General features: G+C 38.4%; 1 protein-coding gene across 1 annotated transcript; it reads right to left on the bottom strand.

Moving 5' to 3' along the window:
* Positions 1–4734: 4734 nt before the first annotated feature.
* CHST9 (carbohydrate sulfotransferase 9) lies at positions 4735–99874 on the bottom strand. Its single transcript, XM_032182318.1, has 4 exons — positions 99812–99874; positions 93398–93614; positions 21990–22027; positions 4735–6055 (listed from the first exon to the last, which is right to left on the bottom strand). Exons 2-4 carry the CDS (start codon positions 93495–93497, stop codon positions 4958–4960), a joined length of 1236 nt encoding a protein of 411 aa, XP_032038209.1. The 5' UTR covers positions 93498–93614; positions 99812–99874; the 3' UTR covers positions 4735–4957.
* Between the last annotated feature and the right edge of the window lie 19588 nt (positions 99875–119462).

The raw sequence follows: 119462 nt of genomic DNA, 5'->3' as shown, positions 1-119462 counted from the left end.
TGAACACCCAATTTCACTGAAAACATTCTCATTAAACTAAATAATATGACTGTTTCCTCCACTCACCCATATATAGACTTTCCAGAAGGCAAATCAGTCCTAAGTATCTGGGGCTATGGGCAGATTCCCTTTACCGAATCAGTTCCATCCCCCAGTACTCTGTGTCCCTGCCCTGTCCTCTGAACTGTAAATGAATTTCTTGATACAGGACAAGCACATCTATTTTTTTTATGAAGTGTAACAATTTATGGCCTGATTTCAGACATTAGGTTCCAAGGCCAGATTCATTTAGTTCTGAAAGCATCACAGCAGGTTACATGGCTGATAAACTGGTATTAACAGTACAGTTAAAAATACTTATCTGATGCATGGTTAGCCTGAAGGCACATACAACAAAGACTTTTATATATAACCTACATACACAATACAGAGCTCTATTAAAATATTTTCCTCTCAGACTTCTGAAAAGTGTCATATTGTAATTTTCATTTAAATTTAAACTACATTTAAAATTAAAGTGGTGATCTCCAATGACCCATCACTGAGATAGAATAGCCCGAGGCAGGAGTAGCTCCAATAAATTTGGCCTTTTGGGGGAGGTACACCAGAGGACATTTCAGGAGGCTGTGTCATATTTGATTGCACTGTGGCTGCACACCTCCGACTGCCAGCGAGCAACAGCTTAGCTTTAGACGAGATGGCGGTGATGGTTGTCTCAGCTTTGCGGGCCAAATCCTATGTGGAGAGAGGCAGCTGCCTCATGTGGGCAAAAACACCAAGAATTTGAGAATGCACATCTGTGAAGTTTACTTTGTTTTCAAATTAAGATGGATTTGTTTAAGAAGAAAGGCAAATACGAAAATACTACTTTCCCAGAATTAAGTTTTTGTTTCAGAAGGGAAGTACAACTGTGATGTTTGGAGCAGAGCAAACAGCCAAGGGAGCATTCTCCTCCCACTCCAGCTCTACCACAGACTTGCTCTAACGCCTTTACGGAACATCTGACCTACCCTGGCAACTGACCTGCATTACAGAAGTGCTTAGAGATCTGCAAATGAAGAAATGTTCATAACTAAAAAGCATTTACTGTAATGGAGCCCCGTAAAACAGGCTCTGCATGTTGCAGCTGATCTTTAGTATATATGCAATTGCACTGAATGAATGCTGTAGAGTGTGTTTTCATTCCTCTTCTGCATATGCTCTATATCTTTTTCTGAGCAAAACAAACATCTGTGCATCGTTGTGTAGATGGGATTTTATGCAAGTTACAGTGGATGACCTTCAGCTTTTGTTTTTGCCTAGCAGTCATACAAAATATAAGCTAAACTACAACTCAACTTCACACTTTGACCTTTTAAAATTTACTTTTAAGAATAGAGGTTATCTTTTATGCTGCAAATTATGCCTTCATCTCTTATAATCCCACAAGTCAGATATCACAGTCCCACTTCAATTATGCTAAACTCTTATGTTAATTTTAAATCATGTAACTTAATTCCTGGCAAAGCAGGCTGGTGATTTTCAAAATGTGGTTAATGAGGCAAAGTACAATCTAGATTCTGCTACTGAGATCATCTGAATCCCCTAGGTCACTGAAGATGACTGTGGAGAGGCTCTTCTTCACACAAGTCTGGGTTAGATTTTCAAAAAATGAATTTTTAAGTGCAGTTAGGGGCTATGAAATTTGAAGTTGAGCATACAAAGAAGTTGAATTACTTTCACTAGAGCCATAGAACAACAGTGTGGCTCAAACAATTACGCTTCTGTGCACATACACACTTTAAAGGCCTTAAGTAGTGTCCTCACTTTTTAAATCACAAATACAAACCATACCAGATTTTCAAGATGACAACCCAGGGACCTGATGTCTATGTCCACGGATGCATGCAAATCAATGTCATTTTCTCTCTCATTTGCAGAAACCAAACATTTGCTAATATCTTTTTTTCACCCCCCCTTGACTCAAACAATGGCTTTATGTAAGACCAGTTAGTATAGGAAATCTTATGAGACTGTACAATTTTTTCAGTACAATTACATTCCCCTCCTCATAATCTATTTCATTCTCTGATCAGATAAGCTGAAGTTTGTCACTAAAGCAAGCTCAAGGTTAAACTCAAGTTCTTCAGAGACTTTGTAATTTATTACTATTTATTTCTCCAAATTAAAGAATTCATTCAAAACATAGATGAATTCATCTCCATTCTTTATTAGGATGCTAAACTGTTTTATTTGCATGTAGTTTGGGGAATATATTGGTGCATAAGCCTTTTTTTTTTGTCTGTAAATTAACAATTAATTAACAAACATCTGCAACAGACAAAACAAAGCAAATATAAGGGTATCAAAAGATTGGTGTACATTTATTTTTTATTTAACATCCCTGATGACCTGGAAGAAATCCCTACATGGCAAGAGAGATTCATTTAGGATTTGAGGTGGGAATCAATACTTACAAAGAGCAGAGGATCTAGAGAGCATTGCTGTTTAAGTGGAAAAGATGCTTTATACACCAAGGTCAAATCCAAGTGAAATCTAAAGGCAGTTTTCACATGAGTTAGAAGGTTGGATGATACAAAATAAAAATTCTGTCAGGAACTGCTCTTAAATGTCTTGATGCATGGTCCTGCTCAAAACAGTTATGAAAGTGCACAGTCAAAATATTAAACCAAAAAACAATTGTGCTCAGTAAAGATACATGGGAACTCAGTGTTACTCAATAAGGGCTTTTCTTTAAAGAGCGGCTGGTGTGATGCAAGGGCACCTGGGCAGTAGCATAATGATGCCCAGCATATCAGCCTGGCAAGGAACTGCCTTTCCAGCATGGGGCCCTTGGGCCGAGCCCTCAGCCATACAGAAAAACCAGAGGGATTTCTATGGGGGAAGGTGGAATAAGACACCATCTGGAGTGTAAAGGGGGAGATTTAGGGACACATTACTCACCTGAGGAAAGACATGCATTAGGGCAGTCCTTTGGTCAGATATCCTGTCCAAAACACTTCTGGTGTTAACATCTGTGGGTCCATCTGAGCACAACAGCTCTCACAAGTAACACCGTGCACGTTTACCTACCTGAGGTACCCATGGAGCTCCTCATTGGTGCTGAACACCTGTACTTCTCCAAGCCTCACGGTTTGCTCCACAGCCCCAGGGAATGGGATGGCTTTGCTGCAGGTGCTGGTAGCCCCATACAGCACCACCTCTGCCTCTGGCTGCCCAGCCTGCTTCTACCTTCCCTCCTCAGAGCATGCTCATCCTGCCACAGGGAGAGATGGGAAGAGCCTGGGGCTATGCGCCAGCACTGTGTAAGCTGTAAGTGGCTTTCCTGCTCTTCGGAGAAGGAAATTGAGGCAGAAACAAGCAGTGGGAGTTATGTAGGAAATGGTCTCTCTCCCTGTGTGTCAGCAGGGACCCGCTGTTACTTCTGCAGAAGGACTGAAGCCATACATTTGCACAAGATGAGGGAAAAGACAACAACAGTTCTGACCATGAACAGTTTTTGGGAACAGAGGAAAAGGACATTTCACCTTCTTGTTTCCTGCCAAACTGCTTCCTTTTCTTCTACAGTTTGCTATATGAAGATGATGGGGCAAAATGTTCCAAATCACTCCAGGAAACAAACAATAGGTGTCTATTCTATTATTTATTTATTTATTTATTTATTTATTTATTTATTCTCCATTTGGAAGGAGATTTCTCCTCCTCCTCCTGGGACATCTTGGCCATATTGAATGCAGCTGTGGACTGCAGGAATGACCACATGTGTTGGTCACACAGCACTTAAGGGAGGAGAGAGGAGGAAGAGAGAAGATTACATTTTATAACCAAGACTGTGGGATGCTGGACACAACTGCCTCTAGAGCTAACCACCAGTACACATCCACCATTTAACACTGCAGCATCCATCCTGCCCCTGGGGTTTGCTAGGTGTTGACAAGGCACGAAGAACAGCAAAATGGTGACTTCAGGAAGCTTGGGTCAAAAAGCAGCCCATGGGACTAGTAGGTGATAGGCATATGCACTTTCCGTGCAACAAATTGCTGGGACTTGGACAGATGATCGGATGCTGGCAGACCAAGAGCAGCCACAGCAGCAGCAATGAAGTTGCTTCTTGGTACAGATATTATAATGTCCCACAGCCACCACCCTAAGACTTTGCCTCACCACTAAAAATGAATACTATCTTGAACACTGGGACCAGGGTATGCATCATGAAGTTGACTCCAGAGTAAAATTAAAATGTTAATTTTAATGTACATTTCATTTCTCTGAAAGGAGGCTCATGTGTGTTTTTTACAGTACATCAGTCAAAAAGGCGTAGTGGACTATGTCTTTAGATGGAGGGCTCACCCAAACTTACTGTACTGAAAAGTTGAGCTGCTGTGTTATCTGTAGCGTTATGCATTTGTATTCAAAACCATCCTTCAGTAAAACAAACAGTCAGGTCTAAAAACAGCTACAGTCTAATGGTAATCCACAAAACAACTCTTACAATTGAGAACACTGCAAACGTTTTAGAAAATTAGCCAATGCTTCTTTATTAATAAGCAACAGAAAGTAAAAAATACTTTCAAAAAATAGTTTCAAAAACAATTTCTAAAGCAGACACACCAAAAATATCATGCTATTCTGAATGCTTTTTTCTTAAACCATTAAAAGAACATTAGGTAGGATAATGCAACAGCTGGCTGCATTACCGCTTCCACAATATAATCTGTAATGGTAAAAGCAGCTTTTTCAGGCATTTTAGTGCAATTTATGCTGTTTACAGGTCTTTTTTTGTGCATTTTCCTATAACTTTATGTCAATTGATGTCACTCTAGTTTACAAAACCTCCAGTAAGTCAAGACAACTCCACTTAGCAGTTACTTTGTTTCCTTTTAGAGGTAATATCAAAGTAGTTGTTCTGAATCCCAAAATGATAAATATCTAATAGAAGCCTGAAGCTATTCTGGTGCTATACAATCGGTGATGTATAATTGAACATTAAGTAATCCAAGTAATAGAAGTCATAGGTCAGCTGTCTTTCCTCCTTAGACAACTCCTTTAAGTACTGCCTCACTACCTCTGCACTTGTTCTTTCATCAGAGGAATGTCTATCTTTGAATTTTGGAAATTTTAGCTCAGCTGGAGCACCTACCAGCTGCAAAAAGTAATTGGCATCTTCTTCCAGGGTTTCAAACTTTCCTATGAAATCATAGTTGATGAGGCAGGGATAGCAGAGCTTACTGACCTGCTCCCAGTGAATGTCCATTCCTACTGGACGATGGGAATCTAACAGGTACTGGATAAACTCCTTGAACTTAACTCCTGATCCAGTTTTCAATGCCTCTTCATCTGCATTATGTCTATACTTCTTAATTATTGCCTTCCCAAATACGGGATGGTAATAGCTGTTTGGATGTTCAAACTTATCCCTGAAGGCAGATACAAGTCTTTCCAAAGGATCACGTACAAATATAGTCTTGGTGTACGTGTTCAAACGTGTGTATATCCCTTTTAAGTCATAACTGTCCAGTTTCCTTAAATGCTTTCCGTAGTGCACATCATCATGGGAAATGTTGCGCGTGGAAGTGGCGAGTCCATTGAGCACCATGAGGACCCTTTTCCAATTGGAGCAGCCTGCTTTAGGCACTTCGCAGTACAGGACCTTGTGCCTGTCTTCCACATAAATTCGTGACACCATGTGCACGAGGTGTGTCCGCAGCTTCTTCCTGCTGTTGTATTTCTGGCAGAATTCATACAGGAAGGACCTGCGCTTTTCCTGGGTGCTACCCACATCCTTCCACTCATCGCCCTTGACCAAAGTCTTGTTCAGAGGGCGCAGTGTGAGGGGTAAATACAGTTCTCTGAACTGGCTGAGAGGTGGCTCGCTGATCTTCTGCTGATCGGACAGTCTGCTCACCAAGGAGACAGCTACTGCACCAAAAGGGTCGGCCTTCCCCTGCCAGTGCCTGCTGCCCGAGATGGCCATCTCCTGCCTACTGCGGCCAGGAGGAACGTGCCCGCTTTGCACCACTTTCCTCTGTGTCCCCGGAGGTGGGAGTGTGAAATCCTGCAAACATTGAAAGAAACAGAGTTTACAATGCAGCAACAGTACAGCCAAGCCCATTCACATCGCAATCAGTACCACAAATCCTTTCAAACCAGTTGATCAATACAGCTAGTTTAGCAACTAGCTGGGCTAATTACTGAAATACATGCTTCTGAGGCTTTCCTGACAGTGCACAGTACGTCTTCCTACAAAAATAAATAGCTTATACCAAAACTTTTACGAAAGCAGAAGACATTCACGCAGGGAGACTGATAGTCCAGGTAGGGGTGGCCAGGTGCTTTTCTCTGCCTATTACATTTTCCCTTCATGACAGCACTGGTCGAATTTAACATTGCCAACAGCTTTCCAAAGTGCATGGCACACCTGAGCTCGCTGCTGGCACATATCCTGGGTGCTGGAGCAGTCTTCTTGTGCCCCAGTGGCTCCAGGACCACTTGCTCCCCAGGACCAAACTAGGGCTCCTAAATAGTTGGAGGAGGATAGGTTTGAGTGCGGTGTAGGGACAGACAAAATCCCTCTTCCAAAAACATCCTCTTCCTTTCCCTGTATGGATAGATCATGGAAGTGGCATGCACTGGGTTGCATGAACATAAGATAATTTGCCATACAAATTTGTCTACACCTGAGCTAGCTGCTTTCACAGCCAATAAGGCAAAATAGGTGCTTTTAGTGCTTATTGCATCTGACTTATTTAAACATCAACAATTATGACATCAACTAACTAGACACACTGCAAAGAATGTGAAAAGATGAGACTTTCCTCTCAAACATCTCTTCCAATATCCAGTTTCTGTGCAGGCCATGAGCTGTAGAAATGGCAAAGCTCAGACCTGTGTTTTGTGGGCAAATTCTCCAAATTATCATGCAAGCTGACTGAACATCTTCTTGCAGTTTAATTATTTCTGCTCTCGCGTTCTTGAGTGGATTCTGCTGTGTCTACTAAGGCTTGTATAGCTTTTGTTCTTTCAGCAGGCAAGTCTGCAGCCTTGGGACATTTATATACCTACTATTTTTACTACAGTTCTGCAGAGAGGGGATACTGCTCAATAGTTTTTTAAACATTTTTTAAACATCTTGTGGTAGCCAAACACATGGCTGTACACATGTGTATGGACACCCATATATGAACTGTGTACATCTTACATCTAACTTTTTTGGAAACCTGTACAAAAAGATTCTTTTGCGATAAACTGATTAAACATTTACTGGAAAGTTGATCTGTGGACTGGCAGACCCTAAGTGTGTATTTGGGATGATGGGAAAGTTCATAGGCTGACTCAAATAAATAAGGCTGTTAACAATTTAGAGGAATAATGCAAAAAATGGTAACGCAGAGAACACAACTTCAATTCCAGTTTGAAATAAAGCCTACAGAAAAACAAGCAGTTCCAAGAAAAGTTAGCCTATCTTGCTGTGTAGTAATTTCCAGTGACAAAAACAAACCCAGGTGATCAGGCCATTCAGTACTGCCAAAAACCACTGACTATCAGGTCTTTGCTTTTATTGAACTGAGTAAAATCATTTTAGCACTGGTGAAAGCAAATAAAAAAGGACTTTTAAGTCCTTTTTATAAGTCCATGCAGGACTTATATATCTAAGAGAGAGTGTATGTTGCTGTTTTGAGAACTACAAAAGGATAATTGAATTTTTCAATTTGGCCTGGTCTGTTTTTCTAATATCATCTATTTTTTAGTTTTGTTTTCTAATATTTAATTATTTTAAACAGAAGAAACACATGTGCCTAGAGATTTATCCCTTCTGCTTTAGGATGGAAAGACTTCAGAAGAATGGTAAGTGTATAATAACAGAAGGTAGTGCTAGTAGTAAAACAGGAGATGCCTATGAGTCTAATGGGAATTTTAGCAGCACAGTAATGGCAACTTACAAATGCTACTGCAGAACCACAGACTTACAAATTAATTGAACGTTTGAACCTTAAAATGAAGCCCTTTAAAATCTGAAAACGAAAAATACGGGATACAGAGAAATCGAGCACACAATACAAGTTTCTTAACAGAGGTAGGAACCAAGTAACCAACATCTTAAATTCACCCATGTGGATCTAGGGAATTTTACAATATAGAACACAGTTCCTAGAGATATGTGGCTGGAATGGTGTACCCAATCCAGATAAAATTCAGGAGAGGGCAGTAGTACCTCATAACTTCATCTGGTATGTAATTTAAATTTAATAATGTATTTCAGGAGATATTTCAGGGAAAAGATGCTTAACTATCTGAATTTGTAATTAAAGCTTCAAAAATGAGCCAGGCACTTCAGAGCCATACACTTCCTGAATTCAGTCTGCCATCCTGAACCAGTGGAAGATGCCTTGGTTCCACCAGGAGAGCATGAAAGAGGAAAGACTGAAATGTGTGTGGTCTTGATTTTATTCCATTTCAAACAGTTCACCTGGGATACAGGACCAACCTCAGAGGATAACTGGAGGAGATACCAGAAGAGGACTGCATTTCAGTCTCAGAAACCATGACTGCAGCTGTAGGAACCACTACTGAAGGATTTTTCATGGGATTAAAAGACTTCAGAAAAGGATGGGCAGAACTATTCAGAGAAATCTCAGGTAACACCCTAAAGGAACAACATATGCACAGTGGGAGTTACTTGAAAGGGGTTCCCTCCAAGCAAGACGAGGCAAAAGAAGAAAGAATCTATCAGGGAGAAAAAAAAAAAAAAAAAAAAAAAAAAAAAAAAAAGCCCCAAACAGAAAGAGGGGAAAAAAAAAGACCTAGGGGAAAAACAATGACACGGGAAGTTCTGAGGACAAAAAAAATTATCTAAATATGTAAAATACTATTAGTTGCTTCCCCTCTCCACTTCCCCTTCTCATTGAGATACATATCCCGTAGTGAATACAACAGTAATGGCTAATAAATGTTATTATAAGCTCCACAAGGGATAGTGTGCTTGCAGTAAATGCTGGCTGTAACTTGCTCCTTCTAAGAATGGGAACAGATAGAGATAATTTTCAAAGGCATAAATGGCTGTCATATTGCCACAGTAGTATTCCAACTAAAATAAATGGATAAATAAAAATTACCAAACCTGCCTATACACCTGCCTATGTAATGACACAAGTAGCTAATGAAGGTAAGAATAATGAAGGGATGAATCAGGCTTTGTATTTGATGAGAGACATTTAACTAGAAAGTTTTCTTGAGAAACTAACTGTTTAACTAATTGTCGAATAAGTAGTGACATATTTCTCAAACAAAATTGCCTAGCAGTCTGGCATATTTAATTGCTACTGCTCTTACGTGGGTGAGAGAGCTGAAAGCCACATGCTGTGAAAGGACTTTAATATTTTATGATTCTAGCCTTACTCAAAACTAGGTGTCTTTGGCTTCCTCTTGGTGCCAATGATTTTTTCAGTGCCTGTTTTATGACATGTTAAAGATCTGAACATCTCCACGACATGGTGACTGTTTTATTTTTATATTTATTTATTTATTTATTTATTTTGAATCAGGAATGGGAAGACTAGAGACTTGCAAAACCAATAACAATTAAAAACCAAATAAAAAACAACAACAGCAAAAACAAAACAAAACAAAAAAAAAAACACAACAGCAACAAAAACACAACATGTGGCCATTATACCTCCATTCCTAACAGTTCAGTCCACGAGCTGCTGCTGAGCACCATCATTTTGGAACATGCCTGAACATACACCAACAACAGGCAGCAAGCAGATAATCCTGTAGCAGTTACTGGATCTAGACCTTTCCATGCAAATGGTCTTACCAAACTCTTTCAGACAAGTGTCCAAACACAGGGATGGCCATCTATGTCTTTCTAAGGAGCAGCTATTTTGTGAACCACCTGCCTGGCATAGGAGAAAAACTCGATGGTCACCTTGGACAGAAGCAAGTCTGTCCTTGAGACATGCTGACAACCTGTGTAGCAGGCTGTGCACATTTCATCCAAGAATTAGAAGCCAGTGAAGTGTTGCACCCTTGCCAGTAATTATGCAGAGTGCCTTGTTCTTCATTTGCATGCACACATTTGAAAGAAAGTTAAGAAATGGCCAAGAGTCTAATTTAGAAGAGTATGCATATAACCTCTGTCTCCCTTTAGCTAGACAAGATCAGAAGAGAGATTTAAAAATTAGTTTAAATATAAAGAAAAAAGGAATTTAACACAGTGTTAGTTTAGCATTTGAATACTGGCAGACAATCCAGCTGAAACAAAAGGCATTTCTGAGGTCATTAATGAGTTCATGGATTTTTTCTGCCACTTTTATTGCTGGAGATTCCCTGCTCCTCCCCCATCCACACAAGAATTCCTTCTTCCTGTAAAAATCACTAGCCAATACCAATGCCTTCTTTTACGCATGTTGAAGCTGTCCTTTCCTTTAATACCTTCACAAATCATGGGGTTAGAAGAGAATGACTACTGTTAAGAATGGTTAAGACTCACCCAATTACGCTTTGTGGTAGTTTTACAATGCACTGGTGGGATCTCATCTAGACAGTTTGCAATTACAGCATCCTGCCATCGAAAAAAAAAAAAAAAAAGAAAAAACAACAAAAAAAAACATGTATTGTAAAGGATGATATTCCAGAGCAGATTTACCAAGATCTAATGGCCTACAGTGCAGACAGTGCTGTTTCCTAAACGTTTTACTGCTGGATCTTCATTTTTACTAACAGGAATTATAAAATTAAGTGAGACCAACAAAAAACTTAGGACAGAGAATAAAGGAGGAATGAAATAGTCTATTCTATTGTGCTTTTCTGTGCTACTAAATACCTATGTTGTGGGCATTCTTAATGTATAGGTTCTCAACATCTAGTAAATATCTCTTCTGTCCTAACACATGCTTGCTAAAATAGTCCTTTAAGATGCTTCTCAGGAGCAATGGCACAAATCACCTGGGAGCACACTGTACTTTGCTTTCCACTGTGGTTTACACTTGGCTGCTGCAGATTTGAGTGCCCTCAGGACTCTCTTGGCAGTATTATACTGCACAGCTAATATGGGTGCTCTGCAAACACATAAATATTCCAAGATGATAAAATCTCCATTCCTTAAGACAAAAGCAGGTTACAAGTTGCTTTTTTTTTTTTGTTTTGTTTTGTTTTGTTTTGTTTTTCTGATGAAATTTATGAAAAGCAATTGTTTAGGAGGACAGAGCATTTGTGTTTTCTGATCCACCCCAGGCAGGGGTTCTACAGTACATACTCACAGAAATTTACCCATGAGAAACAAAGCCTGCCTCCTCCCCCCTAAAGATGAGGTGAGAGGAGTATTAAGTACATGCTTGGAGTACATACCATATCTCTGCTTACATCACAGTCCTTTGTTACTAGATATGCTCGGGCACTGTCAAAGTTCAGCATGGACTAAGAGCATTAAATATTTTATTTCACTGTACATTTCTTTATGGTGCCTCTTATGTGGGGATTATACATGTATTATAATGACCATCTAATTTCAGACCCTTAGTTGTTTCTCTACGATCCCTCCATAGAAAATAAACCCAGAAAGAGAGACACGGCTCATTTTTTGATTCATTTTCTGACTCACACAGGGAGATCAGTCTCTTAATTTAGGTCTTTAGATGCAGGCAGCTTCAATACTAAAGGACTTTAAAAGAAACATCCTCTTACTCGCATTGTAGGTGGGTGTGAGTCTTTGAAAAGGTAATATATATATATATTTTTATTGCTTAAAATACCAAGTTTTCCACATAATTGGGTACAGTTAAGAGGATTTCTTCAGTAGAGGTCCATGATTGTGGTAGATGATTCAGAATTGTTATGTAGTTGAAATATGATGAAAATTTTGCATGACTCCATCTCCAGCATGCCAGTGAAGCCTGCAGCTGTTAATAACTCACTTTAAGTGTAAAAACTTGTAGAACTATACTTATACATGAATGTGCAAGTTTTCTTAAGCCTGCTAAAAGAATGGAATATCCTTAACTTATGTTAAAAGAGCATTTACAAAGCATAATTCATAATGGCCAGACTCCTCTACTGCAGTGCTACCCCACCTAACCAGTAAATATGCCCACAACTTTCTCATAGCATAGAAACTACATAGTTTAACATTGCTGAGTGAAGAAAAACCCTACAGGAGCTCCCACTGGAGAAACTACCCAGGCTGGCCACAAGTGACGTGAGATGCTGATGACATGCTTTGCCTTCTGTGCACTACAGATAAACCTCTTGATTCATCACTTGTGCTTAGAACAGCTACTCCAGAGACAGGCACCAGTAACTCCTCTCCCAGCAAAGTAATGAATTTATGGCTTATCTAATTTATTCCAGGCAAATCATCACTGCTGCATTCCTCATGAGCCACAGGTGATATATGTATTCGTTGTGAACACTGCAAGTTCAGTGGAAGTCCTTCTGTCAGACATGTATAATGTCACTTTGTGGTTTATACACAATTCCATTAGGAAAGAGGAAGAATGAAACGATTGTGCTTTGGACTTTCATAGTTCTTTCTGTCCCTGCAGTTCTCAAAAGGTCACAAAATAGCAGCAATCTTAATGCTTCATCTGGATTAAGTTCTAGGATTATTTCTTACATGGAGTCATCAGTCACAAGCCTGACAGGCAAAAATTTAATAGACAGAACATTTTCCTATGTTATGTGTATCCCTAAAACATACGTACTTGTACCAATCACCTTTAAGATTACTAAATGAGTTTTGGGGAAAGGAGAAAACAGAAATGAGTACGTGAGGTGATCAGAGCTTCCTGAAGAGACTAACGAAGAAGCAAACTTTGTATTTTGTAGTTGAAATGCAATTAGGTTTAAGGGAGGTACTTGTGAACACAAAGTCAGATACAAACAAGAACAACTTATCACAGTAAGAAAGAAATACTGAAAATAAGTTTGTTAACAGATACCAGCCATTTTGGGTGCTGCTTTTCAAAACAGTTTTGTGAATTGGTGACTATTGCCCCTTGAATCTATTAGCAGAAAGTTAGGCATCTCACTGCAGGCTGACTCAGAGTTGTGGCAAGGGCACAGACAAAATGAGTGAGGAAGAAAAGGGAAGAGGGAAAGACTTTTTTTTCCTCTTCTCTCTCTCTCTTTTTTTTTTTTTTTTTTTTTTTTTTTTTTTTTTTTTTTTGATGTGGCATGGCCCAGTGTCAAGGAATGAGGTGATGTGGAAAAATCTTAAAGAACAGCACCAGTACAGAGCTGGTTTTGGAGAACAACTCATACCCATGGGTCATTGGGAAAGTGAAGAGGCCCAACAGGGTAAGATGAACAGCAACATTATCAAGACCATAGTAGTAGCCCTGTCCCCATTTAGTAAGGGAACAGGAGGAACACATTTGTCTGTGCTCAGAACCCTCACAGATACAATACTGAAGGCTTTGCATTGGGCTCCCCTCCTCTCTGTGTCTCATGTCTCCAAGTACAGAAAGTACTAAGTCACCCATGGTAATGAGGCAAGACAGTCTGCACCAGCCACTCCAGCAAGCTGATTCATATGGTCAGCAGCTTGGATGAAGGAAATTAATCTCTAATTTTACTTGCCAATTCTTGTTCAAATCTGGAATTAATTCCCTCCTGTTTCCACCCTCACAGTCAAAACATGTGGGTTCTCTAAAACATGCTCAAAATGGGATGGATAATAAAGATCAAGGCACAGTTAATAAAAACAAAAAAGTCCCAATTAAAATGCCATGGTTATCAGAAACTAACAAAGCCATGTAAGTTTGTGTGACAGATTAAAGATTCACCAAGACAGCTGCAATCAAGTGTTGAAGACAAAAATAAGCACCCACCCTTGTTACTAATAAAGAAACCACTGTCAAGGTTGATCAATAGTGGTGATAAATTGGCTTCTGTATCGTGCTATGTCAATGCTACTACTCTGACTTTCTGGCAACAATTTCATGGGGCTGGTTCTTCCCAGTGTAACTTTACAGACTTGTAAGCAAGCACAGAGACATTACAGCCCGGACAGCTTGTGGTTGGAAAGAGACTGCATCCAGTTTGCACAGCGTGTTTGTCTCTAGATGTTTCACTAAAATGGTCTGCTAGTTAAAGGCAAATTTCAGATCACAGACCATTTAAGCTTGGTCATCTTTAGCCCTGCCTCATTCCTGTACAGTCACACTCATTTCGGGAATAGGTAGCCCAGTGTGTTCCATCAGTACTTATTTCTGAGCTCAGTCCTCCTCCTGTGCAGACTCGTAATAGAGCCTATGTCAGCCACTTCAATCAGTAATCAGAAATCTTCACTCAGCACTCACTGATATCTGTACAGAGCAATGTCATAGTAAAGCAGCTTAAACAACCTGAAATTCACAACAGACTCAAACTAAGATTATACTTGTTTTATGAAGGAGAACATTAGACAAAAGACTCTTGTGTTCCACTGACTGGTAGGTTTACTATTTGCATGTAGGAAGTTTAAACCTGAAAATGACAGGTAATCTCAAAATATTACATATTGTTTCTTATTTGAGTTCATTAAACAATGTCAGTGTGCCTACTTTCTCATAACTTAAAGCACAGAAGTTTCAAATCAAATAATCTAAACAGTTTATTTTGTTGACATGCAATTCTCAAAATCGTTATTTCCAAGTACATGGAAATTCATATACACAGTCATTTTATGAAGAGGAAAATAAATAATTATTTTAAGCCAGACAGGCATTCTTAAGTACACTTCATATTTGAAGCAACATCTATTTTCTTCCCTAATTTTCCTCCCTAAAGAAGAGGGCTGACACCAGAGGCTAGACACCAACATCTTCTTATCCAGAGGAATTAGGGACCATATCTTGGTTCTTGTTGACCAGTATCCACCCTGCACCAGGGAAACCTGGTTTCCCTTGGCACCATCTCCATGAGGAGATTCACTATCTATTCCCCCCAGCGAGTGATCTAACTCCTGGGCATTACCTCTGGAGATCAGTCAAATATGCAAGCTTGGACTGAAACCCTGTCTCCAGGGAGTGCTGTAATGATGATGTGGGTGAGCCTCTCTCCCTAGTTTAATTCTGCAGGATACAACACAGATCTTAGAGGCAGCAGAAGTTGTAGTCTTGAATCTCCTGTGGCAGAAGAAGAAAATAAACCATGGACTTCTTTATCTCAGGGAATCACTGACTCAGTTTTCCCAGATATCCCAATGCCATTTTAAGATCTCTCAGCATACCTGTGCCTTATGCAGCCCAACCTGGCAGGCATGAGACTTCCCAGAAAAATGGCCATTTGTGGGTTCCCACCACACCAAGATAAGAAGTGACAAGGTTTGTTTAGCCTTGCCAATACTGTGACACATCTGCACCCACAGAGGAACAAGACTACAGGGCTCAGCTGCCTCCACTGGGAGATGACAAATGAGCAGAGGCTATCACGGACCTGGACTTGGGTTGAATTTCAGTACTTCAGTTTCCTTCCTAACCTGCCCTCACGAACTACAGTGAAGATAATAGCTATTAAATGGTTGCTTAGATGTTTGTTCTGAGTAGCCAAATGTGGAGTCTGGATGCCCATTATGATACCTGGGATAAAAATGTGGCAAAGAGAATAGCTTATATTGTGAAACAATGTGATTGTAAACCCAAAGGAATTTGAGTAGGGTACCAAATCCTTTCAACCAATTACTTAAAGGAATTACTTCATCTACAGAAATTAAGATACAAGCAAGCTGTTCAACAAGCCATTCTTCCAGGCAGCAAGACAAGTGATGGCCTAGTTCTGTAGGGGTTTCAGTGGTATTTCCCTATCCTCTCCCAGGACAGCACTTCCAGTTCCTGCCTGTATCCAACCAATGGCAGTGGTCAACGTGAATGTGGTGGCTCACCACCTGCATTCCTTGCTGGCCAACCCTTTGCCCTCTCCTGAAATGGACACAGAACTGGGATGTGACCTTCTGCATTTCCCCCAGCAAGGTCAAAATTTCCCTTCTGACTAGCTAGCCCACCTTCACACCGCTGATTTCCTTTTGTGACCATGTTGAAGTTGTCTAAAATTGGCCTTGGTCTCAAACATTATCACAGGAGGACTGACAAGGAGATGACCTGGCAGTATGACTAGACAGGTCTTGCCTGGGAATCAACAGCATTTACATCCACAGACACATAAAAATTAAGACAAATAAATAAATGTACTCCCCGCCCACCTCTAAAAATAAAAATAATAAAAAAAAATCCCTTTGGAAAAGAGAGGCCTGTAATGTAATGTTGAGCCTCTGCATCCACGGCAATATTTCTCACATTAGTGGCTGTGGTAAGATCCATAGGGATTTTTTGCTGGTAAACTGAATCCATTTCCATCTTGTCTGCAGATAAACACACTTATCTTCCAGAATAAACAAGACATCTTGCTCTTTTAGAAACTCTTTTAGAAATAGTAAGAAAAGTTTCAAATGAAACTAGGTTCAGAAGAATATTAATGTATATTCAGGCATGAAGAATTCAATTTCCCCCAAATTGCTTTGGAAAAGACAGTAAGATCTCTAGAGGTCTCAAAACATTTTCCCCTCAATCACAATTAGCATTTCATTCAAATTAGATGACTTTATTGGTAAATAAAAAATAAATATGAATGTACATTGCATTCTAGGTCGGCAAATATCTCAAATCTGTGTTTGCCTACATTCATATACTTTTAAACAAATTTATGTGTTCAATTTTACAAAAAAATATTATACTTGAGAATTGATTACATTCATGAATTACCACGGAATAAATAGGGTGTGAATTTACAAATGGAATTATCTGCTGCAGGCTCCTTCATACTAAGTGGAATGTAACATCTTATTTTCACAGGAGGAGAATAGCTCTTGTTTATCACAGGTAAGAGAAAATACTGTTTATTCTGTGGAAGTTTTTTGGTCTAGCAGTCCTCTTGGTATGCATGCCATTATTGTTACAAATGATAAGTGCACCATCCAAACACTAACTAGTTAACCACAGTCCCTCTCTGAAGCAGAGGAATGAATAGAAAGGACAGTCCTGTGGTTAAGGGCAGGTGCATGGGCCAGAACCACAGTGTTTGATTTTGTAGCTTTGAGGAAGTCCTTTGACCTTCATGCTTCATTTTTTCAATGTCTGCAAAACAAGGAAAGATAATAATTGCCTACCCCATGTGAATATTGTAATTCCTAATTTCTGGTTAACATTAAAAAACCTTGCCATTTTACAGAGTGAGAAGGGACAGACAAAAAGCTCAGAGTCAGTCAGGATTGCAACTGAACTTCCCAGCCCTTTCTAAGTTTCACTGCTCAAACCTCATGTCACTTCTTCCATTACTTGTGCTCAGTGTCCAACCTTATTCTTAGCCTTTTGCATTCTCTAATCCTTGCTAAGAATGCACTAAGAATGGTATCAGGAGCAACCGTGATCAACGTGGAAGAAACAAAACATTATGTGCAGGGCAAACCTGAACAACTCTTCCTGTCTGATTTTTCTATCAGATATCACCAGAGGGTTGTGCTGCTCTTCAGAGGGACCTCGACAGACTTGAGAAGGGGGTAATCTAGAACCTCATGGAATTCAACAGTGGGAAATAAAAAGTGTACCTCTTGGGGAAAGAAGCATGATGCCATGCACCAGTTCAAGCTGGGAGCTGGCCAGCTGGGAAGCAGCTTCAGAAAAGACCCTGGGGGTCCTGGTGATGGATATGCCTTCATGGCAAAGAAGATCAACAGCATCCTGGGTAGCATTAGGCAGAGCATTACTAGTGGACTGGGAGAGGTGATTCTTTTGCTTTGTTTGGCCCTGGTGAGACATCTGGAGTGCTGTGTCCAGCTCTGTGCTCCCCAGCTTAAAAGAGACATACTGGAAAGAGTCCAGTAAAGGGCAACAAAGTTATTTAAGGAATTGAAACATCTGACCTATAAGGAGTGGCTGAGAGAGCTAGAGTACGCAGTCTGAAGAAGAGAAGGTTTAGGGGCATCTTATCACTGTGTGATAAGTTATCACTTATTACCTGCTAGGAGAAGTAAAGAAGACGTATTCAGGCTCCTCTATGTTGTGTGTAGTTACAGGACACAAGGCAGCAGGCAGTGACCAAAACACAGGAAAATGCATTTAAATATAAGAAAACACTTTTCCTCTGAGGCTACTGAACACTTAAAGAAGTTCCCTGAGAGGCTATGGAGTCTGCGTTCTTAGAGGCACTCAAAACCCAACTGGACATGGTCCTGGGCAACCTGCTGTTGCTGATCCTGCTTTGAATTATGGGAGTTGGACTAGATGATCTCCAGAGGTGCCTTCCAATCTCAACTATTATGTGATTTTGTGAAGCATATTAAAGCGTTACATTTGTTTGGTGGGCTAAAGGCATCAGTTTTCTTGAAGATTTTCAAACTTTTTATTTTTGGGAATGATATGAGGAATATGACCCCAAACTGGGAAAATGGGGGTAAGGGACATACCTATTAGATAACTTCAAAATACCAGCGCTTGGAAGCTGGCATACACAGACTGAACTTTTGATAGCTAGGTTGTATAAGAAGATGAAAGGGGTAGGGAAGCATATTGACGTAGATCACAGCACTGCACAAGGAAAATAAAGGAATTTGAACTGAACTGTGGAGTTTTTTGCTCATCTTGGCTTAAGTTTATTACACCACATGGATACTTGAAGGAAGCAAAGGTCATTACACTGTCATTTAACAGAGGCTTGTTTGACTTTCCTTTCACTGTTTTACTTCAGCAAATGTACAGTTACTTGTGGTTCAAGCCTAGCTCTAGCAGGGCTTCATTAAAGCCCTTTCTGTGTTACTGTGTCTCCCCATCCCCATGTGCAGAAAGGGAAATCCTCCCTGAGAGAGACGCTCAAAGACTAAGAGAAGGAGATGCCACTGCAAGAGAGCTTGCTTTGAGAGAGCTCCTCAGGGACGAAAGCAATGGGACATATTGCAGAGCATTCCCACCAGAGTCCTGACCCAGTCAGCAACTTCACTGAAAAAGAGACAAACAGGTGGGATTTTAACTCATGACCATGTAAAGACATTCAGATTCAAAATGCAAGTATGCATATTCTTGATAGTCCTTCAAAGCTTCTGGGAAGCACTGGACAAAACCGCATGTAGGAGTAAGCATTAAGACCACAACACAGATCCATCTGAGTGGCAAGGATGAAACATAAAGGATTGCCTTCAGACACATTTTGACTGGCAGTCTGTAATGTTTTGTTAGCCAAGACAGTTACACAGAAGCACAAGGTCTGTTCTTGTTTCCTTGCATTTCCCTTAGCAGTAGTTATGCTACAGCTAATCAGGCTGTAGATCAGTGCCAGGATTTACCCTGAAGTTGCAAAGGTAGCTAAAAACAGGTATTGAAAAGCCTGGATGACCCTGTTCAGGCAGAGTGGTAGCTGACCGCTGCTGTTAAACAAACATGCATACTCATATACACAAACCACAAAAGGGTGCTCAAGGAAAACCAGCAAATGCTTCATGATCAAAGCAAAAAAGAGAAGGTAAAAGTGGTAATTGTAGACTAGGGATTTTGGAAGCATATACTACTGTGGTAATATATCTATGTTATATTTCACAAAACTTTGTTTAGATTTTAGAAGGAGCTAAGAACCGCAAAGAAGCAGCAGTCTTTATGATGCCAGAGGTCCCACATCCCCACCAACCAACAGTAGGGGGTTTACCTAGCAGAAGATCAGTAGGACAAGAAGCATCCCTTCCCTGTTTCAGTCACCTCTCAACAAGATGTTTCCTGCTATTTGCCCCTTCACACTCCTGCTCCTGTCAAGTTGTAACATCATCCATCTTCTGCAGAACCACTTTTCCCTCACTGAAATTCTGGCAGACAGTTTAACTTAGAGCTGTTGCACTGACTTAAAGAAGACTACCAGGTTTTACAGGGATAATTTCTGGTTCAGTATTGGGAATAAACAGAATCCTTCCAGGGGAGGTTCTCCATTAGGATCAACTTCAGTTTAAATCTTTTTATTGAAACAGTGTTACTTTAGATCATACATGCAGTGCCTCTGCAATGGCATCCTAAGTTGTGAACTTGAAAATGAAATTCATTTCTAATTTAAAACAGTCTTCCATTTTCTGGAGGTTCAAAGGAAGCTAGTTCAGAATTGGGCATCATCAGCTTCACTAGTATCCATTTTAAAATGAGTGTCTACCATTCATCCTCAAATCAGCTTTTCACAGCTTTATTTGGGTATGCCCTCCACATATGAAAGCAATGAAATTTTACTGAAAAACATGTTCTTAAGCTAACAGCAGAGAGACAGAGCTTGTCAGCAGTTTGAGGAGAAGGCAATGGCATGCAGGAAAAGAGCCAGACCAGATACACTGAGCATGGTACCAAATCCACCTTTTGCAACTATGACAAATGTCGTTTTTATCACAGTACACCATTCCTTAGTGAAGGGCAATACCCTCCACTGAGCTGTCTCTGTCACAGAGAAAACGTGCAGAATTATATCTCCAGTCAGCCATCCCTGTCAATGTAGCCTCAAGCTGTTTTAAAAATACAACTGCCCCCCCTTCTGGCCAACAAGGAATCCCGAAAGTGTTTTTGCAAGACATTTCAGGCTAATTTTCAAATGTAATTTAGTCTATAGAAGTTAATTAGGCTTGTTTTAGGATACAAACTTTCAGCCAAAGCTCAAAACTTCCAATAAGTTTCAGAATATTTTTACATTTATTTATAAAGAAAAAAGAAAAAAATATTTTTCTTTGCTCAATGAAATGCTAAATTCTGGGCTAAACATGTTTACTCATCAATTACTTGAGGTAACGGGAACAGCTCTGATGGAACGAAGCAATGGTTATTATTTGGTATCTCAGGACCAGGCTTCCTGTGACCTTCCAGACCTTCAGAGCCTGACTTGGTCAGGAGTGGTGCCAGCTCAAGGCACTGAAAATCACTGACAGTGACATCCATGCAGTGCTGTGCCATCACAGGGGAATGCTGTTGGACTCAGACTGTGCACAGTTGCCTTAGGTAGCCAGTCCCCATTTAGGTGGTCAGTTCACAGATAATGGCGAGGTATGACACCACGCATCAACTTAAGGCTTGGAAGGAAGACTAGTTAATGGAGGGAAATTTTTGAAATATAAACATTCTAATGATGACTGCTTTTTAAGTGACTTAGAAATAAATCTCACAAACCATACAAACACCCATTTATGTGCCATCCAGATAACAGCATTCAGTGTGAGGACCCTGTGAGGAGTAACACACCACTGCTGTACAAGCCCAGTCTTTCCATTCAGGGAGAGCTTTCTTTAGGAATTCTTTAGGGACGGATTCTTTAGGAAAGCAAACTATGCCTTTCCTCCTCTCTATCTTGTCAAGGGAAATTTTATTTTAGCATATTCCCTATTTACTTTTCCAGATGCTGAGATACTGCATAGGAATGTATAAAGGCTATTTTCTAAATAATTACTTCAAAGTGACGCAGTAATAGACAGGATAGAAAACTCCTCCATGAGCACTTTCCCAGTTTAGTGAAGCCTCATGAAAATTCAAAGCAGAAATGAAAACCTAAACAACACTGAAAGACACCATTTACATGTTACATATTTCATACCAGGTTTTTTTTTTTTTTTTTTTTTTTTTTTTTTTTTTTTTTTTTTAAGGAATACTAGCTAACAAGAGAAGTATCACTCATTTGGGAAAAAAAAAAATCATAACGTAATTCTGTACTACAAAGTTTGATACCAGTGGACAAAGTATTGAAGTATTGACAGACTCTGTCCTCACAGTCAACACATTGCTAAGCAGATGCACTGAATTGCTTAAAAATGGCAAATCTGAGGTTTAACCCGAAAGGATGGATATTCATGTGAATTAGACATATCTGCAGTGCCATGAAATTGTCTGATCTGTTGTCCTTCATACCGGTATAGTTAATATTAGCCTGTCCTGTGAATTTCTCCTCTTTGTAATTTCTACAGTTCCTCTACATGAAAAATTAAGTTACAAAAAACTGAAGTGTCAAAATACCTGATTAGTTATCTGTTGTTGCAATTTTTCTCCAGATGCTGAAAGAGAAAGAAAATAATTAGTTTGCACATATTTTAATGAATATGATAATGTACACACACAACAAACACTGTAAAGTCAAGAACAAAAAAAAATCAAACATTGTAATTAAGAAATAGTGTTTAACATGAACAAATGATTTTAAACTTATAAACAGAACTCTAAAGTTAAAGAAAAAAAAAAAAACAAGCTCCTCTTAAGGAAACTGCCATAAAAGTAAGATTGAGATAGGTATCCAATCTTGTTAATCTGGTACCCCACATGGAATTGCAACATACAAAACAAAGGCGACAAATTTCAAATACATTCTATGAAGCTCTTAATTAATGTTGTGAGAATGTACTACTGCACGTATTATGTGCCTGAAAGACTGGTAGCATCCAGCTCAGGATTTGAGCATCAGAGAAGAAAAGCAGCTTCTGCTGTTAACCTGAGATAAAATTACATGCCGGTGTCATGACTGAGGTTAGGCGCCAGCTGGCTCAAGGGAGAAATTCTATCCTGATAATATCCCCAAAGTGGTGAGTTGAGTTACGGTCTCGCTCCCTCATCCTGGCCTTCTTCTGTAGCGTCCTTCAGCGTACTCCTGAAGACATGATCAAAGCCTAGAAAGAACATCGCTTTCCTAGAGCCATCTGGGACGCTAGTAGTAATGACATCTCAAAGCTTCTCTTTCCTTTTAGATCAAACAGGACAGTAATTTTGCCTCATTTACCATTCCCATGCACTATCTGTCAAAAGGGCAGCTGGTATCAATTACCCTTCCTTTGCTACTGGAGACTATCCACACATATCTGGGAAAATCAGGAATTTCGCACTGACCTATCCAGCTAGGCTACATGTACTCACAGTGTTTTTTTAAGTAATAATGATAGGACACCGTTTATAACCTGTCAGTATCACTATTAACTGTCAGGGGAGCCTGTTTCTGCTTCGCACGGATGGTTGCCTCTTTCAGCACTGGAAATGATACACCATTTCAATGGAGTTTCTTTGCATTGATGTCTGTGGCACAAGATAGGAGTTTTAAAAGGAAAAGAAAATATTTCAAATGTTAGAACACACTAATAATTAAAGGAAAATGTTCTTCCCCACTGGTTGCTGAGAATTCTTCAATTTTCAAGGAAAGCATTATAGACAATTTAGATAAAGAAAATTACTTCAGGCTATATTATAAGATTGTCTCTTATGATAATTATTTCCTGCCTGCTTCTGTTGTGTTTTTGTTTGCTAATAAATAAATAAAAATTTTTTTTTTCCTCAAAAAGAAAAAAAAAGATCACAAAAAGCCCACATAATTTATAATGTAGGGGAGAATTTCCAAAATGTATTCCCTTGTTCACTGAGATCATCTTTGGAATTAATGGAATTTTATCATGTAACTAATTTTTAACCAAATAGATTGTTGGTAATAGAAGATTAAAGGAATATGTGTTTTTAGCATTCTGTAATGATATACAAGTTGCTAGGAAAGCACAGCATTTGAAATCTCTGGTTAGATCAACACTATTTTGCTCAAAGGTTTGTGGACTTTGAATACTGATGCTTTCCTGTTTCCCAGTACATTTGTTTTTAGGCTATTTTGATTCACTTTAAAGGAATTTTAATAACTTTCTGTTGACAGCATGGACAGCTGGTCTTGAGAATTAGTGAAAATTCACTTGCTGACTGAGGAAGGAAGTGACATCAATGAGTTTCTAAAGTCAGCCCAGAGGGAAAAGTGTGCTCCGTGAGAGTAGCCTTTCATGCCATTGTATTGCCAGTGATGCCTCAAGATGCAAATTGCATTATCAATCAAACTTGTGGTTTCTACTTCAAGCAAATATAAAAATGGACACAAAGACTGGGAAAGACCTGCCTGGCCACTTTTGACATAGTTAAGGAAAAAGTGAAGATGAATTTGTGTATTTTTTTTTTTCCAATTTAAATACAACAGTATCAAGGAGAAGGCAGTTGCTTAAGTGTCTGCACGATATACCAGCAATGATGACATGGGTTAAATAGGACAGAGATTGACTAGGCTGTTAAGGACAGGAGGGAGATCAAATTCAAGGTCAACAGCAAATTGAATACTGTGTTCTCCATTTATTCACTAGACGATCCTTGTCCTCATCATGAAACAACTACATGAATTTGGCATAGTCAGCAGTTACGCTCAGAAGAGGCCAAGATCCATAAAAACAGAGATGCTGCAAATTAGGGTGGAAATAAATTGGCACCATTATTTCAGGAAGTCTGCAAAGTCCTGATGTGTCCTGTACTTTTGTTTTAAGGTGAAGAGCTACAAAAAAAGTGGAAAAAAACATCATGAACACATGAAACAACGTCTTCATTTTCCTTAGCATGAATAGTCTTTTATTTCCCCCTTCCTCACTGTAATAGATCATAATTAAGTTTAAAATGGACATTCTTTCAAAAACAGCAACTACTAAATAAAAATGTCCCTCCAGAATTCAGCTTAAAAATATTTTTACATATGTATTTTTTAATTTAATTTTATTTTTTAAAGGCACAACCTAGTAACACCTACAACACTGAAAGGTGTTCAAGCTTTCAGCTGTCAAAGTAGGGCAGTAGAAGGCTTTGTCATTGAAATAACCAACATTTTGTCTGTCCTGCTTTTTATTTTATTTTAATTTTAAAATGACTTTTAGAATGACTAGTCACTAATCTGTGTTTTACCTAACTTACCCTTAACTTTGAGAGGGATGTTTCTGTTTAGGTGCTTTGTTATCACTTGTGGTTACTGTCATCATTCTCTGGCTCCGTTAGAGAGAAAGGTCCAAATCCAAAGGACACGAGGCAATGGGACACCAATTAAACCAGAACTGGCAGAACAGGCCAGGCAGTCCCAGAGGTAACACCTGCATTAGGCTCATGACATTCATATAATTCTTGAGATCTGCCAGATGTTTCATTACCCATAGACCTTCAACACTAAATTCAAAATTTACAACAGCTTTTCCTGAGCCACTGCAGTGAGACAGCAGCTCGTACAAGATGAATGGATGCATGAACATCAAATTAATTGGGGAATTTACTGCCATCTGGAAATTTATAAGGAAGTGGCTCAGCTGGTAGTCAGTGTAGTCCAAGAGACATGTCTTCTGCAATGTGAATGGGTTGTTCTTATCCTGTGCTTCTCCTGAATTTTTTTTTTTTCTTCCTACATGTCATCAGACAAACTGTTCCTAACTCAGCTCAGGAGTGCTATTTGACCAGCTATCTTGACAACACAAGCATATCAAACAGTCTCCATCATAGACAACTACACTCCACTGATATTTTGAGTCAGAAGACAAGTATTTACCAGTACAAACTGGAATTCTGAGGACTTGCTGAGGCTCTGCTCTCCTGCCACTCTAACTGAAGCTAAACTGGTACAAATGAGACAAATCATTTGTTGAAACCCAGAACTGGAGAAATAAACCTCCCCAAAATAATTTTTAGTGATACTTTTTTATTTTTCTTTTTTGGTCTCTCCAATCACAAAAAGTGTGAAGCACTACCCTTATGTGGTTTTAGATGATTTACATAAATGGCTTTCTTGTGTTGTCCTCAAGCTGTGTCATTTTACAAAAAAAAAAAAAAAAAAAAAAAAAAAAAAAAAAACCTTACAGCAAACATTCTTTAAAAGATTTATCTGTATTTCCATCCACTAATTAGTACACTGATTCCTGCTTCCAGAGCAAGGTGGATTTTTCAATGTTTTGCTTATTTGTTCTTGCAATATGGAAGATTACCTTACTGAAAGGAACAGAGTACATTTTCCAATGTAACTGACCACTGTAAGACACAAGAGCATGTCATAATTGATGCTGTCACAAGGAACTGCAACACCAACTCCTCAGCCTTACACTCCCAACCTACTCAGAGAACAGTGCGTAATTATGCACACTGTGCCCTGCTTACCTCCATACAAAGGAATGTGATATTTGTGCAGGTTTACAGATTAATCTGCTGTAATTCCTTTTAATGTTAAACTACTTCCAGCTCAAATATAATTAACATCACCGGGTACAAAAGATTGATTAGAAATATGAGCACACTCCAACAGAACAAATAACAGCTTGATGCTGTTTCTTATGTTCAAATAGTTGGATACATGAGGAATTATGACAGCATGTTTGTTCCCTAAGTATATAGCAAAAGAAAAAAAAGTTTCATTTAAAAAGGCAAAAGACTACTACTGCATTTAATTAGAGTGTAAAATTCCTTAAATACACAGATCTGACAATTTATGTGACGTGACTGCTACAAGTCCTAGCAACAAAGGATTTATTTTTTTTTTTCTTCCCCAAAATCAAATCCTAATTTATTCTTTAAACAAGAGGGGGACCCTCAGCCTTGCCTTGAAACAATCATATTCATAATCTGAAACAGCCATATTCACATAGCTATGTGGGGAACAGCACTACAAGGAAATCAGTTTTGAAGAGAGAATTTGATATTCTAATATCAATTTAATTTTGTTTTTCCAGTTCGTGACAGAAACACTAACAGCTTTGGATTTCACTTTATTTTTATAGACCTAAATAAACACACATGCAACCTATTTTGTTATGATCCATGCCCCTTTCATTACTGGTTTCCTATCCTACTGGAACAGTGAAAGGAAACCAAGCCACTTATTTCTGACAAATTTTTGCAGCAATTTCTAATGGCGCCAGAGCCTGAAGAAGAAACACTCAGATTTAGTTTTCTGACTTTTAACTGAGGAGGTGTGGCACTAACAGATTATCTTCTGACAGAGCCTTCAATTTGGCAGGATGATTTAAATATTTAGGACAAAAACATACATTTCCTACAAATTAGCTGCAGAATCTCCAGGACTTGTAAGCCACACAGCTCCTTCAGATACACATAATATTTTCCTCCTAATATGGAATTTGGAAAACCAAAACTTACAGCATTGCCTTCAAAACCTAGTTTTGATTATTTTTGCACCTCTGTGATAATTATGCAACTGAATATGATTACGGTGGCCTAAAATGTATTAATCACATCTTCATGGTATTGCATAATCCTCAGCTGTCACAATGCCAACTCATAAGTTGCCCTGGCAGTAGGAAACATAAAAAGAAACTCAAGTTGATACTGATTGAAGCAAATGAAGGAAAGTTGGCCATCTCAAAACACTGAAATTCTCACAGCATTCCAAAGTCTCCCCAGTTAATTTTTCATGATTACTTTTGATATGAAAACAGACCTTTAATTGTCAGTCTCTAATAAGGATGCAGAACTGTTCTCTTGGAGGTTCAAAGGACCCTGGGAAACTAAACATTTACGCAAGTTCCAGTAGTCAAAAGTCTTGTGTTGATTAAAATACACCGTTCAGTTTCCACCTAACAAATTCAAAACAAAGAGAAACCCCCACCCAAAAAAAAAAAAAGTTCCTGGTCTGATAAAGAAACATTAATTTTAATAGGATTGAGGACCTTCATTCATTAATTCTGTGCATAAGAAAAGATGGAAGGGTGCAATATAAATATATTCTTGGGCCTGATTCTGCACTGACAAACACTGTATATCTGTACTTATGGCAAGGAAACATCAGAAAATAAGTTAAAAATCTGGCGTTTTACCTCATCAGCACTGACAAATATTTTCAAATAATAACGAATTGCCAGTACTTCCACTAAAACAATTAGTAGGCAGGCCTGTCTAGCAGTTTTCTCCTAATTTGTTGCTTTGTATTTCTGGGAAAATGGAAAGTAAAGGTTTGTCACCTTGTTCCTTTAAGGATGGAAGATTTGAGATAATGGAAACATGCCAGACGATGTATTTGGTTTTAAGATCAACATGATATTGATATCATGCTTTGGACGGTTTCCAGCTCAATGTAGTATATTTATTTTGAATGCCTATTTGGCATTCATCCTGTATCCAGCAACAAGAATAGTTTGTTTCAATTTTGTTTTACAGCTCATTATGCAACTGCTTTGAAATGCTTTCTTTTTTATCTAACTACTTCACAAGGTTTTCCGATTCCTGTTCTCCTAAGGAACCAAATGGAGCAAACTACGGAATCTTACTCATCTGCAATTAGGCAGACAAAATCAGTTACTTATGGCTTAGCAGATGCATTTCCTCAAACTCCATCACAGAGTGTTCCAAATGACAGGTAGAAACTGCCTCAGTTCTCATACTGCACGGGCCATCGCTTTTTCATTTTCATTGCTTTTTCAATCAGATGGACCACCAGCCTCCACTTTCATATTGCTAGGTATGTATAGTGCTTTATATAGTGATCATTTAGAGCATAGATCACCATCTGTTAAAATGTCTCTCTAACTACACTCCACTGTTGAGCTCAATTGCTTATGCGATCATCTTCCACTAAGTGGGTTTCTGGGCTTTGACACAAAATAATCTGTTTCCACCCGTCAGCTGGTCCACTGCAGCTTCCTATGTTAAGGCTCTTTTTTTTTTGTGTGTGCTAAATGAGAGATAGTTGCCCTTGACTTCTTTCCACTGAAGGGAAACTATCTGGCATTCACTATGCCAGAACCAATCTAAGAGCTGTCATGAAGGAAAAGACCATGACCATGAAGAGTAACTAGTGCATGCGTGTGCATACTCATGGACCCCATGCAGAAATAGAGCCATGGACATACTGCTGCATCTTTAACGTATCCTGGTATAGCCTTAGGCAGTTGAAGCTTTGCATTGCACTGACAGTAGGGCTAAAACATTGCAGGAGTTTGGATTTGGTTTTGGTTCCTGCTTGGTTTCTGTTCACATTAAGAACATATGGTTGTCCCCACCCAGACAAGGAATGTGACCACAGTTGAAAATTTTAGTCAAATTAACTATTTTGAGGCAAAGCCATATGGACTCATGACGTTCAGTGTGGCATACATTAGAGAAGGTCAGCTGCTGGTCTCTCACTTGTAGTGAAAATGAGTGAAAGTCCAGATGTGAAGCATACCATGCCCATCCAATCTTAATTAGAATGGTCTGGAAATCGTATATGAAGATGAAGGCACCAGTACCAAAGGCAAGCAGCACACAAAGTTCGACATAGTTATGCACACAGAGCCTCTTTTTTTTCTTCTTTTCTTTTCTTTTTTTTTTTTTTTTTTTTTTGACTCACCTGCTAGGATCATTGCACCACAAACATCAGAGCTACAAAGCTTCTCTCGTCTGAATCAGAAGCAGTGGCATGAAAGACAAGCATGCAGCAAGCCCAAACAGGGGTAGAAAAATCCAGCTTCTTGGCACTAATTACAAAGTAGAGTCCCACAGCAAAGTCTCCATGGGAAGCTTTAGTCTACAGTTTCTGTATTTCAGAAATAAAAAAGATGAATTGTCTATACAACATAAGGCCAGGAAGTGACCAGTGGTGATGAGAGCAAATATTCTTTCAATTTACTACTCATTCTGAGTTATGCCTACATAAACAAACTGTACTTTGAATCTGCCATGTTTCTTTGTTTAAGGTCTAAATATGCCACTCTAAGGCACGCTCTTAGCACATTGGCCTTAAATAACTTCACTGAAATTATTCAATTTCAAAGCAAAATATTCCCCAATGAGAATGCAACACTTACAGAGAGACAGTGCTCACATTTGTAAGGAAGGTTACATGCATGAGAATTTGCAATTAATCCATGACTGAAGAAAGAGGGGGGTGGGGATGGAGGAAAAGGTGAAATAGCCCTTCGAAATAGAACCTTAACAACTGGAAAACTAAAAAATTATCTACAGGATAATTGTATAGTGAGAGAAAATTAGGAGGAGAAAAGAGAAAAGAAACAAAGCTCAAATATAACCTTTCCTTATACACAGCTCTGCATTTAGATTGGTCAGATTCAAAACAAAAACCTGCAGCAATCAGTGAGCTGCAATGAGTACAAATTTATCTACGTTTTGTATAACTATAATATGACCTTTCACGACCAACTCTAGAGCTTGAATTCAGCTATAGTTATAGGAAGCCATTTGTTAAAGGTCACCTATGACTGAGAATATAATACGAATCCAAGAGGCACACAGGTTCAGGTTTGTGCTAGTCATAAGAAGTTGGGGAGAGAGGAGGGTGGGAAGCTCAACCACTGCTGCAGATTTGGTTCTCAAATGGATTTGGATAGTTTGACAACACTGCTTAATCAAAGTAGTTGATTTCTGATATGTGAACTATTATGAGAATACACAGTTCTAACGCTTGCCATTTGTGACTACATTACTGAAATGTTACCAAATAAAGTTATATTACCAAGTAAGACTACTTATTTTCTTATTGTAATTTGAGTCAACTCTTGGTGACTAGAGCACTGTAAAACCTCCTCTTCCCACAGTTTCTCCATCCTTTGAAAAGATCATGCAAGCTCAGTTATTATTGCTAGAAAGAAGATTCTCAGGTTCACATTAGAGTTCAGAGCTAAATTAAACAGCTATACCTGTCTTTCTTCATAGATAGCTTTAGGTTTTTTTTTTTTTTATTATTATTATTATTATTATTTTATTTTTATTTTTAAAGATAGTGAACGGGTAATATTTTAAGGAGTTCCTTGAAAGAAGAGCCCATATTGATGTACAAGCAAACCTTAACAGGAAAATCTCCTCAGACATATAAAAAACATTTCAGCCATGTTCTTTGAATATGTTCTTCAAACATGACAATTCAAACTGTATCCTCCATATTGGAATGAGAGTGGACTAGGAAAAAAAGTTATATAATAATCTATGCATAGAAGTCAAAGAAAATTCACATGAGAGAGCTATTTAATCAGAATCTTATGAGATGAATAATCCAAAATCAACTCTGATGCCCAGTCTGCAAAGAATATAATACTGCTACATTAAGCCATAATTTGGCTTTTGAAAAACAAACAAACCAAAACCTTGTATGCTTAATATCTTTAAAGACAAACCTGCAGCTCGAGCTTGTAATATGCCCAACCACTAACTTTCTCCAGCCAAGTAGCAACTGAGCGTATATTGCATGTACACTAATTGCAACCACCTCCTTTCCTGCAGGTGAAACACCCTGATGCTCCAAGCCTTACAAACAGCACCATACTCTGCTTTGGCAGGAGGCTTTTGCTTACTTTAGAAATCTCCACTGTTACTCCCTCTAGGTACCATCCTTGCTGTGCCAACTCTGGTATTGGCAGTGCTCAAAAGTGGGAAGAGGCAGGGGTGATGAATCGAGTTCAGGTGGAGAAATAATTATGAAAACTGATCTCACATATGCCACCGAAAACATGGTTAGATGTTTTCTTTTAATTAAACAGAGACTAAAAATAACAGCAGTAAGGTAGCATCCAGTGCCCAGAAACTGTGAGGTACCCCAACGGCGACAGCCTAAATGATGCAGTGTATCAATTTGATCACTCAGGCAGAGGCTAAGGAGTTGTTCTTAGGTAGAGTGCACCTTTTTCACACACAGAAGGTAAACTCTCAGGTGGGCTTTAAAACCACATCTGCAGCTTTTGCACACACATGTATTCTCTGTCCCCCCAAAATATTTCTCTGTCCTCTGCTGCTTGCAAAGGACCATATGTACGCACACAAAAGCTAATACCGTGGTACAATTTGCAACTATAAAATGTGCAGGTGCAGTTTTATGGAGACCTACGAGAAGAACATGACCATACAGCATACTATTTACATAGCAGCTCTCAGAAAACAAATTAAGTAATCTTCCCATTTGTCACTGTAGGATGTAACGTGCATAATAAGGGGAAGTAGAATTTTACAACTAAAATCACAATGGCTGACGGACTAATTTAAGAGACAAGTCTACGCAGTTCTGGTTTGCAGACCATGGGTATGCATTATTACTGACAGCAGTGACAGTACCCCAAACTGAGGGCAAGATTAATGCATCTTCTGCAAGGGCAAGAAAGTGTAAAGAACTCTTTCAGAATTCCTAAGTAATTAAATTAAAATATATTTTTATGAATGAAAAAGCTCACCACTTTTACATATTTCACATCTCCCCAGTGAACTGTATTCTTTTCCAGGCATTAAAAAAAAAAATTCCTGTGTGCCTGACATGAATCAGCAATGTGAATTACTGACCAAAGAAGCTTCAGCAAGTGCTAAGTGACATATTCATAATATGGTACCATTATTCACATGTAAATTACTACTTTCTACTGAACTGAGCACTCAGGATGAGACATTTCTCTTTCCTTCTGGCAGGGGAACTCAGTCAATATTGTGTCTGATTATCAACAAAACTTAACATACTATTGGCTTACTGCTAACTGCAGGGGAAAGGTCTTCCTGTATTTCCACAGATTAAGGAAAAAAGGCATATTTCTATTTAGCCTATTATTATTATTTTTTTTTTTTAATAACTGATTTTTTTTTAATATAAAATCTAATTAAATAATGTGAATAGAAATACAATGGCAACATGGAAAAATTCTCTTCAGATCAGAAAGTATATTGGACTAAAGCCACTCCAATTGATATTACTTAAATAGTTTGTGAATAGTAAAATATCCAATTTTATAGGACTATATTTCATGCCTTGTAAGGGATTTAAAAAAGAAAATGTGATAACTGAGCATTCCACACACACCCCAATAACTTTTGGGCGTCACAAACATATTGACCTTCTGCTATAATTAAAGTGATTTGTATACTTTGGATTGTTTACAGTATAAAGGCTAGGTGCAAGTATTGTAGGTATAATGAGGAACAAATCTTCAGAAAAATTAATTTTGTGTCCTTATGTTGCTGGTAGGGAGTGAAAGGAGTGAGCAGCATTTTTAAATAGATAGTTAATTAGGTATATAGGTGGAGACTCTGAAACAGCAGAGCTGCAAACAACTCAGAGTTTCAGATTTCTTCTGTTCATACAAACATATCAGTAACGTCTGTACTTTCAACAGTCCACATTTTTTGCCCCCTTGGTTACAGACAATCATCTCCCAGAATCACAGAAAAAAATACAGACACCTACGGTTCCTACTACATAGCCTGAAAGTCAAGTCCAATACAGTAAAAATTACAACAGTCTGTCACTGCAATAATGGAAACTGGGATAAATTCCATTAATGCCAAGTTCTTTGCTGGAAAAGCAAAACCAAACAGCATCACACAACCATCTCCTAATATTCAATATACAAATTATCTTAGTAAAATTACCCCTTGAGACAAACTACAGACCCACAACTTTTCTTAGTGTTTGGTTTCATGACTGGTCTAAACTGCTTCAAGCCTGGCAAAAATGGAGAGCACTTTTGCTACAGTGACGTGCTTTTCCTCCTCCGTTACGACAGTACTAGTGGCCTTGCATTGTGTGGTGAAGACATATCACAGACCCAAATCAGCTAAAAATCCTCATCTTACTTAATAGGCTGATTTTTGATCACATCAGTTCAGAAAAGCCACATGGGCTGTATGGATGGAGACGCATGGCTGGGGATGACAGAGGGGGCAAGGAGAAGTCCCCTTCTGAGGAAGCTCACATGTGGATCCGCATAAACCTGCTGTAAATCCAAATCCTCAGAGCCCTCATCTGTTCAGCTGCTACTGAACCATCAGCACCAGAATACCAATATTTGTCACAAATGACTGAACAGTTCAGATGAGCAACAATAACAAGTCTCTTGTCTGCCTGTTATTTTCCTTCAGGGCTTGCATTGTATGGGACTCTTTTTTTTTTTTTTTTTTTTTTTTTCCTCCTCTACTCAGACACACTGTCTATTTGGATTTCCAAAAGGTATTTGATAATCTCTCACACAAGACTTTTTAAGGTAACCTAACAGGCACAGAATTAGAGAGAATATCTTTGCATGAATTTGGAAAATATTTAAAAGATAGCAAACAAAGCATAGGAATTAATGGTCATTTCTCACTGTGGAAGAAAGTCAGAAGCAGAATCCGGCAGGAGGCTGAGAAAGGACCAGAGATGTTCAGTATGTTCTTAAAAATCACACAAGAAAGGGACTGCACAGGGAGATGACCACAGCTGTTGCTGATACTATTTTTACACCTGAGCAAGGTGTAGAAATGACAGAGGCTAAAGAACTTTGGACAAGAGTAAGTAACTAATCCAGTGACATGTGAAGTGCAATTTCTGCAAATTGATGCAAAGCAGAGAAAAACATTTTTACTTTAAAGAGTGATGGATGATGAACTGAGTTCAGGACTCTTTGCTACTTAGGATAGAGATACTGGGGTGGCTAAACTACACAAATGCCAGCTATGTGCTCACAAGCTAGAGAAAGCAAATTGAAGACTACTGGAAAAACAAAGGAACTGTTGTGTTACTGTATACACATACCCACGTCTTAAATATTACATGCAATTCTGATCCTTCAACTCATGTGAATGATGAGACAGGAATGGCATAGAATGAAAGGGGGTAAGATGGTGGACTGAAAGCATAGAGTGGCTTACAAGGAGCAACACTATGAAACCTGGAAAAGCAATGATCCAGAGGAGATATGATAGAGATCTACAAAATCATAAGTGACATGGAAGGGGTGAATCAGAACTGACTGTTCGCTGCCTCTTCTAACACAAGGCCAGGGGCATCGGATGAAGCAGGCAGATGGCAGGTTCAAAACAAACATGAGGAAGCAGCTCTCCACGCAACTGGGAAAGGAAACTTGGGAACTCTTCGCCAGGGGATGTTACGGCTGCTAAAACTTTACATGGATTCAGGGGACAACTGAACAAGCTGAGAGACGGGAAATCCTTTGGGGGCTGATAAGCAAACAGAAACCACCTCTGGCACAGGAAGTCCCTGAAACACAAACTGCTGGAGTTTGGGAAAGTAATGTGAGGAGGTTTCACTGCTGTCAGGATATTGAGCAAGACAGAGACCAGGTCTGACCTAGTATTGCTGTTTTTATGTGCAACAACACAAGACAAAAAATCAAATAATACAAAAAAAAAAAAAAAAAAAAGGCACCAGTTTCAACTACTTCAGCATTTGGAGACCTTCAGCTGGCAAGTCCAACACATCTTAGTGACATGCCCAGGTGGTGGCAGGCAGGCAAGACACAAGTGAAGTCAGGTTCGTATCTCATACAGCTCTCAATAGTGGGGTGCACCAGACAACAAGTGAAATCACTCTCAGTTCTTGATCCCTGGGCAGGTAAAGCCCATTGACTATGCCTAAACTCTGGCAGTGCTGAGCAGTGAAGCAGCCTGGAAATACCAAAGTTCCTCTAGGTGCCACAAACAAAATATTCCTTCTCTACTTGTTCTGCTTTCAGGTACCAAGATCTCAGCACAAGGCCCTTTTTTTATCCTACAGTTTTGTTATTAAAGCACACATGGGAGACCTTAAACATGGAAGAGCATGAAAATCCTTCCTTTTTGGAAGGGGCACAGTGATGGCCTCCTGCTATGGGGGAATGCCCTACCACCAGGCTCTCCTCACATAGGGTGGTGTTGACCTCTCTCACTGAGCTGAGTGTTTAAATGAATTTCCAAGGAAAAGGAAAGAAAGACTAACTGAATATTAAAAGTATTATGCTCTGTGTGCAAAGCTTAGCAATAAACAGACTTCCAGAGTTACACAGAAAGTGTATTGAGAGCAGGGGGTTGAACTGCAGCACCCTTAGCCACTTGCTAACACCAGACCATTCTCCTAGGTCACACACTGGCAACATCATGTGTTTAGGAGGCATTACAAGAATGTGTATATGAATGAATATATATATATATATATATATATATATATATTTACCACCTGTCAATTTGTTGGCTTTTGGGGTTCTGCTCCCCTGGAACTCAACAAAAATCACTAGGGAAAAACATGAGACTTTTTTTTAAAAAAAAAACAAACAAACTGAGCTGTTCAGATTTTTGTTCATAAAACAGACATCCATTTAAAGAATACAAATAGCCCCACAGTCATCATAACAACTCTTAAACACTGCCTCTAATTATACTGCATTGATTAAATACTATATATTTTTAATTTATTAATTTAATTAATATTTTAATTAAGCTTTGTTCATACAGTACAGCTCCTATGGCTTTCCTCCTTCTACAGGATGAATTCTCTCTTCCTCTAGAGTTTCATTTTCATGGCAAATAATGCCTCTCTCTTCATTTATTTTCAAAATGAAAAACAAAATCCACACAAAACAATACATGTCTCAGCTGTCAAAGCCAGGTGTCAGTTCTAAACTTCACCTGCACGGACAACCCCTGAATCAATGTCTGTAGTATTCTCACACTGCCTCTAAGTCCTAGCAGGAGGCCTACTTTTAGTAGTTTAAGATGTTACAACTCCAACTGCTGAGTTGTTTTAATAGATTGTGTGAGTGCTCCCAGGTTACTCCAATGTAAAAATCTGGCTACCTACAATCACAGCTGAAGACCAGCAAAGTGATTTGCCCACAACCAGTACAATGGAACAGATAGCCCGAATGTTAGCACCTAGTGCCCTCTACCTGCTTTGCTTAAAATGCATGAGAAGTAAAAAAGCACACAGAACTTCACTTTCTAATTTTTTGAAATTCTCTCAGCCTCACAATTAAGCTGGTCATAATCTATTTTGTAAATTACTGGAATCAGAAGTGCTATTCCCTTCTAGGCTGCAAGCTACACAAGGGAATGCCATTACAAGTGGTGCAGATATTTTACGAAACCTAATTTTCAGCTTCCCTTAATAACATTCAATCATTGGAACTGTGAATTCAGGTGTCCACCTTATCTTTCCAGGAAATGCAGCAGGAGGTATGCTGCAGTGAAGTTCATCATGACACACAGAGAAAAAGGAATTTCAGCCCATAAATCCTGGTCCTGTAATACAATCCCAGCACGGAAACACTTACGTGGGCCATCCAAGCACCCGGCACATACTACAGATGGGCAGATCCTGATGCCTGCACAGATAAGACTGAACCATAAAAGACAAAGTTTTAATGAGTAGATAGCCAGCACCATGAATGGAGTTCCAGGAAAAGTTTGCCTCAGTAGCCTTGACTTATCACCCAGCCTAAGCAATATTACAATAATCCACAGTTATCATGTCTGATTTGCATTTTTAATTCCAAATTGTGCTAAAGATAAATTGTTTGAATTTCCTTAGCTATAAAGAATCCACAGCATATTTATTTTCTCACTTTTTATTATTATATGCACTAACCTCTGGATTCTCATGCTGCTTCCCTCTGAACTACAGAATAGAAAGTTGAGCATGTCTAATTGTGGAGGGACAAAACCCCTGCTGAAAGACCCGATCACAAGTCCACAGATGCAAAGGCAATGCAGTAGCTTTGGGTATGCATGTCCCTTAATCATAAGCAATGGTTCTAAAATACATTGTCATGATTCCCTGCATCTTTCCTATCTGATGGAACATTAATATCCCACCTGCAGGTCTTCCACAATGTAATACAGTAGCATTCCCTCAAAGAATACAGGACATACAGGAAATATAATTGCCCACATAGACATTTAGCTACCTATTTCTGAAACCATCTGAATTTCAAAGCTTTGTTGTAAAGATGTTTCTAAAGACTTCATTTGAGGCAATGCAGCTTAAAATACATAAATAAATCATGCTGCCAGCATGGTAGGTCCTTGTCACTGCTTCTCCCCCTTCCCAGAGCTCTGTCACCAGTGGTCTGGCATTACTGTCCCCTCCTGCTCCTGGTCTCATTCAGGTTCACATATATGGCATATTCATTCACCCCTGACACCTCTCTCACTACAGCAGACACATTTGACAACTTAACTTGTCAGACTGCCAACAGCACCTAAAATAAAAACAGGTAACACCAGACCAAGGCCTTCTATAGCAAGCTTTGGCGAGGAGCTGAGCACAACACTGACAAACAAGCCCTACAACACAGAAGCACAGCAACACGACTGCGTGCTGTGCCCGTTGAAAGCATGTGTAAGCTAATACTTGCATTCTGCACGCCTTAGCATTACATTGGCCTGGCAGATAGGGTCCCTGAGTGCCTTCTTCATTCTCTGTGATTGGCAGTAACAGCCAGGAGAGACTACAGCAAAGCCACAGGCTTGGGACACCCCTTGGAGCACTTTTCCAGCCCTCTGTGATTGTTTATCCATCAGAGGGGTACAGAGAAAAGAAGTCCTGTGGCAAATTCTCACAGGCATGGCATGCAGCTGGTAGGCAAAACATAGTATTTATTGGCACAAAGCCAACTTACTTGTATACAGGGAGCTGCCAATGTGCCTCCAGTGCATATTAACCATCCCATCAAGTGCATATTAACCATCCCATCAGAAGCCGACTGGGGTAGAGTGGGGTCCAACAACACAAACCACCGACACACAGTGAATCTAGATGTGACATACCACGAAGCACCAAGTATTTTAAGCCCTCATGCACTCCAGTGGGCGTCCTAGGTGTTTCCTGATGGGTATGTGTGAGTAGAGGCTCTGTGTATTTTTTTGTTTGTTTTCAACAAAAGGAGGTTTTGCCTTTTTAAAACTATAGCAGAGAGATTTTAGTACTCAAAAGAAATGTAACTGTGTTTGTGATTATTTTCTCTCCTGCTGCTAAATACGATCATTTGCTCCACTTCGTTTTTTATTAATTAAATTAATACTAATTGAGCAGCCTTTTAGTATATTTTTAGCCTGAGTGTATTACGTGCTAAATCCTGCACACTGTAGCCTCTCCTTTGCCTTACCCTTTATCCCCAATCCCAGAGGAAACGTTTAACTGCAGATCACTGTCCTGAAACTCTTCTGTTAGCAGATATTTATATGTTCGTACTCTTCAATCGGTACAAAAATCAACAGATTTTTTTAAAAGATATTTTGAAGAAACTTTTACAAAACAAAAGCAAAACCAAACACCTACAGCTAATTTTGTGTGACTAACTGCCCCCTAGTGACAATGTCCAATTACGAATAACTTCACAGACACTTCCAAGCCTTGCATAGTTCCGATAATCAGTATCTCAAACATTGCTTTTTAAAGAAAACGAAGCAAAACAGTCAAGCATACACTATCTCATAAATAAATAAACAAACAAAATTGTTAGCTTAAAAGCAGACTTATTCATTCAAAACATAATTCCAAATGCTTCAATTAGTCTTTTCTTGCACAGGTAACATCAAAGCCAATGTAATTCCTGTAACTCAATGTATTCCTATTACTCAAAAAAGTGGTGAGTTAAATTACAATAGCCAATGAACTGATACACTTCTAAGAGCTGTCTGTCACTGCGTGGTGATTCTGCATAAGTAGAAAGAAGAATTAACTCTGAGCTAGCCCTGCAATGTGTTCCTCTCAAAAAATATCACACCAAATGGTCAAGCCCACCTCAGACCAGTCATAGAATCACAGAATCATAGAATGCCTTGGGTTGGAAGGGACCTTAAAGATCACACAGGTCCTACCCCCTGCCATGGGCAGGGATGCCACCCACTAGACAAGGTTGCTCAAAGTCCCAAGCAAAAAAATTGTTCTGCATCTTTTTTATAAGCTCCCTTTCAGTATTGAAAAGCTGCAATGAGGTCTTCCTGGAGCCTTCTCTTCTCCAGGCTGAACAACCCAGGCTCTCTCAGCCTTTCTTCACAGGAGAGGTGCTCCAGTCCTCCGATCAGCTTTGCAGCCCTCCTCTGGACCTGCTCTAACAGCCCCACGTCCTTCTTGTGCTGGGGGCCCCAGAGCTGGACGCAGCAGTCCAGGTGGGGCCTCACAAGGGAAGAGTTGAGGGGGACAATCACCTCCCTCACCCTGCTGGCCACCCGTCTGTTGATGCAGCCCAGGATGCAGTTGGCCTTCTGGGCTGCAAGCACACACTGCTGGCTCACGTCAAGCTTTCCATCTACCAAGCTTTCCATTCTCTGCAGGGCTGCTCTTGATGAGTTCTTCTCCCAGTCTGTGCTCATGCCTGAGATTGCCCCAACCTAGGTTTCACACATTGCACTTGGATTCATTGAACCTCGTGTGGTTCACATGGGCCCACTTCTCAAGCTTGTCCAGGTCCCTTTGGATGACATCTTTCCTTTTGTTGCATCAACTGCACCACTCAGCTTGGTGTCATCTGCAAACTTGCTAAGGGTGCGCTCAATCCCATTGTCTACATCATTGATAAGGATATTAAACAGCACTGGTCCCACGACAGACCCCTGAGGGAAAGTTTCCCTGTAACAGCCACTCACATGTGGAGTAAAGATGTCTGCAAGGTGTGCACACCATTGGCTTTATTTTGTACTGTTACCCATTAAGGTGAAAGCTGAAGGTTCACAAACTGTTCCTAATACAGAATTAAAACTGGGTGCACACACACATATACACACAGCATGCACACTCCATATGCACAGGTGACCAGATCTGGAGATGCTGCTTCAAAGCTATTCATTGCTGTTTTGTAAATAGGAATTCTCACATTTTATCAAATGTAGCCTTTGGTGGCTTTTTATTTTTATTTTTATTTATTTATGTGGAGAATCTCACAGCAACAATTACACTTCACTTTGTAAAACAGCTCTGGGCAATTTTTGAACAGATCACCAACAAAACTACTTTACGTAATACTGTTTTCTGGTATGCTTTTTTATTTTTTAATTTTTAAGAGGATGTAACTTCTGTGAAAGCAGTTTTTTTCCCCCTTCACACTTAATGAACATGAAATACATTTTTCTGTTTTTGTTTGTTTGTTGTTTTTCTTTTGTTTGTTTGGTTTTTTTTCCTAATGAAGTAATAACCTTACCACATTAATTTGGTTTGCTGCACTCACTGTCTTTGCATTCATAATCAGTGATGTTAGCTACAAAAGCAGTTCTGTGTGCTCACAAGTTACTGTAATATTGGGGTTTTAGTCAAAAAATACTCCTATTTTCCTCTGGAACATTAAATTGCAGTCTTAAAATACAGCCTTTTAGTAAGCATTTTTTACAGAATATAAAGAACAGCCCATAAAGCAAAAAAGACATGGCAAAAGAGACAGATTTTTCAAATGCAGACAACATAGAAATGTACTGAAGCAAGTTCAAAACTCCTGAGGAAATTTTGATTACTTAAAAACAACAGAAACCAGTTCTACGATGATCCAAATTACAATTTAACCTTTTACATTTCCATCAAAAAAAAAGAGAATGTTTTTATCGTTAGTACCTATTCTCAAGTTTTATTTCTTTTATTCTCAGAGTGCTTACATTGTTATTTGTTCATATTTGACACTGCCTAATATGGATAGTGTAGACATATAATACCATGGACTATAAATGCAGACTAGCTGCCTATTCAGAGAAAGGAATAAAACACTCTTTAGTATTTTTTCAATCATGCCAGAAAAATCCAGTGCCTTCTTAAAGCTAATAAAAGCAGACAAGAAACATGCTACTCTTACACTTTCATGAGACATAAAGCTCTCCAATTCAGCGGCTGTGGAAATTTCTTCTGAACATATTAAAATGATCTTAGGTCTCTACAGAAACCCTGCTCATAAAACAAAAAAGCTGGGATAGTTAAAATTAATACATCATAAATAAAACATGCTTTTCAGTATATATTAAGTGACAGGTCTCAGAAACTCCACTGCCATGCACACGCTCACAAAGCAGCAAGAACACACGCAATTCATTAAACCCACTCAAGTGTGCTAGTTCTTCCTGGCATTATTCATAATTGAAACATTTCAATTTTAGTTAACAGAAAAAAAAACTAATTTAAAAGTAAAACAAGAAAATTAGTTCTGTGTTTCGGGATTACAATCCCATAGTGCCTTCAACTACACATATTTAGCCTTGGGGGGTTTAATTAACAAAAAAAAAGTTTATTTTTTTGTTATTCTTTTTTAAAAGAAGAGGCAACATTGCCCATTCAAACAGAAATATTTGCAGACACAGATATCCTAAATATTTTTTCCAGTATGCCATACAGAAGGAAAAACAAAAGGAAAAAAAAAAAAAAAACAAACAATAAAAATGTCTCAACTTGTATTTTAACCGTATGCCTTGAAAATGTACTTCCTGCTGTTAAACAGGCATAAAGAACAGACTCCCCCTCTAATGGGCTTCAGCATGGTCCTCAGAGGGAAATCTACTGCTTGAAGCAAGAAGCATAGCAAGAGCAGTGCACTTTACAGGGCAGACAGCTGGGGTGGAAGGAAGGGGTGACAGACACCCCCCCACCCCATTCACACTGGGCAAATGCAAGTTATCTGAAAAACCTTCATCTGTTCTTACCCACTAAAGCTCCCTGCCAGGCACCTCCACAGTCATTATGTGGCTAGAACACCTCTCAGCCTTTGGACAGTCCATGTTGAAGGTGACAAAGCACCCTGAAGGAAATCGATTATATCATTATATCGTAAACGAAAGGGCTGAGATTCAGATCTTACATCTCAGGCTCTGTGTTCACAAGTCAGAGTGTCATTACAGGTCCCTGACCTAGGTCCCCCATTACTCCAGTTTTCATTTGAATTGATTTTATTTGCAGAAATGAGCATGGACAAAATGCATTTCCCTGTTCCTGGCTTGTTTCAGTGACTCACTGGGGCTCTACTCCTGACACACATCCACCCCTTGAAATGAAATAATCAAACCAATACAAACAAGATCCCCTTGGAAACACATGAGCACCCTGCAAGACCAAGTTTTATGGTATAGAGGCCAATTCACTGTATGGGGTATACGGCTGTCTAGAGAATGTGTGCGTTATATGCACAGCCATCCACACCTTTCCTATAGCCCTGCTTTAGGGGCTCTTCATTTTTGCCCTCCAATATATGTGAAAGAACTGGAGGAAAAGACCACAAGCCCCCCCTCCAACCTTTCTTTCTTTCTTTTTTTTTTTTTTTTTTTTCCCCTATTCTTCCCTTGCAACCTGCTTTTGAATAGCTGCTGGAGACCAGATAACTCTACTCAGCAGATTTTCTGTCTGACCCCATATGGCCTTTTATTGTTGGACAAACAAGCAACCAAATTACATCCTGCTTATATAAAATCACATGCAAGTTATTCCAGCACAACACCAGACCCAAGACTAGAACATTATTCTGGGCTGTAGCAGATGAATTTCTGAAACATAGTGCTGCTCTGTTTCTGTTACCTTTATGCAAGTTATTTCAAATGAATAAATAAATAAGTTCCTGATGAAATCCATTTCCCTAAAAACCTAGTCTAACTATTATACCACCTCTCCTCTGTAAACTATTATTTTCATGGTTTGCATAGCTAGGCAAAACAACCATATAGACATTTCTATTTGCATGTCATAAAATTGAGTTTACCTTAAAGTGAGGTCACGGTAATAGTTAATCCACATCAGTCAAATGGGGCCAGGAAAAAACTGGTACTATGTTAAAATAAATAAATAAAAACAAACCTCTTTAAAGTATTGGAAAACTAATTACTATTATTATCCCTTAACACAGCAATATCAGTAAATATTTACCAAGATTTCTACAGACCTTTTCAATTTTTCATTCAGAAGAACAAATTGTTCTGCAAAACAAACCAGCTAAAATAGTTATCATGCCATTGTTTAAATAGTTTCAGCTACAAGAAAAATATGCCGACAAGTTTACACATGCCTGAGGTCCATGAGTGCATAAAACCCAAAACAAGTGAAATTCATTCTATTCACTTATTAGTCACATGGTATAAGAAAAGAGACAGGAACTTTTATTCTTAAATGTTGTTCTATATCTCCATAAAATCATTCTCATCTATTCAACTAGCAAGCAGTTTACCGCTGGAAAGCCAAATATTGAAGTGCCATTACTACCATACACCAGCAAGGGGAGTAGTAACACTTTGAGAACTTCCCTCTGTAATAGTAAACTATCCATAAACGAAATAATGTACAGAATATTGATGCTGCCCTGCATAGGCACTGGAAAGGACATTTGTTCTACGGAAAGAAAGAGAAATTTAAAAAACCTCAGTCTTTAAAGGCTATTTGTTTTTGAAAAGAAAATGGAAGCACACATACAGGCTGAGATCAGCCCAATTTACACACCACTCCTCCCCCTCCCCCCAAAACAAACAAACAAACAAACAAACAAACAAAACCAACTTATTTCTTACGTATTTTCCCTTTTTAAACAGTGATGACTACGTATTTCCATGGGAAGGAGAGACACTAATTTCCTAAGAAAGCAAACACGTGGAACTGCTGGGACCAGTAGGCAAGAGGACTAAGAAGTTCTCAAGCCTGAATTGTAGCCATTGTTAAGGAAAGCAAAAGATGGAGTTTTAAAAACAGGCTTTCACTTCTGGATTTTGTAGTTAAGAGAAATGGCACTTTCATAAAGCAGTACATTTCAGAAGTGCCAGCACACTGGTCTTTTAAACTCTCCTACCTGCCAACACAGACCTTCCCATGCTGTGGTACAAAAGAAGAGCCATGGCCTCCCCAGAGCTCCCACAGCAACAGGAGATGAGCGAACACTGATGCTTCCTCTTTGCTGTATCACTCTTCCTTTTCAATCCTATACCTTCTATATACATAGAAGGTATAGATACCTCTGAGCAGCAGAATTGCCCAACACAGCTATAGTCCAGCCACTGCAGAGCACAGTACTTCAGGTACCGAGGGGGGATATACTGCGTCAGATATTCAAAGCTGAGAAGAAAAGCTGCTGGTTGCATTGGTTCCCTGGTTCATCATTGCAGCCAAGGTTCCCATGTTCTTACCTTTCCTACAGCACTGTGAGATTATTAGAAAGAAACATGAACCCCGCTCCCCCACAAATCCTGTAAGTTTATAAAAACTGCTACCCAAGTAGGTAACCAAAGTATTTAATCAACTTGTAAACACCCAAGTGTGAAGGCATCTTAGGTACTAATCATGAAATTACTATGCATGACAAAACTCTGAACAGTTTTGCTGTAATTGTGCATAATTTAACTCAGAAAAGCAAGAGGAGTTATATTTAGATGCAGTAGAAAGTAGAAAGAGGTCAATTTGATGAGGGGGGAAAATTCTGTCATTCTTATTAGTCTGATAAAAAAAAATTATTCATCAAATGTTAAGAGTTTTAGGATGGTCCTTCTCCAATGTGATACCAGGGGCAATACATCAGCAAGGGGGTATCCATTGCAAGATCTGATATTCCAGAGCCATGTTTTTAACAAAAATATTCAGCTTTGTTACCTTATAGTACGTGTATAAACTATTGTGCGTTTTAGCCATTAGAGGCAGAGATCAGTATTTTATAAGCCCGGATTACAGCTATTACAATAAAACAACAGAAATTTTTCCTTCCTTCTAGTGAGAAGAAATGGAAATATTAAATCATCACCCCTCCAAAAAACAAACAAACAAACAAACAAAAAACACTAAACAAAACAAAAAATCAGATGGTCTCAGCAATTTTGTAACAGAGTTTATAAGTGAATGTTGATGGGGTCAAATCCAGGCCTGGTTTGAATGGTTTCTTGGTTTTGTCTAAGGGAAAAGATGCAGGACACAGGGTGGCACCCATCCTTGACAAACCACAACTGAGACACGAGAGGCTATATGACCTGCCTAGAGCTTCCCAGTAAGGGTTTTGATCTAGTCAAACGTGGAGCCTTTTGTGGCCGAGGGACTGTTCAGGTAAGCACGACTGTTTGAACTGCCAAGACCATATGAAGAGATGTGTGGGCCCATAGGTCTGCCTCTTCCCACCATCAGGTCAGCCTGTGTCCTCCTGAACTCTATTAATAGAGCAGCAACCACAAAAGAGTCATGGGACTCCTTGTGGCATGGGACCAAGACTCTGACCAACGTTCTCTGATGCTAGTCTGAGCACATCATTTCTTGAGGCATAACTTTGGGGCCATGAGTAGAAATAGTATCAGAAATTTGATGTCTTAATATCAGGACTGAATGCCTTTTCCAAGTAATTGTCCTCAAAAATGGTGCAAAGATCATAGAAGCTACTGTAAAAAACTGTCTTGATGCTAATGCAAAAGGTCTCAGTTTCTTTCAGACTGACTCTATCTAGCACTTGACCTTTAATGCAAAATTTTCCAGTAAAATATTCTTATTACACCACAACCAAAACTCCTTGAACTATAGTTAAAAAGTAAATTGCATTAGCAGAAAAATATCTCCATCTTAAGAGGTAGACTCCATGAATGCACATGGATTACAAAAATATGAGGATGGCCTTCAAGACCAGTTTTCAAACTTGCCTAGATTCTAGCTGGGTTGGCAACACTTCTGGGAGAAGTCAAATGAGTGTATTTGTCCACCAAAGGTATGCACCTTCTCAGCTTTTGGAGACTAAAAATGTAATTAATTGATTTTGATGTCTGGAACAATAACCCATATGGGTTTATCTGGGAAAGGTAATATGACAGGACCGTTTCAACAAAACACGCTTTGCTTCTTGCCTGAAAGAATGGCAGATTTAGACTTGTGCTAAGTGATTTCACCTGCATATCAGGAGCCCTACCATAGACAATCCAGTTCCTTTTGCAAATACCATCATGGACCCCTATGGCCATGGGCCTTGCTGAGTCATACAGCACAGAAAAGCACAGACAACCCCAAATACCTGGCTGGGAAATGCAGGACATGACTCCAGGTCCAAATCACAGAATCACAGAATTTCTAGGTTAGAAGAGACCTCAAGATCATCAAGTACAACCTCTGACCTAACACTAACAGTCCCCACTAAACCATATCCCTAAGCTCTCTGCCAATCCTTTCTGCCCATTTCCCTCTTCCAAAAATTTAGTGTTTGTATGATAAACAGACTCATGGTGACCCAGTTTTCTCTTCTTCTTCCTTATATAATTAAGCCCAAAAGCATAATTAAATTTGTAAAAACAGAATAAATACCCCAAACCATTTAAAAACAAACAAACAAAACAAAACAAAAACAAAACAAAACAAAAACAAATAAACAAGATGGTGGACAGAACATAAGAAATAGAAAGACACCTCACTTTCTGAGCCTCTTTGCCCTGGCGTTTGCATATACAAGACATAGATTCCTCCTTCTTGTTTGAGGAAGCAGAAAATTTTGTCTCAAAATCTTCGCTCACCTGCTAGACAAAAATCCAGATTAGACCTCTTCATGTATTTCAAATACATATTATCAAGAGTCTTCCTACTTTTCAGTTGCCTTGAGAGCTGAGTAGAAAACACTTTTCATATTGGGGGAAAATATTTTGGGTTTTTCAAACTGTTCTCCTCCAAATCAGGAAGAGATTAAGATTACAGTGATTTATAACTAAAGAGCACTTTTTCAAATAATTTCAAAACATTTTAGCCTTTTTCTTAGGCTGTGGACTCTGACAAATTCAAAATAACTAAAAAAGGATTCTTTTATTCAGAAGATGTCAAAATAGTAATGTCAACACAGTTCTCCAAAGAAATGAATTTAAATAGAAAATTCATTTGAAACCTTGTTTCCCACACGCAGTTTTACAGTTACACTGGATCAGCATTTCTTTCCAAAGGAGAATATTCTGTCAGAAAGATTTCTGTCAGACTTGCTCTAGGGCTCTGCGTTTACTTGTATTTTAGCAACAGGAGAATTGAAGCCTGAGAAGATGTTTTTTCCTACCATAAGAACTGTAACCCTCTTCCTGGGGGTCCAGCTGCCTATGATCCCAGGCCCAGAGCTGAAACAACACATCTGTGTTACCTTGGCTCAAACTTCTGAGAAAACCACTGAGTTGTGAGAAGGGGATGTGAAAAAGCATGCAGGCTAAAGCCGTTCCAGATAAGAATGGCTAAACTGCAGACAGAGGTAAGGCTGTTGAGCTGAGGATGGATGCCCCTACAGGATTCAAGGAAAACAAAACAAAACAAAAACCACTGACATGAAAAAGATAAAGCGCTTACAGGTTAGAAAAAAATACTGTATCTTACCTCTTCCTTTCTTTTCTTCAATTTCTTTAACTAATGGGCATTTAAAAAGACAATGCACAAAATAGAAAAGTGAACTGATTGCAATGGAAGCTTAATTATAATCTAAAGTATTTGCTCATCTGTATGATCTTAACTGCTTGCCCATTGCTAAAGCAAATATTCACTATATATGAATGTACAAAACAGTATTTAGTATTACCCTCAAATAATCTTTCAGTATCATACTTAGTTGATGTGTTTTTTGTTGTTGTTGTTGTGTTTTGTTTTGTTTTTTAGCTTCATGCTTTTATGTATCAAGGGTCTAATCTGATCTGATTATTCCCATTTTACTGCGTGATCTATTCTATATCCTCATTTCATTGCTTGGAATGAATTATGCTAAGTCTGTACATCTAGTGGCTTTCTGACATACACATTTTAAATATTATTTTTAAGCCCTTACAATACAGCGTGGCTAGGGGCACTATGTGACAGATGCAATGGAATCACTGAACATTTGAAGATTACTGCATTAATTTCATAAGAAGTGTTACATGCAGCTGCATGGGCTTGCTAGCGACTGTGTTGCTGCCTAAATGGTTGGAGGAGATCAGTTACCGCAGAAACAAGTGATCAGTGGAGGCTGGGGATACTGACACCAGCAAAGGCAGATTTTCTGTCATAGCCAACAGAGATGTCTACAATGAGGACATGCATTATTTAATGTGTTAATTAATTTTCCTGTGAAAGGCAGGTGACTGGCTCTTATGTGTATCTTATTTACATGATTTCTGTTGAAAATTTCTTTTATGAATAAAATCTCTTGCTTTAGGGAAGTCAACTGGCTGCCAGGTAAACCAATCATTTCCAAAGCCAATTTAGTATTGGGGAAAATGGGGCAAGACAGACAAATGACTTGGTTATCACCACACAATCCAAGTCACGGAGACACCTAGTTAGCTGGGAGAGCGCAGTTTGTAGGGTTGAGTTGGCAATGCTGTCTCTGTATGAGGAAGGAGCTACTAGAAGGGTGTCCAGGGAAAAAAGCACCTTCCAGATGACCAAAGGATGATCAGGGCAAAGATGTACATGGGCCATGATACTTTTCAGGACTGTGGCCCTTAGCTAGGCTCAGCTCTGCACTAACGTAAAACGTTATTGCATATGCTCACATTTCAACGAAGAGGACTGTTCTCTAGGATGTTTTGACCTTAATAGCCATGACCAAAATAAACCCAGCCAGTTCTTTTTACTTAACACTGAAATGGAAGATTTTTTTCCAAAGCACCTTCAAGACAGGCAGTCAACACTGATCATCAGTGGTTGTATGCTAGAACTCCAGCTGATCTTGAATAGCATTTCATTCAGAAGCCTCTCCAGCCTTAGAGAGGTGAAGAACTAGTCTATGCATTAATATATACTTCAGTCCCTTCAAAAACCAGAAAGGCAGAGCTTTGTTTGCTGAATGGCATCATAAGCAACACAACGCAGTACCAAATTCAGAAGACACGGTAGTCATTTCCTACCGAATTCAGACAGATGCAAGGGTTGGATACAGAACAGGACCATATCAGTTATACTACTGCTGGTGTAACAGTAGATGATAACCGGCTTAATATCTGTGAAAAATAAAACTAAATGTTCATGCTAATTTACTGCATTAGACATCACTTTGTTTGCATCACAAAGTTATCAAACGACAGCTTCTAATGATGCCAATGTAAATTATCACAAACAAATCGTGTTTCACAACTGAAATTGTAGATGTGTATAGTAATACCACATATACTCCGAATACAAAATAGCTGTCACAGTCTGCCAGTCTTTCAAACTAATTATTTATTTACCTTGTGGCATTACAGTGATGCATAATCTATATGCAATTCCCATCTTTTACTATTCTAATTGTATTTTCTTCCTTCCCCCCACACCCTAAATTCAAGCTACACACAAAACTAAAGCTGTATTTTCACATCTGATTAATTTCATAATCATTTGTTTTAAATGATTAACCAGCTCAACCTAGAAGATATGCAAGAAAACAGTTTGTTTTTCTTTTGGCTTAGATTTAGATTTAAGAAGACAAGCAGCAGCAGTGTGAGACATATATAATAGGGCTTAATTACATCTCATACAGTCCTAATTACAAGAAGTGGCAGAAAGAACCTGCAACATTTCCTCACTGAAGAAAAATTATTAACCATGTTTGCCAAACTTTCAGTATTGAAACGCTATTAATTGCTTACTGCCTGTATACAGTATTTTCTATTTAGGCTGATATGTATATTACAACTGCCACAAGAAATGAATAGCAAAATTAGTTTGATGAATTTTATAATAATATATCTAGAATTTTCTCAAGATGCTTAGGGAATTTAGATTTCTGCCACAATGGCTCACGATTTTTTTTTTTTTGTCTTTAATTTAAGATAAAATATTGCTATTGCCATTTCCTTTTATGTCTTTTTTTTTTTTTTTTTTTTATTTCCCAATGCATAGACAAGATATTCTATATGCCCACTTAACTAAAACAGTCATTTCAGGGCTGGTTGATAAATAAATCATTTCATTTACAGAGGAAACTTTAAATAAGCTCATTTCTAGGCACTGAAATTTGAGAAGTCAAAATTTTTTTCACAATATCCTCTATGAAAATGTTAAGAAAAATTTTATTGCTAACTTCACTTTTCCATTATTTCCTCACAAATCAATTACAGTTGTACACATTTATTTATGTGCAAGTGATAATCTTCTGTTACAATCCAAGAGGGGCAGATTTATGTAGGGGAAAAAAAAAAATCAGCACTATGTTAATTATTGTATCATTGACAGATTTACACAGTATTATTTTTTTTCTAAATCACTTGTAACACACTAGTATGCATTCACCTTGTGTTATGCACTCGCTACATGATTTGTAAGTGAATTATTAGCATTTACCTAATAATATTTTGAAGATACAAACAAGTTCCAGAAAAATTGAAATAATTATTTCAATACTCAGTGACAACGTGTCAATGAAAAAAAAAAAGTTCTTCCAGGAGTGCTGATTTTAACAAGAAAAAAACATTTTGCTGAAAATATCCTGAAAAAAAAAATAAATAAATGAACAGGCCTAATTCATCCCTGCTTGCTTTGATAGCATTTAGAATAGGATCATCATAAACATTCCGCTTCATTAATGTTAACATCTCTGAGCAACAGCGCTCCGGTACTAGTTATTCAGCCTAAACTGTTTCCTGGTCATTCCTAATAACACTGCTGAGCACTTTTGCTGTGTTGCAGACAATGTGTATAAAATGCTAAGTGCATGCTAACATTTCCCCCTTTAATTGCAAGTCCTCAGGGAAGTAGGTGTGGACACAAGAAGACCACCAAACATCTGGCAGTGCTGTGCTTACTGGCAGGCATACCTACTGGCATCAGAGCTGATAGGGAGGATAGGGCTGTATGGGCTGTGTAGCACTTGCTATATAGGATACTGTTAGCCATGTGTCTAGGGGCTAGGTCTGTAGGCGAAGACTACAGGGACAGAAGTAATGCAGACTACTTTCCATCACTCGGCACATTGTGTTGCTTTTTTCCACTGCAACAAGGGATGTCTCCGGCAGCAAGGCGTTAAGTAACTTTCTTTAGGAAGGTGTTCAATAACATGCTACACATCTCTGACAAAAAACTGAACTCCCTTCAATTTAAGTATTCCTGGCACCCAGCTGAATGCTGCTGCTGCTACTCCTCTGTCATTCAGTTGTTTAATCCACTATTCACTACAGCTTTCTGTGGCGATAAACATTAATAGCAAGTTCATTCTCTCTTCTTAAAATAAATTGGGGGAAAAAAAAAAGAAGTGTTATTTAGCCTTCTTACTTCTGAGGTCTGAGTACTTCCAATATATCCTTGAATTTGTGCTCTGCCTAGGACTAATCCCAGTAGGTGCCAACATTTTACTTCTCTGCCTTGCTGGCATTTTTGACAAGGGTGAGGGGGTATATACAGCATGCTGATGAGATGCTGTAATAAAGATGTTAAAGATTAAAACTTGGGCTTAAATCCTGACTCCTGCAGAGTCTCATTAGTACAATTCATCCCGACTCAATTCATCATCGCTCATTATTTGCGGTCCTCCAACTATTCTCAAGTCCATATGCCCATGTTTCTATCCAAGCTAACATGTATTAGTTATTCATATATATTTTGCTGAGATGGTATCAAAAGGTTTACTAAAATGCACATATAATATCACTTGCCTTTCATCTGCTTATTTCATAATCTTATCAAAAAAGTAAAAAAGCAATCTGGCTAGATCTATCCTTTCTAAGCCTGTTTGCCTTATTGCTTATGGTTCCATTATTAAGTCTGAGGAAAATAATCTTCTACTCCACTTCTCTGTGCATCTACCATTTGGTGTCTTTTTATGGTTCCAATTTCACTAACTCTTGCAGTTTGTCACAGAACACTCTCAAAAAATGGACCCTGCTATGGGAAAAGAAATGTCTGCACCATGGGGATAAGGTTCATGGAAAGAAGCCCAGAAATGGAAGACAGGGTGTAGCAAATTTTCTTCTTAAATCTGCCTCTTCTGACCTTACTATATTGCATGTGCTAAAACTCAATTCTGCAGCAAGGAGCACAAATCAACCAACCAGAGCACTTCAGCACTCCCTTTAACTTTAATCACATGAAAAGTCCCTCTTGACTTCAGGGTCTACTGAAGTGTCACAAGCTAAGCACAAGTTTCATAGAAGGAAAAAATCAACTACAACAATTCACAAACCTCATTTGTTAGCTCTGAGGTCCTACCTCCTGCAGATGGAGGAGGCAAGAACACTGCTGACACTGAGCTCTGAGGTCCATGCCTGACTCTGCACAAGCCAGTTCTTCTCATGCCTTTTTCTGTTATACCTCTTGACCAGAACCCATTCATATCCCTTATTCTCTTTATCATTTGTTGTTGAGTTCTTTAGATTTGGTTTTGCCATTCCCTGGGAGGATGACCTCTTGTGTGACCTCCCTTTTATACTCTTCCCTGACTACTAAGCTTATAAGCACATAACCCCTGCCCTGCACCTGCAAACATCAGAAATGATTTGAGAAGTTATATATTGCAGACCAAGTAGAGGTTCTTCAGTCACCAAAAAAGATCAAAAGCAGAAAAAATGGGGGTCTCTGTTTGTTTTAAATAGATATGTGAGCTTTGTCCACTCAATCTTTACTCTCTCAAATAAGACTGATAGCTGAGAACTGTATTTTTATGTCATTTTGAAAGTCCTACTAGACTATGAGACTTACTGAGTACAGCTAGCACATTTTTTCCTTAAGCATATTCTCCTTGAGTCAAAATAACTTTCCCCAGCAAAAAAACAACCACTCAAAACAAACAAACACACACACACAAACCAAACCAAACAAAACCCACATTGTTAAAAACTCCATATCACCCAACCCAATAGCCCAGGACAACACCAACCCCCCATTATCATACTTTGGTAACATGCTACTGCTTCTCAAACAGCCAAGGAACAATAAAGATAATTATTTTTTATCTGCCAATTCAGCTACATGTGAAACTACTTAAAAAGCTTCAGTTGGCAGCAGAAGGATGATGTTGTCATATGCCAGTTACATTGTCTGAACCAGAGATGGATTGTCAGCACCAAGAACAAATGATTGTAAGTGTTCAGCAAAAGAAATGTATGACCACTGCTGAGGAGAGAACAGAAGAAAGACTGAAGAGATGAAGTCAGAAGAGATCTGACTCTCAATATTAAGACATAAAAAAATCATAATAAAAACGATTCTAATAAAGACAGGCTGATCTAGAGAAAAATACACACACAAAAAAGGGAGCATGCTGCAGCTGAAATCAAGGAATACTAAGCAAATGCTGATGTGAAAAAAGAGAAACAATGGTGTTCTGCCTGAACTGCACACAGAAGCAATCCGAATCGCTCTATTTACCTCCTCTTTCTCTCCTTTTTTTCCCCCCTTTCTTTTATTAAATAAGCCACTTTTACTTAGTCCAAGGAAAAAGAAATAAATATTTAACATTTCAGACACCTAGGAAACTGAAAATTCTGCAAGGCCATACAGTAACACTATGTATATGCTGAATGGGGTTCAATGAATAAAATGGATTTGCTCAGACTTGTGTGAATGTCACTGATCTCCACAACAATGAAAATATTAAGATTAATGATTGCATTGTAAGTGTTACACTACCAAACAGGGGACCCTTGGAAAGATACTAAGGAGGTAAGCTGCTCTAATTCTGTCTCCTGCTACTTGAGACACAAGGAACGTGGGAGTCATGCTACCCAGTAACAAGCGATTTAGAAAGTGGATCTCCTAGCTGATGCAATAGATTCTCAACAACATAAGATCCTGAGGGTGTTCTGTACCACAACGGTCAAACTTACAACTGGAACACAGGGACACCTGTTTTACTGATGGAAGCATGAAGCACTTCAGTGCAAGTCAGAGATGGATGCTAACGCATTTTGGCAGCTGAAGTAGAGAGCAGAGGGGGCAAAAGACACACACTCTGGAAATGAAAAAAAAAAAAATACTCATTTCCTCTACATTTTTCAGAGAACCTGATTTCCTCAACCCCTGGAATTCTGAAAGAAACAAGACCCACAACAATGCTTCACATTAAAGCCAGAAGAAGATTCAGCATTACACACTTACCTTTTTGCCTCAAATTCAGGGAAGATTTACAGTACTTTCAGAAAGAGGTTCGTATACAGGGTTTCAGCTGAGTTACAAAAGATGGACTGAGACAGGTCACAAATGACATTTGAAAATTTAGACAGGTAACATGCAAAAAAAAAAAAAACAAAAACATGCACTTACTCTTTCATTACTATTTACTCTGGGGACACAGAACCTTATTACTATTTCATTGAGAACTATTGCATCCACCTCTTCAAATACTATGAGCCACAGAAAAGTACTGCATGGGAAGATTTTCATATCTGGCTTTATTTGATGTGAAGCTTTATTCCCTTCCCTCTTCCCCCCAACACTGGTCATTTCTCACTTCAGAATTGTTTTTCCTGCATAACCATATTATATTCCAGAACTGAATTATACAACAAAATCTCATGCATTTGTAAAATTGTAGCATACAGCTGTTTTGTTACTAATACTCCATTTTAAAATTGACTGGTTGGAAAATGAAGTTTGTCTGAAAACAATCACTTCTGATCTCATCTAAGTTTACATACCCCATATAAATGTCTCTCTTCCATGACCTTAAAAAGTGACTCTACACATACAGTCCAAAAAGGGAACTGTAGTTTCTCTCTTTTCTTGTTTTGTGGTTTTCAACCAAAATCCTACAAGTGTAATTAAGGACAGAAGACCCAAGCAAAGACAGCTAACTCAATCTAGAAGGTAAATATAGCTGGGAAACAGCTACATGAATAGCTTTCAACAAGCAGAAGCTGTAATTCTCTGAGAATAAATAATCAGCTGAGATACAAGTCAAACTAGTTCTGTGGACAGCCTTTGTTGAATGCTATTTCAGAGAAGTAACAGAAGCCATTTGCATAACCACAGTTAGGCTAGGTTACAAGCAGATTTCCAAAGAGATTTCATACAACAGAACTAGAGAAATTAGGTCATCATCTTATCTCAGGTTAATTAGTGCCACAGCTTACAGTAATTTCAAAAAGAGGAGTCTCAGACTTGAAGATTAAGGATGATATTTTTTTCTTGATCAGGAATTCTTTCCACTAATACTAGAGAGACATGCTAGAGAACCCCTCAGAATGACAGGTTCGGGTGTTGTTTAAATGAAGAAAGCAAAACACAGGATTTGACTTTATGTCTGCATGATCAGCGTGCTGCCAGCCCACAGTGCGCTACACTGACTATCAGGCAAGAAAATGAATGCCTACTATGTGATAGGTAGCTGTAGATAACTGATGAAAGGATCAATCGTTTTCAGTTTCATATTCAAGTAAACACAAGGAGTGATGCAATGCAGCGTTTAATAGCCTTTTGTCCCGTAATTTAGTCCTGTCATGTAAATTGACAGTTATCAGCTGCAACCCTGATGGTGACAAGCCCAAGGTGATTACACCTACTCTTCCACAACAGTCCCATCACGCCCTGTCTGTGATGGATGCAGAGCCGCCAAGTGACATGTTCACAAGAGGGGGGAGGAGGAAATGCAGCAAGTGGTGCAGGACAGGCTACAAATGTTGGCATCGGCTGAGGCCCAGAATGAATCAGGTGAAGACTGAAAGGTGAAAGAAGAAACACTGGTTAATCGAGGACAGAGTACTATGTAAGACCATAGCTGGTTCTGGGGGGAAATCCTTACAGTAGTAAAGTTTTCCAGTGGAGGACACTATTGGCTCTAACAGATAACAAATACTGGGTCCTGGCATGTTGTAGGAGGGCATTTCAGCTCACAATAGTTAGGGCAACCCTCTGAGGTACGAGGCAGAGATCCCCTGCTACATCTCTCAAACACCACAACACACCTACACCGACATCTTTGAGAGTCAGAAATTCATAAATAGACCTGCTTCCTAATTCAAAAGGATGATCATGCTTTTACAGTAGGCTACCAAATACGAATAAAAAAGGAAATTCCCAATTAAATGCAGGAAAGCTTCTCCTCCTGTTTCAGTAAAAAAAAAAAAATAAATAAAAAAAAAAATAAAAAAAATCCTGCCAGACAGTAAAGAATTTAGCTTTGTAAAGAAAAAAATAAGTGAAGACTGAAATGATTACAGATGGATGTTAGCCCATGAAAAATACATCAAGACAGTTGCAAGGAGTACTATCAGTAGTTAACTTTCCATAATATTTCCCCTAAAACTTCTGTAACAGATGGAAAGGTTCACCGTGTCATTGAACAGCAAATACAAATACATACCATCCTATGAACTGGAAAGAACAGCTCTCCTGATTTCACACAGAAGATAGTGCACGATCGGTATAATTAAGTAATTTGAAAATAGAAAAAGCAGGTTATGCAGGTTTTGTAGTGCAGGACAAAAATTTGTGCTTCCGCATTGTAATACATTATTTCTTCTCTAAAGGCAAATGTTTATGATTTTATGCCAGTCCATGGGATTGTCTCAAGATAACTAGATCTTCTATATTCAGCATATAAATAAATGTATTACTCCATTTTACTCCTATACAAATAGCAATTTCCCACTATTACAAAATGAGCTTTAAATGAATTCATATTCACCATACTCCCACAGTGTCCCTTCTTTATACAGAATGAATATAAAATGGGAATGAATTGCATGTGGCCAACTCGGATGCTGACACATTCTGAGCACATGAAAACTATTTCTAATTTTACATTATGTGTGTGTGTATACACACATACAAAAGAAGGAATTGGTCTTTTTTGTTAAAAAAATATGGAAAGCTAAATAATGCACTGCCATTTAACACAATGGCCATAGCAACTCTTCCTCCTTTCCTCTGCTATAAATTTTTCATTATAAACTTAATGCTACATCCAAAGTTTTGTGTCTGTACATATAAGTAAACATACATTTTAAAGTACAGCACCAAGCACTAATAACCATTCCAGGTCTACAAGCACTGGCATGATACTATAAAGCCATTAACTGTATATTAAATTATACTACATTTCATTTATACTACATTTCATTTTAGCTGTGATGACCTAGTAATTACTACTGATTGTTTCTGATCGCACATATGAAAAACATGGCTGGTAAATTAGTGATGATAACCAGTAATGAGAAGCAAGGGCATTCAGACTTTCTCTTAGTGTACCTTTTAAGTGTTAGAAAGAAAAAAATAAAAAGCTGTTTTGCTCTGTATTTTGCTCCTTAAGGCAGATCCAACCCATTAAATATATCTATTATTTTCTCTCCTTGTATTTTTAACAAAGATCACACAATATTATCACATTTTACCTTTTCTCTCTCACGGCACTACCAGGGTCTGGCCAACCAATTCTGAATTTGCTTTCACTTTCAGACATTTATCTGCATATAGTTAGGTGAAAGGTATTATTAATCATATCCTGTTGCTAGGCTACCTGGAGATGTTCATTTAAGCTTAATGTTTCTCTTTGTTAAAAAGTGCCATGAGGAACACAGAGACTTAAGACAAGAAAACTAGCTTGCAATAGCTGCATTAAAAAAAAAAACAAAACAAAACAAAACATAACAAAACCACAAGACTCCTGTAACGGAATATGGATAAGCTAGAAAAAAATAAGCAAAACCAGCACAGTCTATAGTTTGCACAGTACGGCTTCATTTGGAACATGAATCTTTTGGATAATAGAATTGTGCAATAGGAATTAAAATCAAGGTTAAATGTTCAGCCTCATAGCTACTGAAATAGTTATTAAGACACCAATTGTCTTCATTAGGAATAGTTCAACTATGGAAGCATTAGCTAATATTCAGATAAACGAACAAAAATGTATTTATTATATAAAATTTGAAAAAAAATATTTTATATGCCTAAGTGAATCAGCATACTGTTTATGCTTATTGGTATAAGCTTATGTGAAGATTTACACTTCCATATAAAAATTCATACTCCTATGCCTTTTCTAGATCATACCACAAGATACTAATTTCACAAACACTTCATCAAACAAACCAACTAACTCACACCCACCTGCCCACTTCACATTCACCCATTGAGGGTTATCATGTAAATGAAGCCACTCATTTCCATGGTCATCCTACTCTGTCACATCTATGGAGATTTATCAATGGCTTGAAGGGGGTTTAAGTTACATATTACAAAGTCCTATGTAACAAAAGAGGTGAAGGAGCCCCATTAGTGGAATGTAACTTAAACGGCTCTTTTTACCTAATGAGTATTACCAGTTCAGCTGAACTGGAAAACACGAAACAGCCCTAGCACAAACAAGGCTATACATCATTATTTTGGTCCAAGACAGCAGGATGAAATTCTCCAATTTTCTTATGGTATTAACAGGACCTACTGCCTCATCTAAAAAAAATGCAATAAGTCTCAACTATGCAGCAGCTTAAGTAGTGTTAGCTAACATGAAGAAAGACGTTTTTCCCTCCACTCTGTCTCTGCTTGCCTACAGAGAATTAACAGCAATTTTAACTTCTGCTGTGAAGCTGATATACATAGATGAAATACAGCACTCTTGCTGTGTGGACTTTCCATTGGAATATGAGGATTCCATCTGATTATGAGGAGAAACTTCTCTACTGTGAGGTTGACTCAGGTTGCTCAGACGGGTTGTAGAGTCTCCTTCTCTGGAGATATTCAAAACTCATCTGGAGGTGATCCTGTGCAATGTGCTCTAGGTGCCCCTGCTTGAGCAGGGAATTGGACCAGATGATCTCCAGAGGTCCCTTCTAACCTCAACTGTTCTGTGATTGTGACTGGCTTAAAGTAAAGAGCTACCTGAATAAATTCCCAAGAATTCTGGAGTGCTGATACTCCCTGTAATTCAACTGGATGAGAATAAATTCCACCCCTGTAGGACCCTTTTGCATCCATGAAGACAGAATGATCAGTTTGGAGAGAATCAGTATCAGTATATATGCATCTGGAAATTTAGGTTGTAGCCCTTAAATCATGCAAGAAGCAGCAGTACACACACAACACTGGGAACTCCAAACATTATATTTCATGCATTCTGATGAAATGAGAAAATTCTGAATGTCAGAATAGACCTGCAAATCTTCTCTGTTTCTAATGCAAATAAGCCTTTGCCTGTGAAGTTTTGGCCTAAAAACGAACACAGAAATTTGACAAAGTGACAGTAACCAGTGCTATGGAATTTTCAGTGCAAATTTCTGGCTTAGATACTAGTATAATCATAATCACAGGGAACACACATGGATGCAAATACCATCAATACCATAAAGAAAGTAGTCTTCATAGGGAAAAGGGCCTTCAGAGACCAACAGTGACACTTCCTCACTACTGCTTTGGTGCCCTCCAGATTACACGTTCAAGCCCTTCTCAATTCTTTATGTGAAAAAATGGATGCTGAATACTTCTGGAAGACATTACTGTATATACACTTAGAGGGGTAGAGAAGCTTGCATTCAGCATTTTCAGAAGTGCTAACCACTGAATTCTTGAATGATGAAGCAGAGATTTTTTTTAAAAGTGGGCTATATGTGATACTGGGGTTTTGAAGTGTCCACCAGCTAGACTGAAAAAAAAGTATAGCTTGTTTCTATCAATGTTCAGCTCTATTTATTCTTATTACAAAGTGCCAAGAAAATGTTGCCCAAAGCAAAAGTAACAGCCTGTCAGCATGTTTCTGGCACCAGTTCTGGTCTAAGATTCCTTAGTAAAGTCATGGTTTCCTGTGAGAAGGCTGAGATGAAGCCAAATAGGCAATGCTGGGGACTAAGCTAGTGCCAGCAATGTCATCAAGAGAATTTTGTTTGCTTGATCAAGCAATAATGACTTCATGCCTTTAAGTGCATTAACTGAGAACTCACCATAACAGAAGCATTCTCCCACTTGTATTTGAGGAGGTCCAAGGTGTGACTGCAGAATATGCAGGGACATGTCCTGAACATGACAGCATAAGAACTCTTAGAAGCTTCAGAAACTACAGGTAACTTATAGGCACCCAAACTCAGCATCAAAAGCAAGAAGTTGGAGTCTTGTTCACAGCACCTCATCTTGACTTAGGCTATGTTTGGTGCCTACAGTTGAAGCAACATTCACCTCATTTCATCATCAAATTCTCGTACACAAATAGCATGTAAAACACAGAAAGAGACTGTACTTTTTACTTTGGATACTGACATTAGAAGGATTGAGTGAAAACATTCAAGGTCTGCACAAAGCTGGCTGGCTGCCTGATACACACAGTGCAGAAAAGCTTTTCCTCCCAGGCTCCATAACTTCCACGCTGCAGAAATGACCAGAAGGAACGAAGCCATGACTGTTTAGTGGAGAAGACCAAATGATGCCCTGTAAAATTTTGGTTCATTGGTTTTATTTATTTTATTAAGGGAAGATGAAGAGGATGCAATATAGTTTTAGTAGCTTATGACACATTGGTTGTCTTGAACTGGGGAAAAAAATTCTGGCTGCTCAAAAATCCTTGTGTTTGATAAACACAGAGATGGAGTAGCAATTTCAAAGGACTGAAAGATTACAAGAGAACTGAATTATGTCTACCACATGATCTGGGAAGTAGCATACATCATGAGCCCTAAATTACTATGTAATAATGAGGCTGCAGCAAGCCTACTACTTATACACAAATTACCTAGCTTGAAGTTAGCCCAGGGCGCCTCCAACACAGTGAAGTCACTATTTGTGGATACAATTTAGAGCACACTGTAGTTGCCAAGTATCTAGGTCTAAACAACCTTGTTGCTGCTTTGCACCCTTCATTTGTATTTAAAAAAGTTTTGCAGCCTGAAGGTACTTAAGTGTATACATAATCAAACAAGTGACTTGCCCCAAATAAAAGCTGTTTTATATACTAGTATATCAAGGTATCACTAATTAAAGTTTATTAATAATAATAATAATTAATAAGTTCAATGTTTTTAAGGCTAGAAATCGCTAACTTTAAAATGCTTTATTAATCAAAAAATTTTACATATGTAATCCCTGATACTGTATTAAAAGTCATATTTGATGATGACCTGTATCCCTAGCATTGGTCTCTGGATAACTTAGGTGTACCAGATGGCTATTCCATCAATGAAGAAATATTTGGTTTGAAATCTTGCAAATATATTGTAATGACATTACAATGTTTGTTTGAAATTAATTTAAGGAAGAAGAGATTCAGTTTCATTTAGAAGATCAAACATTTCTGCAGAAAGAAAAAAAAAAAATAGATCAAACCTGGTGCTCCTTTAAGTTTACAGGATAGTGCTTTCCAGTTTGGTAATTCTGCTTTAATATTAATAATTTTGTAGCAGTACTAACTCCATGTTGAAGTCCAAGTTATTTTTCCCTTATACTTTAGATTTCAGGTGGGTTGGAGAGAATAAAAAGACCATCATTCTTCAGATGAGATACAGAAAGATAACAGCTTTCATCTTTAACTCCTAACAGTCAGTTTTAATACAGGAAAACCATACCAAATTACCTGTCTACTGAGATACTGAGAGTTAAAAAGAAAGTTAAAAAGAATTTTGCAATTAATGCAAAAAATAGTTTTAGTTTTGAATCCAGTAGTAAATGCATTCTGGTAATTACACCTCATGAGAAGTAGGAAAAAAAAAAAAACAACAACAAACGTATCTGCCACCTTTATCACGTGAAATATACTCTCCACATGTCCTAGTGCCTTAATCAAGAGCATAAATAAATACTATGCTACAGCATGACAAAAGCAGCATTGATGTTCTAGGGTAAGAAAGGCATATAATAATGCAATAGTGGACTAATATTGCCTGACATTATCCAGGCAAAATAAAATATATTTTCATTTTAGACTACCACAATGAAATATGAGAACTAAGACATCCCACACCTGTTCTAGTAGCATTTAACAGAAGCAAGTATTGCATGTTTCTGTACAACACAGAGAAACCCTTAGAGTACAGATAATCTATTTCATTTCACATTCTCATCACAGGTTTCCAGTCCTACTTTGTCCTTAGCAAAGAATACTTGATAGTTCACCCCTCTTTTTACCCTCTCCTTCCCTTCCTGAGTTACCTCACCCATTGATCCCACCAGATTGTACCAGATAGATCAGCTGAGCCCACCAGATTGTGCTGGATAGGTCACCTGAGCCTTAAAAAGACAAAAGAACCATTAAACCATTAAGTCTCCTTGCCAGTACAGTGGACAATTAGCCGATATCCAGGCTAAAATGTTGCAAAGTTTTAAAATGCTGTTAGTGGCTACTCAAGCAGAGTAGCACTGCGCTTAATGTGTGGGAAGAGCGAAACACAGCTTTTACTGGGAAGGGCTTACTTCTTCACAGAAAGACAACCTTATACTTTCCATACAGATTCTTTATCTTTAACTCATTCACTAAAATACTATTTTCCTGCTATCATACTCGTGTATAGCTGTTTTTAGCTGTCTCACCAATAAAACAGAGTGGTAGAAACTGAGAAGACTTCAAAGAGGAGGTGTGGTGATATACCCAAAGTGTTTTCCCAAGAAGCAATAGTTTGTCAACAGGCAAATGGGGAAAGCATCTGAGCAGACAAGAGACCCGAATCCTGTTTTGTCAATACAGTGATAGGTTGTGCAGACACCACCTTCCACACCGTGGTATAAAGAGAACATTGTCCTAGAAGACGGAATAACACAATTCATTTTTGAAGAATTACTTAACCTTGTCCCAGGTTGTTTTCAGGGTATTGGAGGAAGGTTCTCTGTATTGCAAGTTTTATCTCCTTCCTTATACGCTTTCTGTTATTTTAGACAGGGAACACAAAACACACAAAAGAGTGATACAAGTTTTGCTATCGCCCAACAGAACCATAATTGTCATAAAATGAAATTATTTTCAAACTTAAATTTTTATTTAGAGATTTGATGTAATTTTCTTAATCAGTGTGTTCCTGTATTTCCTGCTCTAACATACAAGTCTCAGTGTGTCTTTAGTACTAAAGTCAACACTTCAGTTGTCTGCCACAAAAGAGTTATTTTGTAAATATTAAGACCAGTTCTCAAATCACTATACCTCTCTGCTAATACACTGCTGTTTTGTACTAATTCTTTCTTTTTCCTGCTCAGTCACTAATCCTGCTGATATGCAAGGCTATCTCACTCCAGTATTCTTACCTAATTTCTTTTAGCTGTTCTATTACCTTTAGCCAGTTCTGTGGAAATTTGCTGTTTTATCTCACAGCTGGGGATTCTTCACAGGCTTACAACAGAATAAATCTCTCTTGTTTCTAAGGGTCCCAATAGCTTAAAAAGGTCCAAAATAATTATCTTTTTTTTTTTTTTTTTCCCCTCTCTCTCTTTTTTTTTTTTTTTCTTCCTCTCCTATTATTTACATGACAGCATTTGTAACTGTGGCAGTATTTTAAAGTTGCACCCTGTTATAAGGAACAACTAAAGGATGCAGGGCACATTCAGTAAAGAATACATTTGCTCCAGCCTCCGAATCCCCCAGTAAAATAGAGAGAAAAGAGTAGATCCTTTCCTCCCCAGCCAGAAGATAACTTCTTTAAATACCACAGTCCCTGCCATGGGGACCAAACCAGTAAAATGCTGCTGTATGCAGTTAGACAGATCTTTCCGCACCCCATGAACATTACAGTAATTTGTACTGCCCCCCCCCCCCCCCCCCCCCATACTGCTCCACTTATAGGCAACAACACCTCAAAAAAGTATCCTACAATGATGTCTGCAAAAGTAATTTAAAGCTAACAAATATAATTTCTCTCCTGAGGAGTTTCAGTTCTTCAAAAACCTAAATAAAACTCACCTACTAATTCACCAAATGAGATGAGTCAGCTATGCTGATTAGTGAATGTATTGGATTTATGTAGCAGGCAGGGGTGGCCTCTGTGAGCAGAGCCCAGCAGCTGCCCCATGTCAGATCAGAGCCAGCTCAAGCTGGCTCCAAAAGGAACCCGCTGCTGGTCAGAGCTGAGCAAGTGAGAGACACTGGTAGTAGGGCCTCCATAATTTAAGAAAGGGAAAAACCTGCTGCACAACAGCAGCTAGGAGAGAGGAGTGAGAAGCAGCCCTGCAGCCCCCAAGGTCAGTGCAGCAGGAGAACAGGAGGTGCTCCGGGCACACAGCAGCAGTACCCCTGTGGCCTGTGGAGAGGCCCCTGGTGGAGCAGGCTGTCCCCCTGCAGCCCATGGGTCTCACATGGAGCAGATCTCCACACTGCAGCCCGTGGAGGAGCCCCCAGTGGAGCAGGTGGATGTGGCCTGGAGGAGGCCCCGGGCTGGAGCTGCAGCCCATGGAGAGGAGCCCACGCAGGAGCAGGGGTTCTGGGGAGAGCTGCCGCCCACACGTGGGGTACCCATGCTGGAGCAGTTTGCTCTTGGGGGATGGATGGACCCTGTGGTATGGAGCCATATGGGAGCAGTGCTTGAAGAGCTGCTGCCTGTGGGCAACCCCCGCAGGCTCAGTTCAGGAAGGATGGCATCCCGTGGGAGGGCAGAGAGTGACCGTGAAGGAGCAGTGGAGATGAAGTGTTAGGGACTGACCACATGCCCCATTCCCTGGTTCCCCTGTGCCGCTCGAGGGGAGGAGGTGGAATAGGGTGGATGGGGGGAAGATGTTCCTAATTTTCTTGTAGTTTCTCACTGCTCTAGTTTGTTAGTAAAAGGCAAAAGATTACATTGATCTTCCTATGCTGAATCTGATAATTTTGGCTGTGGTGATAACTGTTGAGTGTTCTCCCTGTCTTTATCTCAACCCTTGAGCCCTTTCCATTTTATTTTCTCCCCCTCCTTATAGGGGAGCCCACATGGCTCCATACCACGGGGTCCATCCATCCCCCTCCTTATAGGAGGGGAAGAAAATACAAAGGAGGAGGGGGAGTGTGAGAGTGGTTATAGTGGAATTAGCCACCCTGCAGGGCAAAACCATAACAGGGAATAATACCCATGTTGCTTTTATTTTGAATGACCAGACTTGACTTGAATTTCCACAGAGTCAGCTATGTGGTATGAAACTCCTCATACCATACTGAACATACAGGTTTAGTGCTCTCTTCTACAATTTAACATCCTACCTGCACATACTGAATTTTGTGGTGATACCTAATGCACTGAGGTTCTCCGCATAAGTAACAATGCCTTTTTTTCATTACACTTCTCGCCTTACAACTTACACTCAGTTATCTGCCAGTCAGCTGAAACTCTGTTGCCCTTTTCTAAGGGGCAAGAAGAGCTTTTGTTTCACAGACATTACCAAGGTATGTCTGACTTCATTGCTCTTTACACTCCTCATTTAACAAATCAAACAAAATCAGTTTCCTGTAACAACGGGTACAGTGAAGTCTTTTCTTTGTGCATACATTTTTCCTATGAGATTCCTGTTTCTGCTATTGCACACTTCAAGTTCATTCCTTTCACTATTTGCTTGGACATACAGAGGGGCCTTCAAGTGTCTACACCTCACTGGCTCTGCACACAACTCCCAAGAATTACCAGTTTTCTGCAACAAGAGCAAGATTTTAGGTAAAACTACCAGCATATTGTCCAGAGCTACAGTCCATGCCCTGTTAACAGCAAAACCCAGAATTCTTGGCATACTCTGAGTTTGGAAAGTTGAGCTTGTCTTCTACTTTAATTGAAAAGGATTTCTCTCAGATAGTTAGTTTGTCCTTCTCAGCCTTTGTTACCTTCATGCCTCACAAAATATGTCTCCTCATTTGGAAAACACTCTGTCTGAACTCCACTCCGGTTCCACCTGACAGCATCCCTCTGTACTTTCTGTCCAAAGAACCCCCTGTTCCACTGGCTCCAGAGATCTGGCCTCAATATACTGTATTTAGGCTCTGATTGCCATGACCTGTTCATATGAGAATAACTGCAGTCTGAGCTGGCAATCATAATTTAAGCTACAAATATATTTGATATCAAAAGGCAAAAGACTCTAACAGAACTGTGCCACATAGTAAAATAAATGCAAAAAGTTTTATTTTTATTGTAATTTTTATTTACCTCTATCGCATACAAATCTTAGGGTATACTTTGAATCACACTTTAGATTCAGTTATTGTTAATTGCAAACATGAAGGTCATAGTATGGTCTATACATCTTCAAAATTTTTATTAAAGTAGCACAGATCGCTAATTTAATTAGTCATATCTGCAGTGCTATTTTTCTCCCACTACCCTCCCTCTCTATAGCATTTCAGATTCACAGTACATTTTCCCCCCTCTGTAGCAATTCTATAATTCATTCACAGAAATAACAAGGTAAAAAGAACAAAGGCTGTCATTTTTTTCTAGGAAGTACCATCATAACATACAACCATCACCATACCTACTAAATGGAAAACATCAGAATAGGACCCAGCCTGATTACCAGTACCTTTTAAAGCAAATTTTAAGAATCAACATCCATGCTGCTAATACCTGCCTTAAGCTAATGTTTGAAATTGCTGAAAGTCAAAGATGCCAAGTGTAGGAAGATGCTATCAAACTCCCATAATGTCCTGCAGTTTTTTCCAAGCCAAGAGTTTTTACTGCTGCTCATGAAAACAAAAGGAACAAACAACGCTGAAGAATAAAATACTGAAGAAAAAAAAGACAACTACAAGATCATAAAAATCAGAATCAAACTTTTCAATATGGTTAGTCCCCTACATACTAGCAAAGTCACACCACTAAGATGCGGGGAAGGGAAACATTAACTGAACATCAACAAAGACATTTTATCCTTTGGCTTAGATGTTTCCTCAAAAGGGAAAGGAATATACCACCATCTTCTTTCTAAGGGAAAGGGAAGGGGAGGCTTAAAATCCCACTTGTAATCCAAGGTTCCAACATCCAGTGAGGAAACTAGAAAACTTACAATTTTACATTCCATGTATAAGAAAACATGAACTTGGTTGGATTTTGCCTCTCAGGTTTCTTTTAAACAACGGGATAATTTTTAAACTGATTTAGAAAGCCCTTATGGAAAGCTTGAATTACTGCTAAGTTGTTTTATCCAAATTATGTATTTTTAAGATCCCAAAATATTAAATGCATAAACTACTTATGTTTAGAGACCCAAAAGGAACAAGAATAGCATTTTAACTGCTTTGTTTCTATATACCCTCATGCTCCTATGACTTTACAGAGAAGCTCAGTAACCCATAAAAAATGTAATATAACAAAATAATGACGATTAAATGCTTCTCCTTTTTTTTTTTTTTTTTTTTCTGTCTGGTTTTGTAAGGAGTAGGAGTAACAAAAGCACTTTAAAATTCATTATTTCTGTAGCACCTATAAGCAAAGAGTACTTTTTTTTTTTTTTTTTTTTAATCAGCCAAACAACCACCAAACAACCAGAAGTTTGAAATTAATTAAACTTATGCTGGTCCATCCTCTGGCCCAGCCATCCAGCCAGTTTTTAACCCAACAAAGTGTACCTGTCCAAGCCATGGGCTGCCAGCTTCTACAGGAGAATACTGTGGGAGACCCATGTCAAAGGCTTTGCTGAAGTCTAGGTAGACTACATCAACACAACAGCCTTTCCCTCACCCACTTTTTCAGGTTAAAGCTGGACTTTAACCTTTCTGATTTTTTCCTTGTATATACTAGCATCTTCTTTTTACTTTCCCTAAGTTGCCTGCCCCTTCTTCCACTGGACCTAAACTCTTTTTTTCTCCTGGAGACTCAGAAAAAATTCCCCATTCAGCCAAGCTAGTCTTCTTCCCTGCCAGCTCATCTTACAGCATGCAGGGACAGCCTGCTCCTGTGCCTTGAAGACTTCCTTCTTGAGGAGTGTCCAGTCTTCCCGGACTCCTCTGCCCTCCAGGACTAACTCCCAAAGGACCCTCCCTACCAGTGCCCTGAACAATTCAGTCTGCCCTCTGGAAGTCCAAGGCAGCAGTTTTACTGACCCCTCTCCTGACTTTGCCATGAATAGAGAACTCTACGATTGCATGGTTACTCTGCCCAAGACAGCTCCCAACCACATCTCCCACCAGTCCTTCTCTGTTCATGAACAGCAGGTATAATGGGGCAACCCCAGTAGGCTCACTAACCAGCTCTGTTCTCTTCCCAGTGTTCCAAGATCCTACTGCATTTATAGGTTTAAAGGGACAAGAAACTATGCATAAAATAGTATTCACATGTGTATCTATATCTATCTATATGTCTTGATACCAAACAACAGAGCAGTGAAACATAGCCCAGCTGTTTCAGTTAATGGAATCTCCTTGCCAAAAATAAATGCTGTTGCAATTTGTCCATTTTGAGTTAGGCCAGTTAATTTTCCTTCTGCTTTGTATTGGGGACTCAGTATGTGCAGCCTATCCATCTCTCACTACATTTATTTCCGCATCGTGAGGTGTAGTTTCTCTGCAGAAACTACAGAGCTATTTAGTTCCTCTTGAACAAGCAAAAGAACTGGGTTTGTAGGAATGGCTTCTCCACTTTGTCTACGTGAGAGAGAGTCATTTTCTAGGCTCCTAGTGTCCTTCTGTACTGCTGCCCACTTGGAAGGACAATGCAGACCTTAAAAAATATAAAATAGTTGCACATCTCTTAAGCCATGCATGAAATGGCTGGCGTTAGAAAGAAAGTAGAAAAACATTCAAGGTAGAATATTACTCCTAATCAAGATCTGTGTATGCAAATCCTCTGCACCATTTCTGATTCTATGTTCTGTAACTTCGTAAGTAAATTTATCTTAATAATGGTTTCTAGGTAGACTTCTCAGAAACTTCAGTGTCCATGGACAGAGGGCGTTAAAATCTGTAGTTCCAACTACCAAGAAACCAAAAGCCTTAAAAGACTAAGCCAGATACCAGAACTAGCAACTGAAGCCACAAACAGGAAAATGCCTCCAGAGGCAAAATACCATTTATTTTTAATTTAAACTCAGAATTAATTTTTCTGTTCAAACTGAATTGCTGCTGTGGGAAGTATGGCATTTCTAACTACAGTATTTATGCCCTTTCAGGGCAGTACAAGAGGACACATACAAATAGCCATGCTTTGTATTTTTGATTAATAGTAAGAATGTCTTTTTTTTTTCCCTACTTTAATTATTGGTATAACAGGACTCCTTTTTCACTTTAGCTTGCATTGTCAACATTTTCTTTTAATGAATTTTGGTATAAAATAATATCCTAGTAGCATTAACACACTTACATAAAAGTAGAAGATAATTTGAGGCTCTTGGGTGCAGATAAGAAAAGCAGAGGAAGTGAACACACTTAAGTTAACTCACTCTTCTTTATTAATTAGTGTCTGTTGGTTCTGAATATTTTTCTTCTCCTACTTTAAAATATCTTATTATACATAGCTGTCAAAATGAAAATTATAAAAAATAACATTCTGCCTCAGGAATTGAAGAGGAATGGGAGAATGAAAAGAAACAGTGAAAGCTGTCAAACAGATAAAAATAATACTTAAAGAATTATGGGTGGTACTTTGGATATTGCATATAGAATTTAAGAGCTTTGTCTTGGGAAGATATATTCTTGATACTAAGAAGCGTCCACAGCAATTATCCAATTGTGCTGTTAAACAATACAAATGATCATCTATACCACTGCAAGGTTTTCCACAATCTTTGCTCTGCTCTTTGCCTCTTTAGAACAATCCTTCAATCCAGTTACGAGTTTACATATAAAATGTGTAGAAGACACAAACAAGACCATGTATTTTTCTCTATTAGGCTCAAAATCATCAAAAATGTATCTACTTTGCTTTTGAGAAACAAAAAGGGAAATGGAAAAGGGTAAAAACTTGCTATATGCAAAAGTATCCAGACACTATTAGGACAATCTACCTGATCCAAAGTGCTTAAATATTAATATCACACCACTCTTCCCCCAAAAAATGTAAACATACAATATATGTCTATGACATGTAAATAGTATTTAAGGCTTATGAAACAACTCTGTTAGACCACTGTGATTAGCAATAATGCCTTTAACATAAACAGCATTGAAACATCTTCCACCACCGGTCTTTCAGAGGCAGATGATGCTAGAATACAAGACTATAAGCTTTGTATATGATTCAGCTTAAATGGGAAACAATAAATTGTGTTTTTTCCTTTTGGTTCTTAAATACATGTATACTCCAGTAAAAGGCAAGTGACTTACAGATACTGACATAATATTTATTGAAAGTCTATTTGAAAAGTTATTAGACTTAATTTTGTGTGTGTGTGTGTTTAATATTTTAAAATCATGCAAAGTAAGTTTATTTTTTTATTATTAATATTTGGCTTTATTAAGTTAAATATGCAAGAAGATATCAAACCAGGAAATTTGAGGTGGTGCAAAGAACTGGCTTCTAAATGCAGTAAAATAAATATTAGTACTGGCACAGCAATGACTGGCAGTTCTTAAACTAGAATAAGTAAGAGAATATGTATACATGTTACATTTTATGGACCACCTGTCAGCTTCACAACCAGATCTACTGTACGCTGGCCATTATAATTTACAAGAAATCATTTTTATCTGACTAGACATTTTGATAAGATAAATGAATTGTTTACAGAATTTTGTAAACAATGAAAGCAGAGCATAAACCCCGAAGAACAGCAAAATATCATATCTTTGGATTTCATTCATTTTCATAGTTACCAAAAGGAAATGGGATAAAGGAAATATAATTAATCTGTGAAGAAGTTCTCTTTGTAAGCAAGGGTCGCAAACAACAAAGAAACCTCCCTTGAACCTAAGATGGTATGTCCCAGTTAGTATGAGATCCAAATACCACAGGAATCCTGTAAAGTAGGAACTGGTGTCGATCCCACTTTGTAGACTGTGAATTGTGGGCATAGAAGATTTTTCTATTGTTGAAGGTTTTTTAGGAAATCTAGGCTAAGTTCAGACAGAATGCATTATCACCCACCTCATTAAAGTCCTCAGTTAAGATGTCCTCCTTCCTTGCACAATGAGGAGAGGTAAAGGTGTTGTAAATCTCTTGATTTACTGTTCACCAGGTAAGCTCACTGCACATCAGAGGAAAACCACACACCTTCATAAAACACAAATAAACTTCCTGAGCGCTTAATGGCTGAAAGAGGATGCAGCATACTCCATATTCCCTCTCACAGTATTTCATGTATCAGATATAATTTGCATTATTTTTCCCCCACTATTTGCTTTTGTTTTTTCCTCTCAGTTCTTGAGCTGGCATTTGAAAATGATCTTAAAAAACATAAACTTGAACTACAGACCATACAAAGGGTTAAATAAGCTGTGTAACCACAGAAGAACCTGGCAAACCTTTGCAGTTTTATATAACCAAGCAACATGAAACCTCCTTTCTATTCTTGGCTAGATTTCCTTTGCACACCCTGTTTAAAATGTTTATATAGAGAACACACAAACTCTAGTATCTCTGGGGGGTATTCACAAGGCTAATTTTAGGCAGAAGAAACCAGTCTCTTTCTAGATTCTCTCTAAAGCCATTGGAAAGACAGTGGCTCCAAAGGAGATATTCAGAAAATGATAATTAAGCTGGATTTGTAATTGCAAGTAGCAATCCAACAGAAAAAAAAAAAAAAAAAAAACAAAACAAAAACAACAAAACCATCACACAATGTTATTTTGAACCTTTAAGCTAGTAACTCACCTGCCTCTGTATCTGCCTGCTCTCAGCCCATTTTCAGCCTTACCCAGAGGACTTTCCCTGATCCTCCCAGTTTGCTCATGCTGCAAACAACTAGTGCTACCAACTCTTTGGCACAGCCTTGGTCCAAACTACTATGTGACATCAACCTCACTGGTAATTCACTGCTGAACCCAAACCCCAAATTATCTTGCAGGGCAAAAGGAAGCATATTTCTCTCCACCAATCACAGCAGTCAGCAAAACTACCCTAACGACCCTGATGTTTCTTTTAGAAATGTTCTCCTACACATCTTATCTCCTGCTTTCTCCTATATGTCATGACAGATGTGACTACACGTAACATGCAAGTCATGATTTGAAACCTCTTTACATCTTTCTTAATTAAGCTCTGTAATTAATTTACAGCACCACCTTCCCTAAGACCCCGTAGTCTCATAAAAAAAAAAAAAAAAAAAAAAAAAAAAAACTTCTCCTTTATTTAGGAGTCACCACTATGTATTTTTGTTTTTATTTTTTAAACAGAGTACAGCAAATCTTATTTTGATCTTCTCCAACTAAACCAGGGTCAAATGACTCCAGCCATGGGCTACTGATATCCCAGCTAAAAAGCTAAAGAAAGTCTCCCTTTTTATGTTTTAGGACATATAAGAAGATCAGCACCTACCTGACCAGATACAGCATCATTTATTACAGGACTATTTACACCCAAAGGCACCCAGAGGTGCGCATTTTGGGATTCTACGATCAAGGGCTGGGAGCATTCAGGTGTCTTAGTGGCAACAGCCATGTCATGCTCAGTACCACATGGGAAATGTGCTACAATACTTCACTGCTCAAATCCAAAACACCTCAAACTTTTCAGACCACAAATAAGCAATGAAAGTGGTCTTATTTGCTTAAAGCATGAAAAGCATAACACTGAAATAAGCTGACATTACCCTCATTTCCATAAACCACTGCTACTACTGACTGACATTTTGCAATTTAAAGGATAGAGGAGTCAAATTTATACTGGCATTTCTACTGTCAGGCAAAAAAAGTATGAAGTATGCATAAACCTGCAGTTCTATCTATTGCTTGTCACTGTATCAATAGAAAGCAACTGCAAGTGTCACTTTCTCCTATCCATTTGCATTACACATGAGAGAAGACATGATGTTCCGTGTCTTCTGAAATGCTATTTTATATTCAGTGGTGAGCCATTACTATTTCAGTATATTATCCACTAGATAGTTTCTATCAGACAGCCTATCAGGTTAGAAGTGATCCTCAAAACAGTTGCCTAGTGCTCTGAGGAAAGCTAGGTTTTTACACACATATATATTTTTACACTAAACAAACTGCTTGAGCTTCTTCAGCAGAGATTCAACAGTCAATGCATATTCTTGCATCTCTTAATCAGACAGTTACTAAAAAAGTGACTTCAAGGACTTCTTCCAAAAGAAAATTAATTCTTGAAGAAGGATATATTTTGTTATAAGTATAAGGTTTCTTCAAACCAAAATTGCATAAATGAAAAAGAAGGCTTATATTACTTTCTGAAAGCTTCAAAATATTTGATCAGCTCTGCATTGGAGATTATTTCATCTGTGACTGAATGTTGCCTTCTTACTTTCAGGAACTGATTTTAAAAGTAATGCAACTTTTATCTAACAGTTCCAACAGTATACACTGTAGAATTTCTAACAGAAAATGTAACTTTGTAGAATTAAAATTAAAAAACAACAACACAAGTTTAAGGATGATCAAAAGGATTATCTATCAGATAAACCAGATCTGCCCTCATGTCTCAAATTGTACAGACAGGTTTTACTCATGAAATTCTGTGGTCTCTTCATCTTAAATGAAAACTTAATAGATTGTCCTCTAAAGTATGACTTACTGTAAGGAGACCTTGCCACAGCAAACAGCAAAACATTTGCTAATAGTCTCTGAAGTACTCTAGCTAGTTAAAAAAAAAAAGTTCATTTGTCAAAGAAATCCAGTGATGTATTATTGGTTGCCTTCTCACTCTTAAATTCAAATGATACAGTATCTCCCATATCCCATATACCCAAATGCATTTTAGGGATTTTGTTACAAAAGGTGTTTGTGTAAAAACCTCAATTAGTGTTTTGAAGGAAACTTCGACACTGTAGTTATTTCATCTTTAACAGGACATGGAAGTTTATCTACACATCATATCTTGTTCTCAATCAAAAAGTTTCTTAAAAGGCAAACCCAGAGGTAAAAATACAAATTGAATTATTTAATTACATTTTTCTTTGAAGTAAGACATGAAAGAATGTATATTTTTTATTTATATTTAGTTCCTACTTTGATAAAATGATATTTTACAGCAAAAAGTATTCTGAAAGATTTTCAGGCAACCTTAACCTTAATTTACTCATTATTCTTCTGGGATGCAACAAAAAACATATGCTTAAACTCTAAGAAAAAAGAAAAAAAGTCTGTAATCTAAGTAGTTAATTACTCTAAAAATTTGATGTGGAAAAATAAGTGAAAACTTCTATGAAAATCAGTTCCTTGAATCTATTCAGTGTTTAGCATACTCTCTTAGAGCCTTTCTTTGTCCCATCCAGGTGGTTTTTTTTTTTTTTTTTTTTTTTTTCCCCTCCAAAAATTTGTTATCAGTGGTATCATTGCTTCAAATTAAAGTCATTTTTCCATTCATGCTTCTTCACGTCTCAAAAGTTCATTCGGACACCATTTGACACTACTGCCATCTTCCTCATTAATTGTCAGATAAGACAGGAAAATTCAATTTTCATCTGTTACAGTTTAGGTTTAAGGCAGCAGTTTCATCCTAAAACACTCTAGCTGCTGTCAGATGCTCAGTTTCTTTAAGATGAAGAAGTGAACTGGCATACCTATACCCACTAATGACAGACAGCTTTTCTGAGATGAAATGGCAGCAGGTCAGTTCCTCCAAGCAGTGGAAAAGGTGGTGGCAGTAGCTCCACAAACAGTTTAATCATTATTCTGTTTCCAAAGGTGTTACATCTGATTGATACTCTACTATTTCATTTTAGATGGTGACAAAAAAAGTAAAACAAGCTCTGCTACTATTCTATTCGTTATCCAGACCCAGCAAATGTTTTGCCTAACTTGGACTGTCATCTCTGTTTCTAATTGCTGTATGAGCAACATTAAACAAATGTGGCATTTAGAATACTTTATATTAAAAAAAAAAATCCTCACATGTTCCTCTCCCTCTCAATCTTAGGCACTAAAATATGAATGTTTTGTTAAAAGCATGGAAAAAATATCCAATTAAAAACTAATCATTATTTGAGTTACTGATCCTACTGGCAGAGAAGTACTGTACTATCTATCATTCATATTTAAGAAATGCTAATCATCACCTTATGGAAGAAGTGTTTTACACTCAGCTCCCCTCCCCTCTCCAACCAAACGTCTATCAGATCTCTGCCCTCTGCAACGTGCTCCAAGGTGACCATGCTTGGTGAGGGGATTGGACTGGATGATCTCAAGAGGTCCCTTCCAACATCAACCATTCTGTGATTCCGTGACTTGTTCTTATATGTCTCTAAAAAACAGCTTATTTACTCGTGTGAACTAAATTCCAGAGCAGCCAGAAGTACACTTAATTAGAGTTTTCCCTCCCCCTCTACCCCCCTTCCCTTTTTTTTTTTCTTAAATAGAAAACAACATTCTACAAATTATTGTTAATTCTTTGATAGGTACAAATCCAACATGAAACGGCCAACCATTCCTGACTCACTGCTTCTGCTAGAGAAAAACATTGAAAATTAACAAGGAAGTGAAAAAGTAGCCAGGATGTTTTGCTGAGCCAGTCACCCGTGAGTCACTTTAACATTTGAAGATTAGTAAACCACATTTATATGGGGTGGAAAATCTTTTAGTAATCCAATAATATCATGCTCTGATAAATATTTCCATAGGATTAATCACCGTCATGTAAAAAATGCTACTAAGAATTCCCAACGCATTCAAGCTGGGCACTCTTCAGCACAGGAATCACAGGGGAAAGGCATCATCAAGACAGCACTTTACAAATTCATGGAAGAAAGAATAATCCAGGGCTACTTAACACATCTCCAATCCAGGAAATCTCCAAGTAATACATCAGAAATGGCAAAGAAAATTCTCTGAATTATCATTATAAACTTGTCTTATTTATATAGTCTGCTCTAGGCACTGTAGCAGAGATAATACGCTAACACAGACCTCTGGGCCTCAGCTAGTTTAGGTTTTCTTCTTATCTGCCAAATAAAATTGGTTTATATCAAGTTCCTACTTGACGTACTTGTAGCTACAGGTGACCTGGCATGCCTGACATGGCGGAGGATGATCACTTTGCTACTCTGCCACCCTCTTAGCTCAAGTAACATTTCTCTTTGAAATTCAGGCTGCTGCAAGCCCAGAAGCTCTAAATGTTTCCCCACAGTATCCCTGGTATTCATAACTGCACAATATTTTAAGACCAAGTCATGGTGCCCCACAAACATTTCTCATTTAAAAGATAACTTACAAGATAACCCTTTGATTAAACTGTTCTGTTCTGAAAACAAAATCTATGGGAATCAAATTTGGGCTTTTTTTGCCTGTCTTTGACCTGCGTAGTTTGTCAGTCTCTGGCATTTTTCCCCAAGTACTGAGTGACACACCACCAAACCAATTGTACCTTTTCAGGCCATGCTTTCCCTCCCTTTCACCTTTCCTCTTTCCCCAGCTCACAGTACCAATACTAACAGTAAAGGTTTATGCATGGAGGCACTGCTCATTTCTATTAGATATTTCAGTATTAGATTAGGCCTCCATCCCCCACAACAAATATTTTGTAAGTAGCTGGAAAAAAATCCTTGATGCTGCAGTTTCAAATGAACATTTCAGATTCCATAGAATATTTGGCATTAGATTAAATACAAACATGTCTATTTGTCTGTTTTACTGTTATTTATTTAAGAACAAAATGTGACCGTCATATGGCAATGTGATTAGCAATGTGCGCTAGTATTATATGACTAGCAGTATGTGCTAGCAAATATGTGAATATAGCAATATAGCAAAATGTGACTTTTACATAGCAATATAACTAACCCAAAACATCGACTCAATGCCACAAACACTTGGTACACATGTATTATCACATCAGAAGAAAGCAACAAAAGCCAAAGAAAAAAGACTATTTAGAATGCAAGCTAGGGACTTTGCAGGAGCAGACACTTTAGCACTTATAATTGGTCAAACTTCAGCATTGCTTTTACCAAAAATTTGTTGATTTTCCTGATCATACAAATTATCAGTATAAGTAGCACCGTTTAATATTTAATAAGTAGCACCATTCTCTGAAGCACAGACCTTTCTGGCACAGTGCAATATTAACATGAGGAAAACATTAGTTCTCACCATAAAAAATATTATACTCCTACAAATTCTTCACTGTATGCCTTCATAAACTGCAGCCACATTAGTTTCTTCCATGTATTTGGAAGGCAGGAAAAAGCTGAAAAAACTGCAAGTCAGAAGTTTTCTCAGGGTAAATACACGGTTTTGACCAGGTTATTCATAAGGCACCTGAAATATCAATTCTGCATTTCCCACCCCTCATTATGCCTGTGTGATGACAGCCTTTTTTAATGAAGTCACTGAAGTATGATTTAATAATAGAGAATTAAACAATGATTGATGCATGAGAAACAACATAATCAAGGCCAAAAATATCTTAGTGATAGAAGATGCCACGAAATAGTTGGACCAAAGTAATATATAATCATGAAAAACATTAACACATACAATGAATATGTAAGGGTTTAAAACAAGTTTAGCGTATTTCTTATGATAAAAGTTGCAACTGAATTTAGAATAAATCTACTTTTATATGGCTTACATTCATTCCTATCATTGAACAGTAAACACCATTCACTTTTCACTGCCATTTTTGGAGTTTCCTTCATTTTTCCAATTGTATATTCCCTTTTTCCCCCCCCCCCCCCCAATTCCTGTATTCCTGTTTTTCTGATTTAACATGGACAGTAAAAAGTATTAAAACACACTTGATAGTGAATGTCAAATTAAAGTAACTTATTGAATAGGATGAACTAGTCTTGCTGATCCTTACTTGGATCTTTGGTCCTTGTTTTTTTAATTCTTCCTTCTTGGGGCACTCAATGACAGCAGAAGATAGGGAGTCAATGATTGTTCTTGAAAGAAAACAGAAGAGCTCAGAGTGAAAGTACTGTGCTTTCAGCTCTGGTGTTAGATATTCTGGCAGTACCAGTACCCAGAGAAAACACTTGATCTTCAGGAACAAAAGAATGCTGAAAGGATAGCAAAAGTTTCCAAAACAAACAGATGACTGCCCCATTAATTAATAGGGACGTCTTATGTGGCTACTGCCTATGAGGATTACCCCACTTAAAATACCAAGATTAACCACTAACTTTCAAGAGTTTTGCTTAAAGTGACTCCTAACTGATCTAAATTAAGTTTCCTTTACAACCTATTAATGCCAGCCACACAGTATGTGTAGTTTGGTACCCAGAGAGACAAGGCTGACTCGACTTGCCTGGAGACCCTTGAACCCACCCATCAGTCACAGCATCTGGCAACTTTATCTGTGCTATATTTATATGTACATCAGTCCTAAACCTGATGCCAGTAGAGTTTCATTATACCGCATGATCAATCATAACTTAAGAGGTAGCACACCTCAGCTACTTGCAGGTTAATTCTACCAGAAAGGAATTTCAGCTCAAAGGTTAAATAAACCATGAAATATTTATACGTCACTGCAACTACCTCAGACTACATAAACTCAGTCTCATCTGCCTGTTTATCTTCAAAATAGGCACACTGAAGTGTAAAATGAGAACAGAAGATCTGTAAGACCAAAATAAATTAAAAATCCAAAATGTAAATCATATTCTCCTTATTATTTCTTATATTTCACATACACTTTGGGGTCTTTCCCTCCCTCCCTCCTGTAATGACACTAATGTGAAAGTCAGGGGCAAGAACATTTTTTGTTGGCTTTTTTTGTTCGTTTGTTTTGAGACATTTATGACCTTCTTCTCTCTGCCACCACTCTCAAGTAAGAAAAACTCTGACATGAGATCAAAGAGAAAAGAAAACATCAAAATTCTCATACAAAAACATCTGTTTTACATTTTATTGCTTGACTGGATATCAGTTAATCAGAGGCCAGTCAGCCAACTCTCACCCTAATGATTTTGCTCCTGCAAGTAATTTCTATAGTGTTTAGGACTCTATTCATATTAAATGGTCTTTATTATTGCATCAATAATTCAGCAGCTACCACAGCAATAGTAAAAAAATAAATAAATAAAGGAAGCACACAAGTAAATTCCTGTACCTCTCTCAACTACCCTGCCCTGTTTCCTTCCCTCCCATTGCAGAACATGATACAGATTTGTTGCTTTCCCACTGTCTGCATTTTACATACTCTTAGGGGACTGGTAGGAGGCAGAGAAGGTTAGATATCTTGAGGATCTTATACTTCTATTCAGAGTTTAGTTTCTGAGGAAAACAAATCTCTGTTGCTTTCATTAATAACTGTTTTGCAGAACTACTCCGCCTGAGCATGTCTAAGTGGCTAATAAATCAAGCAGAAGTTTATGGAAAGTCTTGGTTCTTTGGCCCTACATCAAGAACAGAGTAGCAGAGCTTCCTGGAAAATGTACCATAATTCTTGACCACAATTGCATAATCATCTTAAAACAATGACATTTAATGAATTATGTACATAATATGTTTAAAGTAACAGGCTACATTTTACACATAATTCAAGTGCTATGACAAGTGTCAACAGTTTGTAAACCATTAGATCTCAGTAGTGGACAAGGCATACAATGCATCAATGAATCTGGAGGGTTAGTGAGAAATATACAAACGAAGAACAACAAAAACAAAACTAATGCGTGAATGTGCACTTCCTTCATGTACCTTACCATGCTTCATTTCAAAAGTGTACTCTAATTCTTTAATAGACTGCAGTAGGTACTGAGGCTATAGTAATATTTTTGCAACACAGTTTACCCTGCACTGTTTGGTGACTAAAAGGTTTTTTTTTTTTTTTTTTTTCAGGAATAAGGAAATAATTTTGTTTATATTAGTGTAGCAAGAAGAGTGAAATTCTATTGACTCCATTTCTGTAAAGCCTCTCCTTCATCTGCTGCCATTGTGAGGTCAAGATTGAGAAGAATAAATTTGCTAAGTAACAGGGCTAAAGGATATTAGTGGTGGAAGCTTTTACTTTCTTCCACCAAGTAGCCATCCTTTAACAAAAGAGCTACAATTTTTCTTACTCTGCTGGCTCCAAAGCCCTCTACAAAGAGGGTTGCCTTTCCCCAGCCAATGCCCATCAACAACAACTGCTTGGCACTCAGCTGACTCTGCGTGCCCTTCAAGAGACTGGACCTGATGCTGTGCCCCTTCCAGTGGAGTAGCTGACCCTCCCACACAGCTTGCATCGTGCACACACTGCTCTATTTTCAGCCTTACTGAAAGGCTGCCAAGAATAGCCGGCTTCCCAAGTGAACCAGGATGCTGGGAATTGCACCATGACTCACAATTATGCAGAGAAAACACCATTCACATGCCACAGCAAGCAGGTCTCTGTACCAGGAGAGGTGAGATTCCTATCCTAACCCAAGAAAGTGAAATGCTTGTTCACATTAAGGCTTGCTAGCTCAAACACAATTGCATTTGGGAACAATCAGCAGCTGTGTGAGAGCAGGAATGATGGAAATGATAGAGAAACTATGAGGTTTTGGCAACAGAAAAAACATTCAGGAACAACTGCGTGTCTGTCTGCACCTTTTAAAAGTTTAAACAAGAATATCAAATACAACTAAATTCAAAGATAAAACTCTCTTTGTGCACACTGCTTACTATATGTATTATTTCATATTAAATGAATTTTCTTCCCTTAACAGAGGTATTTTGTCAATTAATGGTAACGTATCAGGGACTGATATTTCCCTGTTTCTACTTAATACAAATGAGTGTTTCCAGGTGCAGCTAACAGAGCTCTCACACCACATCTCTCTGGCTGCTCATAATCAAAAACAAGAACCCCCAACAATCTTTTCTATTGCAAATTTACCAAGAGGCAACAGGCACAAACCTAGGGCACAGCTACGTGACTCCAGATAATACCAGTTCACCTGAGCTGTTTCTAAGCACTGAGAGTATAATATATCTATAGTGGAAAGTATTACAAACCCTTAACAACTTTTTCATCTATGCCCTTACACATATAGAGCTGGACAAGTTCTTTTGTTGCTAGATTCTAAGTGGTACTGAAATGACCTGGTCCCTTCCAATCACATTAAGTATAAAATCAATTAACACCTCCTCTTCTTTCACCTAGCATTTTCTCACAGTAAAAATTAGTATTTATTCTGATTACTGTTAACCTTAGGCTGCTGATCTTTAGATACATTTCTGCATATTTCCCAGTGTCTATGACATGCAGAAACAGTCCCCTGAGGTACATGTCAAATTTTGTGGCTATTAGGCCATCATCCATTACATTCTAGGGCAATGAATGCCTTTGCCAGGAGACAAGTATTTCCTTACTATCTCCATTTGTCATGAAGAAACTCAAATATCCTAAGCCTGTGAATTTCTTGGACATATATACATAAAAATTAAAACACTTACTAATTAAGGCATCAGAAACCATGTGCAAAAAGCAGTAATATTTTAATTTTGTTATCAAGCACACAAAGTGAAGACAAAATTCCTACAACAAACTTTCAAATCACCTTTGACAGCCAAGTTCAGTTGCACCACTCTAGGACACCAAAGGAAGACTGGGTAAAGTGAGACATAAACAAATCAGTCTCCAGTCTGTTGATGTGCTAGACCTGATATTTGACTGTTACTTTGCGGGGGAGAAGGGTGGAGGGGGGGGAGTGGAATACAGGTCACAGGACACACCACAAGCAAATGACACAGTTACAACATCAAACCTTGAAAAGAAAAAAAGAAAAAACATTGATGGAATGTTTAATCCAGCAGCTAGGGTCCAGAGACCCTTCTGGATTTTTCTTAAGCATGCTGATGGAACTGTACCTGTCACCACTTACATCCAATTGATCTAGGGGAAGTCAGAAGAATCAACCTCACTGGTTCATAGCTTTTGTGGGCAATGCCTGGGCATGGAATGACAACACTTGCTGGAACAAGACAGGTCAGAATTGAGATCTTCCTGGAGGAGTGAAAGGTTAACCTTGTGTGCCATTAGGTGAAACATCATCAACAGATAAGGCACAAAGTCATACCTATCCATATAAAGTCATACCTATCAATATAAACGAGTGCACTTTTAACAGGGAAATAGAGGACAGTAGGTTTTTGGTGCCCTCTCCCCTCCCCACCCTACCACCCTGTTTACTGAGCTCACTGTAGGTTTTGTGCACACAAACTAAACTCTGTACAACCATAGCCTCCATTGACCCCATATCCCATGTCATAGATATAAGCTTCTAAATCTGCAGCATCCCTGGGCCAAAATAAATAAATAGGAGTGTGATGCAGTAAGTTTAAATCATTTGTCTCTAAATCACTTTCCACTATTATTAGCTTGTAAATGTCAAGCTTTGACCACCTGTCAGGGCTTTATTCTCTTAAAAGAATACAGAGCTTTAAACAGGAAAATTATTATTGAATAGATGTGAAATCTTGGATGTATTTTGCTTAGCATCCTTAACAATCTCACAAACTTCAAGATCTCTACCACCCCTCAGAAATGTTGATAGCTGTTATGTCATTGTCCCTTACATGGTCCTGAATAGGCTTATATGAAGCTGAAGGATTAAGAAAAAAATGTGCCTATTCTGCCTGATTTTGTTAAAGCTGTGCACTGTGAATTTCAGCCAGGATCATGTGATGGAAAGCTTTACAGTCAATATCAATATCACAAAATCATCTTAAACAACAAAGCAGTGAGGGACAAATTGTATTTGTTAGCAGGTATTACACAGGTTTGCTAGAGGTCAATGACACACTTGGATTTTGTTGTCATAGGGAGGCTCAGAGTGTGCATGGTAAGGAAGAATCAGTTTTGCTGGGTATAAATTGGACTGGAAGGAGTGGGAGTTCCTAAAGACCTACTGTAACAGATAACATTTTCATAGTTGCAAAATACTGTTGCCACTTGTGGTGAGCAAAGGCTTTCCAGGCAGTACAGGATGCTGCTGCACCTCTTCACTAAACCAGGACCAAACCAGTCAAAGTCCAGACCAAGTGGAAGTGCCTGAGATTGTTCTCCCTGTTAAGTGAGGCTTGAAGCTGATGAGCGCCTGAGAACATCTTCATCTGTATACAGTGTAACATTTAAAATACTGCATATTTTGCAGTCCCCTTAATTAACAAATATTTACAATTTTACAAAGAGAGCCTTTAAGCTGATTTGCTTCCTGACAGTTATTTTGAATAGAAAAGAACAAGCTTTGGAGTTTTTGTAGGTGCAGTTTGTTACTTTTTGTTGTTAGTGGTGGTTGTTTTAAACATACCATTTGGTAGTATTTCACTCATTCTTCTTTGTGCCTAAAGACAGCAGCATTTGGTCCCACAGACATAGCCATAAGGCTCAAGGTTGGAGAAGTTGAGAAGAAAAACACTATATGCTGATGTAACATGAATCTTCCAGGTTTCAAACTGACAGTTATAAAACGCCTTCCATAGAAATACTGTAGAAATTTAGAAATATTTCCTTGAAAATGCCATTAACATAAATGCAGTAAAAATACAAAAAATATGTGAGACAGTTGTCTGAGGCAGCAGGGACCCAAACCTGAAAGCCTAGTTGATCACCATGCTGCCTTGCCACGATGATTGCCCTTAAAAATACAAAAGGACCAAAAATAAAACCATTTTTTTTTTCATTTTCTTAAAAGAAAAAGGGAGGGGGAGGGATTTTTTTTCTTCACTGAACTTTTTGCTCAAGACATGCATCATATTTTCCAGCTAGATCATACATATGATAAGTAGGACATTAATCCCTTGTACAATGAAATGGCTCCCTGATATTTAAAATGTTTATTTCTCACAGATGCTGCTAGGTTATAAACAATTACCCCTAATTTATAGAAATAACCTGTTTACAGTAGCACCATAAATAAAATTGAAGCAAAAAGACAGAAACAAGGGCTCTTGAGACTGAACTTCAAAACAGTTCTGATCCCTGTGCATCCCAAATATCTGACTATGCTGAGAAGATAGGTTTTTGTCTAAATTACGTCTCCTGCCAAGAGTCTCTACTCCCACACAAATAAGGGAAACAAAGAGCATACTGAAAGTAAATATACAAACATACATATACACATACTTAAAAATATCAGAATTTCTAATTTTTTTGTTAAGAATCCAAAGGTTTCCCTTGCAATTTTGCAGAGACCACATCACATGCTCTAACAGGGCTGTTTGTAATCAAGAGAGAAATCAAAGCTGTTCAACATCAGAGATAAAGGAGCCTTAGATGTACTGATGGCAACCACTTACTATTATGAAAGTGTGCAAACCACTTACTATTATGAAAGTGTGCAGCACACTTCAGAAGAACAGAAAGGTCAGGAACGGAAAAACTTCTCTCAAACTTTTACTACTGTTTCTTCTAAATTATGATTTGCCACGTAAAAATTCTCTCTCCAGCCTTCTTGATTTGTAAGGTTTTAAGTGTATCTTGAATTGTATTGCATCATACAATCAGTGCACTACAGAGACAAGACTCCAATGCTTCATTACCTGAATAGTCAGGTTTTAAGAAAAGGGCTTTCTGGAGACAAAAGTTATTATAAACAGCCACAACTGTAACTAAAAAATTCAGTCAGTGACAGCAAATTTGTTAGACAACTACATAGAAATTGAATAATGTGTAAAAAAACAAACAAACAAACAAAAAAAAAAAAAAAAAAAAAAAAAACACCACAGCATAGTTACCTAACAAAAAAGAATGACTGCTAAGGACTCCATGAAAAACCACATCTAGTTATTCTGTTCCAAGGATTTGAATAACAGTGTGAAGACCACCAGACCACCTACGTTTTTCAGATCCAATTCAAAAGAGCATTTTGAAAACAGCATATTCAGCCTTCCTATGAAAGGGGATGCCCTACTTTATATGCATTCCAATCTCAAACCCCCAAGCCCCTCAGCAGTGGTTATAGCACAAATTCTGAAGTGAGTTCAATTACATACCTACAAAAAGAAGATGATTACACAAAGCTCTCAACACAGAAGTGCTTGAGAACAGGCAAAAAAGAATACTTCAAGGTGTCCACAGTACAATTAAGATACTAGCCACATATTGTTAGAAGTAGACTTCTGTGGTCTAGGTACTAATGAGTATGGGTGGGTTGTCAAAAGTTTATAAACAGTAAGTAAAATGTCATCAGCTTCTGCTCAACCACATTATTGAACATACAGCTGATAGGAGGCCCAAAAAACTCATCCTGTTTAGTTTCATTCACACCACTGAAACAAGAAAGCTAAATACTAAAGGATTAAAACTTACCACCAACTCAAAAATGTTATTTCATGACACCCTCAAGAAAAAATAAAAAAAAAAAATCACAGCAGGAATTTCTTTTAAGGAAGCATGATGTATAAAATGAGAAGGTACTTAGCTATAGGAATGATAAATGTAAAAAGAACTGACCCACAAGGCTGAGGGCTACTAAAGAGCCACACTTAGGAAGCACATCCTCACAAAAAGATAAACACGGTCTTAAATGTCATATGCTGCAATGTGAAATTCTAATTTATTTTTCTTAAAATTTCTGTTTTGCTGCTACTGAAGATAGGGTGAGATGTCATAATCACTAACTCTGAAAACCATAATTTCTGATATTTAGCTTTGACTTGTATATTTAGATCACAATGGTACAACGAAGTATCAGTTCCTCCACAAAAGAGAACTGTTTTCTCTATATAGTTTAAACCCATTTAAGGAGGTGGGGAACAATGACAACTCTTAAGCTATACAGTGAAAATTCACCTACTAAAATTTTGTATTTCTGGGACTTCGAGAACAATAAAACCACTCACCAAGAAGCATCTTTCTTTTGTGCTTCAAGCCAGTAATGGCGGGGGGGGTGGGGGGGGAAGGGGAGGTGAAACACACAGAGAAAACCATGTATCTTGATGAGAAGAGTAAAGCCTGAACACACAGCCCTATTAGAACAGCCTCACTGATAGTTAGGCATTGTAAACCAGGAAGAATTGCTTTCCCATACTGGTGGCATTCTTCAACTGTTAGCAAGCCTCAGGCAAACTACCCAAGACTTCTGTAACAGAAATATTTCAGTTACTAAAACAACTAGATTAATCATGATTAATATCCTTTATTGATCAGGCTCCTTTTCTTTCATTTACAACCATTTTTAGTATATTGCATTTACTGAGGACCCTCTGGCAAAACTACTACTTCGAGTAAACAGTTGCCTCTGCAATTCATTACATATGAATTACCCTGTAAGCCACATCAATGTTGCTCCATTTAGGCAAGGTTTAAATTTATATATATACATACATATAGATAGATAGATAGGTATAAATCCACACAAACAGCAAAGACTAAATATTACCATATGTTGCATGCATTCATTTGCTACTTTGAGTGTCAAGATAAGGAAGAAGCTCCACAGACTCAAAGTATCTCACTGAGTTAACCAAATGACCCAAGAGATCACTTGAATTACCAAGTCTAGGAAAGCAGGAAAGAAAGCACACCCTCTTATGCCAAATCGTACAGATACAGCTTGGATAGCTACCAAGAGCAGACTGAACTGAGAAAGCTCATGTCATTTTATGGAATGTCAAATTTTTCTTAAAATGGGATTGTTAAAGACAATTTGAGTGAACTCTGTTCAGATTCTTCACAGAAATGAAATACGTGACCTAAGGAACCAGAATGGGGTCTCCATGAAGCTATTCGGGAGCTCAAAGCCTGCATCAGTAAAGCACACAAGCTGCAGAAAGCTGTTTGGGCACCCATAGAGTGCTGCAAAGACCCTGGGCAAAATCAAAACAACCACGCTTGCAGCCTGCAAAGGGAGCAGAAAGCATGCACAAGAAAGCTAGTATCCCTAAGGTGAAACACAGCTGCTGGGAAAAAGAAGAGACAGACTTTCCCACACTTGGGAACTAGAAATCTATGGGACGATAGGGGCAATGCAGCCTTGCTTCAGATGAATTATCAGTCATACTGCACTTCATGAAACACTGAAGGAGTTCCTGGTAATCATGGAGTTAATACGCACACTTCACAACAATGAATTAGATGAAATTTACTAAGAGGAGAAAAGAAGAAAACCATAACCCCCAGCACACAGGTCTAATCACAGAATATTTTTGTGAATATTTTGTAGTAATCAGCCATGGCAAATCACATCAGCCGCCAAAAAAAAGTTTTGAAGTACATCTGAATGCCTAACTTAAAGTCTAATTCACATCTCTAACGTAGAAGGGTCAAAATGCAAGTGTGCTTTGCACACTCACACCTTAATTCAAGTGATTCATGATATAAAACTCAACTTCAACTATGGAAGACCCTTAAATTTGCCTCCTGTATGAGATTAATACTTCTGGAAATTATTAAACACGCAATAAATGGCAATTGACTTTTCATCAATACCACAGTGCTTAATACTCTCAGTGAGCAATGTAAGACAGTACGGGAAACTGTCCAGTAAAGCTGTAAGATTAAATTGAATTTATACCAATTTCATTTTTATATTTGAACATATATAAATGAATATATTTACATATATGCTGTAGTCAGAACATAAATGTATGTTACATGATCATTGTTGATGTCAGTGAAGTTTTCAATCAAATGAAGTCTGTATGTATTTAAAGACATGTCTCAAACTGCTCAAGAAGTCTGTTTCCTATTACTCCATTGAGGTGAACTGAAGACGCCCAGCAGAAGAATGTTGCAACATCCAAGTAAGGTTATATCATCCTGTCTTTAAACGCTCTATGCACTGTACCAAACCAAGGAACTCGCCTTTTCTTTCAGTTTGCTAATCTCTGTAAAAAGCCATCAGAAAGGACCACCATATAATTAAGAGGTGCTTCTTAGGCATCTACAAATGTAAGATATGGTATTTTTTATTTTATTTTATTTTTTTAATAAAATACAAAAAAAAAATAGAGATGGTGACTGTGACCAGAATTAACCTGAAGAGCCCAAGCACAGTAGGAAGGAGACATGGCTGTGCTGAGCCTACAGGTACACCTGAAGTAGGTGGACAGGATGGCAGATTCATAGGTTAGGTAAAAGTAAGTGAGAAGGGAAGTTTGCAGAAGTAAATTGGGGAAAACAAACAAACAGAAAAACAACACACTTGCTTAGAGAAGACCAGATCAACAAGGATATAAGACAAGAAGTGGAATCAAATCATAGCAGAGGTCTTAGAGATGTGAACAGCTAGTTGAAAGAAGATGGCCAAAAGGAGAAAAAGAAGTTAAACTATACAACAATAGTGGCATTAGGTCCAGTGTGAAAAATTATGAACAGCTAGAAAGACAAAATGTGGTAACACAAACAGTGAGCGTGAAAGTAAATTGATTAATACAATAGTAAGAACACTAATGAGGAACAGCATATTACTATACAATTTTCTAATTCCCCACAAAATCTATATCTGACTGGGAATTATATCAAAACTATGAGAATCTGAGAAATAAGTATGAACATTAAAAACAGTAATCAATTAAATCTAGCATCTCTTTCAATGATTTTGATTTATAAAGTCAGACATTCATAGGAATATGTGGTAATCAACAGCAACCCTCTGGTGCAAAATACATACATTATGTTCCTAAACTCAAAGGTAGCCAGCTTTCCATGCTTCAACAACCAAATGCAAACAAGATTGTTGTTGGTCTTGAGTATGGAAGATAAAAATAGTCATGCTTACAATGAAGACTTGTCTCTATTGTCTTGTGGCATAGCAGTTGAGAAACACAAGGAACACTTTCCATTTCTTAGCAGAACATCAAATCACACACTCAGCCACTTGTAGACTAAAATTGTCTTACAGCTGTGCAACTAGCAACTCACAGAAGAGGACATAAAATTCTTATAAAGATGCTCATAAATTTGGGATTCTCCAGACACAGTTCATCCTCAAAAAAGCTATAGTGTACAACACACAGAAATATGAAAAACACTGCAGAAAAGGAGAGTACCCACAAACTAAGGTATATTGTGAATATGCAAATGTGCTTTATTTCATAGAAACTCTTAAGGCAGCAACCAGGAAAGGGGGATAAAAATCATGAGAGAATTGAGCTGCAGAATATTTAGAAGAGATACAGGTATTTGAAATAAAATAAAATTAAAAAAAAAAAAAAAAAAAAAAAAAAGAATGTCTTTCTACATTTTAAATTGGAAGACATGCATGCAACAGCAGACACCAAAGAATGATTTTTCTCCATGCTCATTCTGATGTATATGACCTAGTCACTGCCAAGAGTGCCAAAATTCATTTTTTGAATCCTGCTGAAGTGCTGTCAAAACAGCAGTCCAGCGAGATAAAAGGGCACTCAAAACTGAAATCACATTTTAAGCTCGCTAACCCTTTCTGTTATTCTCCGTTAGTTTCTATTTTGTTATGGAAATATTTTCACATGGAAATGATGTTTTCTTCAGGAAAACCTCTCTCCTGATGAAGATTATGGCAATACATCAAAGAGAACCCCCCAAAGAAAGCATCTGATTGCCTAAAAGAACATATCTTCTAATTCTCTTTTTGTTTTTCACTGTTTCTTTTTAATAGTACACACATACAGAGAAAATGAAAATGGAGAGTGAAAGGGAAGGAAGGAGGGGAACAGTGAGAAATGGTAACAAGGAGCACTGCATGAAAGAAAAGGTTAATTACAGGACAAAAGATGCAAGGAATGTAAAGAATGTCAGCAAGTAAATAAATCAATAATCTACAGTCATCATCTACATTCCTGAACTACCTTGAAAGCAAGGATATCTGCCCTTAACATACCCAACAACAGTAGAGATTTTTCAAGGCAGACTTCCACTGCAAGCTCTGTTTCTGTAAACAACTTCCTGTCAACACTTGATTACATGGGAACCATTCCAATGCCAGTCAATTTAACTCTTTTAACAGTTTTGTTTAATATAAGCTTGTAAATACACTATTACTCGCAACAGGTCTCCATTTTGGGGCCAGTTCTCTTCAGAGTTTTCATAAATGACTGGGATGCAGGACTTGAAGGTATATTAAGTTTGCAGACCACACTAAATTGGGGGAAGCTATCAACTCCCTTAAGGGTAGAGAAGCCTTGCAGAGAGATCTTGTCAAATTAGAGGGTTAGGCAATCATCAACTGCTGCATGAAGTTCAAAAACAGCAAGTGCTGGATTCCACACCTGGGATTCCAACCCTGGCTTTACATACAAACTGGGGGACAAGAGGCTGGAAAGCAGTCCTGTGGAAAGGGACCTGGTTAACATTAAGTGGAGTGTACCCTGGCAGCCAAAAGGGCCAACAGTACCCTGGGGTGCATCAGGCATGACATGGCTAGCTGTCGAGGGAAGGGATTGTCCAGCTCTGCTCTGTGCTGGTGCAGCCTCACCTTGAGTACTGTGTGCAGTTTGAGGCACCACAATATAAGAAGGACATAAAACTATTAGAGAGTATCCAAAGGAAGGCTACAAAGATGGTGAAGGGTCTAGAGGGCAAGACGTATGAGGATTGGCTGAGGTCACTTGATTTGTTCAGCGAAGAGAAGAGGAGACTGAGGGCAGGCCTCATAGTGGCTGGCAGTTCCCTCATGAGCAGAGCAGAGGGGCAGACGCTGATCTCCATACTTTACTGGATGCAGTGGGAACATGACTACTGAGGATATGGGAAAGGCTGAGGTTCTTAATGTCTTTACATCCATCTTTACTAGTCAGACCACTTATCCTCAAGGTACTCAGCCTCCTGACCTGGAAATCTGGGATGAGGAGCAGAGGAAACCCCCCATAGTTCAGGTGGAAAGAGTTAGAGACCTGCAGCCTCACCTGGGCTGTCACAAGTCTATGGGGCCAGATGGGATTCACCCAAGGGTGCTGAAGGAACTGTTGGATGTGATTGCTGGGTTGCTTTCTGTCATCTATCAGCACTCATGGTCATTTGGAGAGGTCCCAGATGACTGGAGATTTGCTAATCTTATGCCCATCTATAAGAACAGTGGTAAGGAGAATCTGGAGAACTACAGTCCTGTCAGCCTGACTTTGGTTTACCTTGACCTAGGGAAGTTTATGGAAAAGATCATCTTGAGTGCATTCACACAGCATATGCAAGACAACCAGGGATCAAGCACAGCCAACATGGCTTCATGAAAGGTAAGTCCTGCCTGACCAACCTCATCTCCTTCTACGACTGGGTGATCTGCCTGGTAGATTAGAGAAAAGCTGTTGATGTAGTCTACCTAGACTTCAGCAAAGCCTTTGACATGGGTCTCCCACAGTATTCTCCTGGAGAAGCTGACAGCCCACAGCTTGGACAGGTACACTCTTTGCTGGGTTAAAGCTGTCTGGATGGCCAGGCCCAGACAGTAGTGGTGAACAGAGTGAAATCCAGCTGGCGACAGGTCACCAGTGATGTTCTCCAGAGGCTGATGTCTGTGACTAACCTCTTTAATATCTTTATTGACGACTTGGATGAGGGAATGGAGCATAGCCTCAGTAAGTTGCAGACAACACCAAGTTGGGGGGAAAGTGTCAATCTGCTGGAAGGTTAGGAAGGCCTTGCAGAGGGACCTGAACAGGATGGGTTGATGGGCAGAGGCCATTGGGATGGGGTTCAACATGGCTAAGTGGTGGGTCACTGATGGTACTAGGATGGTTGGGCCAGATGACCTCGGCAGTCTTCTCCAGCCTCAATGATTCTATGATCTCTGCTCTCTGATGACAGCAGAGATGTAAACCCGAGGGAACGGTATAGAGCTGGGACAGGGGAGGGTAAGACTGGGTATTAGGAAAGAGTTCTTCACCCAGAGGGTGGTTGGGCACTGGAACAGGCTCCCCAGGAAAGTGGTCACAGCACTAAGCCTGTCAGAGTTCAAGAAGCATTTGGACAATGCTCTTAGACACACAGTCTGCTTTTTGGGTGGTCCTGTGTGGAACCAGGAGCTGTACTCAATGATCCTCGTGGATCCCTTCCAACTCAAGATATTGCATGGTTGTATGATCAGCCGAGAAACATTAACAAGCTGACATGAACACTGAGCACTGCACTTAATTTAAAAAAAAAAAAAAAAAAAAAAAAAAAATTAAGATCAGCATCAAATAATTGCAGGAATAATACACTAGAACCTCACCACAACCACCCTTCTCTGCTCTAAAATAGAGCCTAGCAGCTCATGCAGAATAAAAACACAGATCAATAAAACCAAAAGACTAATGTGGTTTTATAAATGTATTTCTTCACAGTGGCATCAGTATATTATGAAGTTAGAGTTTTACAGAGGTAATAGAAGTTGAGCAATAGAGACAAGAGGACATAAAAATCATTACTTCTTAACAAACTGGGATCATTCCATATTTTGGGTGGAGTGTGGGTAGAGGGAGAGAGTAGGGGGTTGAAGAAGGACTGCAAAACAAGTACAGAACTATAACCAAGAATAGGCCATCAAATAGGGTGGCACAACAGAAGTAGATCTGCAGAGCAAAACAGTGGGTGTTGAAGATATTATGGATATTCACCCAACACACATTTCATAGGGGTTTACACGAGACTAACTATGGACTGGTCCAGTGAACTGAGCATCCAGCAGGGCCTGATGTGAAGCATATGTTCTTGTTTAATTCAAAAAGGGATCTAGGTCATCCCGTGGGGCAAACTAAAGCATGGTAAATTGCCACAACAGTAACTTTGCTCAGAAGTGTAACCCTTATTCAATGCTAATAAATACTTACCTGAAATTGCAATGTGCCTCTGATGCTACATATAAAAAAAAGTTTGTAAATCCAGTATCTAACCAGCTTTAACAGCAACACCACCACCACGAGACTGGGTTAGAATGATTCAGTACAAGTGTTGCTACCTAGAAGCCCACTTTTGTCTACAAAACATTACAATAATTCTTCAAGAATTACTTTGCCACACAACATAAAATATGTAAAAAAAGCAGAGGAAAAAAATCAGCATCTAGAATTATATCAGAAGTGGACTTGGACACAGTACGTATTTGCAACGCTTATTTTCGCAAACGAAGCTGATAGCACAATTAGGCACCTGGGGTCATCTTTTCCTGAGATTCAAGTTATTTCTTAATGCATGTATGAAGTATAGATATTAAACAAGTCTGACAACCATTTAAGTCATGGATGCAATTACTTTAACCAGGACAAAAAAAGTAGTTGACCCTGCCCCTCCCCACCCTCCCCTCCAAAACACACACACACACACACACACACAAGAAAACCAAAAACCTACTGTACCTGTATGCTGTCCTTCAATCCAGGCTTGCAGATACATGAAGAGGAGTAGACCAGCTACTCCAAACATCAGTAGCGACACAAAGACTTGTCTTAGGTTCATGACCCTATCAGAGGGCTACTTCTCAGCTTTCAGAATAATGCATGGCTCATTTTTATGAAATCTTCAGTGCATCTGCATCTTCTTCAGTATGTGAACTTCTTCCCTTGAGACTCTGACCTGGAATAATAACAGATGCAGCTAGTTCTTATGCTACATTCTTATACTCCACCAAAGAATCTGTATCCAGTGAATGCATATTGAATGCAAGCTGTATCTCTCACAAACTATTATTTTCCAATGCTGAGATTGCTGTTCACAATTTTGACGATGTCAAGACAGGATTTAAGCAAATCCCTTGGATGAGAATTAAGCAAATCTCTTCAAGTGGCTACAGATACCAGTCCACCTCCACACCACTGGACATCACCCACTGCCGTAATGGTTAATGCCCACAGATAAGATGCTTGGGGAATTAGTTGATCAGCATTTTACCAAGCTATGTTGTGACATGGGAAAGATTTGTCAAGAACCTGATTCTTGATGTTAACTTCATTGGAAATGTGATCTTGCAAAAATGACTACTATTTTGAAGAGCAGAGGGCCTAGAAGAAGGAAGTAATTTAGTTAACACCCTACACCTGACATAAACAGGCCATAAAACTCAGTTTATAACAGCATACAGAAGACACTGCAGAGCATAAAAAAAGCCAAATTGTTAACCTGAATCAGGACACATTTGGTTTGAAAGCAGTTTACTAGAAACTGAAGAGCAGCTGTTAAAGCTAGCCTGAACAGTAAGAGGATAAAAAAAGCACATTGAAATTCAACAAAATGGAACACTCCTGTAAGTGAGTACCTGACAGAAGTGTCTCATAAACTACAGCAAAGAACAAGTCAAGCTTTTAAAGGAAGACAGTACATTGAAAAAAAAAAATATTTGAAAGAGAAAAACATTAAAAGAACAGAACAGAAGTTCAAGTGCATTCAAATAAATGGAAAACTAAAATGCAGACACTTACCAGTTACATGTATTCTGAAAACTGAGAGTATGGCACGTTCCACAAGAAAAGTTCGTATTTTTAAGTAGCTCAGCACTGTCATATCTATACATGCTGAATTTCTAAAAATACACATACACATAAGGCTTAGGAGGGAATCCCATTAAAAATAGCTGCTGAATGAACAGAGTAACTATGTTTTCTAAGAAGCAAAAGATTTCAAGACCAACAAAGAAGCATCTGAAACTTTTCAGAACTTTTTTTTTTTTTCTACTTTCAACATCTCACACAGCTCCATAGACATTCCCAACATGTGTAGGCTGGCACTGCAGCTCTTGCCAGCCACTTGCTCTCATCAACCCTGACTGCCCTGCCCCTTCTGCCAGCAGCAGGGCTTACGCATCCACACAGAAACATTCAGAAACTTGATCCAACTAAAAGCTACTCCACAAAACAATGGAATGGGAACTTTTCTGACAAATGAAGTAGGAAAACACTGGTTTAATCAAACTACAGCCCTAACCAGGTGCCTACAGTTTTTCTGTTAGCAGTACCACCCATTATATGCATCTGTGACACATGCTGGCACAGGATATAGAGCTGACCTTGCCCAAGCACCATCATGACTGCAGGCAGCACCACCTGCAAGCCCTGCATTATCATCTTTTGGATGCACAGTAAAAACCAGGAGCAGTAGCAAGCAATTTAGTCTGTTAATATGAAAAAAAAAAAAAAAAAAAAAAAGAGGTTTTTCTACTAGGATAGTTTTCGTTTTGAGGGGATAGAAGTTTGTTTTTAAAAAAAGTGTTTTAATACCTCTTTAAACTACAAAAGAACACCAAGAAAAAAAAAATCCTACTCCACCATCAGTCGTTACATTTATCTTTGTATCAAGTTTTCAGGTTTCTTGCAATTAGTTTAATTTTATTTACATGAAACTGTATTACTTATGTGTTGGCTACATTTTAAGATTAGCTTTAAATAAGAATACCTACTTCAGCATTGGTTAGACTCTAAATAGATCAAACCCATCTAGAATGTAAACCTATTCTGCTACCTTATAATATTTTTAAAGGCTTTTCAGCTTGAATAAGTAGTTTAATTTATTTAATACAGTGATTTGTAACCCACATACAGAAAAAGTGATAGTTGCATTAAAAAAAGTCTGAGTCCAGTAGTCTTCTAGCAGAAGTTGAAAAATGGCCATGCAACACTGACAAATTTGCTCTTTCAGCATTAAAATGCAACGGTCGTGGAAAACACTCCCAGCATCCTGGCAAAGTGAACATATCTGCAAATATTCTTTAATCAAGATGAATGCTCCTTTGTGGCTGCAAGGGAAGAGCAAATAATCAATTGCTTTCAACCTGAGTGTTTTCAGAGGAGATCAGTCCTATCCACGTGGAAGCCTAGCATCCCAGTTAAGCTGTAGATCTTTCTTTGCCCTCTGTCCTGGTCCAAATTGCTCTACTGGGCAGTAGTTTGACATACTGGATAGGATGGTTACTTCAGGAAAACTAATACAACCTAACTGCTATGACTCTCTCAGCTATGATGAAATCAAGTTTTTCTTTAGCTTAACCTCTCCTCATCTCTTTGGAGGTATGTACCCTAATGTGCCATTCCAACTCAAGGTTGCAAAGGGAACATGTTAGGGATGCTTGCACCCTAAAATTTCAAGTCCTTTCAACTTTTTGTGAGAGGTTGCTACATACTGTTCCTATTATGTATGGAGAGAGAACAGCAGACAAAAACAGTACATGCAACACAATGTTGTGTTGGCAACACAAAGCTCTTTGCAGCAAAAATTAGAAACTTGACAAGTTTATAGTTATTCACTTCTGAGGCTAAATTGCTTAACTCCATTGTCAAATTTAAGAGTTTCAGGAATCCACATTCCACTAATGTAAAACCCCTGCATTTTTCCCGTTTGTGTTTTGGGTTCTGTTCAAAGGTGCAAATTCCTACACAGGGCCAACACAAGCAAATGAAATAGCACAGCCACCCCCAAAATGAGTAAGAGTTCATATCCTGCTTTTGGCGTGCTTCTTTATTTCAGTACATCATCCACCCTTCTCTACCTGGCAAGCAAATACACCTGCAGCTGAGGAGATGCATCTCTAGCACTCAAATACCATTCCTGGCTTCCTGTTATTCTAGACCACACAAAACCAGTGGTTCTTGGTTGTAGTACATTTGGCTAACTTAATATTTCCTTGAGACTATTCCCTTTGCCATCACCTAGCTCTAAAATCAAATACAGAAGGGTTTCTAAGTAGTTGGAGGCAATGTATTATTCCTCTTTCTAATTCCCCTCCATACTTTTTCCTCCACCTGAAAAAGGATGATCATAATTAGTGGTTAGCCAGCAGTGAATAAATAGATGCTCCTTATAATGGTCAAAGCATTCGTGTTACTGTGGGTTACCACAAATTCCCACTCACTCAGCATCTCCGAAGACACACCTGAGTTAATAAAGGAAAATGAGAAATAGCACACTAAGCTACTGCAACCCTTCACAGCCCACACATCATTTTTTCCTTCCTTCTTTTCTTTTTACCCCCAAGAAGCAACACATTTCCTGATGCCTCTACAGGAGTATCATGGCAGGATAATTTTGCGCCAAGGAATGTCCTGCTGGACACCCGCCCAGGCTACTTTCAGCACAGTCAGCGAAAGGATACAAGAGTATCTTCTCACTTCACCGTTCTCCCTCCTCCCTCACTTCTCATCCGTTAGCTTGTGTCCTACTTCATGCGTATCCTCTGGGATCACCTTTCCACTCTCCACACCTCAACTCTCTGGCTTCACAACAACATGAGGTACAGCCCTAGCTCTTAACAATGCTTGCAAAGTTCTTCTTATAAGGCAGTGCTATTCTTTGTTCTGGTTTATCCCAATAGTTGCTAGGAATAAATACACAGTATTTGCTCTTTTCTCTCTCTGGCAAGTTATGCAGAGAATTATGGTTGGGTGAAGTCAAAGTTTTAGAGAAATTTGAATTAAATGCATAATCGAATCAAGATAACCAAACAGTCCTGCTGAGCAAATTCACAGGAGTGAGGGAAAAAAAAAAAAAAAAAAAAAGAAAAAAAAAGTTTCATAATGTTGCCCTTTCAATCCATAGGAATCTACTTGAGGGTCTAAAAGGTTAGAACTCTGCCAGACTTCACTACAAGGGCTAAGCAGAGGGCAGCGCAGCGATGAGTTTCTCTCCCATCTCATGACAGCCAGTATATCAGTACCTGGTGGCTTGAAGGCAGATAACCAGTGTCTTCCTTTATGATCTAACAGTCAGGCCACTGATACATCAGCCTTGCCTCCATACCTCAGCAAATTCTCAACCTCCAGAGACACTCGGACACAGCCTTCTTATAAGTGTAACTGAAGACACCATCTGGCCTGCACAACTTTTTCCACTGGCAATAACAGATTACTACTTACCAGCCTCGCAAATCAGGTTAAGAGAATTTTGTTAGAGTTCTGTAAGAAAAACAATGAAACCCGCTGCATGAAATACATATCTGAAATACATATATATTTATATAAAATGGAATCTTCTGTATGAAAATACGTAGATTTCTTTGAGAAGAAAACTGCTTAAAGTAAGCATCCTTCCCTTGCCCACTGAAAATCCTGAAACAACAAAGTCCCTTCAAAAAGAAAAAAAAAATCTTAAAATTAAAGTTTCAAGAATAATCAGAAAATTCCAAACATCAACATCACCAGAGCAACTTCCCACCAGTCAAGTTGCACATATTTAGCATTTTTCTACTTTACTCTCCCTTGTTACATATAAAACCTCAATGCTGCTAAAGAAATTATGTTTTGTTATTAATGCATATTAAGTGCATATTAATGCACTTTATAGCATACAATATGTTATACAAAATGAATAATGTGGCACAGTAAATATGTTTTGCTTTCGATTTGGCCACTTTAATATATTAAAGCCTGCTTCTTATTACCCCTTCAATATTTTTCCAAAGAAAAAACTCTTAATGAAGTAATATATAAAAATAAGACTCATTTTACTAACAGAGCATGTATTGTTTTCTGATGCCATTAAAAATTCCCATAAGAATTGTATCAGGTGACTGAAACCAGCCCATAGTAGCCACGTTACTTCTGAGATCATGTAGAATTATGGACACTAGCCTGGTCCTACCTGTCAACCTTAAATCCTCTTGAGCTTCAGATGATATTAGTTTAATCCACACAGTAACTGTCCAGTTAATTAGCTTGTAGTTAATAGAAAGCTGCAGTTCTCATAGAAATGAAATAGAAAGCAGCTGTGCTCATGTTAACAACAGATAAATGCAGAGCTGTCCTATACATGAGTGTGTAGGTTAACGTATCAGCTTTGTGATAAGTTCTGCTTGCTTAAAGAACACAAAAACACTCCCGTAGCAGTGAAAATTATAGGTTTGGAACTTTACCAGTTTATCAAAATATTCAATACCAATGGTTTCATTCTACAGACCAGGACACATCCTCACTTCAAAAAGAATAAAGGCTTTATCATTTTCCATAATAGCTCCCAGTCAGGACTGCACCTACTGTACCTGAGCACACAAAGACGTGTTTGGCATGCTTAGCTCTCACCTGCCTGAAGGACAGTGAGCAGTCCTGTGAAAGTCACATGGATTATGAAAAGTTATACAGAAACAGCTTGCGAGACAGCAACTTGATGTCTCTGAATCTTATAGGCAAGGTTGGAGATGGACTCCCCCATTTCCCCACTTAAGACTGGGGAATAAAAAAAAAAAAAAAAAAAAAAAAAGGCGTCAACAGTCTTTTTTCTTTCTTTCTTTCTTTTTTTCTTCTTTCATGTAATTAAATGATAAGACCTTGTTTATTGACCGCAGTGAAACAAAGTGTTTTCAGCATGCCAGTCTTGCAGTCTGGTTGCCCTAATCACTCATGTTACTGCTTGAAAACGCACAGACAATACTACTATTTATTTATTTATTTTTTTTAATTTAATAGATATACCCTGAATTCCCGATTTCTCGTGTGATGACTGTGAAGGGGGGGGGAAATGGAGGAAGAGTAGTCAGCAGAAAAGTTGCTTCTTTTGCGGAGCGCTCCCTCGCACAGTACAGGGGAAGCGCCCCTTCCCCCAGTACAGGGGAAGCGGCAGGGGAGTACTAGGTTTCCACTGAACTTCTGGGGGACGCTCCAGAGCGCCCAGCTCCTGAAACAACCCACAACCCTCCATCTCCGTAGGGAGCCATCCCTCGGCAGCCGGTCCCGTGAGCGAGAGCCCCTTACCACCACGGCGGCCCCGGGAAGGCGAAGCGCCCCGGTAGACCCGCAGCAGACGAAGCAAGCTCTCGCCCCGGGCCACCCCCATCCCCCAGGGTGAAAACATACCGAGGCGGCCACGATCCGTCTGCTGCCTCCTCCCGCTAGTAAAACACCCGGCACCCCAGGGCTGGGCGGCAGCGGAGCGCCGCGTTAAGAAACAGGCTGCTTGCAGGGTCAGGAAGCAACCCCCCAAACAAGCCCACCCGCCTCGCCGACCGGGGCGGAGGCGGCCTCCGCGCCCCGCCCCGGTGCGCCCCGCCCGGCCCGGCCGCCCCCGCGCCACCCCTTTTACCTGCCCGCTTCGGAGCGCCGCGCTCCTACCACCGGGCGGGAGGCGTGCCCGTAGCGGTAGGGAGGCACAAAGTTTCACCGCAAAACTTTGAGGATGAGGAGGCTGGGGTGGGGCCCCCGCCTGAAGGGGGGAACCCCGCCGGCGCCTTGGGGGGTGAATCTCTGTGAGGGCAGGTAAATGCCGTGTTTGCTCACCCGCTTGCCCTCTCCTCCGCCTGTGTGTCTGCAAAACCTGTGTCATTAAACAAAGAGCTTCTCGCCGTTCCTGCCTCAGAACGCCCCTGAGATTAAGCGCTTTGCTAACAGGTTTTGTTTGCTGTTACATATCCAGAGGTAGGTTCTCCCAAAGCCAGCAAATAAATGCGTCTAAGCTGCCAGGTAGAGACAAGTTATAGCTGGAGTTAGCTACCGAAACAGGTAGTATTCTAAAGTAAAAACTTTGTCATCTGTGGGAGACACTGTGATAGATAAAAATATTTAACTAGTGTTTCTTAACATTTCAGATGTGCTTTGCAAACATTATCAGCTTATTGTGATGACAGTCCAGCAGTGCAGACAAATGATATTGTCTCTCTTTAACTGGCATGTTGCTTCACTTATGTTTTTTTTCAAGGACATGCTCTAGTTCCTGCTTGTAATGGGGTAAACACAGAGGAGCTCTGATTTTCTAGAGATATTCTCAAGCCACTTTTATACAGCTCTCTCTCCTTTACGCATTTCACTTCATTGCTAGACTGCATGTTCCTAGAATTACTCCCTGTATTACAGACCCATTGCTCACTTACAGCACAAGCCCTTTCTTGATATAACAGAAACATATCTTCACATTTTTGCACATCTTTTATTTTAAAAGCTATCAAACCATCTTGTGCACTGTTACAGCTAGCACACAGGGATCACTTCTCCAATCAACCAAGCACAACCAACTTTGACATGAAGATGAACATCACCAACCAGCTCAAGACAGTGGTTCAGAGGTGGTAATAAAGAGCTGTGTGCTGCTCTGATTTCAGCGGGGGGTTAACTAAGCAAAGTGTAATTACCCCAACCAGAGCTTAGACACTGGGCATAACACACATTCACAGAAAAGTGCTTCAGGGTCTGAAGCAACCAAAGGCAGCCAAGACCTGTGCACAGTGTTGTTCCTTATGGGTTTCCAAACCAGGCATTAAGCCAGTCTGCTCCTGCTTAGTCTGAGTTGTGTGAGTACATATTGCCTCACCCACAGTACTGTAAATTTTATCTCTTATCTCACTCAAGGACCTCCCTAGTCACAGATCATTATAGAGGCTAGCAGCTGAGAGCAAATCCAGAGAGCAAAGATGTTTCATTCTTATTCTCTAAAGCCAGCCATCGATCCACTTTTAAAGTTCTGGTAAGTAAAAGCAGTCCCTTGCACTTCCACACGTGCAGCTTGTCTGGCTCCCTGGTACAAATAAACAGGGGGAGGAGGGATGGAAATTGGTTTAATAGCAGAATATGCCAATTTTTTGCTACTTCACAAGAGTTGAGCATGTTTCCCCTTTTAGGCAACCTGACAGGTGTACAACGTTATGATAACCATCTGCCCTAACAAAAAATGCATCCTCACTTTTAAATTCTATACCTGTTAGTCACTCATGGCCAGTGCGATTTTAGAGAAAAACATGTCTCCTGAATTTTATTTTCCTGAGGTATTATGCTCTGAAAATTGTAATGAAGGTCATTGAAGCTTCTAATAAGGCAATACAGATTAACCTTAGGAGTATTGTAGATTTAATTTCACTCAATAAGTACATGCTGCAAGCGTATTTCTTCAGATTGATCTACTCACGGGCTGTACCCATCAACTGATTAAAGTTATATATAACACTGAAAAGATCAGATGTCTTGATTTTTTTTGTTCAGTTAAAGGAATAAATTAACTGCTTTGGGATAAATCCAAGTCTCATTTTACAATTCAATAAAAAAAGAAGTACTTTTAGTTTATATAATACTTGTTCCACTACAGGTTCTTCCAGTGCAGAGGACATATTCCAACGATGTATTTAAGAACCTTTACAAGATTAGAAATGCAACATGCAGGTGAAATTAGACACTGAATTAGGAAGCTTATTAACTGCATAAATGTAATCAGCACCTTCTGAAGCCTGACACATAGAAAAAAAGAAATGAATTACAAAAGGGTGGCGTCAGTCTGTCTGAGTCAGCTGGACTGCTACAGAGCTAGTGACTGCTTCAGAAAACCTATACTACTCAGGTTTCTGCATGTTTCTTCTATATGTGTTTCCTGCAGACAGCAGCTCAATGGTTAAAGTAACAAAATAATCATCTAATGGGAGTGGGATAGTGGTGATGGTGGTGATGCTACTCACAGTAATATGTGTAGTCATTGCAGTTACAGAAGAAAGATAACAGGTTGTGAACTGAAAATGAAACCTGCCCAAAATTACAGTTCATGTTGTTGAAATAAATACAACCTTACAGTAAAACCAAGTAGACTCTTTAAGCATGTTTTCTATGTTTTCAAAAAAATAAGCATTTTATCATAATGAAGGTGATTAGCATTTTATCATAACAAAGGTGTCTTTTACTTGAGGGCTTAAACCGTTTTCTATGTTTTCATAGAAAACATAGTGCTCAATAGTGACAGCCATGGAGGAAAGTTTGGTGTGGGATCAGGTCGGAGTTACCCACATTCGCTAGTTCTCTGTAAGCTGCTGGTGCACACTGTGTTAGCCCCATATATCCCCCGTGGGTGTTCAGATCATTTCCCCATAAGATGTGAGACAGAAACCATGTGTGCCATTGTTGTGAACTGCCAGGAAATCCCTTGCTCTAACTTAACTTTCCATGCAGCTCAAATGTCAAGTTTCCAGTTGACATTTTTCAGTTTTTAGCAAGGCTAGCTCAGCCATCTACACATGTATACAAATTTTAAAGAATCAGAAGTCACAGATTTTTATTTTTAAGAAAACTTTAATATAAAATGCATGACTCAGGTATCAGATGTGAAAAAGCTGTGCGTTTGGCCTGATCATTTTCCAAAGGGGAAGGATTAGACCTTCAGATATTTCTAGTTTAGGCAAATTCATTCCAAGTGCCACTATCATTTACCTCACTAAATTTCAGCATGGGCCACACCAGTATTGCATGTTTCAGTGGTGTGTGCTGTATATTGATAGAGATCCGATTATAGAAGCCTTTGGTGATTAAAAGCATTTTATCATAATGAAGGTGTCTTTTACTCGAGGGCATAAACCATTCAGCAAGTAGTTCTATTTTAATTCCTTGAGCTTTTTTAATTTTCAGCTAATTAGCTAGAAATACACCACCTACAACATTCTCCTTTTCTCAGTTCGGAGGCTAAAATTTGCCTCTAGTAAGCATTGCTATGGGGCATTTGCTTGTTTATTTAAAATGAAGAGAAAAAAAAAAAAAAGCCTGCTAGAAGCTTGGTATAAAATTCATTTGCTCAGTAACTGCTATGCTGGGGTAATTAACAAAGCCTTTCAAAGCAAGTTGTGTGCTCATTCAAAAATATTAGGCAATTCAAATTGCCTGTTCTTCGGCTATTAAAAAGTTTTGTTTTTTAAGAAGTATCTTAAAAAGAAAAAAACAAAACAAAACAAAACAAGAAGTCCACAACTTGACTTAAATACTTCAGTGGGTTAACTGGGAAGCTATTTAATGGGCTCCGGTCTCAAAGGAAGGCCAAAAGAGAACAGTAGTTGCCATCTTTTTACTGAAGGCTAGTGTGTTATCTTACCCTATTTCTAAAATGTTCTTCAAATGGCAGCTACTATCATGTCAACTGCACTGCTGGAAAATGCCTCAGGATGTCCTGAAAATTGATTTTTTTGAAAAAGGGGAATCCATTCTGTATTTAAAAGAATGGCGAAGTCTTCCAGACACAGGTGTGTCCAGGAAGGTTAAGAGTATCTCCTGTTCTTTTAATCCCCTTGTGCTAGCACTGGTGAGCACGGTATTTTCTATATTCTCATGTATCATTATATGATACATGTACAATTGTGAGACAATTGTGTACAAAAGTGAGAGAGAGGTTGTGGTGTTTAGCTGCCTAGCATGGTAAAACCACCACAACAATTTAGATCAAACATATCAGTTTTGTAGTCTCCATCCTTGGAGGTTTTCAACACAAGACTAAATAAAACCCTGAGCAACATGGCCTGATCCCATAGCCTTGTGCTGGAGGTTGGATTACAGGCCTCCTGTACTACCATCCTACTTGAGTGCAGTCTTCCTGGACAGACCATCTGAAAACCTGGAGGTCACAGTTTCACCAAATATTAGTTCTCTCACTCTGATGATTGCTAACCTAGTCCTGAATCACAGAATCAATGAATGAATGAATGAGGTCCTTACCAAGCATCAGAAGATTGGTTTTCTATTGAAATGAGGTTTGTGAAAGAAGGACATTCCTCTGGAAGCCTTCATCATTTTCATGAGAAAATTCCAAGAAAGAATTGTTTTTCCAGGGCTTTTGAACAGGGACTGTAAAAGCTATGTAGCTTGATAATTTCTATTCTGCCTACTTCTAGAAAAAAGGGGGTGTTTATCTTTGTTCTCTGAAATAATGCTTGATTATGGTACCTCCTAGAGAATAATAGCTTATTGTTAGAGTGCCTAACTGGGAGACAGTCTCTTTGGTGTTTCAGTTATGGGTATTGTGGTGTTCACAAAAAATTAATTGGGAATTTCATAACTGTTTGATTTTAATGCCTTTTTAAACATCTTAAAGGATGTATTCTATGTTTTGTTTTGTTTTAATCTTTTTTATTATTTTTCCTTTTACTGATAGAACATTAACAAATAGTCATTATCTTCACTATAAAATCTGTATTTCTCAGCTACAACTGATTGCTCTTAGACGTTATACAGTTTTTAAAAATGTCATAGAGCAATTTTATTTTCTTTTATATAATTACTTAAAGTCAGAGAAGAAAAATCTGACTATTATGCTTTGGTCACTACACATCCCCTAAATGTGATACAAACAAAATCCCCTTTCTCACAACAGCTGTTTTGATAGAAGAAAGTTCTGCACTGATTCAACATCTGTTGACAAGCTGTCTATATAAATCGACAGAGAAACAAACTGATACATGCAACTGAGTGTGCCTCCAAAGTGATTCACAATCTGTTGAAACAAGACACCATAACATTAAATATGTCATTCCGGTGTTATGGTTCCTCTTCCATCCTAAAATACCTGAAATAAAGAGCAGAAATATGGTGACATGACAATCTGGCAGCTGAAGCACAGATAAAGGACAATTGAATGAAATGAAACACTACACAGTTATATTTACCAGAGTCAGCACTGTACTACATGTTGAATGTTTGCATTTCTTATTAGGACCAATGGAATTTGAACCCATTCTGACAGCCTGGATTCAAACACTGAGCAAACTATGACATTACAGTATTCATATATGTCAGGAAAAAAAGTCACTGAGTAATTTTAGGGCAAAGGAGGGTGGAAAATAAAATAAAGACTAGGCAGATCGACATCCAGACACTGTATAGGAGAGAGATCAAAAGCAAACTACATTATTTATGTATGTATGTATTTATTTATTTTAATCTAATGTGATATTAGTCTGAAATGTTTGGTCATTGTGTAATGATTCATATGTGGCCAAGTGTCAGTACCGTACTATGCCTTTGCACCTCCTCAAGGTATTATTACAGAGGAAATTATCTAAGCAAAACTAAGGCAAGTACACCATACTGGATGTAGGATGGATGCTAGTTAGCCTAAGATTTGGAAGCAATTTCATTACTTATCACACACTTCCCTTTAGCTAGAAGTTGGGATATATATAAAACAAAGAAAAAAAATGGTTTTGAGGGGGCATAACCAAGAGGGGCCTATTATTGCCTGAATTCTGCCAAAGAAATATTCTCACAGCTGGGTTTTTAGATGGAGATATTACACTGAAACAATGGTGATTGCTCTGGTGGGCCATCTTCTTTTAGCTATAAACTTTTAGACTAATTACTATGCTAATGTTGCTAGTTCTGTTGGCAATATTTGATGGAATTGACCATCATGTGGTGCTGAATAAAGCTGCATGTCTCATGCTCTTATCCCTCCTCCTAGCGAGATCATTGTTTAGAATTATGTGTGCTCCTGGTTCTGTGAACACCCTCACATATTAAAACCTCAGGACTGGGAGACTGGATGGATAGGAGGGTCAACAGCATGCATGGACAATTAAACTCTGTATCTTCATAACAGTTTAATCAAGACTTCCATTACTTTATGTACTAAAAAGAACAGTAGCCAATGAAAACTAAATGTGCCTCTAATCTTGGAGTATTTGAAGCAGAGATTTGGAAAGAGCTGTTTCAGCTCAGACTGGGAACTAAGCTTGGAGCTATTCTGGAAGCATGAGTGATTGCAGAAAGTTTTCTAACCTAAGGGATTTCCATCCTGTCACACACACACAGCCATATTTCCTGCCTTCAGGCTCCACTATTGCAAAATGCTGCAGAAAAAGCGCAAGTGAACACCACGGTGATGCCCCAGGATCATAAAGTCTTAGCAAATCTCACAGGTTTCCTGGTAATTTCCCTTGGCTCAGCTCAGTTCAATAAATCATGCTCTCCAGGATTTAGCTTATTTTCTCTCTACTAATTAGGTTCCTCAGAAAGGTTTTTCTTTATTTTTAGGAAACTTCTTGCAACCAAGTCTGAATTTTCCCCTTACTGATTTCATGCCCTTTTCTTCCCCAGAAAGGACACAGAATAACTCCCTACCTTCTTTATGGTAACCTATTATATGGTGAAACATTGCTTCCTACTAAGGAAACTTTGAATTAAACTTTGAATTCTTCAATGAGTTTCTCTTATTCATGATTCCAGTGTAAGCAATGTTCTTTCTTTACCTCACTATTACCTATAGAACAAATGTGGTTTCCTCAAAGACAATTTAATGACCCACTCCCCTTGTCAGTTCTTTCTTCAGAATTTTGACTGCTGAACTTTTCCAGACAGTATCACAGTTTTCCATCTCGCCATCCTTGGAATTAAATTTAAGAATACATGATAATTAACTTGGGACAAATTATAACCTTCCACAAGTGCACTCATGCAGTGTTTCTTTTGCTAGACTATTCCTTGTCTGGAAAGGGAAATATGATCTAATATCCCATTCATGAGAGAATCTAAAACAATTTTAGCATTCATCTTCATATTGGAGAAATACCCATGTGCACAATTAAACACTTGCTAACTATCATTGGAACTATAGCATATTCTTGGGTGAATTTCCTAGTACACACCAGATCTGAAATTGAAAGATTGTTTTTATTTATTTTAGCTTGGCTTTATTATTATTAATTTAAATGTGCTTGGGAACTTTATTGATTTTGGAAATGGAAGAGCTTAAATGTTTTTGTTGTTTTGTAATTTTCAGGATTATAATAATTACTATGAGGAAACAGCTAAAGAATAAACAAAACAGGTTATTCTATGTGTTTTACAAATAAATGTTCTGCATCATAATTATCCCTTTAAAGCTAAATGCTTAGGTACAAAATATACTGTTTAGGAAACCTTTACAACCATTGTGGCAACTATTTGACAGTACTTGTAGAACTAGAACACAGATACCATTATTTATTGTATTGTTTATAAACTGCAAAGTTCTTGGTCAGCAGAGATTGAAGATTTTTGACTTGCATGTTAGATGAGAAGAAACCACAAGAAATGTGGTCACCGTACACACTTAGGATCCTCAACTGAATATTTGGGTCAGTATTGGCCACATTTTCCAACTACATCTATCTTAAATCTATTTTTGTCGTATATATTAAGACCAACATGTTTGTCCACACACATACATGCTGTTGTATACTCTTTTGACTTATTTGTATTTGTTCATTTGTTTTGAATTTGCAGGTCAACCCAAAGGAACTGAGATTACAACACCAATTTAAACTTCCAGGAGTGAATTAAAGTATCAGGAATTTTTGTTTATTTTCTTTAATCTGTTTCACTGTCATCAGATTCATGTTAGGTACTCACCTGTTGTTTGTGTCAATGTAATAGGACTGACTGCCAAGCTGAGTGTTCAAAAACAAACAAATGGAAATAGTTAGGATTTTCATAATGTCAGCTGTTAAAAAAAAAAAAAAAATCCCATATGATTGGTAGATCACAGAAAAAAATGAAAAACAAAACAAAACAAAACCATTATTAGCAAATCCCATTGGTACCTTGTTGTCAGAGTGTCCATGCACTACACAGAGCCAAATACATTCTGTTTTGTAGTTTGTATTTATTAATCTGATAGTCCACAGCTCCACAACATGGAACTTGGCTCCTATTGTGTCTGCAGCCTGGACCACTCTAGAGTTTGCACCTGTGACTACTCCTCTCGCAGCTTAGGACTTGTGGAAAATTACTGCCACATTTTTTCTTCCAGGTGGGACAACTAGCCCGCTGCTAGCTGCCAGCTGTAAAACAACAGAGGATTCCCCCAAAACCATCACCAGGAACTAACAAGAGAGAACGGTTCAGACTCCCACTGAATCACCAGCCTCACTAGCACCAACTCCCAATTTGTGTGGGTGGTGGTGGTAAGGGACAGATACTTTGTTAAAGGAATTAAGTGATTGTTAGTAAATGAGACGGGGCAGTTTGTCTTCAGATCATCTTTTCTTTCTGACTGCCTACAAATATACTTTTAGTATATGCTTTTTGAATATAAGGTAAGATATCTCCTATAGAAGGTTGGAGGTCTTGTCCCCAGCAAGTATATGTGCTGTGCAGCAATGCTATTCTGGGGTTGCAAGCTACAGATTAAGTTTCCTTTATGCCATGCTACCAGCAAAATGGGGCCTCTCATTTAGCTATATCAGATTGTGGTTTGCAATGGATGGATCAACTTCAAAAACATGTATGAAATTCACCTTATGACATAAACGTATCTTGTATTCAGCTCCTGCCTTCATTACGGGGCATTCTCTGGCAGCTGCCTGTAGAGATTACATTATATAAAAAAAGAGACCTCTAAGCTGTCAAAGAGGGCTGAATGCAATCTTTTACGAAGATGATGGTAGTATGAAACCTGGTCATTTTCAATAAATGAGTTACAACACCTTTCAGGTATTACACTTGCCCCTGAGCATCCTTTTTCATTTCTGCATTGTTACAATCACACTTTCTGCTTCTGTTTTTTTGGTGTTCTTTCTTTCTTTCTTTCTTTCTTTCTTTCTTTCTTTCTTTCTTTCTTTCTTTCTTTCTTTCTTTCTTTCTTTCTTTCTTTCTTTCTTTCTTTCTTTCTTTCTTTCTTTCTTTCTTTCTTTCTTTCTTTCTTTCTTTTTCTTTCTTTTTTTTTTTTTCCTTTTTTTCTTTTTCCCAATCTTAGCATTAGAAACCCAGAATTGCCACCATTACTTCTACCATCACCACCACCAAAAGATGGGATAATTTGACAGGAAAAGCTGCAACAACTACAGGCAATTTAATATCTTGAAGTGTACAGATAAAATGAGTTCTCCATCCTTTTCATGTACAGTACCTCTGGGTGTATGGGTATTCAGGCAGGATTGCTTTCTGCTAGTCAACAGGCCAACAAAGACTGATGCTTCATAATGTGAAATTTTCCTCTAAATGAGATAGGTAATAAACTGTATTCCAGGAAAACCGATATGCACATTTGAATTTGAGATGTTAATCACATACCAGAGTGGGTCAACAAATTTCACATTTCTGATTTCCATTGTAAATCAGTGTAAATATTTGCAAGTATACAGCTACTGCAAAACATAGGGAACACATGTCATGGGAGAGTGAAATCCTCTTACCAACTAACAGCTGCTAATGGGCACTGGTAATGTACTTTGTTCTGGCATGTATAGGCTCTCCTGCATTAGTGTGAGCAACTCTCATGTTAATGCTGCCAAAAACTTTGGATTGAGAGTCGTGAAGGTATTGGTGGCTGTGGCTCACTCTCACCATCCCAGCCAACACCCTCGTCCATATTCATAGAGGCTGAGTCACATTATTTCCACAGAGTCTGACAGCCACTGCTTTCTCCACTTCAGGCCTGTCTAGATCTTTATCTATTTCTTCCATGACTGTTTCTCAGGGAAAGTATAAGTCCTGGTGATGTTATGATTATTTAGAAATACCCTCCAGATGTTGTCAGTCCCTTGATTGAGCAGCAAGAAGCCTCTCTCTAAGGAACAGTACCTGACCAGGAAGCCAGAGTAAAGAATCTAGAGCCTCCCATTACACATTAGCTGACCCCAATCGAGTACTACATAGTTGGAGGAACTGCAAGGGAAAGGGTATTTTATTTGTAAATAGCTAGGGGGCCAACCCCACATCTAGCCACGCTTGCATATATCTGCAGGGACTCTGCTAAAGCTGATGGGGCAGCTATAGGGTCACCGTACTTAGCAGAGTCCCGCCTAAGAAACTGGTGTATGCTCAGGAGGATGGTGGTTCTATCAAAAGGCCAAGGAACACAAAAGCATTTCAGGAGCTTGAGGAAGAAAATTAGTGTGCGAACATGAAAACCTGAGGAAGGAATGAAGAAATTAATTATCAGACCAGGGGAAAAACAAAGAAGCATGCAGAAAAACAATTAGTAGTTTAAAATGCTCTTGAGTCCAGTAACCTTGGAGAATGCATTGAGCTAGTAACAGTGGTTGCTGTCACTTAAGGCAATTATTGGATATCATATAAACCTTTTTTTCAAACCAGGACAGAATTGTTTATGTTTTAGGAAGCAGCCATCAATAGCGAAATTAAATATTTGAATGAATGCAGGAACATGTTCTAATAAAACGTGAAGGAAGTAATCAGGGAAGATTATCAGTCTTGTCAGCCTGATATTTAGCAGTGATAAAAAAAGAAAGTCTGGTGCCAATGTACCTTCCTTTTTGCAACCTGAGCCTATCTAGCATAATATTAAATGGCAGAGACTCATAAGGACTTAAAGAGCTTCTCTGCAGGATGAAGCTGAAGACATGCACAAGTCTGAGATTCACACTAGATTATTAAAATGCTTTACTCTTAATGCCAAATCAGGGTATCCTGGGATCAGCAATACCTTCCCATGATTCCACAGACCAGCATCTAGGCACGCAGCTGACCTGAATTGGAGCCTGATGAGCTGCAAAGAAGTGATGGTCAATACTCTAGCCTAAAGAAAAGCAGGAGAGACCAGCCCAGGACAGAAACACAGGGCCCACTTGTAACCCACTGCTTGTTTTCCCCTGTCCCTAGGGAGCAAACTAATGATGGCAGTCCCCAGCTACAAAATGTCTCACTTTGTGTTAGGATATCCCTGCTACAAATCCCCATGCAGGCAGCTGAAAAGGAGGTCACTGCTTGCAATTATAACCTTACACTGTACCCAGGATACAAGTAACACCCAGCAGTACAGTACAGCCTCTGCCTGTTACTATAGCTCAACAGATGGACTAGCTGCTAAGCTCAGTTTGCAGGACTGAGAAATTGATATTTTGCGCTGTAACCAAGACTGCGTGCAGATGAACTGAGGATCACCTACAGATCACAGAAATAAAATCTATTATTTATAATTTTTTAGGTCACTCTCCTCTCTTTTCTGCTTTTTTTTTTTTTTTTTTTTTTTTTTTTTTTTTTTTTTTTTTTTTCCCAGAAAGTTGTTTGCTTGCTTTTCTCTCATGCTCCAGAGCTGAATTTCAGCAACTCAAATTGGTGGGGCTTGCTAAGAAAGCCTCCTAAAATTATTAATGAACATCTTTACATCTTTGATGAGATGGCTAAAGATATGTAGCACAATTTTTTTCCATATGATTTTCTTTTCCTGTGTTTTTATTACAATTGTTAATACTCATCTTTGAAGAAATGGCTCAAGGCAGGTAGTACAATATGCTTGCACATAATTTCACATTTTTCTGCTGCTTTTAATGGGAATTTGTATTTTTTTTAAAAAAAAAAGGACAAAAATTTTGTGTCAGATCTGCACAGTGACATCTGGTTCTCAACTTGTTCTCCCTGAAATCTCAGAAGGCCATTTTAACAGTTTTGGAAGTTGCATACTTCGTACTTACATGCTAAACTTTTTCTTTCAAAACACTGAGGTTTCTACCATGAGGTGCTAACCATTTTAGGTACTCCACACCACTATGCCCATTATATCACCTTATGAAGTTTTAGTGTAGACCAGGCTCCAAGTTCCTGAAATACCAACAGAACAAGTTTTGTGAGATGACTAAATCTTTTTATTTACCTTAATGATTAATATAAGTATTAGAGCAATCTGCCTGAGTGAATTTTCACTTTGCATGAAGAAATCTGTCTCTATCTCTGCATCTTTGTTTTAAACTGACATTTTCCCAAAATTGATCAGAACATAAAAATTGCTTATCATGAGCTAAATTTCCATGATTAATGTAAAAAACACAATTAAAGAGCTGTGTGTGCTGGGTAGAGACCCAAAGAGAGAGTGTGAATGAAAAATGTAATTAATTGATAATCTTAAAGGAATAAAACAAGTTGCCTTCTAATTTTACAGAATGTAGCCATTACAATTTATGATTTCTGCCAAACTATATATTGATTTCTCTCTTTCAGGAATCAGCAGCTTTCCCTGCTGATTGAATTCTAATTACTCACTCCATAATTACATTGATTTTAACAGACTTCTGGACAATTTTGTACCAGGCTGGTTTCAAATTACATTTAATGAATCCATCATGACTATCGATATAAAAACTTCCATCCTACAGCATCTTGAAATAGATAGAAATTGTTTTTCATTTCTACTGCACAAGCTGTGCTTGCCCTCAGTTCATATTGCACTCACTCAGAGCAGCAGCTGGCCTTGGGCTCCACTTCATGGCATCTCTGTGGAGGACAGGCAGAAAAGTACAGTTGATTTTGTTCATTTAAACCCCATGATGAGCATGTCTGTAGCCAGCTGTGATAAAATCCATTACCCAAGTTAGTATTTTAAAACGAAAATTCAATCACTTCTGTGTATTATACCAAAGTCAAGAAAATCCTGCATCTGCCCTCTCCATGTAATACATGCCAAGGATAGGCAAGTCATATTGGTGCTGGCTATGTAAACCACCAAAATGGAGCAAAATACCTCACCAACAAGCAGACAGTTCATTTCCAGTGATACTTTACACAGCTGTGATGCCCTATGTGAAAACCCAAGGCTGTTGTTGAGCCTCTCTGCCTGTTCCCAGGGTTGCTCTCACAAATATTTGTCTTCCTTTCTCCCTCATACAAACATATGCATTTGCATAAATCAATGCCGAAGCCTGACTAGCTTACAATTAGCTTTAGGGAATCCTGTTTGGCCTCATGGTTTTATTTCCATTTATTTTGGGCAATGGCTTCCTACTCTTTTGAGTTATTGCTATATAAAGGAGCATTCAATATCCAGTCAGGCTGAAAGCTGCTGATTATGTTCATCAGCTTTAATAAGATATGTTATCAGGCCTTATTTTCTTGAATTACCTATAGATCAAAGATATGATCAATGGCAGCTTTTAAATATTTCCATGTCAATATTTTCAAAGATCTTTTCATTCAAAAGGGCTTACATGTGTTTTAGAACATACAGGCCTTCTTTAGGCTTCATTTTCTTCCCTCTAAAGTTTGATATTTTGAGTGCAGCAGTTCTGGTGCTAAATTTGATTGAAGTGACAGAGTTTCTACAGGTCCAGGTCATATCTGATGCTTTTATTATTATGACTATTTCTAAATTACTGGACACACTAGTAGCCTGTTAAGGGACACGTCTCTCCTGTGTTTCAAGCCCTTGTCAGGGTGAGACACAACCATGGTCCTGTCCTCTCCCAACATCATCATTTCCATGCAAGGGAACCAGGGGGTGCAGAACCCAGCTGTGATGTGCTCCCACTGCTCTGTCCTTGAACCGTGATGCAAAGGCACATGGCCCACCCCAAGAAGGTACCTGTACCTTCTGCATTTAAAACCATCTGCTTAATACATATACCCATTCTGAAAGTGGCATGCAGGTTTTGCTGCAACAACAGGTTTTCTTTTCTAAAGAGGAAATGAACGATGAGTTATCCTCCTTTATCTTTGCATTTCCAGAGAACAGTTCCAGTAGACAAGAAAGTTAGGTGATTTTAGATGTTGTTTTTTAAATTATAAAGCTTTCCATAGAGACAAATTTCCTTGCAGTCTCTGGCAAACTGGCTTGTGATTATTCTGCTGAGAGTAGTAAATGATCTAAATATATATACATCATCTTTTGAAGGAGAAATCAAATTAAAAGAGTTATTTAAACCTGAAAGCTGAGTGCTTTGTTCACTGTTAGGATAAACACATCAAAATAGGGTTTACTCTGCCTAAAAGAGAACAATCTGCATAAATAGATGAAATTTTATCAGACTATGAATAAAAGATTCAAACAGAAACTTGCTTTACTTGAGTTTCTACGTGAAAAAAAAAATTACTGGACTATTTCTTTCCTCTTAAATTCTTTTTGTCTTTTTTTTTTTTTTTCTTTTTTTAGATAATGGTGAAAATAGGATTCCTTCAAACTTCACATGCAATGAATTCAAGACAAGATAATATCATCATCCGTCTTCTTAATGAACCTCTCATCATCTTATCTTCAGTCTGAATCCACGAGAAAAACTGAACAAGCCATGCATCTACACATCTCTTCATATAAAAATTACTGCTGAAGGTTAGAAAATGTTTAAGGTCAAACTTCTAAGCTGCCATCTGGAGCCCATTTAACAATTGCCAAGAACATCTGCCACTGCCACGCATCCCTAAGACAAAACTTAGACATTACCTTTTCTTCTAAGTAGAAAATCTTAGAGTCACATGAATCTGAGCCTCTGATTCTTTGCTGCCAGCCATCAGAACCCAGGGCAAATTTAGTGCAGGTTGTCAGCTACTGAAGGTGTTATTAGATAAAAATTGTTTGTAAAAACACACTGTGTTCACAGTCTAAAACCTCCTTCTCACAAATAATAGTGTCATTAACAGCTTTGCAAGACAAATCAACATTGAGATGTGGGATGGGGGCTGTGGCGCATGATATTTCCTGACGGCTGACTGAAATGCAGTTGTGGAGTAGTCAAAGCAAACTTCCATTACTGCTGTTGTTGCCACCACTCTGCTGCAGCTGCAAAGAAAACTTCAGCTTTCAGATAGCTGAAGGCAATATTTTTCAAAAGCTCTACAAGTGAAATATGAATATAGACATTTAAGAACTAAACAAAACGTCCTCAGAGGTAGGTATAATATTCTCTGAACTTTTATGACAAAAATGAAAGATATAAAAATCAGAGAAACACGTGGCTTACAAGATCTAATTCCACAGAAAAAGCCCTGCATCTATATTCATATTTTAAGATATAGCAAATCCCATTAGTTATTAATTCCTTACTTTGGGGAAGACATTTAGAGTTTAAAAATACTTTAAGGTTGCTACTCTGTACTCATATGCATGAATTCCTAATAGCAAGAAGTAGATTATGTGAGATAAAGACCTCTATTACTAAATACAGGACATATGTTTATTTATTTATTTATTTATTTATTTTTCATGGCCTGGATGGAAAATATCCTTTCTAAATGATGGTCAAGGCATATAAAATATCTATTAGAATATGATGAAAATTTTAACTAGAAGATGTTTTACATGATTGCATCCTTAATTTAGTGATTTGATCAGACAGGGGAGATGCTTCCACACATGCTTACTCTGTCATATTTCTGTAGTTTGGTAAATGTCAGGTATTAGGTTATTTTCTATCAGTGGAAAAGTAATACAATATACTATATATTTAGTGATTCATTTATACTACATAATAACCAATATGTGCAATTCAAGGTAAATCATATGTCTATTAATAGGTATAATAAATGATTTGATTCCATTTACAGAACACTGAATCTGTGTTATAATGATGTCTAGATAGCAGAGAAAATTGAAATGATTGCTTTCATTCAATTGACAAGCTGTGAATGTGACTAAAAGCCCCACATTGATTATAGATCAATTTACCTTTGAAACTGAAAAACACGAATTAAGCTCCATGCCTTGTTCTTTAAGAGTTTTTTTAAACCACATTACATTTTGTATTTTAACAGATGGCAGAATTTAATCTTCATCTGAGGGACAGGAGTGATACAAGGTGATAGTTGTCTCACGGTGTGAAGAAGATTCATGAAGAGTATTATGTTTTGTTTTTCTTTATTATAGATAATCATATATATGCTAAAATATTATCACCAAATCATTTTTTAAAGAGTCTTTGTGCCTGTATGGAAATGAAGATGAAGGTGCTTGTGGCCAACCCTCCAATCAAGCAACTATTTACTTTTCAAAATTCAGAGCATTGTTATCAAATCCATTTCATAAAAGACATTGAATGTGATCTCACCAGGGCTTGTCTTTCCAGTTCTGTTCAAGAACTGTAACCTATAGAGGAACTTGTTACTTTGAATGTGTTTTTACATTTTTTTCTTAAAGCCTAGAAATTGTTTACCTTCAGTGGGATCTATTTTTTGTTTTTCTGTTGAAATGCCTCTAGACTAAAAATCTGCTCCCAGCTGAAACAGAATTTATAAGCAGTCTGGCTATCATGATGTGCTCAGAAAACACTTCCTTGCTTGATCCAAATTAATTTAGACTGTCACTGAATCCTCAGACTGCTGAATCTTCCTGGAGTAACTTTTCTACATTATGAAAATTTAAAAAGACCTTCTGCTTTTGAGAATGAATCAACAGGTGGACAAAGTGATAGGTCTTCACAAAACACCTGCAGATTGAAAGCAAAGTATCTCCAAGACTTTGATTACAGTAAAAGAACAGAGAATGTTGAGATTAATGGTAAACTACATTTATGAGATCCAATATTTAAAGGTTAGAAAGTTAAGGTTGATAGGCAAAGTTTACAATAGTTTATTGTCAACACCTATATTTTAAAGTAGAAAAGAGAAATCATGTTTTATGTTTATCATGGAGAAAAAGAACAAGTCTGAACAAAAGCCTGCATGGGAGTTGTGTATAAGAATTTGGTCACAGTCTTTTGAACAGAATTGGAGCTTTTTACACAGATTTAATTATTATTTAATTATTAATTATTATTTTTTTATGTTGTCAGTAATTCTATAACTCTAACAAAACTACAAGAATGGCTAAAGTTATGCCTTGTTTATTTGTTTGTAGTTAGCAAGTGTGTGTAGTTGCTGCACACATCTGCTCAGCTATGTTTGCTTGTATTGTTGCAGACATAAAAAATACATAAATAGTGACAATTTAGTGTATTAATGCATGTTCAGTATCAGCCAGTGTCACAGGCTACTGCACAATACCTTCTTTGTTCCTTTGCAAAATGGGGATGAAAATACTGCTTACATTTATTTTATCTCAGTGCAGTATCATACTCCTTAATCATGTCTTACCAAGAAAGCACACTTAAGCATTGGAAGTCCTTGAGGAAAAAAAAAAAAAAAAAAAAAAGGCAAAGAAAAAGCAAGGCAATGTGAAATTAAATTATATTGGAGGGTGAGGGAACTTTAAACCTGGGGCAAACTAGGATCAGTTGGATGATTTTTGAAAGAAAAACCTTGTGTGACTATTTTCTCTTTGTTTTTATTGAAGATACATATAGTTTTTAATAACTGAAAGACTCACACTCAGCATCTAATCTTGCATGGTCTGTCATGGTTATAATGCTGATAATTCCATAAAAACAGCATTATGATATCTCAGTAGGAACACATCTTTGTACGCTTCACATCACATAGGAGGTACCCCCCCAACCAAGGGCCCGGTCTGGTCCTCTGTTACCCCATGTCCTTTGGCTGCCTGACAGCCATGTAGAGCTGTTCAACAAGTGACAAAATCATCTTCCTTGTTCATTCTGCTTCTTGCCAGCCCAGATACAGTGTCTGTTGCCACCAAGAGCAGATAGACATTTAGAGAAGGATGATGCAAATCAAGGAGGAGATGAAAGAATATGCTCCCAGCTGCTGAGAGCTAATGTTTCAGGGCATTCCCTAGGGAGAGGCTACTGGGGATATAACCCTGCTTGTGGGTGAGTTTCAGATGGTCTGGGGAAAGAGAGACTGGGAAAGAAAAGCGTAGGGAAAGGATCAGGGAGTAATGGGCAAGGAGGGAAAGGTCAGAAGGAGACTGGAGGTTGCAAGAATTAGAGGAAAAATGGAAAATTAAGATACAAAAAGTAGGCTAAAGTCTCTGAGAAAAGGAGTTGGGAGGGAGGGAAGAGAAAAGAAAGGAAGTACTGAAGGTTAGTTTGAAGAATTTGCTGACACTGTCAAAAAAATGTAGTATCAGGAATTCCCCAGAACTCCTCAACTCTACAAAAACGAGAAGACAGGCAATGGCTGAAAGAGCTGGTCTCACTTTAATTAAATGTTTATTTAAGTCTAACATATTTGAAAATTATAATTAGTTTCCCCCAGCAATGCCCTTAACTAAGCCCCTTTCATAAAGATCTTTGAAAAGCAGACAACTCATGAAAAATCCCAGTTGGCAACCTTTTTTTTTTTTTTTTTTTTTTTTTTTTTTTTTTCCTGAAAAAGAAGTTTACCGAAATCTTCAAAGGCCAGAATCTGGCATAGTTTTCTCCTGAGTAAAGTTAAATCTGCAAGTTAAAGCCCTGCCAGGCAGCATGACATACTCCAGCTACCTGCAAGTTTGATCCCAGACCGGTAAGCAGCAGTGATCAAACTTACTGCCCATCTGGTTGAAGATTTGACCAATCCAGCTGTTCTGTATAACCTATCCCTACTCATGGACAGGTGTCCAGCTATGGCACTACAGGGTACAGTCAATCAATAGGCGATATCCCCACAGCAGGAACGAAATAAATAAGTTCACATAGAGTTTCATTCTGCAAGGGCTTCCACTGCCCCTCAGTGTTAATGGAGATGTCCTGTATTAGCAGGCAAGACAACATGCAGTAAACATATACCTGAGTAGGCTGTTGTCATTCCAATATGACATAGCTAAGACCTGGCTTAAATGATTATTTCTTGGAAAAACAGACTTATTTTCTGCTGACTGTGATCAGTTTTAATGTGCAAGAACAAATTTTGCAGAAGGAATGTCACATTCTTGCCACTGTTGAATTAAAATCCATGATATTATTTAGAGAAAAGTAAGATTCATGCCCTTGCTGTAACAGCTGTAAAAAAAGTATGGAGTGACTAATTGTACAAAAACTCAACTGGACAACAAAAATTCTGCACATGCCTGAAGCTGGGAAACCATGGACGTGATGTTCTGAAAATCACACTCTATATATGTACGAGGTAAGACACTGTAATACTCGCATCACATGGTCTTTTTAATTGTGACATTGGATCAGACAGAAAAAACATCAACAGAACAACAACAACAAAAAGACAATAATATTGAAGTAAAAATGTGTATGTAGTCATGTCT

This window comes from Aythya fuligula, chromosome 2, assembly GCF_009819795.1.
Source record: "Aythya fuligula isolate bAytFul2 chromosome 2, bAytFul2.pri, whole genome shotgun sequence".
Taxonomy (NCBI): domain Eukaryota; kingdom Metazoa; phylum Chordata; class Aves; order Anseriformes; family Anatidae; genus Aythya; species Aythya fuligula.
Note: the sequence above shows the minus strand (reverse complement) of the source record. Positions and strands in the feature narration are given on the sequence as shown.

Bases quoted from the DNA above. Each gene is read 5' to 3' on its own strand.
- CHST9 (XM_032182318.1), bottom strand. From the start codon at position 93,497: ATGAACCTAAGACAAGTCTTTGTGTCGCTACTGATGTTTGGAGTAGCT. The intron at 22,028-93,397 runs GTACAGTAGGTT...TTTCTCTTTCAG, and splicing joins GATTGAAGGACAGCATACAG to CATCTGGAGAAAAATTGCAA. The intron at 6,056-21,989 runs GTATTTTGACAC...CAATGTTTGCAG, and splicing joins AACAACAGATAACTAATCAG to GATTTCACACTCCCACCTCC.